General features: G+C 42.7%; 7 protein-coding genes across 15 annotated transcripts in view; 3 read left to right on the top strand and 4 right to left on the bottom strand.

Annotated features, from left to right (window-relative positions):
- LOC139635948 (serine/threonine-protein kinase BRSK2) overlaps positions 1-37,896 on the bottom strand; it is a 155,471-nt gene extending 117,575 nt beyond the window's left edge. For all 4 annotated transcript variants that reach the window (XM_071503554.1, XM_071503568.1, XM_071503563.1 and 1 more), the window contains exon 1: positions 37,502-37,896. In XM_071503554.1, coding sequence (XP_071359655.1) covers positions 37,502-37,595 — 94 coding nt within the window. In that variant the 5' untranslated portion in view covers positions 37,596-37,896. The remainder of the gene's footprint in view (positions 1-37,501) is intronic.
- Positions 37,897-51,927: 14,031 nt separating this feature from the next.
- Positions 51,928-59,182, top strand: ldha (lactate dehydrogenase A4). Its single transcript, XM_071503489.1, has 8 exons — positions 51,928-52,085; positions 54,503-54,628; positions 55,244-55,361; positions 55,488-55,661; positions 55,823-55,996; positions 56,186-56,303; positions 57,605-57,728; positions 57,870-59,182. Exons 2-8 carry the CDS (start codon positions 54,503-54,505, stop codon positions 58,032-58,034), a joined length of 999 nt encoding a protein of 332 aa, XP_071359590.1. The 5' UTR covers positions 51,928-52,085; the 3' UTR covers positions 58,035-59,182.
- Positions 59,183-59,521: 339 nt separating this feature from the next.
- Positions 59,522-66,884, bottom strand: tsg101a (tumor susceptibility 101a). Its single transcript, XM_071503477.1, has 10 exons — positions 66,486-66,884; positions 65,633-65,720; positions 65,459-65,524; positions 64,627-64,790; positions 64,104-64,230; positions 63,643-63,700; positions 63,378-63,472; positions 61,495-61,697; positions 61,137-61,376; positions 59,522-61,037 (listed from the first exon to the last, which is right to left on the bottom strand). Exons 1-10 carry the CDS (start codon positions 66,525-66,527, stop codon positions 60,948-60,950), a joined length of 1,173 nt encoding a protein of 390 aa, XP_071359578.1. The 5' UTR covers positions 66,528-66,884; the 3' UTR covers positions 59,522-60,947.
- A 5,118-nt stretch (positions 66,885-72,002) lies between these two features.
- Positions 72,003-74,277, bottom strand: LOC139635924 (tumor susceptibility gene 101 protein). The gene is made up of 6 exons (XM_071503500.1): positions 74,125-74,277; positions 73,937-74,021; positions 73,764-73,829; positions 73,442-73,605; positions 73,182-73,284; positions 72,003-72,941 (listed from the first exon to the last, which is right to left on the bottom strand). Exons 1-6 carry the CDS (start codon positions 74,164-74,166, stop codon positions 72,823-72,825), a joined length of 579 nt encoding a protein of 192 aa, XP_071359601.1. The 5' UTR covers positions 74,167-74,277; the 3' UTR covers positions 72,003-72,822.
- Positions 74,278-75,070: 793 nt separating this feature from the next.
- Positions 75,071-87,434, bottom strand: hrasa (HRas proto-oncogene, GTPase a). The gene is made up of 5 exons (XM_071503515.1): positions 81,871-87,434; positions 80,795-80,973; positions 79,181-79,340; positions 78,344-78,468; positions 75,071-78,147 (listed from the first exon to the last, which is right to left on the bottom strand). The coding sequence occupies exons 1-4, from the start codon at positions 81,979-81,981 to the stop codon at positions 78,349-78,351; spliced, it is 570 nt and encodes a 189-aa protein (XP_071359616.1). The 5' UTR covers positions 81,982-87,434; the 3' UTR covers positions 75,071-78,147; positions 78,344-78,348.
- Positions 87,435-90,155: 2,721 nt separating this feature from the next.
- lrrc56 (leucine rich repeat containing 56) lies at positions 90,156-101,751 on the top strand. 4 transcript variants are annotated; one of them, XM_071503447.1, is made up of 13 exons: positions 90,156-90,367; positions 91,923-92,101; positions 92,536-92,623; positions 93,230-93,290; positions 94,475-94,571; positions 95,087-95,284; positions 98,103-98,280; positions 98,376-98,606; positions 98,728-98,795; positions 99,373-99,515; positions 99,654-99,859; positions 100,528-100,879; positions 101,132-101,751. In XM_071503447.1, exons 2-13 carry the CDS (start codon positions 91,937-91,939, stop codon positions 101,307-101,309), a joined length of 1,965 nt encoding a protein of 654 aa, XP_071359548.1. In that variant the 5' UTR covers positions 90,156-90,367; positions 91,923-91,936; the 3' UTR covers positions 101,310-101,751. The 4 variants fall into 4 exon arrangements, with proteins under 4 accessions (XP_071359548.1, XP_071359565.1, XP_071359557.1 ...); XM_071503464.1 differs by lacking the exon at positions 90,156-90,367 and adding an exon at positions 91,321-91,653 and having other exon boundaries at positions 100,585-100,879; XM_071503456.1 differs by lacking the exon at positions 90,156-90,367 and adding an exon at positions 91,326-91,669.
- A 3,926-nt stretch (positions 101,752-105,677) lies between these two features.
- rassf7a (Ras association domain family member 7a) lies at positions 105,678-138,560 on the top strand. 3 transcript variants are annotated; one of them, XM_071503417.1, is made up of 6 exons: positions 105,678-105,776; positions 132,318-132,518; positions 133,287-134,206; positions 136,244-136,418; positions 136,525-136,632; positions 138,255-138,431. In XM_071503417.1, the coding sequence occupies exons 2-6, from the start codon at positions 132,416-132,418 to the stop codon at positions 138,284-138,286; spliced, it is 1,338 nt and encodes a 445-aa protein (XP_071359518.1). In that variant the 5' UTR covers positions 105,678-105,776; positions 132,318-132,415; the 3' UTR covers positions 138,287-138,431. The 3 variants fall into 3 exon arrangements, with proteins under 3 accessions (XP_071359518.1, XP_071359528.1, XP_071359509.1); XM_071503427.1 differs by lacking the exon at positions 105,678-105,776 and adding an exon at positions 110,670-110,808 and having other exon boundaries at positions 138,255-138,560; XM_071503408.1 differs by lacking the exon at positions 105,678-105,776 and adding an exon at positions 118,034-118,437 and having other exon boundaries at positions 138,255-138,560.
- The last annotated feature ends 5,619 nt before the right edge of the window (positions 138,561-144,179 follow it).

Below are 144,179 nucleotides of genomic sequence, written 5' to 3'. Positions count from 1 at the left end.
CACAGCACCCGGCAGCCACACACAGAAACACACACCCACGTGTAGAAACTCTCACATGCAAAGATACACAGTCATGCAAGAACATAATACATGCAGAGATACAGTGTTCGCTCTCCATCTGACAAAATACATGTACTCGGATGGATGTGCATACCAGCAAAAAACTACACAGACACACATGATCATGCCATCTTTACTAGATACACAGACGAACAAACAAACGGAGACAAACAAATAAACAAACAGCAGATTCACGTAATGGCTGCCACAGAGACAGCAGTCTCTCTCTCTCTCTCTCTCTCTCTCTCTCTCTCTCTCTCTCTCTCTCTCTCTCTCTGGACAGTAGAAATAGACAGAGTGAGGGATTTAGAGACAGGGAGCGAAAGAGAGTGTGTGGGTGAGTGCCAACACTCAACAGAAAGCAAAAAACATCAGAACATGTCTGAGTGGATTATAACTATACCACGTCACAGGGGAATGAAGCGGGAGGAAGGAGGGGAGGAAAGGTGGGAAGAAACAGGGGGGGGATGGATAAGAGCGGCTGAGACTGCTCTGTCATACCTTTCAAACCTTTATCACTTTGAATAAATACCTGCACATGGGAACATACAGTACACAAACATACACTGATAAAGCACAGGACTATTCATTCTCTCTCTCGCTCTCTCTCTCTCTGGCCCGCGCACACACACCGCAGCAATACTAATCTCCCTCTCTGAGTAATATCCTATCCTCTCTCTACCCCGACACCCCCCCCCCATCCCCTCTCAATCCCATCCAATGGCCCTCATTTTAAAAATCTGCCTCTGCAGAGGGTGCCTTCAAAGCCCAGTAATCTGTCTGGGGAAGCAGCAATGAGTGAGAAGAGGGAGAATAGCTCTGGATTAGATCCCCTCTCTTTTTTTTCTTTTTTTTTTTCCTAAAATAAAAGCCCCCTTTCTCATTTTCTCCCTTTGCCTCAGTTCTGGCCCCACATCTACTTTCATATGCAATGTGACTCATTTTGCAGCAAGCTAACCTCTCATCCCTGCTGAACGCAGTGCATTTCAACATTCCCCCGATGATCATGTCAGAGTAATATCTTCACATTTACAGTCACGACCAGTAAATACCACAATTACCAAGGAACATATGAAACGTCTGCATGATAAGATTTTTTTTTTTTTTTTTTTTTTTTTGCCTCATTAGAAAGAAACTTGAAGGGATAGTTTGTGATTTTGAGAAGAACCCTCATTGGCTTTCTTGCTGAATGTTGGAGATACGGCTACAGCCTACAGCTTCGCATTCCAGTTGGAAATGAGGGGAACAGCTAACCTGGCTCTGTCTAAAGATAACAAAATCCATTCACCAGCACCTCTAAACATTGATAATTAATATGTAGCCTAGTATCTTGTTTGTTTTGACTATCTTCTTTCCTGACCATTTATTTCTGTTTCTTGTATTTCTTGGCTGTAGCCTTATGTACATATTTGTGAGTGGTATCCATCAGCAAGAAAAGCAAATAAGGATATTTTCCCAAAATGTTGATATATTGCTTAGACTAACCAGAATGACATGCTTCTGTGACCCAGACAGCACATCAAACTAAAATAATGGCAACTACTGTAGCTCTGGGAAATAAGTCAGCTCCAATATTGATGCAATCATATCTTGAAAATATGATCACACCATGTTGTCCAGACCAAATTTTAGATTCTAAGTAAACTGACAGTTATATATGTGCACTTTGTCTGATTTAATACATAACAATATAACATAGGTCATTGATTTAATTATTACTTTTAATGGTAATTTTGCAAAGTTTTTTAAATTTATTTATTATTTATATTTTTTATGTCTTAAATATTTGTATTAATATACTCATTTCAGCCATATTGCCCAGCACTACATGCAGTGGTATCATTCTAAAATTAATCAATTTGGAATATTTTCATTCCAGTATATTTAAGACCGTTCTTGTTTTTCATGCTAAACATGAATATGAAACTCACTGTTCCTCCCTGTCCAAGCCTCACTGAATGACCGAAGCCTAAGCCTATGAAATGAGATCATAGAGTGATTATGAAAGTCCCAGAAACAAGCATCTTAAATAGCCCCTCACAGGCAACCACAGGAGAGGTATTATTAAGTAGAGGTGTAGCTTAAAAGATTACACTTGGAAGCCCTTTAAATTGGTTTCCCTTATTGTGAACATGGGACTGAAGGTGGTGCACAAACACAGAATTAGAGCTCAAAAAAAAAAAAAAAAAAAAAAAAAAAAAGTTCAAGCCCTGGGGGAATTGTAAAAGTACAGCAAATGGTGCAGACTGCAGTGACAGCCCACTCAGAAGCTGCTATGAAAAAAAAGGGAGCATGAATGAGATTAAAGCACGATGTGTGGTCAGGAGAGATATCTTTCTCCAGAACTCAACAGGCAGAAAAGAGGATAGGATGAAGAGGGGAGAGGGTTGGGGGACGAGGCGGCAGGGTTGAGGAGGAATACCGGCCTCATTCTCCCAAGGAATTACATTCATATTTTTGACAATTTTGCAGCACATATTCGGAGCCATGCATGAATATACAGGAATAATTGTTTTGATTTAAAAAAAATATTGGTATTGAATATTATCAGCAGTTGTGCAGAATCAACATTCTGCAGAGTGTGTGGACTAATACAGGACTAAATGCAGGACTGAGAGCAAAGACAGAATGGGATCAGGCCTGAGGGTTGGCGAGAGGGCGGACAGAGCCTCTCCTCATCACTACCTATGAACCTGGCCTGACCTCTCCTCTAAATACTCTCTTTCCCTATAAATATTCTCTTTTTGCTTCTCATTCTCCATTTTGCTAGGATCCTCTCACAGAGCATGCACTTCTCTATTTGTTTCCACATCTAAATTCTTAAAATCTTTATCCAAAACAAATGTAGTGTAATGTTTTAGGAGAGAGATGCAGTCGGAGGTCGAACAAAAAGCCCCCCCGATTAGATTTACCACAGAGACCGTGCAACATCAGCACTTACACCCAACATTCCCTGTTTTGGAGAACACCTAATAAGCTCCTCTACTACTCATCCACAACATTATCTGCCACTTTTGTTTTGTGAGTCAAGGTAAGAGAATTAATTCTAGCACAGAGATGCAATGCGACGTCATTTGGTTTGTCTACATTAATGACTACAACAGGTGTTAACAGTCCACAGCAGGTCGAAATGAACAAACAAACAAAAAAAAAAAACATACGCAGATGCACATGCATGTACAGAGCCTAGAACGCTGCTGGGAAATGGGTGAGATGAGAGAGCCTTTACCTGCTTCTTAAACTTGGACTGAAAATGACATATGCTTATAAAATGCAGTGGATTATTGGAGGCACCGGAGGCAAATGTTTATGTACCTGCTAAGCGGCACGTTTTTTTTTCTGCCAAACACCATCAGTCTAAATCAAAAATGTGACGTTCTGCAACTGCACTACATTAAGCCCTGCACATTTTACAGACATGTCAGCAGTAATGCTACCAGCACCCATTACTGGGTCTCTGATGACAACATCTCTGCACAACCTGTAATCCAGTTTTAACTTCTGCAGTCATTCTCTCTGATTCGGTCCTAATCGCCAGCCTTCTATGCTATTCCTCCTTCTTTTCCTCTTCCTCCTGCTTCTTGCCTTTGTTCCTGCACCTTTATTCTTGTCCTCTCTGTCCTCAATCTATCTCTTCTTCCTCTCCTCCTCTGTATAACCCACAGTGGATTAAGGTGTTGTAATATGCTGTGCTGGAGGCGTCGTTTTGAACACATACTTGAATAAATCCCACCTCAGTGCTGAAACCATGACGGGAGCTGAGTAGCTTAAATCTCCGGGGACATAAATGCAATACAATAAACATGTTGGGGTGTACACCTACCCATACACACACACACACACGCGCGCACATACACACAGAACTGTGCCACAGAAACGGACAGTGCATGCAAGGAAGTGGGAGAAAAAACAAATGGCCTGGGGAGAGATAAGTGGAGACGTTGTTAAAGAAATGTCTGTGATCATTAGCAAAGGCATGGCAACAAAACTCTTCCACACCTTTGAGTCTCATCACTTTACGTCTGTAACAATTGCTACTATTATGAAAGCCTGGGTTGGTCTTACAAGAACCTGAGATAAATGCATACATACAAAAAAGCACAAAAAAAACTGTAAAACGGCACAATGAATAAATGAAATTAACAGTAGACACAGAGAGCGGGAGAAATGGGGGATGTGAACAGTACGTAACTACGGCAACACTACAGTGTGTATTCACACCAGACATGATTCAATTAATCAGTGAAGCCTGGGTGTTGATGTAGAGGAGAGGAGAGGAGAGGAGAGGAGAGGAGAGGAGAGGAGAGGAGAGGAGAGGAGAGGAGAAGAGAAGAGAGGAGAGAAGAGGAGAGAAGAGTCCGTTTGGTGGAAAATAATGTCTATCCCCTCACAATATGTGCTGATCTTAGGAGAGGGGTGCATCTGGGTGTAGCTGTCAAGCGAAGCCCCTTGCTGTGTGCTTTGCATACGCAAGCAGGTGGTCGTCTGCACATGTCAATATATCCTGTTTAATTGAATTGAATGGGATAAGAAATGCTGCCACTCTCCATCCATCTCCTACCTCCCCCAGCCCCCCAAATAACCTGCAAACACACATACACACACACACACACACACACACACACACAGAATGCATAGACATGTCTTCATATAATCTTCATACTCTCTTACAACCACAAACCTGCAAGCATATACTTATCCGTGCACACACTTACTATACACTCAAGCAAATCCACTTCACACTCATACGCACATACAGACATATACAGACAGACACACACACACACACACACACACTCACACACTGCCCTCCAGACCTGTCATTCTAAGGTAATTACCTGGCCTCACTAACTGACAGGGTTATGGCAGCTACAGACCCCGGGTATTGGAAGTTGTTAACCCTATATTTGCCCATCAGGCACACACAAACACACAAACATATACACACACACACAGTTTCAGCCCAAGAAGGAACAATAAATATGAACGTGTCAGTCAGGCTTTGCCCCCACACATTTTTTAATTTATTTCTGTCTTTTGAACAATGTGTGGGGTTGAGATACTGAATTTATTTGTACAATTACTGTACTTTATGTAGAATAGCACAGAATATAGCTGCACAATGGTTAACACATACATATGAACCGTAAAGCACAAAAGCGTGCGTTTAGCCATGTGGGTTCCATGTGGGTTTTACATGTTTACAAAAGCCTGCATGAGCCGGGGGGGGGTAATGTAGGTCCTAAACCAGTCAGCATTTCCCATTATACATGGGATAAATGGGGACAAACAGAGAGGAGGATGGGATGACCATGACCTTGAGAATGACTGGGACAGCAGTGTGTGTGTGTGTGTGTGTGTGTGTGTGTGTGTGTGTGTGTGAGAGTGTAGTGCAATGTGACAACTACAGTTACCATATAGGATCACAATGGCCTACTTTCTGTGATTCAATAAGGGCACAAATGATTTAGACGCTGTTAATGTCCAACCAAAATATCATCATATTGTTATCAATATTGTGTTTAAAAATGTAGGAAAAAATTCCTGTGAAGCATGCACACACTCTTAACAGAACGAATAACTGACAGCAAACAGCCATATGAAATAATTAGGATGGGAATGAACTCTGATTAGACGCACTTGCAACAAGCAATTGTCAGCCTATTTGAATAAGTCCCAATCAGTGCACACCTGGGCTGTTTAACTTCGACAAATTTTGACAGCAGATGTGGCGGCAGGCTCCCGAAAACCCTCATGATCCATCATTTAAAGTTCTATTATTTTACTCAGGAAGGGAGATTAAGCATACTTAATTTGCTATATTTCATCCGAAAACCTCTTTGTCAACGAGAGCTTCCCAAGCTGGCGTTACATGAACAAGCCGCAGAAAACATTTAGCTATTAGGAAGAACAGACAGGCTCCGTGTTCTCCTCCTCCACTCCCTCCGCTCACTTCTTCCTCTCCCCATTGCAGCGTAAATTAGCGGGATAATGGCTAATACATGTATGAGCTGAGAGAGAGAGAGGGAGAGAGAGAGAGAGAGAGAGAGAGAGACAGAGAGGCAGGGAGAGGGAGAGAGATGGGGGGGAGGGGGGGTTTGGGAGGGGGCTTGTAATGAGTGAACGTCGATCAAGGTTTGTGAACAGGGAACATTCAACTGTGGATGAAATGGGAAACACATCAGGACTAATTAACGTTTCACAGCAATACTGTTTTCATATGTACACACACACACACACACACACACACAGACACACACAAACAAACACACACGCAATCACAGATGCCCTGTGCGACATATTAACCATGTAAATAGCACGTGAACTCTTTGCTGTACCCCCAGGTTCTGCAAGTCTAAGCCCAGAATATTTTGCTGACGCCCCCCATATTAAAGCCGTGTGATGTGATGTGTACCTGTCAGCGCAGCTTAGAATCAAACAGCAAAGTTTTTTAAAAAATGTTTTACCATTTCATTATTCTGGCCAGAGCCAATATTTATGGTAGATTTGCTCAATTATGATAAATTGCCAGAAAGCTGCATGCATCAAAGCAGCTATTCTGCTTTATAATTATTATTAAAATCACTCTGTGCATGGGATGTTTATATCATTTGTAAACACACACATCCATGCGTGAGTCCAATTCCTAATAGGCCACTATAATACACTCTCTCTCTCTCACACACACACACACACACAATGCACAAGTACAAACACAAAGAAAATACTAAGCAGGGAGTAGAGTAATGGGAGGACACTTCTCAGATCTAGTGCTCACATTAAGCTGCAAAGCGATCTGGGACAGGTGGAAAACATCCACACTCTAATTTATTGGGAATTAGCAAGTCAAGTCTTCTAGCATGTGCTAAGTACTGTGTTTGTGTGAAAACTGCTGAACTTGAGTAAACAAATTCTTTTTGTCCCTGTAGGCTGCCAAAAAGACGGATTGTATTTTTTTTTTCCCCCATTTCTGTTACATACATAAAGAAATCACATCTTTTATTCAATTTGAAGTTTTGAATACATCTGGTCCACTTTGCTTTCGTTCCTGGTGAAAGTAAGGGAGTAAGCAATGCTCACAAAAAAAAAAAAAAAATCAACTCCTTCGGAATGATAAGTTGCCATTTCCTGTATTAAGGTGGGAAATGGGTTTTGGCTTGCACCCTGGGACATGGTAATTGTATCATTCATGTCCCCTGCTCAAAATTGCATGAGGTCCATCTGCACACAAAAGAATAAGACACCTCTCTCTGTGCCACCTGTGCACTGCGCCCACATCCTCGCCTGCCACAATATTAGATCATCTTAAGTCCAATCTATATTCACCACAGAAATGCCACCGACAGAATGAACAAATGAAGTAACAGTGTTACTTTGACTATAAAGAATATTCCGCTCTGTTGGACAGATGGAGGTCAGTGGTGATCTTGTCTTCTCCATGTCTCTGTCCTCTCGTGCTCCGTAGCTATGACTAAAACTGACCCCAGATCGTCTTCACACAAAGAAGCTCCCCTTCTCTTTCCTTTGGGGATGCAGCTCCAGAGGCGTTCACGCTCTGCCACAGCCTGACAGACTCAACGTCATCAACGCCCATGGCTCCATTCAGAGACTGTCTCTCATTACTGGTGTCAGGTCCTCACTGCTTGCAGATGACAACAGTCTGACCCTGTCAGCAGCAGCCATTCTCTAAAGGGTTAAGCGCTGTACGATGCGCCTTCCAGGGTGATGGCCGCTGCGGGATTTCTCATCCAAGGAATCAATGGATTTTGACAGCTTCTCACTTCACTGTTACCATACCATACCATATTGAGTTAGCAAACAGGTTAACACAAGCAGACATGTCTCATTAGAGCCAAAGTATGGCCACTGCAGAAGTGCTGCTGTGACACCGGGGGCAACTGTTGGTTTTTCCTCTGCACAGGCATGCGACTGACACGTGGTGGAAAAAAAATGCACGATATGTTTACTAAGAGACACAAAGCTAACATCCCTCAAATATTCTCACTTTCAAATCCAAAAAGAAAAAAACACTTCAGAGACTTAGAGCTGATGCTGACAGTTTGGGAGAACCTCTCCAGCAGCTCAACAAGTTCTTTACTTAGCTCTCCCTGGTATTTTCCGCCTGTTCCTCCCCTCATTTCAATAACTTCAAAGTGTACAGCCTTTTCTTCTGTTGCCTCCCTGGCTGCGCTTTAGCCTCCGGTCGCAGGTAAGACGGGCAGAAATTAAAATGGAGAGAAGGCCTTTTTGCCTCTTAAGTAATGATCAAAGAAGTGCTTCATCCTCGTAAGGATTGGCTGTGCTGTTTCTGGACCCTCTGTTGAAACCAGAGTCATTTCCCACTTGAAGGCCTGTTTAGCCAAACGCTGAGCAGAACTTCTGCTCTTTTTTTTACATAATTGTGCCTGTAATGTATATGCCGCCAGGGGTTTAACACGTCCCAGTGGATTTTTTTCTATTTCTGTCAATTCTCTTTGAGAGCCATTTGAAACGCACTTTGCAGGCAACAACATAAAAAGACAGAAACAAAGCTTTTCATTTGGGCGGCAGCAAAAAAGAAAGGTTAGAGAGAGAATGGCAGCCTCTCTTAAGTAAGCCTCTGGAGTACAGCTCCAACTCAACATCCACTATATGTCTGTGACAAATTGTCTTTCTCCATCCCTTCATTCTGAACTGTCTCTGACAGCAGTGGCAGCAGCAGCAGCAGCTGGAGTAGATCATCACACCTTCAAATTCTGAGTGCCGCTGACATGTTTATGACCACACATATACGGTAAACACACACACAGACATACTACACATATAAAAACACATATGCTGCATCAAAACACCTGTGCACCCGCTCACTCACTCACACATGCATACACATAGAAAATGCACACAGAATCTAAAGCTTTTTTTTTTTTTTCATCCAAGCTTTATTCCACTGCACACTTCTGATGCTCATAGGCCCAGCTGGGAGAGGCTGATAAGACTGGTTTTGGGTACAGAGGGTTAAGGAGCTACTCAGGGACTCAGGAATATTCTTATTTATTTTAAGGCCCAGCCAAGGCAGAAATAGCTATGTCTTACTCCAAAAATCTTCCACTCGCTACTTTGACTTGCAACAGTCCCTGCACAGAGTTAGAGAATAAAAGATTGGAAAAAGAGACTGAAAAATCCATCAAGCTAAGAGACTCCAAGTAAAGCTACCCTCGTCTCAAAGCCAAAGTTCAACCCGAGCTCTAAGAGGGCTTTCCCCTTTCCTGCTCATGCTTTTACTCATGCCTGCCTAACCCAGCCACAGCCAGCCCATACCAAGAACAGACATACAGTTATTAGGCTTCAAGTTTCCTTTACCGGAGGATGCACAGGCCATGAACCCTCTTCCTTTCCTTTTATCACTTTGGTTTATCCCTCCAGTGAGGCGTGAATAAAAAGGGATGTTCTCCCCCATGCGAACAGCTAATGAAGTGAGGGAGTTGTTAAGGTATGCAGGGCTGAGATAATAACACCCAAAAGTAAAGAGGGGGTGTCATGAGCGGGAGCGAGAACGAGAGCAAGACAGGAAGGAGAGGCGCTTGAGAGAATCTGGAATGGAGACTGACATCAAACAGATTGGACAATAATCCACAAATGGGTGTAGTGGAAGATTTTTCAATATCTTCGCTCAAGCAGAAAACACAACTTGTAGTGACACCCATGAAATGATTCGCTTGCAAAATGGAATCATAGGAATATCTTGCGCCTGCAAGACAGAGAAGAGATGAGGTATTCACTCCGGCAAGCACTAAATGTTGGAACACAGTGAAATCACGCCGTTAGACATGCACACTGGAGGTACGATGACTGTTCTGCAATGTCAGGTGCCGTGTGTAACGGCTCGTGTTGAAAATGTGTTTTAAGGCCCAGTCATTTCATAATAACCGTCATAACAGCAAGAAATAAAAAAAGGTGGTGGAGAGAAAGAGGGAGGCAACCTGAGCTGACTATGGAAGTGAAGGATAAAAAGTTACTCAATTGACTGAGACTTGCTTAAGTTCTCAGGTTGGACTCGACTGCTTTATAAATATATGCCATGATCGTAAAAGGGGAGGAAGTTGAGAAATTATTTCACAGCGTTTCATAAGGATTGACCTGCGGCTAGAATGCAAAGCGGCCTGGAGGAAGTGTGTGCGTATTCGCGTCCTTGGCTGTACATATCAATGTGTGAGCATGTGATCGAGAGAGCAACAGAGAGAGAGAGTTAATGAGAGAGAGAATGAGAATAGTGTGCTTGCAGCCTCAGGCTTCTTCTGTACCTCTCCCAGGCATGGAAAGTCTTGGGAAAAAATAGGAAGAAAATAGAGGGAAAGAGCAAGTAAACCCAAATGTAATGATGAAACAAGACCATGAAAGAACAAATCTGTTCATTCTATTTTGTGCATACTCCCAGAGACTGTCGGAAGGCATACAGTATAAAATGTGTGACGAGAGCTGCGGGAAAGCCGGACCTCATGGTGTGGCAGCAATAGTGGCAACTGTCATTATGGAAAGTAGCTAAGGATTTTCAAGAAAGTTGCTACATTTGTAATTTCGTGCTTCTTTGTAAAAAAAAAAAAAAAAAAAAAAGGTAACTGAAAACCCAATCATTTTGAAAGAGAAGTGGCCAATGGTGTAACTTCATCAGTCAGTCGGTCAGTCAGCGACATTTGAGTGGTATAAAAACTGTCAAAAATATTTGTCTTTCCCGAGATGAAACAAGCACAGTCACTGCAACTCGATCTCTTGCCCCTGTCTCCCTGCACTTCTGCTCCACATGTAAGAAAGAGAAGTGATGAGGATAAACTTCTGGTATGTGTGCTACTCTTATTTACGTCTTCCTATAAAAGTGCCAGCCGCTTTAGTGGCCCTCTTTCACCGCCGCTCTACGTCCCACGCCCTCCACATCTTCTGCTAAGCCGGGGAAAATAGGGGAGAAAAGAGGGAGAATGGGTTGGAAAGGCTGAGGCCAGTATTGGAAGAGGTGGGGGGGTGGGGGGGGGGGGGGGGGGGGGGGGGGGGGTGTTGGTGTGTATGTGTGTGTGTATGTGTGTGTGTGTGTGTGTGTGTGTGTGTGTGTGTGTGTAGCAGTGAGAGTGAACTGTTGGAGAGGGGAGAGCGTATGATGTTCCAGCTGCGGCAATAAGCCTGTTCAAGGACACCGTGTCTTTTACACACACACACACACACACACACACACACACACACACACACACACACACACACACACACACACACACACACACACACACACACACACACACACACACACACACACACACACACTTTAACATCCACAATCTCAGATCTACCTCCCAGGGAAATTAATCACTGTAGCAAATAATATAAGTTAAATACATTTCTAAATACCCCAAGGACTAAATGAGAATATTAGAGAAGCTGGAATTTATGACTGATCAAAGAACAGAGCCCTGTGTCTCTGATCTACATGACCTTCATCAAGGTTTATCACACCAGACATTTATAATCCAAATCAAGACGACTCGGAGAATTGCAAAAAGATTTCTTTGGAAGCTGATCACAGGATGCGGACAAACAGAATCAAAGCAGCTTCCAGAGAATGAGTATTTCAGTGTGATAACAGCCAGATATATGCATTGAGCAGCACACAGGTCTCAGGTCACTGAGACACACGTCCAGAGTAATAAATCATATAAAAACTGTCTATGAATTCACCACAGTGGTTCCAACTGGCTGTGGACTGAAATGATGGATTCATTTATTGTCAGTGACGGCTTGTGTTTAAGGATCCTGAATTACATTCAATAATGTCAGGAGCACCATTGGGCTATTGTTTGTCTGTCATGTGTTGAGCCTGCATGATGTGACAACACAAGGGGAGCCTTTGTGGGCATGTGCATATGTGCATGGGTGTGTGTGTGTGTGTGTGTGTGTGTGTGTCTGTGTGTGTGTCTGTGTGTGTGTGTGCATTGCGTGGGGTGTACAGCATCAACAATGGGTTGGGGTAACCTGGATTAATGCATCATTTGGACACGAGGGCACAGCCGGAGAGCAGGCCAGATTAACCAGGACAATAGAGGGGGGTGACAGAAAAAAAAAGAGAGAAAGAAAGGGAGAGAGACAAAGAGGAGAGGGAGCGAGAGGGATGGAAAGAACAAGAGTAAAAGACGGGGACCATCCAAAGAGAGGTGGCTCTCCTGTAGGCAGAAGCATACGGAAGATCATGCTGAGAGAAACAGATGGATGAAAAAGGAGATAAAGAGACAAGAGGAAAAGAAATGGGGAGAGAGCAAAGGGCCAAATGAGGGAACGGGATGAGAAGGAGAGGCTACATGTAACAGAGAAATTGGCAGATTGACAGAAAGAGTGTGAGTGAAGATGGTTCAGAGGAGGAAAAAACACTTTGACCTTGGACTGTAGGACTGTGTGACTCCACACACACTGACACACACGCAGCAACAGACAAATACATACACACCAACAGCAGCAGCAGAAACACATACAAGGACACAGTCAACCACAGTATTTCTAAATGCCTGCTAATATGTTTGGATGGATAAGTGTTTCATTAATGTTATTGTGGCTGTCGTGAAGCCAGCAGAGTGTGAGCTTTGTCCGCTTCAATAAAGGCCAAGTGAGTGTGATTGAGTTTGTGTGTGTGTGTGTGTGTGTGTGTGTGTGTGTGTGTGTGTGAGTGAGAAAGAGAGAGAGAGAGTCTTTTGAGGTTCTTTCTTAAGTCTGCACACAAACAGGAACACACATTTCACCAAAGTAAACACAAAGTAAACACCCACACCACACAAAAAAGTTAAACTCCCATCTCCTCATTCAGTCCAGTTCAACTGGGAGAGAGGACAAAGCAGAACAGAACAGAAGAAAAGCCCACATACACAAGCGCACACACACACACACACACACACACACAAAACAGTGAATTCTCTCGCTGCCCCCCACCCCACAAACACGGTCACAAAACTGCACACTCGCAAATCCTCACACTGCTGCATTTCTCAGGGTCAATGGATCCATTATCATTTAAATCTTGCGGTGGCAGCCTAATTTAAAAAGTCACATTAACACACACGCACGCACACACACAAAACAAATAAATATTTGCACGCTTGGACTCTAATCAAAATTGTCTCAACACACACAAACACACCAAACTGTTCTTTTGTCACGCTATACGACTGATGTTCCCAAGGCTTCAGCTCCCTCAAGGCCAACTCACACAGTCAACCCCGCCCCCCCGTCCCACATCACAGCCACCCTTCTGAAGTGACAAGTCCACCTACCCCACCCCCCACCCCCAACACTCTCCTGCTTTAATGGGACTTCAAGAGCAGAGAGGCACATAAGACTCACACATATACAACACATTTCCTTGGAATCTCAAAGCCCCACACCAGCAGATTGTCCAGCCACAGAGATCAGGCTGACCCCCCCATCACATACACACACACACACACACACACACAGACACACACACAGACACAGACACACAGCACCACCACCCACCACCCTGGTCATGTTGCCAGTCACTAACCACCTGCCCTGCCCATCACCCACAGCAACACCACATCCCCCCGTCCAATCACTCTCACCTCCTCAGTGTCCTTTCATCCCATCATCCCTCTGTCTCTCCTGTCAGCTCTCTGGCATCATCTCCTGAGACTTTCAATACCACTCTCTCAGGTCTGTTGCTCAGCAGTGGACAGCATCGCCTGATTCAGCATGCATATAAGTATGTGTGCTTGTATGTGTGTGTGTGTGTCTGTCTGTCTGTATGTACTGTATGTGGTAGCACATTTCAAGCAGCACTTTATGGTAAAATGGGGCCAAAGACTCCCAGGGGCCATATAGTGGGTTCCGGGACTTTCCTAGCAAAATGAGGAATTTAATGTACTAGAAATAATGTCAATCTATGTAATCACACAAATTGGAGTTAAATCAGTTTTGCCAGCCAACAGATGTTTCATAAAAACAACCCTTTGGTGAAATATTAACTTGAATCCTGCCTGCACCTGAAGCTGAACTGTCCCTGGAGCTCGCTTCAGGTTTTCAAACTAAAAGAAGATAATGTCTCTTTCTCTCTTTACACAGGTAAATTCCGCCTAAACATTTGATAAAAGCAGTTACTCTTGAGTTAGTTACTCTTGAGGTATAGAGGCTGAAAGAAAGGAAGTCCTTGCTCAATTCAAATAGAAAATAGCCTGCTGCTCATTGTTATGATCATCTATACCTCTGTTTGGTTTGTTGTCTCTCATGTAGGCTCACAGATGCTCAGTGGTAGTAGAAATTGGGCTTGTGAAAGTTGTTTTGCCTTTGACAGATGACCAAGAATGAAGAACACGTCTGAGGCCTTAACGAACAAGAACCTGTAGTTCTAATATATATCTGCCTGTGGGGTTTTTGACATGGAAGCTTTGCAAAGTCCTAATGTTTAATACATCAGTGTTTCTGCGCTTTGAGGGGATATGAGAGTACATGAGTGTGTATAACTTGTTTAGTACTCCCCCTCCAGAATGTGCCGATATTGTTTCCTGACCTTCAGCCCCCCTCTCTCTCTCTCTCATAGACGGACTCTCACTCATTCACGCTCCACCCTGCTACAACAGACCTCTGTATTTCAATCAAACCCAGCTTTTCTCTTTGCCCCTGGTCTCTGATGCCAACAGCTCACCTTCCAGCCTTTTTGGCCTTTCTGAACTGCCAACACCCTTCCAACTCTTCCAATTCTATACACACGCACGCACGCGCACACACACACACACCTGACTGACTGACTGACTGACTGACTGACTGACTGACACTTCCACTCAGCCCATACTAGCGGGAAATCCTAAAGCAGCATTTAAACGCTTGGTCAAGCCCTGTCTGAGTGTGGTGCTACAGGCTTGACAGGAATCAACTTCACTGGGACTCTGCACTATGGCAGCACACACATACACACACACCCACCAGCCCCCAACCGCCGGCACCAACTCTCCAACCCCCTTACCGACAAAACCGCTGCCAGCCCTGATCTAGGCCAAGAAAACACATCTGCAACCGGAGGATTCGCCTCCATCAAAACTCTAAGTCTAATGATGGAAATACATCATCGGTTCTAGTTCATTAAAAGGATGATGAGCCAATCAGTGTCCATGAGTCCCAGTTAAAAAGAAAGTCACCAGTCTTGAAAGAAATCTGTGTATTTGATATGTTAGATAACTATCAGGAAAATTTTAGACTATGCTAAATTTAGGAAACCTTTTAAGCCTAAATGACACTGTGCACACAAGTGTAGATCCACTGTGGTGAGTTTACAGCGTTTGGATCCGTGACCTGAAATGACACTCTGCAGTGCTGAGTTGTATTCACCCTGTCTTCACCCTAACCTCAGCCTTCCAAAGCATCTCACTTATCCCTCCTGCCTGGGGCCATACTGTGCCTGCCTGCCTGTCTGTCTGTCTGTTTATGTGCGTGTGTGTGTGTGTGTATGCACGTGTGTGTGAGTATATATGCATGTTTGTCTCTGCATTACCAATGCATGCGAATATACGTGTAGTCCATGTGAATGCATATGTAAATCCCCAGGTGTGCTCGTTCCACTACTTGTGTGTGTGTGTGTGCGTGTGTGTATGAGTGTTATGTCAGTTTGAGGAGCACCCAGGGACCACTCAGGAAGGAGCGCCTGGGGCACAAACAGTAAAGACCCAGCCTAAAGCAGAGCAGAGCTTGGTTTGCACGAATGCAGAGTCCCCGCGCTGAGCAGCATCCATCCTTAAGAAGCCCCACATAACGCACTCATAGGTCAGACGGACGCCACAAAGAGCAAGTTGATCAAAGCATTTAACTCTCGCTGAACCTGGCTCAGTCAGAGTGATGTTTTAAACATAAATCTGTCTTCCCCAGGGAGGGGGCAGGTGTGCTGGAGGAGCATCTCGATGTTTCTCTCCCTTTGTGGGTTCTAACCTTTATTTCTCTAGCTTGTCTTCCCTCTTTCATTCTGCCAATATCTAAATTACACTTTGAAAAAATGCATATAATTTATATATAGGCATGACTGACAGCACCAAATTTTAGGAAGATGTTCTTGCATTTGCTGGAATGAACAATTATTTGGGAGTAAAGTAGAAAATCTTATATTTTTACATAAGCAAAACAAAGAATGAAACAGGCTCTAGTTGTTTATTTTAAAGGTCGTATAGTAAAGGAATAGTCTAACGTGTGGGAAATCAGCTTACTTTTTTTTTTTTGCAGAGAGCTAGAGAACATCAATCACTGAAGGATAATTTTAAAGGTACAGCCAGCAGCCTGTTAGCTTAACTTTTGCTTAACACAGAGATCAGAAGCAGGTGGGAACAGCTAGCCTGGCTGCTAGCAGTAGCTGCATATTTAGCACACAGACTTATGCATTCTTGGTCATACAGCAAATAAGCACATTTCCCAAAATGTTGAGCTAGCTGGTAGCTACCAGTCTGACCTTTATCTTTGCTATCTGGCATGTACACAGCGATGAGTTTGGTCACATGAGAGAGCATGGTTGGCCTTTACCTCACTTAAGTCTGTGCGTTTAACCCAATCACAAAGCTCACTGGTTCTCTTACACTGATAGGCCTCCTGTAACGCACCCTGGAAGACACACACAGGTCTGTGACATATTAATGAGTTATCATAGTTGACAGAAAGGATGGAGGCAAGAGGAAGACGAGGGAGGAAGGGTGAAGCCGCAGTGCCTCTTTAGAAAGGCAAATGTGCGCCAGTCCCTATTGTCTCCTGGCTGACAGGCAGCCATGGGGGGCCAAACGAGAGGGGGGGGGGGGGGCTTCTGTCATGTCAGGGATTCACCAGTAGCAGGGGAGCTGGGAGAAAAATATAAATACAGAAGCTGGGGTTGAAAGAGTAGGTAACATCCAAAGTGAATGAGTGTGTGTGGCTTTGTGTGTGTGTGTGTATGTGCTCTGACAGTAAGTGATTCAGAGAGGAACGGTGATGATGGTAATGACTGTTCTCACAAAAAATGAACGGATGCAAGGCTATCATTATCACCGTCTGCGAGGGAGTTTTAATGTGTGTGTGTGTGTGTGTGTGTGTGTGCGCACATACGTGTGTATATGCGCAATGCATGTGTCCACGTCAGTGTGTTGCCCATATTTCAGGCCGGCCTCACTCACCTCACTGCCCAAGGTTGTGCACCACCCCCACCCTTTCTTCCTCCACACTACGTAATGGGAGCCCTGATCATCCCAGCACCAGTCATTGCTTGAATATGTATGCATGCGCAAATATGTACATATAAATAAGAGATGAACTAAAACCAGAAACTAATAAAGTCAAGAGTCAGAGGGAGTGAGAGATACAGTGGTTGATGAACACTTGTTTCCCTGGAGAATCCTCGCACTGAGATAAGCCAGAGATTGTGAGCTAACCTTTTGCTGCATTAATGGCCAAACAGCGCTCCATCAGTCAGCCTTTTGTTCTAAAAACACTAGAGATGAGAGATGACCACTCTCTTCATGTGGGCTCTTTGACTCATCGTTTCACAGCATTTTTAATCACCCAAACCGTTTATAGTCCATGTTTTTAAACACCACGATTGCTAAAATAAAAAAAATGTTTTGCAAAAACAAATAACATGATATGTAAAACTTGCACTCACAGCATGTTCATATAAACACTCCACATAAACACTACATTCCCCAATAAGCTTTTAAAGGCCCTCCGGTAGCGAGTTAAAAATCAATAGAAAGCTTCTAACTTCTGGGTCAGATTCAAACACTACTTCCTGGTTTCTTCTGACAGTAATTCTGTCTAAGCCTTCTTTATCCCCCCATATCTTGTTTTTTTTTCCTAGGGATCCTTCACTGTGCCACAGCATGGTTGAATTTCCACTCACACCTGGCACTACACTACAGATTAAAATGCTGCACTTACAAAAATGCCTGCCAATGTGAAAGCCAAGCTGAAGTGCAACAAATATAATTCATGTTATGATTTCTTATTATCCCTCAAATATAGCTCAAAGATGGTCTATATCTCTGTGACAGGCTCAGAGGACTGACAAGCAAGTGACTACTTTGTGTGGAAAGATTTAAGCAATGACAGTAAATATGACGGTTCAGTCGCAGGGGCTCCTTTGTGTTATGTGTGTTTGCGTGAATATATAAATGAGGGTGGTGTCCCAGAGGGGTTGGTGAGATCACCCCTATCTGTTGGTCTCTTTAATGTGAAATGGAAACCAGTGAATCATTGTGGGTAATTAGTTTCCTGATTTGTCTGCAGTCTCATCCATGAGGGAGCAGGGACAAGGGACTGAGGCGAGGAGGAGTTCATGAGTCCCTTGCCATGAAGCTAGCTGCAAGACAGACGTGGGATAGCAGGGTGACGGCAAGATAAAAGAATCTCACCAAGACTTCTGAATGAATCACTGTCGCAAATATGTTCATATTGACAGGCTAAAGCGGGAAGAGAAAAGATATAGATGATTCATGGCAAATGACCATGGAGGCCGAGGTTGACAAATCATTTCCTCTCAAGAGAGGAGTCTCCCGCAGCAGCCAACTACAATGACAAGTCAGCTCACAGCTCCGAGTCATTAGTGCGTTATCAAAGAATGAAAATGTGATTTCAAAACTGTCACATTGTCACATTCTCCAATGGCTTACATATTTCCAAATTTCAGGCATGGAAAAGAATGGATTTTCTAACTGACTCCAATTTTCTGTGTACCAATTTCTAATAAAGCACCATTTATCATCATTTATGATGACCAGTTATTGCTTTAATGAGAAAAATTTTCAGGTTGACAGGTTGTAAAATATCCTCCTCCTCCAACATGAAGTTTATCTGTCTTTTTAGTTTGCTCTGTATTTCATCAGGACGTCGCTGCAAACTGACAGTCAAGTTAATGTTGTTCGAAGATGGATTGTGGTCCAGATGTCGAAATGACATTTGAGGAGACCCCCCTGATAAATTAAAGAGCTTGCTAAAAATATGAGGCAAGTGTCATGCTGGAGGTTAATTTTCTTTACCCTGCCAATAAAAACATGGTGTTATTAATAGCTGATGATGGATCTATATATCATTAGTAAATGATTTATTAAGGCATCAGTTACAGCTTTTAAGGCCTTTATAAATGGCACATATATTGGAAGGCAGTGCCCATATTTGTACATACAGTACATTTTACACGCATTATGCATCTGTACAGTTAATAATCTTTTCTTCAATTATTTTGATGATATGTAAATGATGGCTAAACCTGGCAACATATTATCTAGAATTCAGGGTAGCATATATGGTACTAAATATCTAAGGTGCAGACCGTTTCCTGATATTCAACTTAACACACTACTGAAGTGGATCATTGTAAATATGTACTCTTCATTTAACAGCTAATTTGAGCAATAGGCCAACCTCCCTAAACCTGGTGTATTCCTTTAAAATGAAAAATATAGCGTATCCATGTATGTCTGTCTCAGAGCAGCACACCGACCAACCACAGTTAATGGGTTTCTTGCCCTACAACCGCCCCATATTGTACCATACAGACTCTCTCAATGTCAGCTTGTCAGTGAGTACTCTGAGGGCCTGACTCCATCTGACTCCCCAGCACACACACACAGGCCCTGCCACCCTCCCACCACATGACACATGCTCACACACATACACACACATACACAAACCCCTGGACCATCACCCTCTTCCCTTTCAGCGGCCTCTGACATAGATTGCCATGGTGACAATAGTCAGCCCCGTTGGCATGGTGACCCTCCCATCACCTAGTCAGGTCACCTTGGCTCGCCCCAGCACCCCTACTGGTTGTTTTTTTTTTTTTTTTTGTGAGTGTGTGTGTGTGTGTGTGTGTGTGTGTTTGTGCTTATCTGGCACTTCTCCAAACCTCGTGGCACTGTGCCACTGTCCTCCCACTACCTGACAGTCCACCCGTCTTCTCTCTCTCCACTTCCCCTCTGTTACACCAGTCATCCCTTGCACTTCTTTTCAAACTCTCAATAAGTGACTCAAAACTCCTACACTGGAGAAATACATACTATAATTAATAATATGATTGATAATATAATGTGTGAGTTTGTGTGTGTTGAAACCGTGCTGTGTTTCTGTGTGGATTGCTTCTCAGTAAAGTTGCATAACAATACAAAGGGCAGCCATCTGCTTCACCCTGGCCCTTGGGTTAGCAGTGAGGCCTAATCCACTACATTGTTTGTGTGTTTATGTGCATGCGGATGGGTGCATGTGTGGGTGTGCGACACGTGTGTGTGTGTGTGTGTGTGTGTGTGTGTGTGTGTGTGTGTGTGTGTATAATCTGCCTGTGTTTTCATAGGACTCCAGTGGGCAAGTTGGTAATCTCACAGGGCCAGGCCACAGTGAGATTTAATCCTTGCAGCTTGCCTCCATCTCTCTCTCTCACTCTCATGGGTTATCCATCCATCTATTCTGGATTTTCTTGCTTTCTTTTTTGACATCTTTCCTTTTAATTTCCCCCTAAATAAAATCCATAATAATAGATCCCTCTCACACTGCATACACCTCCACCCCCATGGTTTGACAGAGTGGTCTATACTCTCCTTTCATTAGACTCGACCTCTCTGAGGTCACTGTGGATTCTGATGGTGTGAGATGCTGAGACAATTAGTCCATCAACAGGAAATTAATTGCCATCAATTTAGATGATTGATTAAATCTTCAACTCTTTTACCAAGAAAAGGTTTTGCCATTTCCAGCCTTTCAAGAACCCCACTTTGGACTCTGGTAAATAGTGACAGCCATTTTTCATTATTTTCTGACATTAGACCAAACAATGTGTCACTAAATCAATTAAAACAAATAAACAATTGACAAATTAACTGATGATGAAAATAATCATTAATTGCAGCCATAGACTCAGACCTTCTCTACATTTCTGTGAAATCCCTCAAGGGTCTTTGATGACATAATATTCCCTTCAATTAGACACAGTCCCCTAAGAGTAATGGGGCCTGGAGTTACAAAGGCCCAAGGAAATTTACAGTGGATGAGTGACCGAGGTGCGTCATCAGAGGCAGGAGCAATAGCCTCACCTATCTCTCTTGTGGAGCTCCCTCTCTCTTTCTGTCTGATCACAGCTGTAGGGGAACACAATGAAGCCTGTTGCTATTACTGGAGTGAAATGAAATGAGAAGTGCATGATGGGAAAATCAATGAAAATTAAAAAGAGACCAAAGAAGGGCAATGAGTCAGTTTTAAATAGTAAAATTGTTAGCAAGCTTCTATGCAATCAGCAGCGGAGTCTTCTGCCCATACAGAGAGATAGTATGCTGGTTACCATGGTGACCATATATGACTATAATGGTGTCCACCAACGAGGGCAACCAGGTATTGAAGCAAACAGGTGCAGAAATACAAACACAAAGGGTACTGTATATAAATAACTGGCCCTCCCACTCTCCCTCAGCAACATGTGCTCCTGCAGAAAGCAACAGCCTCTCCCTGCACTCAAGTATGGTGTGAACATATATTAATGTTCATGTGTGTTTGAGTGTGTGTTTGTGTGGAGTTATAGGAGGGTGACTGAATACATGCACAGAGGGGGCCCTGACTACAGCATCATTGTCTTGATTGGAACGACTCGCTGTGAGATACTGACTTGCTGTCTGAACTCACCGGGTGTGCGAGGCCAGCACATGCGGTGCACTCGCATGTGCTGGCCTGTGTGTGTGTGTGTGTGTATGAGAGAGAGAGATAGATAGAGAGATAGAGAGATAGAGAGATAGAGAGAGAGAGAGAGAGAGCAACTATATTTAGCATCAGGAAAGTGGCTTTGTGACAGATAATTTCTCCAGAGCACAAATTTATTTTCCTTATGAGCCAAGCCACAGGCAGCTTTTTTGAATTATAACTGACAGGCCACCCATATAGTGCAAACAAACACACACACACACACACACACACACACTGACAGCAGTATGCACAGCTCACCAACAAAGCCACCTGCGTGGGCAACACCATGTGTGACATTTCTGACAGGTAGAGAGGTTTGAGATAAGAGCGCTGACATATACACAACACATACACACCAATAAACACACGCACATACAGACACTGTACATTACAACCTATACAAAAACATACTCTGAGTCATTCTGGGTCACTGATAAAAGTCTAAAATTGCCTGTGAGAGAAAAGAAAGCATTAAAGAAGGTCGGGGGAGTAGGCAGGCAGGTGGTGTTTGTGCTTACTGAGCACACAACATTATATGCGTCCCAGCCTTTTCATTCCAATGTTAGGCAAGGCTGCAGAATACAGAAATTTAAAAAGGATTGTGGGAGATAACAATACTGATGAAAGGGAAGAAATGCATTTACAGCCTTATTGATTGCATGCGAAGAATAGGATTAAGAGTCAAAGACTGGAGAGAGGGAAGTACAATAATCTTTCAAGCAGTCTTTTGAGGCATGAACCACGAGAAATAAAGATTCAAAGTCAGCGTGAAGGAACAACAAAGACACGAGAATAAAGATGTTTAGGAAGAGAGGGGGTTGGAACAGGGGGTGGGTAAAAAGGCGGGGAGGGAGCGATGGAAGGAAGGGGTCATTCTAGACCTCCATTTCATTAACTTCACAGCGATAAGTGACGATACAGTAGAGAGCAAAGCTAGAGAGGGAGACATGCTCACCGGTGATCCCATTAGACTGAAAAGGGGTAATACAGAGAGATGCAGGATGAGCGAAATAGCAGGGTGACGCTGAAAGCCACAGGGAAAGCGGCGAGGGAGGCTGAGGACAGGAAAGAAGAGTTGGACAGGCAGAAGAAAGGGAGAGGGGGTGAGGTGGTGAGGGGGGAGAGAGGGGGGAAGAAGCTGATGGAAAAAAGGAGAGCGAGCAGAGCAGGAAAGAGAACCTTTGAAAAAGAATGAGGTTGGTAAAACCCATTAAAAAGCCCTCAGCTCTCAGGCCTGCTCTGTGGATTTAACTCATATATCACTGCAGGACTGGGGAATTTGGGGAACCCCTATTAAAGCAAGACAGCCAGTGATTTTAATATGTTGGGGATCATTTGCCATTTTTGATTGGAAATATGTGACAATTTAAAAGCTATTACATGTCCAAATAAATTAATATCTCATAGGCAAATGTGGCTTGTCTTAATTACCTTGTTTTTACTAACTGGCTGCACTAAGATAAACGCAGACCATTATTTGTGTTATTATAATTGGACTAATCACTCATCCACATGATTAACATTGGAATTTAAATATTGCTTTTGTCAAATAATGCAAACACAAGATCCTTTCCTATCAGAGACAAGTTGGGTATTATCATGTACCACTAGAGACTATTTTTGAGGTTTGAGGTTAGAAAATGTAACAAAAGCCTTAAAATGTGACAAAGGCTTATATACTATGAGAGAAATATATAAAAGCATAATATGGTTAATATCCAATAGAGGCTTCAAGGCACATTTAAACTTGCCCTGCAATACACTGCTAAGCTAAATTAGCCAGTCCATCACTTAATGCTTGTTCTAATGACCACATATTCGACTGTTAAATATCTAGCAGTGCATGTTTAAAATGAATAAGAGCTAGCCTTTGGGAGAGGGCTACTGTATTATAAAATACACTCTGTTTCAAAAAACCCATTGAAAACCTGCAAAGGAACTCTATTCTCTGAAGACAAGCACACGTGAAAGGCTACAATATAATACCGTGTGAAAGAAATTCATGCAATCACAATGTTCCTCAGACCAAGCCATTAACCTGGAGACAGATTGCAGGACAGAGGAAAGACAAAGAAAGTTGGGTCGCTGATGCAGTCTTTATGCCATCCATGTCAGATGGAAGAGTCTTCTGGTTTCTTCTCAGCATTGTTGTGCTCATCTCCTCATCACTGATAAGGTTACTGGTGTCCTGGTGGGGACAGCATGTTGGGGAGGAGAACCCTGATGAAGGTTAAGCCCCACCAACCCCACTGTCTCTGTCATTAGCTCCACAGGCACCTCCACTCTGACCTCCTCACCACTGGTCCTCAGAGATTAACCACACACACACACACACACACACAACCTAACACAGATCCACGCGTGCACGTATGCCCTCATGGAGGTGTGAAAAACATGTTGTACGTGCATATTCTTGTGTCGGATACTCTTTCTGCACCACCAAAGTCATAATGGAGCAGTCTGCATGTGTGCTTGGCTCATCTGTGGGTGATTATTAAACACCATCAGAGCCAAAGAAGCTTCATCCAGTTTATCAGATCCCTAGCAAAGAATAATCTGCCCCTAATGAACACTCACAGGAAGCATCCACATCCATGTACACATGTGCGCACGAGTGGGTATGTAAGTGCATGTATGTGGATAAGGTGCTGTGGGTGCAAAGCAACATCTGTGTTCGAAGTTAGAATGAGTGGCCACTGTACTGCACCGGTGGCCGTTTCGCTGTGCACACACACTGGCATCCAAGCTTATAGCAATCTCTCCTTTTCAATTGGTGAAGTACATTTAAAATACATTTAACAATATTAAAAACACAAGCTGCCTACAAGCTGTTTTTGAAATGAGTACCATTCGTTTGCTTTAGCCATCACACTGGGGAAGTGCCCAAAGGGGGACCAGTAATCACTTTATTCAGGACTGCTTATGTACGGCCAGATAGACCGAGAACCCTTCTCACCCTCTCCACCAATCAGTCCCAGCCTCTCAGTAAGACATCAGAGACCGCCATGTGTGTGTGAAGCACATGTAAAGGCAAGGGCCACGTCAGGCAGAGAGCCTCTGTGTGAACCAGAATAGGCCTGATGTGAGTCCTGGGACTGGCTTAATGAATCACTCCGTAGTCTGGACACACATCCCAGGCCCCAGGAGGGGGCCTCTGTGAGCTCTCGGTACTCATCTCTCACCTCTATGCCCTCATACATGGGACTTCTCATACGTGACATAGAAACTGCTACAGTATAATTCACAGGGAACAAGAGCACTTCATTAAAGAGATCTTCAAAGGGGACCGGGGCAGGATCTTTTCGCTAAAGTCAAACAAGATATGGGGGGTATATTAAATACCTCCTCTAAACAAGCGTGAGAATTGAGGACATGAGGAATCAGGTGGTGTTTTCAAAGTTCAACCCTCCTTTTATTGGATTGGTTTGATTTACAGTTCACTGTATATGTTTCCAAGAAGGAGCAGAGAGGTACTGTGTGTTTTGTGTGTGCATTTGTGTTCCTGTGCAGCTCTGCCTGTTTATAGTGTGTTTAGAGCAGAGAAAATGTGTCTTTTAATTAAAAGGTCTGCTTGATTTAGTGTTGTGCTCAGGGAGAGACAGACAGAGAAAGGAAGAGGGAGAGCAGGAATGAAATAAGAAGAGAGTGAGGCTAACACACACAGGCAACAAGCACATCTCTCCAAGGCTTAATGAGCCTGAACTAGCCTGGACTCCTCATCAGCTGGGATGGTAAATTCTGGAATAACAAATCATTACGCCGACTCAAATTATGTCTGTCTGCAGGTGCACATAAATGTATTCCTGTGTCTGTCTGTCTCATGTCTCGCTGTATCTGTCAGCGTTAAGAGAGAGATCAAAAGTACTGATACACACCCAGGGATATGCAAGAAAATAGAGCTGGGAAGACACACAGGAAGACAAACACACACACACACTGAGCTCCTCCAGGTAAAGGTTTGAATATTTAATAAAGTCTCATTATGGAATGAATATAAGAGGTGGAAGTATAATGACACTGGGGAAGACGGAGTAATAAATTCAGGTCCCATGCAAGCCTAATCAGCCCAAGTTGTTCAGACACAATCACAAGCTTAAGGGCATTAGAAACATGAGAGAACAACACCAAATGTTCCCCATTTCCAGCATCTCCTTGTTCTAACTAAACTTACACAGAGGGTCTTCATTTGTCCTGATACAAGCAACCATCTAAAATTTCCCTTGTCTATTCAAATGATTTGAAAAATGACACATTGTACATGCAAATATATAAAACTCAAAATCTCCATCTGTACCAGAGGCGCTATCATGCATAGGTTTTGGTACCATAACATTTCTCATTATGGAATTCCTCACCAAATGCCTAGCACTATAACATCTCAGCATACACGATGTTGTGAGACTTCAAAAAACTGATAAAAATTAGAGAAGCAGATGAAAATTACACACACGCTCGCCTTATTTCGATGTCCAATTACTTTTGCCATCTTCTCCTGCGGTTTGGAACACGAAGTACGATGATATATTCTGCTCAGATCAGACAAGCAATTACCAGCTCTGGTCCATAAAGCCAACACAGGATATGCTTCTTCCATTAGACTTCCAATGATAGGCTCCTTTCACAATAAATTATCCCATTTACATAAATACTAGCAAATTATTATTATGTGTGTGATGTGCTATTTTTAATGCCAAAAATATTTAGCTTTTTTCCATCGCAGTCGGAAAGAAATATAAGATAGAAGAATAGAAGAAGGGGGGAAGGGGGGAATCTCATAACAAATAATTATCAAAACAAGAATCACTGCATTTAAAGCCATAGCCACTATATCTGCTGTATTGTGTGTGAATGTGTGTGTGTGTGTGTGTGTGTGTGTGTGTGTGTGTGTGTGTGTGTGTGTAACTAAATGAGTGTGGGTGCATGCCGTATGTGGCGTGCCCTCGTGCACCTGTATAATGCAAGGGGAGTATATGTATGTAAAGATTTAATTGAATTCCTTCTGCTATTGTGCAGGCAGGCTCACAACACCCTCACTTATCCAACCCTGAGTTCCTGCCAGTGAGATCTAATCATCCTGCATGAAATGAGCCCTACCTGAGCAGAATGGCAGTACGAGGTCTGGAGGCTGCAGGGGAATACCTCCATTAGGCAGGAAGCGAGGAAACAAGGGAGCAGGAGGAGGAAGGGAGGGAAGGAGGGAGGGAGGGAGGGAGGGTCAAGAAGGAAGGTGGTGGCAAGAGATGTAGGAAAAGAGGGATTAGGGATACAGAAATAGAAAAGAGGGAGTAGGTTGTGGTGCGTCAAATAAGGAACCATAATAATACATTTCTGAGAATAGATAGGAAAGGACAGGAATGTAGCCCAGTTGCTATATGAGGTTATTTTGTTCCACGAGGGATAACAATATGGTGTAGACTCATCTCACTTTTCTGCGATTTTCTATTCTCAGAGGTTAGTTAATAAATTCTCCAAGGTTAGTTTCATCAGCCAGTGAATAAGGGGGGTGGGGTGCCCTCCTCAACTCATAAGCCTAAAACTATGATTTTCCTGTTTGCTCAGCTGATGTGGTTAGAAGTAGTTAGCTGAAATAAAGCAAAAAACAGTTTAAAAAATGCAGTAGGCAGCTGTAGCTCAACAATCTGTGATTACAGTCCTAAACTTTACATAAGTCCAGAGGAAGCTGCTGCTGTGGGTCCACCTGTGTGCTGCCCTCTGCACAATAAGGTGCAGAGGGAATTACACAAAGAGCAAAGCAACTGCTATAATGACCATAATAAGAATACACTCACATGAGTCATGTGGTGCCATACGCAGACCTGCATATGTCGTCAGTTTTTCTGAAAGCCACAGAGGTGCATGTAAGCAGAGACACTGACACAGATAAATGGACACCGTTGGCTCAAATTCATGCTATCATTATACTAACCATAATAAATCACAACAGCAATGAGGACAGCAAACACAGCTGATCATCCAAAATAACAATTTACTCCAGCACAGCCACACTCATAGCCTCAGCATGTGAAATAGCACATAAAAATGTGTCCCTGTGTTGCTATAGCTACCGACTCTTCACATCAAAGCAATGAGCCGGCTGTAAGTCACCACATCAACTGCAACAATGCAGTTTTCTATATACACTGAGTGTGTGAAATACTTTGCAAAGTGCCTGTACACACAGGTAAACTCCAGTGAGGTTAAACAGGGGACAGGATTGAAGAGCAGAGGAACAAGCTTCCGAAACGTCCTAAAGGCACGGGGAGGTGTGTGCGTTTCTGTGTTTGTGTGTGTGTGTGTGTCCTTAGGCTTCGTACTGAGAGCAGTCCCTCCTGCTGTGGCTGCATCTCCTCCAGTGATGACGTCAGAGTTCTGCTGCAGTCAGAGGGAGAGCTGGGATTCCTGTAGGAACTAAAAAACATCCACTCTACTGCTGCACACCACATTCTCGCCTCCGCGTGTGTGGTTGTGCGTGCTGCATTTGAATGATAATAGAGGCGCTGACCCTGAGAGATGCTTTACTGCTGTGGCTCTTTTTCTCACTCAGAAACTGTCTCCTTTTGTGAGCCTGGCCCCCCTCCTCTCTGTCTCTCATGTTCATCCGTGTCCCATGAGTTACAGCTCTCAGACGCTGCTATGTATCAGCACAGAGCCCATGAAACAGGAGCATGGAGCGCACACTAAAACACTTGCGCTCAGACAAGTACACACACGCACACAAACACGCACACACAAAACTGCAGCACGGAACACAACAGCAACATCAGGAATAAGCAGCTTTTAGCGATGAATTAAAAAAAAAAAAAGTCAACCATCTGGGATAAAGAGATGAAACCGTTCCCTTCTTCATCGCTCTTTCCTCTAATCACTCCATCAACTGTTCCATTAGTCAGGAGAGAGTGCAAAAAAAGACCTAAGGAAAGACATTAAGATACAAAAAACTGACAGAAAAAAAGCAAGAAAGTAAGAGAGCAAGAATGCAAGGCAGAAAAAAGGAAGAAAGAAAATGGTCAAATATGATGAATATGAATATGTTTAAATCATTCAGTGCCAGAACCGTGCACTCACTAGATTGTAAAAAGCCAAAAGGTCATTTGACTGATTATTCCCTCTGTACTCAGGCCTTCATTACACCTTCTGACATTAGAGCAGTATGGAATTGAATTTTTAGCCTGTTGAAGGGGGACAAAATAGGCTTGGGCTTCATTTTTATGAACCTTATAATGATAGGAGAAATCATTTTCTGGTTAGGTCACATGAGGGCACGTGGAAAGGAAGTAGGAGAGGTGGTAACAGTTTGGTGACGTATGATGCATTAGGGCTAAAGCAACTGATCTTTAGACGTTTAGAGAGATATTCTGCGTATATTGCTGCCCCCATCCCTCAGTAGAGCTTATATCACATTACAGAGGGAAAGCTGAATCCTGGTTGGTGGACCATCAGCCAATAAAAATAGGGCAAAATCCAAATGGGAGAGCGTGCTGGCTGTATTAAAAGATTTATGCCGAAATACTTTCACAAACCATTACAGCAATGCACGGCTGGAGATTTGGAGGAAAGTAGCACAGGCTGAACCTACAATTCAGGCCAGAGGGAAAAACACTAAGACAAGGATACAGGACTCACGTACGCCTCAAGTATGACATCTTCCTGTGATCTGATTTCATCCTAATATATAGTCATGACAGAGGGTTTGACTTGGCAGCAGACTCAAAGCACTGACCCATTCTCTGATGAAGTGGCGACACAGGAAAAACAAACAGAAGAAACAGTTTGTCTTGGCCAGACCACTGATGCAGTAACACCTGTGATCCAGGTGGTTTTTCCCATAAACTGGCAGCAGCACTCCCCAACGTTATCAGAATAGCAAACGGAAGCCGCCCTCCTTCCCCTCTCCATGAATAACGGACTCCTTGATGTTCCCAAGCTGAGATAAAATAAGTCGAGCTAGCTAACATAGTGCTAATGCTCTTTAGTCCTGCCAAGTGTCAGAAGTTGGTGCCACGGAGACAAGCAGCCAGCGCGCAGGTTGTTGATTTGTGACCAGTCATGCTCATCTAACCTAATCTCACTGAGGCCTGTCTGCTTCACTTCACATGCCAAGTCACATCTCAGGTGTTTCAAGCATGGGCGACATTGTGCTTCATAGCCTAAAGAGCTGACAACAGAGCGAGTGGCAGTGAAAACTCTGAATGCATCACAATTACCCTGCCCCCTGTCACCCGGGACGGGCTGCACACAGTAAATGAGCGCACGTTTTCATTCATGTACTTTTTTCTCAGAAAACAGTCCCGCTGGCCCGCTGAAGCAAAGGCACTGTTTCGTGTATGAAATGAATGTAAGTCATAAACAGCATTCACTCTGGAAACACAAGTATACTTCAGTCAGTCAAATATTGCAAGCAAACATATTTTCTTAACGGCAAAGACATCACAAGGGAAATGGCCACTTTGGCTGAATATGTAAAGAACTACTATACTTATATTTACACCTGATTTACATTCTATTTATTTAGCACAAAAACTGCTTTACTTTGCTTTTTCTCAACACATTTTGTCCCTCCCACGTATGAAGAGTCAATTTTAAGAAATTTAAAGGTTCACAAATCAACTAATACATCTGTTAAATGCCTGAAACAGAAACACTCTTCAAATGCAAAAACAGAAATATTCTACAGGAAATATTAGCCAATGTGACAGGGTAAGTACAAAAATTAATAAGACGTACTTCTTCTTTGGAATCTGTAGAATTATGGAAATATGTAATAACAGAATGAAAAAGAGAAAAGTATCCGCTTTCACTATCTTGTAAACTGTATTGTTGTATATTCTGTAAAGCAGGGCTATGAAAAACCTCACCGTGTGAATTGTATAAGTGTGTTGCAGCAGTTTGAAAACTCTACCAAAGTCAAGGTCACTGGCCCACCCATCTATTTGTTAATGGATAAGGTACAGCAGGACAGACAGCAATGGGGGGATGAGCGCAGAGCTTCCCCCCTGATCTGAGGACAGCCTGCCAAGACTAGCTGAGCTGACAGCCACTAAAGCCGAGGCTCCCCACATGTGCTAATCTCCCAGATTTAAATGGGAACACAGCACACAGCGCAGAGCACAGAGCAGGGCAAGCCTGTCTGATCCATGACCGTATGTCTGAGCACACAGGCTGCACAAGCATGCACACACACACACACACACACATGCAGCTTACATGTGAAAACACGCAGTCATACATTCATTCACATACTCATTTCCAGAGTCTCATCTAGAGGCATCGCAGATGAAGAGGAAGAAGTCAGATAAAGACAAACTTGAACACATGGAATAGCAACAGAGGATTTTGCAGCCTGACTCTTACGATGCTAACTTCAGATTGCAGCCACGTAAAGAGCCAGAGAGCGAGGTGGGGACAGAAACGAGAGAGAAAAACAGAGAGCAAAACAGAGAGCGAGCAAGCAAGAGAGTAAGAAGAGAGAGAGAGTATTCCCTGCCTTTCTTCATGAGGGCAGACTGGGAACCAGCAAGAAGCAGGGAAACCATGACAACCAGACAACCAACCTTGGCAACCAACCCAGCGTTCTCACAGTCAGAGCCAGACAGGCGGCTCAGCAAGGGTTAATCTGAGCTGAGTGAGAGAGAGAGAGAGCGAGAGAGAGAAACAGGCTCTCTCTCACGCAGACGTTTAATATACTGTATATCTTAAATGTCCCATGTTGACATAGACCATAAGACACAACAGAGGGCTTTTGTGAGCGGCTAAATGACTGAGTGGCAGCGCAAAGACTCGGGCTGGTACAGAGACGTCTGGAGGTAAAACACCCCACGTTTTTTAGAGAAGAAACAGTGTGAAGTCATATATAAATGTAACAATTTGATGCACCGGTGAAAAGAGAAATGGTGTGTTTCTGCTTGCATTCCCTCTGCTGCACTGGAAAACTAGCACCATGAAATTCTAAAGAGCATGAGACGATAACACATTACACGAAACACAGCAGCCGAGGTAGGGCTGGGGACCTCAGCGATAGAGAGAGGAAGAGATAGGCAGGGTGAGAGAGTAAGTGAGTGTGTGTGTGTGTGTGTGTGTGTGTGTGTGTGTGTGGAGTATGTCTTGGTATAACTGAGGGAAAATGGACCATAGCACCATGTCGCCCTAACCTGATTCTCCACGCTATATAACATGGCAGAGAAACAGTGACAGTGGATGCGCCGAGTTAGGATGAAACCCAAATAGGATGTGATGGGGCCTGTCCAAAACAACACACACATAAACAGACGCACTCATTCATGATTGCCCACAGAGACTATTCCAGCAATCCTTCACTTACTCACTGCCTTTCCACCTAAAGATTGAGCCCTTTTCTCCTCTGGAGGTCAGCAATAGAGAGATGAAAATCCGGGAGGAGGAGGGGAGAATAATGAAGAGAATGATCAATACTTTGCCTTAATTAATAACCTCCACGGCAGTCAGAACATTCAAGACCACTTCATGCTGTCTCAGTTCAAGTTTTTTTCTTTTCCTTTCCTCCTTCTGCTCCTCCTCCTTCTCCTTGACTTCATTCTTCTCTCTCCTCCCCCTCCAGTTCCCCACCTCTTTCCTCATCATTAATCTCTGAAAATCGTTGGCTACATACATTCCTCCCAATCGATGCAATTCCACCGAGGTCTTGTCTGATTTACCACATGGCTGAATCCCTGTATGAATCTTGACTGGCCAGGGGAAGAGGGACAGAGAGAGGGAGATAGATGGAGCGAGGCAGATGAGAGGAGAAGCGCACTAAATGACAGAGGCCATCACCATTATATAACCTCAGCCAAAGTCACAGACAGTGAAAAGACTATAGGCTAAGTCCTGGTTCGATTTACTCAAGGCATAGTTTCTGCGTGTGTGTGTGTGTGTGTGCTGGTCACTGATGCAACACCGCCTATATACACACATGCATACACACATGAAGACATACACATTCACACAAGCTTACAACATACTAATCAGCTGACACACAGACACACTTGCACACCACTCTCCCACCATTTAGGATACATTTCTGGGCTGAGGGAGCAGGGCTTTGGCTTTAGCCAGACAGTCAAACAGCTGAGACCATGCAGGCCTTGGCTTCCTGCTCCACAGCTCTGATCCAGCTTGCTAACACAGGGTGCTACACAGCTTGGGGGGTGGGGGTGGGGGGGGTCGGGGGCTCCTCTGACCTGAATCTCTGAACAGCCCCATTTAAACACGGGTCTATCGTCGCAGCCTTTCATTTACTTCTCTCACTCGCCAATTTTAGGTCAAGGCTGACAACATGGGAGATGGACGCCTGTGTTTGAGCTCAACACTTGTTTCAAGATTATTTTAATGGTACACAGGCTACAGGTCACCCACAGTTTGAGCACCTGCTCCGTTCACAAGCTACACACACACACACACAAACACACACACACGCATTTAGTTTCTGTGGATTTGCCAAGTGGTTTTTCATTGACAGCATCGACTGAGCATTCCCTCCTCACTTGTCATCATCAGGAATATCATGTGCTGTGAAACAGTATGGATCTCTTCCACCAGACAGGAAATCTTTGGGAGTGCCCATTGATCTGAATCAACCATCCCTGGCTCACCAGCTATCAATCTACATCGAATTAACGGTTTTACGTTACCGTGCAATGAACCAGAGTCCTAGAACGATCTGGTTAATGTGTGCATGTGGGTGCATGTGTAAATAAATGAAAAGAAAAGACAAATGAGAGTTTTTCTTTCACCCTCTAATACACAAAGACAAACAAACATCAGCTCACGCACCAACAGAGAAACCCACACTGAGAGTTACAAACTGGCCAGCCCATTGCTGACATGGAAACACAAAGAACAGCTGGATTCTGGCTTACGTGCCTTGTAAACCTGGGGAACCCAGAACAAGAACTCTCCAGCAGTCAGACAGAAACAGAAAGAGCTAAATAGAGACAGAGCGAGCAAGACACAACATCACAGGCAGCTTTTTGTCAGATGAACAGTCAATATAAAAGCCCCTGAAGCACAGCTGATTTCACTCTCTAAACGTCAATCAAAGAATCAAGGAGCCTACACATCAACCTCAAACTCTTAGCCTGTCAATATCCAAGTCTCGCAAAAAACAGGGACTTACACTGGATTAACAGGCAATGTTTTTCCAGACAATAGGCCTCTATTCCACTGATCAACAGCCTTCAGGAACAAAGTAAAGGCAAAGCATGGCAGTGTTTTCCAACGCATTAGTGGAACAGAGCGGTGATTCAGTCTGTCTTAAGTCAGTGCACTGGCAAAAACACAAATCCACAATCTTCAGCTTTGTCAAACAAAGCTTCAAGATTCTGAAATACAAGAAGGCTCTTAGTCCAAACCCTGCTGTGATGGTGGCATTCAAAGGGAGTTCTACATGTTTCTAAATGTTACCTCAGTTATAGTTGCATCGTGACATGGATTAGGGGCCTGTGAGACTAATATGGAACATCATACAACCTAACAGGCAGCGCATGGTGCTACTTCACTGTTTGATAATAAATGGGGCAGATTTTGCAGTGTGGCAGTGCAAGAGGTATGAGAAAAATGCTCAGGCTCAGGTGTTTGACACATCCACACACGTACACCATATACAGGACCTACATCGAACATCTCATACACACAATACCCTGGCCAGGTTCTGCCAATCAAGCACAATAACTCTGTCTTTGGCTTGGAAAATGACCTCCATGCTTCTGTGGTTTCATCCACAATCAGTGGCCAGCCATGCTGACACTCCACATCTATAGACTCCATCAGGTCCCAATGCACACCTGACAAAGACAGGACTGCACACATGGTCTACAGAAATCAGAGAGAAAGCAATCAAAGGTGAAGGACAATTATGGAGAGAGATGTGTGGTATATCACTGACTGACCAACAAGTCCAGTGTACACTGTGCAAATACTTGATCAATCTTTATCAAGGTCCAACATACAATTGTTTAAACTGTGCATGTATCTTTGCTGTAGGAAAACTGTAGCCTGTTCCAGGTGGTCTATCCTGTGCGACTGAATTTGAACAGTAACATGGAGGTGCTAAGTTGCCAAGCTGGAGTGGGCCAGCCCATTCTACCTTTGGGCCACGTGAGTGCATGAGTGAGAGCCGAGGGGACTTTGGCTGTGTAGGGGATTAGATCAGGAAGCCAAACCAGAACCACTGTAGTGGCCATGTGTGTGTGTGTGTGTGTGTGTGTGTGTGTCAGGACAAGGCCTAATCACTTAATGAACACGGAACAGCACCACTCCTCTGAGCAGGACAGCCAGATCAACCAGAGGCCTTCCGCTTTCTCCCCTCTAATAATACCAGCCAACCACAGCCTGGGAAAGTTCACGGGGGGATTTACCCCACTGGATGGTCCCAGCTGCCACTCATGATCCATCCCGGGCCATTGGTTGATTACAGTTGCCAGGCCAACCCCTTCCGTGGGGCCTGGGAAAGAGATCTGACAGATTAACGAATGGTTAATGGGCGAACGGGATCTTATGCACTGTCATTAATCTGAATAGGTTTGGCATGGGTCAGCTACACAGGCGCCAGTAACCAAATGATTTTTCTAACACACAACACACACGCACTCATAATGCTGGGCCCTGTTATTGCTGCACATTTGAAACATGAAAACGTAATTGAAAAGCCAGACCAAAAGCATTCAAAATGAGTATGTGTTATACGCATAGAATTTAATGTTAGTTAAAATTCTCCCATTAAAAGTTAAAATAACCAGACATGAGCACCAAGGATACAAGTTATGACCTGTGGCTCACGTACCTACACTTCCACTTCCGAGGACCTGACATCTCAGGCTTGCAAGACAAATGCATCCGAATGCGTGGATGATCTCAGCAACACCGTGTCATTAAACGTCTGTGCCCAACAGGCCATACTACTGCCAGCTCTATACCACCATAAACAGCCATTAGACACTCCTGAGGATCTGCTATCCGAAAGCAAGCTCAGTCTGTCTGTGAGTGAGAGGTCCTCCTGTAAACACAAGTGATGAAACATGAGTCGCTGGAGAAAGGGAGTCTAGCTAAGGTGTTTTTAATAGTGCTTTTGTTGTCAATCTGTTAGGAAAACCCAACTGGAACAACGCCTCCAACGCTGAATTCCCTTGTTAAATTATACTACAGTCATCACACTGCAGGCATGGGAGACTGAACTAAACTGCCCATGGATGCGGCATGCTTTGGAATTTAACTCTGAATAGGGATTTCTGCTGGGAGACACACTGAGTGTAATTAAAATGTCCCGTGCTCTCCTACAGTCAAAGAGGGGCATCAGGTATGAACATGCACATACACTGACATCATGGGAGGGCAAACAGAAAATCTCTGTTAATGATCGCTGGGGACTGGCCAGGTGAGTGAAGTGACCAGGAGAATATTTCAAGAAAGCATACTGTCTGAGAGAACGCACAGACATTTACACGCACACACGGCTGCTCAGCATGACCAGCTGGACCGGGTAGGGGAAGTAACGCCTATTGTAGCCGTTTTAGACAACAGATGGGAGGAAAATCTCTCGGCAGAGAGCAGAGGAGAAGGAGAGGGAAAAGTCTCTCTCTCTCTCTCTCTCTTTAAGGGTGGTGAGCTTGCAAAACATGCTGCATCTCTCCTGCCATGTCTGCCTACACAGGGCTGTGCCTGCCTCTGTCTCACACGGCTCCACTGGCTGCATGTACTTGACCGCAGAGGATTCTCACCGTACAGTCACCAGCGCTGCCAGCAGCACTGAACTACACTGTAGCACTCATACACAAACACGCCTATCCAACATGCATGCATCACCGAAAACAGCATTAAATATTATCGAATGAAGAACCTTCTTTCTGATGAATTGTACATGTGCTATGCAACTTTGACAAACTGCAGTGTCACTGCTGTCTACGCTGAGATAAAGCATGTGCTCCTTATTCAGGAAGCCCAGTTACATCCCCTGGGCTGTGTGAATATAGATCAGTGTTGCTCTTATTTCCCAGCTCCGTGAGCAGCTCGTGGCGTGATCTGTCAAGGTGGGACCTTCCACAATCTGAGGAAACCCACGTATTGCAGTCAGAGCCTATAGGAGAAACGCCTGCCTGCCTGCCTGCCTGCGGACTAAGAATAGATCAATGTATCAGGCAAATCGGGATTAACGACGTTGTGCTCCAATCACAGGACATACACACGCACACGCACACGGACACGGACGGACACCCACCCACTCTCTCTCTCTCTCACACACACACACACACACACACACACACAAACAGGAGAGTCAGGACACAAAAAGTTGATTTTCATAACCCGTCGCGCTGTCATCATTGTTGGCGTTGAATGGTTTCCACGCTGCTTTGCTTCTGGACACACACACACACACACACACACACACACACACACACACACACACACACACACACACACACACACACCCAGTCCAACGCCAACGCACAGCCAACAAACCAATGTAAAGCAACAACACCTAAATCCCCCCCTCCCATCCACTTCTCGTCCCACTGTGTGGACATAGATGGACAGTTCACCGGCGAAAAAAGAAACAAACCCCCCCCCAAAAAAAAAAAAAAAAAAAAAAAAAAATCCCCCTGAAGGCTGGGCAGGTGTTTGAGACTGAGCGGTTAGTTATCTATCACCTGCAGACACCCAGTCGGCCGGATTTCAACTCGCTGCGGAGCGCTCCGGAAATAAATTGTGCGATTACAGGGGGTGCAGTGAGCAAGCTGTCCCAACTAACCTGTCTGTCCTTTCCCGAGCGTCTTCTCCAAGCGGTAAGGTCCCACGTAATTGGCATGTTGGGCACCGCTGTTGTCTTTACCGGACGATGACATGTCGAATCTGTGTTCAGATGAAACACTTTGAAATAAAGCGCAGACAATTAAACAGTCCTCGCTGGAGGTCCAAGCCGCTGCTGTCTCTCTTTTTTTTTTTTTTTTTGATTTTGATTTTTGATTTTTTTTTTTTTTAACTCCACAGCCTCTTCTCTTCTTCCTCTGGCTCTTCTCTCTGTCGCTTCCTCTCTCTTTTCCTCTCCCTCGCTCGCTGCTTGAGGAGGTGAGGTTCTCTCTTTCTCTCCTCTTTTCTCCTACCGTTGCAGACGAGCCGCAAGTGCCTTGAATATCACTGTCGGTGGAAGCTGTGCTGCCGCTGTGCGTCTGTGGGAGGTGCTGCCGAGCCGTCAGCCATGATTGACAGCGGATACAGCCAATCGGAGAGCCGAATATCTTCTTACGGTGCCGCCCTATTTCTTGTTGCTGGACCGTCTTTGCGTTTTTTTGTTTTTTTTTTTCTAGAAAAAGAGTTGAAGGTTGTGACCAAAAAGTCTTGGACCATATAAACTAGAAGTACTGGGTTTATGTGAGAATAATGGAGTTCACAGTGACACATTCACAGTTTTTTTAACAGTTCAAGTTTAGTCAGTGTTAAGATGTGGACACCTGTCCGCCAAACTCCATCTCCATCTTTAGAAAATCCAGAATCTATAGATATCCAAACATTGTTTGTTTAAAAAGTTTAACAAATAGACAAATGGATGTGCCTTCTTCTGAAAAGTCCATTGTCCAATGCACTGGATGTTTTGGGTTTCCACATCACACTTGTGGAAGCTGTATAATGGACCTCGATAGACCCCCCCCCCCCCCAAACTAGAACTTGTGATATCAGAAAATCATTTGGTAGGTCCACGTGTTTCCCTGAGAGATGAAGTGAGCACAGAGAACCTTCCCCCTTCAACAGATGAATATGAAAACTGCCTTCTAGTGCCAAACTCTGCACATACACCATTCTGCACGGCCAAACATCCAGGTGAAAAAACAATAAGTACACCTCTTTTTTTAGTGGATCAGAACCTGTTTTAATGTTGGACAAGTCTATTGTGATGTGTCCGGCTTCGCTATGTACTCTGTGTATGTAGTGTACTTGTCTATGTACATGTCTATGTACTCTGTCACCTCCCAATTCCCATAAAGTCCAGAAAAAACAGTACTATTATGGAATAATGCTTTACTCTCGTAGTATTGCACACGGAACAACGGCTACACACACAAACACATGTGAACTCACAGCCCTTCAGGGTTGTAGGCTACAAACTGGTAACTGCCAGCTAGCTGCGAACTGGAAGCTGTTGGCCGTTATTGGTTTGGCCAGCATGGTGTGCTAAACCACCATTATGCCAAACACCATCCCTCACTAGAAACTGTTACAGCGTTCATAAATATTTATACTGACTTTATTTACTAAGGTGCTGTCGCAGTCAAGAACCACAGTGTAGGAGTTTCTTGTCTCTGCCCCGTGTTCTTTCTTTCTCTCTTTGTCCTTTCTCTGTGCTCGCTTTTCTTTCCCCCTCTCTGGCACACACATCACACAGTGATTGTGTGTGTGTGTTCAGCAGGGGGAGAGTGTGTTGGCCCTCCGATTCATTTCACACCCCACTGGTCTGAGACCTGTGACTGTGGCTCTGGCCTCTGTCTGTTCCTCACACCCTGGGAGAGTACAGGTGTCAGGGGACACATGCAGGAGAAACACACACAGATATTCATGCACACTTACAAACACACTTTGTGACCTCTAAATATTCTTTAACAGAAGGTTGATGGGGCGGCTGCTGAAATATTAAGCAGTAAGAATTGCATCATTCTGAAGGCTACTCCAAAGGTGAATACATTCCTGAAAGATTCCTAAGCTTTTATCTCGATATTCCTAATAATACGGACTCCACTGATTATCCTTATTGCATTTCAATGATTTATTTGCTAAGAAAATAAATTGTTGTAGTGCATCTTCTAATTTCCATTTATCTTCCCTCAGCACATAAGAAAACACACAATATTGCTTAAACATTACACAACTGGGCTGTGTTGTAAATTTAAACAGGCATTTACAAGCCAAGGAAGGAGGTAAAATTGTATTTAAGGCATAAATCCTGTAGGTAGAAGAGAAAGCAACTCTTACTCAAAACACAAGCAAAGTAAAAGAGGAAATGCATCGCAATCCTTCACAGGAACATTTCCTGCCTCCTCGCTTTTCATGCATGAAGCCGAAGTTTACAAACTGCACATGCCCCAGTTTTAGTGCCTTTGAGATCTGTGTTGAGCATGTGTGCCATTTCCCCTGATGCCCTTCATCACACCGGGAGCTGGGTTCGTGCAGGGAGGTGTGACCCAAAGTGTCACCCACGTGACTGCATGGTGCCAGGTGGACCGGGCATGTGATGTCAGCAGCAGGTGCCAGGTGGGCACCATCTCAATAATGCATCATGCCCAGCTCCGGCACTGGCAGGCGCGCCACTTTGAAGTGTTCCAGAAACATCTGTAGCTGGAGTTTTTAATCACCTTACCTGTACCTCCCTGCTTCCCATCAAGCCTTCTCTTCTTCTTCACAGCCTACATCCCTCTCTCCCGCTTTCCTGCAAAGAAATTAATGAGAAGTCTTCCTAGTTTGTGTTTGAGCTTGTGTGTCACCGCGCGCATGTGTTTATGTGCATGTGCGCGTGTTAACACACAGAGCCACCAAGCTGCAGAATTCAATCAAGAGGATGAACAAAACTCAAAACAGCTCCTTGTCTTCTGGATGTTTGCGGGGTAGCAAGGCAAGAATTATCAAAGTGTTGTGTTAGATAACACAAATTTACCATTGGCCAAATAGCAATCAGCTGCAACTGCAGACTCTAACACTCCACAGGATTTGCATACTAATTGTCTCTTTCCAAACAACCGATCAAACTAAACAATGCTGTAATGACTAAAAATCAATCATGTCATGGTAGAGTCTACAGTGCCCCGACTTTTTTAAATAGAAATTATTGTTAAGTTTATTTTTGATCAGATCTGTGTGCAAGAGAGAGAGAGAGAGACAAGAGAGAGAGAGAGATGAAAGATGAGGTGTGCCAGAGAGAAAACAAAAACAGAGGGAGGGAGAGATAGAGGGAGAGGTTTACCAAAAAGTGGAACATATTTAATGTGTGGCAGGAGTCCAATAACCTCTGGACATGAGCCCAGACTGCATAATATCTCCACCATACAACCATATAATGAATAGCTTCGTATCGGAGTCTGACCAATTCGACAGGGGGCTGTAAACACACTACTTTACACTCAATGTGTGCACGTACACAACCCCACACTGACACGCATACACATGCACAAATTGTAGTGTTACAGTGTTTCCACCCAGGAAAAAACTGCTACACACACAAACACATACATGTGAACTCACAGCCCTTCAGGGTTGTACAAACTGGTTATTGCCAGCTAGCTGCGTACTGGAAGCTGTTGGCTGTTACTGGTTTGGCCAGCATGGTGTGCTTGATTAATTAGCGTGTCATCCACAAACAGAGGAGACTATTAGTGTTCATCTGCAAACATTTAGAAAACTGGAGAGGAGAGGAATGAATGAAAGGGCAATGAAGGTGGATTTTGGCAGGACCGGACCTCTGCCTGACAAATGTGAGCGTCATGTTGACTTCTTGGCTTGAGTGCAGCATACAAACTAATGATAGAAAAGGGGCAGTCACAATTAAAAGAACAGAGAAAGGCATCAATGGACAAGAGAGAGAAAGTGAAAGACTGCTCATACTCTGCTCAGGTGATGCTGTTCCTCACGATATAGGTATATAGATTACACAGTGGATACAAAAGACAGAGGGAGAGTCAAGAGGGGCGCACCCAAGGGAAACAATAGGACAGGTTGCTCTCACATGCCTCTCATTTCCATCCCTCACATGCAGGTTTGTGTGCGTGCAAGTGTGAGTGAATGCGAGTATTTGTCAGCTGAGATATTCTCAGAGGAATAAAAGGTGCATCATAAACTGAGAAGGTAATCAGATCCACATTCTTAACAAAGATGTAGCTTTGACGGTAACGCAGGCAGGTTTGTTAAAAGCACAGTGCAGCAACGTGTCTTGTGTTCACATGTACGTGGAGATAAAGTCTCATAATTATCCAGACACTGGAGGACACTTGTGCATGTCTCCGAGTCTGCACGAGGACTTTGGAGTGTGGAACACTTATGCTCCTGCCACTTCTGTATGCAAATTAGTGGGGTCACACACACACACACACACACACACACATGTGCGCAGACACACTCTCACACACATCCAGTATGATCATGTACCATCATCAGTGGTCGACTGGTGTTCATTTCAAATGTCACTACAGCGTGCTGGTTGTACACTGACATGCCCCTGAGTGAGGCTGTGAAGGGAATTCTCACCAGGGGGAACAAGCCCCTCTCCACAGACACACACACGCCCTCTCACACACACACACTGATACACAGCTGCAGCTCCACTGCCCCCTGCTGGTTGGAAAAACCCACATTCTTTCACTCCTGAAACCCCCCAACCACCTCCTACAGGGACCTTCATAATGCTCCAATAATAGGATATGGAAACACTGATTGTTCCACTGCAGTTGCGTCAACACGCACCTTTATCCAAATTTCATCCGACAAGATCTCGGCAGAGCAACAGAGACGCTGTCTTTTTCTGAATTTTCTCACACTGTTCCACACATCTCACCTCTCTCTACTGCTCCTGACATCATGAAATCACAACCACCGTCATCTGACCCAGTTTTCTTCTGTTTCTTCTCTGTGGCACTGCAGCCTTCAAGCCCTTAACAGCTCTGTAACAGCGAAACACGCTCTGGAATGAGGGTGGATTTCTCAGTCCTGTTGCGAGTCTTAACACGGAAAATTGGATCCCAGTACCTACACAGCAAAGAACCACGTCAACCAGCCCTGAGCAAGACTTCTAATTTGTACATTTAAGCACTTATGACAGAAAGAGGTGGACAGTGGATCTGCAACTAATGTGGTTGGTTTTACAAGAATACAGCAAAAGCATTTTTGTTGTTGTGAACATACACACACACAGATATCTAAAACATCTATTCAATAATAGCTTTTTGCCATTGCAAAGAACATAATTGCAGTATAAGAAGCAAACTGTGAGTAATCATGTAGAGGGTTTGGCTACAGCATTGGATAATTAGGTAGGCTGTGTGTGCCTCACTAATCATAGGGACATTTAATGGCAGCGTGGGGTGAAGGACTAAAACAGCTACATTTAGCTTCAATAAATGCACTGATCGTTCATTCAGCATGCACAGGCCCTGTTGTCCCTCTTGTTAACTATCAGTTGGAGTTTAGAGAAACACAGAGTACAAGAATATAACAGGAGCCTCCTCCTCCATGGTGTAAGCTCCATTCAAATATATCAGCAGCATCCTTTGCTGTGCATCCAAGCTGTGTATTTTAAACACTAAACAAGCATTAGTCACCAGGTGTTCATTGCTGGTCTTTTTTCCAGGCTTAGTGTCCTGCATATTTTTTTTTTGAAGTTGTTACCCTACCCATATGGACTGCAGGCACTATTTGACCCTCAGCCCCATTCCCACTTTAGACCCTATATATATTCTGTAGATTCCTGGCCAGACAAGAAAACAGTCATTTTAAAAGCACTGACTATTTGCCAATACCCATTTACTCACTATTAAGAGCAGTTGCTTGTGGGTCTGACTACACAGGTGACCTTTCCCTGTCGCACACTGTCTGAGTACCCTTGAAAATGACTCATACATATACTAAAGCAAGCTTTCCTCTCTAGACAATTTGAAATCTGCCTCTGGCAATGTCATTCACTCTTGCCTTCAGAAACTCACGGTGTGTGCTATAGCTACATGATCTAACAGACTTAGTTGTAAGAAAAACATATGGCACACGGTGTTATCATGCATGATTTTTTCCCCACCCTCCAAACCAGGCCACTAACCTTTTACCATCACTTTCATTATCTTCCTAATATTCATTATGTTTAAATCTTTGTCCATTTTATGAGGAATATTTGGCAGTTCACACATGGTGAAGATACAGAGTAGCGTAGAGAACAATGTCATGAAATGTTTTTCTATTTTTGCGCTCAAAAAATAAATCCTTTCACATCTAATTGGTGTAGGAGTTACGTCACAAGATATGAAAAGCCTCATTTGCAGATATCCAAAAAAATGTTCCTTGGGGACATTAAAACTGTCTTGTAATTGCTGAAAGGCAAAATGTTCTCTAAAGAGAGAAAGGAGATGAAAGCTGATTGTGTATCCTATGTTCCAGTGCTGTTCAGGGCTCATTCACATGAGCCGAATCAGCCCATCAAGGAAATTTACTTTAAGGATGCTGTGTGTGAAAGCTGTTTCCTTCAAAAACAAGTAAACAAGTCACCGTGGTGCTCCAGTTTGACCCCCACGAGATGTTCATTTAAGTCTAGAAAGGCACATTGTATCAGACAGCCTACATGTTAATATTAGTGTGTTCTTCTGCAGGATTAAGTAAGCCTATTGTGTCTGTTTGAGGGTGAGGCAAGTGGGAACTAAAACCAGAGGCACCAACCTTAACCTCATTACCAGAGCTGTAAATCTCTCATCTGTTGTTGGAACAAGTCACAAATGCTGTATGTTTAATCAGCTTATACCAAAGTAGACCCCAAAATATTTCTGACATAAAAAAGTGGGTGAAAATTATTCAGGTATGTATTATTCAGGTATGTCCCAGCCACTGGCTGATGTTGACAGGCAAGGACAGCCTTCACTGTGTACCACTGAGCCTTTCAACCCACATCCACTGAACCTCATGGCAATCGTGCAGGAAAAATACAACAACCCAGGCAATATTTAAAAAGGAGAAAATGTGAATGATATGAGCACACAGCACAAAACATACAGTACATGCAATTTATTACACACGTAGTAGGCTCTCATATACTTTTAAGGGGTGCATGCTGTCCTTTGAGCTTTTTGATGCATTTGCTATTCATTATTATTAGATATGGTATAATTGTTGGTTTTGCCGTCAGTTCCAGTTTTCCAGACAGATATACTGTCAGAACAATCAATACTGATGGGTTTATTGTGAAGTATACAAGGCCAATAAGCATGTAATAATATAATGACAACAATTATTGCAATAACCACTTCCAATCATTTATCATCTTAATGACTGAAATGTCCTAAGATTTCTAAGAAGAGTAGCTGAGGAGTGCCTGAAGAGTTTTCACTGGCTTTAATAGCCTGCAGGTCAGGTTGTAGGGTCCACACTGGGTCCACAGCTCTGCAGAGAGCACTAAAAACCCTGTTAATCATCAAATAAATAGAGGTTCCCTTTTATCAAATGACTAATGGACTCTGGATGTCTGCTTTTGTGCTGTTGAGTTGAACAAAATGAGGATTTGTAGACGTGCTGACAGACACAGTTTATGTATCAGAGAATGAAGTAGAAACTGGACATTTTTTATTCTAATTAATTCTTCATAAATGATGAGGTATCCCTTTTACAGTCCACAAAGGACTGGGTTAAATTGAATCCAACCACAAATCACAACTAAATCACTGAGCTTAAATTGGCTCTCCCTATACCTTTGCCATTGCCATTCAGTTACAATAACTGCATTATATGTGTCACAGGAGTAGTGTGATAATAGCATAGAACTGCCTGCATAAAGTTGAGGAAACAAGATTAATCTTTTTCTTATAAGATCCTCAAGTACCTAACAATTCAATAAACATGTTGCTGCTACTTCAGGTAATGTGCTAAAGATGCAAGGTTTTTGATAATAACTATTTGTACAGTGACATTTAGGGAGACTCCAGAGGTTCAACAGTTTAGAGTGGAGACTGCTCAGATGACAGACAGCAATGTAGCATCATCTTGTTTGAACAACAGCTTCAAAGTCATACTGTGGGAATGTGCAGTGGCTTTTGTCTTTGTCTCAGAGGGAGGGAGGATGAGGATGGAGAATGGAGGTGGGGTGCAGAGAGAGAGAGAGAGAGAGAGAGATGGATGGAGAATAGGAAGGAGGCGACAGACGTGGGCGATGCAGGAGTGGCTCAGCTTGTCGGGAGCAAGCGACAGTGGCAGATGCATTACCAGCGACATCTCCATCCCCGCTGACGCCGGACCCTCTCTCTCTGTCACGCGCTCACACATACACACGCACACACATGCACAAACACATGCGTCGAAGTTGATTGAAGCCAGTGGTTCGGCCCCACACCAGGCACAGGAGGTAACGACTGTCACCCTTTTTCCCCATCAGCCCCCTGCCTTAATCAGCACACACACACATGCAGTCACACATGTACACACAGATGCATATACACATATATATCTCCTATTCTCACGCCCACTCTCTCCTCCACTCTCTGAAATGTCAGGCTGGCAGGGGGTTGTGTGGAGTTCCTCCGGAGAGCAATAAAAGCTGATTGGAGTTAAAACAGTTGGTCAGGCCTCCCCGCCCCAGCATCTGTTGGATTACAGTCAGCCAACCTGTCATCTGTGAAATGAAGGCCAGTATGGGAGGAGAGGCGAAAGGCCAGAGGAGGGGACAGACAGACAGAGCGAGAGATAGAGAGGGATGTGTGAGACAGGGACAAGAGAGGAAGGGCGCACAGATTGGTTTGGTAAAGATTATTCTGTAAATTAATAGGACATACAGTGAAAAAAAGAGTCAATTTGTCCACATTTAGCTGAAGAAAAATAATGCGGAGAAGGACAAGAGGATCATAGAAAAAACCAGGACACACCTGACCTTTAGATGAATCATTTCATTTCTCTGTCCTCATGTATCACTGCCTCTGAGTGTTGGGGGTGAGGAGCAATCCCTTTGACCCCCACTCCTCCTCCTTTTACCCCTCCATCTCATCCCGCTTTCCTGGTCTCTCTCTCTCTCTCTGTCACCCACTGCTGAACCCACCCATCGCCTCCACCTGCTTTGTCCCCCTGAGGGAATCATTTTCACTCTAACAACTTCAATTAACCTTACCCCTTCATGCACGCAAATACACACACATGTGGCCATGCGCACAGACATATACACACACACCCCAGGTAGACCATCCCTGCACACACACATCTCCCCTCCTCTATCAGTCACAGGTGTTAAGGTCACTGGACTGGGAGACAGAAGCTTCGTAGAGCTTCTCCCTTGACATGTAAAAGAATGCGAGGCTACCTACTGCAGTCCACAATGGATGTGTATACTTTGTCCATAAACAAATAACAGTGACGCTGTCATAAATCCTCAGAGATAATTAGAGCTGGGATAGCCAAAGGAAATGTACTTAATTTCATGCTTCAAGAAATGGTAAATGTCTGTTTCATTTTGTGCTCTAGGATTACCTTATGGAGGTCACTGGCTGAGATACCACGAGGTTGGAGGATATGTACATGTTCAGTGAAACTAAGGTGAAAGGAGGATACACACAGACTAGACATACACACACATACACACACACACACACACACACACACACACACACACACACACAATTGCACCACAGCCTTTTGATGCTGAAATTGCAAGAATTAATTCGAATCTGCTGCGCTGTGCTTGAAACTTGAGACAGCCAAAAGAAATATGCAAAGCATAATCATTGGTCCAATTTGATTTGATAGGATAGGATCATTGTTTCTACAACCAGTTGGGGGGGGGGGGGACTAATCTGATGCATCCACAAACACACAGTTTGGCAAGTTTGCCGGTATAAAGCAAATCTGGACCTGAAAGATTGGTGGGCTTCCCAGTTGCTCAGCAGTAAACAGCTTCCAGGGTCTTTGGTCTGCCATTAAAAAGATGCTCCTGCCTGTGCGTGTTTCTTTGTGCATGCAAGCAGGTACGCGTGTGCACATGTGGGTGTGTACTTGCATGCACGTGAAATGCGTGTTTGTGTGTGCAAAAAGCAGAGGGAGGGAGGATGGGGGGGGGGGGTTAAATCCACACAGCTGTTCTTGAAATCAGACTTGGCTGGTGTATTAATGCCTGCAGGCAGGAAACTCTACCCTTCTACTCGTTTTCATCATCATTTAGCTGCTCGATAACAATGCCAGGCTGCTGTTTAGGCAGTGAGGTCCAAAAACTAACAAGTGCCAACATTGTTACTGAAGTGTTTTAATATGCTGTAATGATGGGATAATAATCTTCAACCATAATAGTACACTCAGAGAGAAATGATGCACCATATGGATTCAAAGCCTCTATTTATTTAGCTGGTTTGCTGCGCTCATGCTGGAGGATACAACCTGCCTGATGATAGCTTCAGTTAGCACCTGATAAGAACCAGGGGACTGGGACTGATTTCACATCTGATTACAATAATATAACCTATGAAGGGATTAAGACCGCAGGCAAAAAACAAAGCATACTCAATTTAATATACTTGTATAACACACATAAATGTATGCACAGACACACAACCTTTAATCCTGCATTAAAATACGTCCAATCACTCTACAACTGCCATATCCTTTCCCACATCCAGCAGAGCTCTCCCTGGGCTTATCAGTGCATAATTGCTGTTGATTGGTGTATTATTGCTCTGGTTAATCTGCCTGTGGGTGGCTAATAAAGGAGCTCCATCAGGGATGTTATCAATTGTAGGCAGAAGGTGTGCATAGAGCGAAACTGGAAGCAAAGAAAAGGAAGGAGAAGGAGGGCTTGGAGCAGGGACGGAAGGGGGAAAAGATATGAAGGAAAGCAAGGTGAGAGGGGGAGGTGACTGAAGGATGAAAGGGAAAGAGGAGTAGAGATTTTTTGATTCATGTTGAAAGACAGGGAAGGACAAATTAGCACAAGATTCTGGGTTTAAATGTTTGTGGTTCAGGATGTGTCGGTCTGAGGTAAAGTAAGGTAACATCAGTGAGCGGGATGTTGTTCTGACAGAGTTGTGAGAGTGATCTTGCTCCCCGGAGAATCCCTTTATGATTGATGTGGCCTTGTTCCTCAGCCTCAGTTCTATTTCTAAACAGAAGCTGGAGGAGGAGGAGGCTGTGGCGAGGTGATTAGATTCCTCTCCATTACAAGACAGGTAGGATATCGCCCACAGCAGACGCACCTCGGTCCCAAAGCCCTGTGCAATAACAGCGTGTTGGCAACTGACCCTGTGGTGTGAGAGGGGAAGCTAACATGACAAACTAGTGTTTCTTGATTCCACTGGGGGGGGGGGGGGGGGGGGGGGGGGGGGGGGGGCGCGAGCAGTGATTGAATTGGCACACACTCCAGAGACAATTGAAAGTGGTGGTAGGAGATGGAGACAAAGACGAGTAATTCTGCAGCAAGGACAAGTAGAAGTTGCTTAGAGTCTGGGAAAAAGTTTAGAGTACATCGCTGTAGGCAAACTGAGGACATTAAACAACGGGAGATGATTTAATTTCACACACATCTAATGGAACTTCATCTGTCTCCAGCAGTGTCTCGTACTGTCATAGTCAAACACACAGAGCACTGAAGTTTTCATTACTTTTCCGGTCACAGCCCATGTGATAGACTGCCATTTGAGGAGGATTGGCCTTGGGCTCTGAGCGGATCATTTTGCTACCTTTGGTTCAGCACAGTATTGTATATTGTTCAGAAAGAATAGATTTTGCACCGCTCTGTCAACCTTAAAACTGCGAAACATGCTTAAGCAGACCATTTTTCATCAAGATAACCTGAAGTACTCCTGGGTATACACAACAGCAAAAACTACTGTGAACCAAGGTTCAGTAGGTGAAGGCCTGGTTTTTACATTGTAGTACATCTCGCTGATTAATAACTGAATCAAATTATTTCAGGCCAACTGTGATTTTAGCTAAATTGAAAGCTTTTGTAAGACAGATTCATCTAGTATGAATTGTAGGGTGAGTGATCCACGCTACAGAATGCTGACAGCCATCACTACCAGGTCATACTTAATGTTACTCAGGTAGAAACTAATCTTCAGATTAGGATTCAAGTCCATGTAGCAATGTTATCAGTGAAGAAAAGGTTACGGTTGTTTTACTGGCTTTATGATAGCACCCCCTGCTGGTGAGCTGTATGTATTCAACCACTGGTTTATAATAACTGGTCATATAGACAGGAACAAGCCATACAATAAACATTTGTGGAATGAAAAGCCAGGGATGGGGTAACATTTTGGGGACTTCTATTTCTTTGTCTGTTTTCATATCAGATGAGATCATATGATCAGACTGATATCCATTTTACAAAACAAAGAGAGAGAGAGAGAGAGAGAGAGAGAGCTAAAAGATTATTTTGTGAATTGCTGACATTTGGCATCTATGCTTTGTCCTCGTCAAACCTAATAGGGGAGAGTGACAATATTAACTTTCTGACCACATGAGTGTCCCCCCTATGAACCATAGACTCACAGCACCCACAGGGAGATGCTGTGGTACTGAGCTTGTAAAATGACATGAACAGCAGCAGTTAGAACAAAACTTTTTGGCAGCCGACATGGATTAAAAGACTTAGCAGAGCACGGATTCATTAAACACGCCACCAAGCTGCAAATGGTGCATTGGTTACATGCTGTGAATGAGTGCTGTGAAATGTGAGGAGTAGCTGCGGACACATCTGCCTGAATCATGTTGAAAAGTGCTTAGCTCTCAAACTGCAACTGCATTCTTAAAATTAACCATCTAAACCCTTTGAAAGTAATACAGTCGTGGCGGAGCTGTCATCCCACCCAGCCCTGCAGTATGCTCTGACAGAAATCCTGCAGATTTACATAACTTTGGGAGGAGACTTTGTTGGAAGCGAGCTTAGTTAGTTAGTTGAGGATTTTATTGCTCATGTTATGGAATAACATCAGTCACAGTATCTGGACTCCATCAAAGGAACTATAATGTTGCCATTATGGGGCATTAAGGCCTACCAGTGATTTGTATAAATCAATCACAATAAAAAAAAGTCTTTTAGCTTCCCATGACTCAATAATGGTGCAGGAGGGAGGCTTATTGAAATACTGTACATCAACCGGACGACCTGGATTCAAACCTCTGTGTCAGTAAATATCTGGCCTGCTGAAGGCTGCTTGAGCAGGGTGCTGAAAACAGGACAACACAAGTGATGGTTTTCTGTGGCTGTAATCTGACCTGCCTGCGAAAATAGACAAAACAAACGAACGTGTATCAGTAGTGTGCGCATCTTTTTCAAAACAGAGGAGGGAACACTGATGTGTCTTCAGTTAAGTGTGAAAACATTGTACCCATTTTTTTAAGAGCAATTGAAACTGGAGGTTGTTTTCTACTCCACATCTGAGCTTCATTCTAAAACTGATCATATATGATGGAGGAGCTAACCTAAGTGGATTTGCTTCTCAAGGGATTTACATTCAGAAATATTATGAAATACGAAGCCGGTATTTTGCTTCAACATTTGATTATTAAAACAGAATAGAAAGTAAAGAAATTTTACATTTCTCACCTGTTTTATCAATTGTCACTGACAAAGGTTTACTATATAATACATCTTAAAGTGATCAGTGTGGATTTGCCTTCTTGTCCATTTCTTGTTGAATCTTGTTGATCTTGTCGGATTTTGTGAATCATGACCTAACGTGACACTGCTGCTCAAATACAAAGAATCCAGCCTGAAAAGGGTTTTTTTTACTTTCCCCCAAATGGTGGATCACGCAACAGGAAAACATTATAAATCACGTAATCTTAAAAGAGAACATCACAGACCATCCACGTGTGTGAAGAAGCCTACAGTGTATCTGGAACTGGATAGAGCACGGAGGTCCCAGGGAAGAACAAAGAACAATGGAAAAAAATGTGTGTTGTAACTCTCATGCAACTTCTGTCTTTTGTCAAGTGAATCAGCTCTATCACACTGGGAAAATTCCCCAGATAGGAAACACAAATGACTTGTTACACTGCAGAGGGTTGACTCACAACTTAACTGTGTTGTAATAACTGAAATCAGACAGCAGGTGGCGCGAAAACTGCCGCTTATCCAAACATATCCTTCTCTGGAGAGTCAACATCTCCCTTCCTTAAACAACATATATTGGTGTTTTGGTCTTGCATCAACAGCCAAATGAAACAGGGCAGATAATAGCCTATCTAGCACTGTGTCACTACGCCAAATTACAGGAACATTTGACACAAACTAGGCTGCTAGAACCATCTCTTAATAAAACTCTGGCAATTCAGTTATGCTTTTTTTTTTTTTTTTTTTTTTTTTTTTAGTATGTTATGAGTGACGGTGTCCACTTCTTTTTTTTTTTTTTTTTTTTAAATTGCAAAATAGGATCAGCTCTGAATATTAAAAAAGAAGTGGCTGTGCATCGGCTCGCTGCAGCATCCGGCCTGGGACGTGACATGAGACACGCGTTTCATCCAAAGACCCACCCTGTCTCATCAGCGCGTCGCACGTAACGACCGCGGAGGAGGCTGGCTTTAAATACCGGGGGGGCGCCGCCTCCACGCCACCACTTCTGCGGAAGAGCTGCGCTCGGGAGGTGACACATTCCAGCTCGGGTTTTCGCCCTTTCAACTAAAACCTAAAGGTAAGAAAAGACGTCTGACCAAAAAAAACAAAACAAAACAAAACAAAAAAAAAAACATTAGATATTATGCTGGCGTTCGTGTCAATTCAGGCTTCTCCGAAAATGATTGGTTTCCGCCATCCGCCTCTTCCTTGGTTGAGGCAGATGCGCATTTGAAGCCGGGGCACCTGGGGAGCGCCGCCTCGGTGCGCGTCGCTGGCATCAGCGTCGTTTTATTTTGAAGAGGGCACGATTTTAGCTTCGTAAAAACATGTGGCGCACATGTGTGTGAGAGAAAGTTTTGAAGTGAAACAGAAGGTAGCAGACGCAACAGGATGAACGCTTCCCACTTGTTGCGGTCGAGTCCGTATCACGGAAATAATTGTTGAGTTTAACTGGGGGCCGTAGGAAAATGATATCAGGGAATCGATGGGATCCACGCGTGCAAAATGCACAGTAGAAAGGAAATATTCCGGCAGGAATGGGCTGATTATTACGACTCTACAGTGGTGGTGGTGGTGACTTGAATGAGTTTTTTTTTTTTTCATTGCATCGGACGGTTTTGTTGGTGTAATATACGCAGTGTTACACAAGGGCGACCATCTTCCAGACCGCAGTCTTCTTGGCCGTGAATGAACCTGGCACAGGAAACGCACTGCATTCACACCGCTGCCAGCGGGAGAGCAGGCCTTCGTGACGGTGGTGTTGATGCTGCAGATGTATTACCACCGGTCTTTTAGCGCCCTGCCTGATGGTAAATGTCACTTTTGGGACCATAATATCCACGTACCGTAACACTTGGTGTAGGTTTTCTGATTAATCAAAGTAACGCAGTTCTTGGCACAGAGTTGTGATGAAATGTTTGTCAGTTGCAGCCTGTTTGCAGCCGCGGGTTGATTGTGGCTGCAAACACTGTGTGAAAGCGCTGTGCAGAGAGAGTCTGGTTTTTCCTGCTTGTAAAATTTCGCACGCATATTCAATTCTGCGGGAAAAATTGAAAAAGTGGCCGGGGGCCTTTCTGTGTGGAGTTTGCATGTTCTCCCCATATCTGCGTGGGTTCCCTCCTGTGATAGACCGGCGACCTGTCCAGGGTGGACCCCGCCCTCGCCCAGTGTCAGCTGGGATTGGCCCCAGCCCCTGCACCTGCAGAATAAGTACTGTGAAAGACCAGATACTGAACCTCAGCCATGATACCTGACACCCAGTCAGAGCCCAGTAAACCTTTACTGACCTGCTGGTGATCAAATTAAGTAAATGTCATAAAGTAGTTGAAAATATGATAATACAAGCATGCATAAAGCTGTTTTAGTTGTCCAATTGTGTGTAACAGCTACTTATTTTAAGTCCCAGGAATTCATATAATCCAAAGCTTGACATAAAACATCCATCTCCCTCACTCTCTCTCTTTCCAACCACATCGCATTAAGTTCTCTTAGCTACCAATAATCCGTCTTGTAATCCTCATTCAGTCAAGCTACTCAGGAAGTCATTTTTGCTGGTTTTGTACAGCATATTGCAACAGTAAAGGAAGGAACGCTGGCCAGTAATCTTTTACTGTGAGCCGACAAAGGATCCTCTTGCAGAGAGCAAACCCAGCTAACCTCGGGGTCAGGTGCCGCTATGCAGTAAGCTTTCAGCTCATGTCTGAGTGACACATAATTGGATAAAGGGAAGTTAGGTATGACTGTCCCACTTACATTATCTTACTATTGTGTGCAAACTCACCGTGGAGAGGTTTTTAAATATCCTCTCAAAGAAGGTTCTAATCCTGTCAGATACTCCACTACGTGCCACACTACGCTACACAGTCATGCTGCTGATGTAAACGCCTGCAGACGAGAGCACCCAGCCTGGTTTCCTGGTTTCCTAACCAGGAAACAGAAATAGTAGCGCGTGACGTCATTCAGGGATGGTCTGTGCTGCACGAAGACAGGCTTGCAGTACTTTCTCAGGCTGTTGTTGCCATGGAGACCTAGAGAGGCGCTCTATGGTTAAGAGTGTTAGACGTTTAAGTAGGAAAGTAGAACTTGTGCTTGATAGAAATAGTGTTTTTTTTTGAGGTGTGGAAAGGGCACACTTTCACTTCTGTAATGCTGGTTTTAAAAAAAAAAAAAAAAAAAAAAAAAAAAAAAAAAGGGAAAACCAAAGTCTGACTCACTCATTGTGGGATGAGAAAGCAGTCACGTACACCCTTTTGAAGGCAGGCTAGTAACTGCCACATAAATTATGCAGGTCTACTTTACTGCCTCTCTCTTTTCAACCCCCCCTTTACACCCTCTGTGCCCGCTTACCTACTTTTTCCTACCACCTCTTTCTTATCTTGTCCGCCCGCCTATCTCCTCTTCTTCCCACATTCTTTTCTCTGTTTGTCCTTTGTGTCACTTCTGGTACTTTGTCTGTCCCTCACCTTCTTCTCATGCCTCTCGTGCTTTCCTCAGATGTCCACCAAGGAGAAGCTGATTGGCCATGTGATGAAGGAGGAGCCTGTTGGCAGCAGGAACAAGGTGACGGTGGTTGGTGTCGGCATGGTGGGCATGGCCTCCGCCGTCAGCATCCTGCTCAAGGTGAGACAGAAAGAAAGAGAGGAGGTGTGAAGAGAAAGAGTTGGGTGATGTGTGGTATGACTTAATGGTGTTGAAATGAGCAAAGAGAACGTTGGGGAAATTAGATGGCATGATAGCTTAAAGGGTAAATTAGTGAAGTACCGAGTTATTACAGTACTAACTACAGGAACAAAAGTGAACCTCTGGGGGGTTGTAAGGGGCTATAGCCACAGCAAGGCTACGAGCATTATGAATAGAATAATATGGTTATGCAAAACAGTTTCTGACCTAGGAAAGGGCTGCAGTCAAACAGACTTTGAAGGTGTGCTGATGGTGAAAAAAAAAAAAAGCCTGCATGCTACCTTTTTTGTACAAAAGGGGACAGGAAACAGGAATTTCCCTTATATTGTCCTGTTACATTCACAACAATTTACCTTGATCTGTGTCAGCTGAGGGAACAACACAGGCTAAGAGAAACCAGGTTATAGATCTGAAAACTAATAATACTGCTAAGTAGTATATGCAGTTTGAGTTGGCCTCACTGTAGCTTTGTCCACAGAATAGATTTACTGTAAGATACTTTGTATGAAGTGTGTGGTGAGCTGTCAGACGGACTTACTGTATGTATACAATCAGGACTTGTGCGATGAGCTGGCCCTGGTTGATGTGATGGAGGACAAGTTGAAGGGTGAGGCCATGGACCTGCAGCATGGATCCCTCTTCCTGAAGACACACAAGATTGTGGCCGACAAAGGTGAAAATACAAAAAAACAAAAAAACTACCTTTTGACTGCTCATAAATTAGATGGATACTAAATGACCAGTGCTGAAACTATTATTCTGTGGCTGCATTAGAACACTCTTTTTGTCACTTTGCCAGACTACAGTGTGACAGCCAATTCCAGGGTGGTGGTCGTGACTGCCGGTGCCCGCCAGCAGGAGGGCGAGAGCCGTCTTAACCTGGTGCAGCGCAACGTCAACATCTTCAAGTTCATCATCCCCAACATCGTCAAGTACAGCCCCAACTGCATCTTGATGGTGGTCTCTAACCCAGGTGAGACAGAAGGGAGTGTGTGTGAGGGAGGGTGGCAGGATGGAAATGTGAGAAGGCGTGGGGCATATAGATATCTCGTAGTTTATTATTATGTTAACACCTGTAGCTGCAGGTAAAGATTAATGGCTGATCATTCCTCCTGTTATTCCTCATACTCCCAGTGGACATCCTGACCTATGTGGCCTGGAAGCTGAGCGGTTTCCCCCGTCACCGTGTCATTGGCTCCGGCACCAACCTGGATTCTGCCCGTTTCCGCCACATCATGGGAGAGAAGCTCCACCTCCACCCTTCAAGCTGCCACGGCTGGATCATTGGAGAGCACGGAGACTCCAGTGGTATGCAGCTTCAGCTAAAAATAACGTCTCTGCTAGTCTTCCACTGTACCCTTAAGTTGGTCTGTGGAAAAATCTTTTAATATAGCTACATTACTTGCATGTTTTATGTTGGCACAATCAGTCAGTTTTTATACAATTATTTGTATTCAACAGGAACTAATTGATCACTATTATGTCTGTTTCTCATAGTGCCAGTGTGGAGTGGTGTGAATGTTGCTGGAGTTTCTCTGCAGAGCCTCAACCCAAAGATGGGAGCTGACGATGACAGTGAGCACTGGAAGGAGGTCCATAAGATGGTGGTTGCTGGGTAAGAACAGCTCATTTTTCAGTAAACCACCAATAAGCTGAAAGAACTCCCCTGAAGTCCCCTGCAAGCCACATTTTCATTCTCACACTTCGCCATGTGCATAGAGGCCATCTGCCCAGCACTGGAGTCATAAACTGAACGAAGCAGGTCCTTAGGGTTTAATGCCCCACAGTCACGGCTGCTTATTAAGACTAAAAGTCCCAACAGGCACTATTGAATCCAATGGAGCTGACCATCCCCAGTGAGGAATTTGACCAGAGAAATAAGCCAAAAGGCAAGCAGAGGAAGGTACACGATGCACTACAGTGTAACGGCTTCACTAGAGCCTGGCAGCCAGTAACATAATACATATGCCTACTCCCTGTTACTTAATACTGTACAGTAGTGCTCATGGCCTCGCTTATACTCCCAGGTCTGCCTTGGTGAAATAAATGACAGTATTAAATCCTGACCAAAGAAAAGCTTTCCTCTTAAATTAACAATGTGAGCATGATCTATCCATGGGTCCTGCTCAATATTGCAACATTGGTTACCCATGTCCATTTTGTATTATAAAGTTGTGCCTTCTTTTTGAAAATGAAATAATGCAACGCTTGGCCTGTGAACTTTGATAGTGTACCTTTATTTCATTGTCAGCCAGTCAGCTTGACTTATCTTTAGGTCTTCAGGGAGGACGGTCATGCAAAACACAATAGGTGACTTATCATAGATGTTTGTAAAGGTTTCAGGTATGAAAGAAAGTATGTCTCAACAGTAGAAGCAAGAACAAGGTGCACCTTTCTCCATGTGCATGGCCAGGAGAGGAAAGGCCTCATTTTAAATAGACATTGTTGACACTTTTGTAAATGTATGAAAGAGAGTTAGTTTGAAGGCTTACGAAACTGTCATTTTAATCTTGGATTTGAGTTTGCAGTGTGCTGCCTTCATTGCTGGTTCATTCCAATAACTCACATGGCCCAGATTTATTTATGTGCCACTCTCTGCAGCATACATCAAGCTCAGCAGAGGTTCGGGAGTGACGATTATAAACGTCCCCTACCAATCAACATTAGCTACTGAACTAACATGCTGGCTTCACTTACTTTTTTGTTGCCCTCATGGTGACAAACAGCTGCATTCTCAGCATGAAAACATCTGGAAAGAAAGTGGATGAGGGATATTGGAGGAAAATGACAAAATAGGAGGAAACACAGTCCCAAATACCAAAGCAGACTGACAGCTTGATTTTGCAGTCAAGGAGACATGCAGTTCTCACTTTTTATTTTTTTTTTAATCATTCTTATTATTTGTGTGCACTGCAGAGCCTATGATGTTATCAAGCTGAAGGGCTACACTTCCTGGGCCATCGGCATGTCCGTGGCTGATCTGGTGGAGAGCATCACAAAGAACCTGCACAAAGTTCACCCTGTGTCCACACTGGTCCAGGTGAGGAAACTGGGAGCATGCCATACATTCCACTGTTGGGCAAATCCTAGAGACGATGTTCATACTGTGCATGCTGCCAATGAGCTATGGGTTGCCAGCTCACTCTGTCCTGTCTGTCTTTGTCTTCCCTTCATCTGTTAGGGTATGCATGGCGTGAAGGATGAGGTCTTCCTGAGCGTCCCTTGTGTGCTGGGCAACAGTGGTCTGACAGATGTCATTCACGTGACACTGAAGCCCGATGAGGAGAAGCAGCTGGTGAAGAGCGCCGAGACCCTGTGGGGCGTACAGAAGGAGCTCACCCTGTGAAGTGCTCTCCTCTGAATTCTTCAGTCCACACCAAACACCATGTGGTCAACCCCTACCTATTGTACCTCCTGTGTCCCTCATGGCAATGGGTGAATGAGACCTTTGAGTATCTAATAAGGCCAAGTGTTTGTAGCTAAACCAGCGGAAGCTAGATTTTACCTTCAGATATTCATACACGGGTGTCATTGTCCTTTGCCGCCTCTTACCTGCCTTCCTCCCTCCTTTCATGACTGAATTTTCAGAAAAACAACTCATACCTTTAGCCTTTAATATTAGCCTGTGTTGGAGAGAGAGAGGGTATCCATCTGTTGTCAGTCGTTAAAGCCTATGCATATTGAGCGTATATACTCCATGTACTGTATGTTGTGTACTGTTGCTGTTTCTTCTGTACACCTGTACACTCCGTGTTTGTAGTTGGTATGTATTCTGTGATTGTTACCAGTTGGTTTTTCCCACTTGGTAATCTCTGTTTATTTTGTTTTATCATTTGGAGTATAATGGAGACATTCCATTCTCTACGAGGAGGGCTTCCTATCCACCTAGAGTCATAACAACACTGCTATACACATATATATAGATATATATATCACTGGGCCAAAATCCTGTGATACCAAAGTACCTTATCACTTGAGAAAAGCAATGCTAAGTCTACTGGTTGGCATTGAAGCCTTTTTACACAAATTTAACCACAAGTGCACTGACAGTAAAAGAGGCAGGCTGCTGACACGAAAGATTACATCTGGGAGAAATAAAGGTGTTGCTAACAAATTGACTTGCCATAATTTAACTCAGCAAAGAGATAACAGAGAGCCAATGGGAAATAGTCAGCTAGGATCATGACCTAGAGTCAGGTTACAAATTATAACAGAAGGTAACAATCCTGAAGGTGTTTGTTTGCGCACCCTAACTCAACTCAAAGGGTTTTGTATTTATTTTACTCCACCTGACTTTGGAACATAGGACAAAAAGAGGAATTTATGATATTATTTATAACTATTAATACTGTTAAGATCTATTTATGTATTAATGTTGCAACATTAGATATGGTCAATCACTCACTGACTCACTGAGGAACTCTGCCTGTCCTGGCAGTTGGATATTGATCTTTATTTGCTGTAACATCAAATAAAGCTGCCAGGATAATGATACACATCTGTCCTTTGTCCTTTCCTGTGTTTGTCATCCACCCCAGCAAAAGGTAGTTTGTATGTTTACAGGGCAGCTCACTCAGCGCATATCTATGGGTCAACATCTGAGGCAGGGTAGAGGTTTTTATGCACGAGACCTAAATGGGGTCACTAGCTCCTATGTACATACTGCTGCACCTGCTGAAAAACAGCCCTATTTAAAAAAGGATTACTAACCACTAAATTCTAAAATAGTGCCTTACAGAGGTACTTTGTGGTTTGAGCTTGTCCAAAAATAACCCATCAAATGAATTTGAAAAACATATACTGAAATAATGATTAATAAAATGATCTCAGACATGAACCATTAAATCAGATTTATTTTATTTGTACTGATTTACATAAATCTACAGATATAAAAGAACAGGTGTTTGAATTGGAAACAAGAAAAAAATAACAGCAGATATTCTATCATACAATTCAAAGTGCATTTAGTAAAAGGCTAATTTAAATGAGACCTGTTTTGCAAACTTTACATAAGTTAATTTTTTGATTAGTACAATACTTTTTTATTTTTTGTACCCTCCAACACTGGCTTTATTCACAACTTTTTACTGAAAACCTAAACTTCTCAGCAGGACTGAGAATGAGTGGACAGCACAAGGAAAACAGAAACATAAACAGAGATAGAGATTTTCTTTTGTAATGCATTATAGAATTATGCATGTCAAGAATGCCACCCACCTTAATTTGAGACAGTGTACAGAGTAAAACAACCACTGTACATGATTGACTGGTTAGTGCAGTCAGACTGGAGGGTAGTCCTGAGCAGCTGACACACAATCACATAAAGTCACTCACACCATTGTGAGAAAACACAGATCAGGGAAGAACATACAATAGTGTGGACAAGTGGATGGGAACTCAAAATTCTGCTCATGAACAGACCCAAACAAGACAGTGAAGATACACAGTTCAGGTCCATGGTGATCATCACTTCTACTGTATGAAAAGCGATCCCACTGACTCCATGGCGACTGAACATGACCCAGACCTCATACAGCATTAAATCCTGAGGCTGAACCCCTGTCTTTCCTGAAAGGTTGCCCTGGGTATTCATATCAGAGCCTAACCTTTTCATTACGAGAGCCGTGGACATATGGGGCTCTCTAAAAAGCCCCTCTTTACTAGCCCCTAACAATTTGTGCTTACTAGACAAATGACTTTGTCTGGCAAAGGTATTGTTAACAGAACCTGTGGGCCACTCTGCAGTGCAGCATACACAGATCGATACACTAACTTACTGCACGCCAACCCAGTTTCACCACTTACACTCAAGGCAAATGTAACATATACTATACACAGAATAGGCTCGCACCTCACTTTTACCAATATGGTATGTGTCTTAAGCAGGTTTTTCATGTCAACCACAGTACCTGGTCCACAGCATAGTGACTGTTTTTTTTTAATATTGGGGCACAAAAGTAAGGGTGTTACATCTGAGTCATGACAGTTGATGCATAATGAACTCAAAAAGTATTTGGTCAGATCAAAATACAAATGGTGCCACACTACAACTGTGAAATTTCACTGAACTAAATGAGACTGTCCAATTTTTCATAAGTGTTGCTGTTCAGATTTCTGTCAAAGATTTTATAGACAATCTATACAAGGAGCAGCAGTTTGCAATACAAGAAGACATTAAAAAGGGAATAAAACAAAAAGGAGGAAAAAGGGAGATGAAGAGAGAAAGGAGATATATATGCTTCCAGGTAGTCAGTGGGGCTCAGTATAGGTCACTAAGGCCGGCGGTCTTGCGGGCTTTCTGCATGAGGGCACGAAGCTGGAACTGCTTCCTGGACAGAAGGCGTACATGCTGTAACAAAAGAGAATAAGAGTCAATTTAAAAACACAGAGGGCTAAAGGGTTTTTACACTTGTTTCTCTTATACATTTTCTTGTGCTATAGTGGTCACCTTGAGGAAAACTTCCAGGTCTATGACGCCCCTACGCAGGGCCTCTCCTAGGTAGAAGATAGTGTCCTCAATTGCATTCTCCTCAGCATACAGGTTCAGGATCTGTTTGTACAGCGGAGCGGTGGGCACAATGACGTCATCAATGTCATTGTTTTCTGACTGGTTCTCCATCTTTTCCAAGGCCTCACTCAGCTCCTCGTCCTTTCTCTTCAGCAGCTCAATGTTCCTGTCAACCTCAGTCTAGTGGAAACAATTACAGCCATATAATCATTTGTTAATTTTATTATAATGGAAAAGATGACAATCAAGGACACAAAAAAATACAGATATAACATTGAAAAAGAAGACGATCTCTTACCACTTCCTGGTCCAGTCTTGAGACCATCTCCTCCAGTTTTTGATGTCCTTTCTTCAGATCTTCCTCTGTTCGCTTCAGGGCATCCAGCTCAGCCTGAGCTCTGTCCATCTCCTCCTTCATCCTCCAGCGAAGTTTGTCACTAACTGCTGAAATCAGAGATGCACGGATGGTGTCCTCGCCAATGGTGCCATCTCGGCTCTGACCTTTAGACAAAGAGATAAAGAGATAGTTGTTAAATAGGGAATTGTTTGCTAGTCATATACGGCCTCTTTTCAAGCCACTGAATATATGAAGTATTAGGCAATACTGAATAAGACACCAATTTCACACCATTGTCACAGGTCTAGATCTAATTCAAAGCAGTACTGTAGACACACCAGGCCAAATGAACAAAATATGTAAAGATGTGTAAAAGATTAAAGGAAAACCAATACATGTCTTTGTAAAAAAACACTACAGGGGTAACCATCATTCTTCCAAATTATAATCTCACATTTGATGTTTTAAAGATGGTGGTGGAGTGAGTTTACTTAAAATGTGCTTGGAAATTTGTACGGATTCATCAGCCTTTGTTACGTTTCTCCGGCCATTTATTTAGATTTATCTTTAATTCATCACCCATCTGTAATTAGCTGACATTAGATGCTAATTCATTTAGGTTACAGCTTGAGTGGTATCCAAGATGACAAATGTCATCAGAATCCCTCTATAAAGTAAGTGGCTGTGAAAACAGATGTAGGATGCTTATGACACATCTTAATAATTTTAAACGCACTAACTGGAAAAATGGAAAGCCCTGGAAATGAATGGAATCCAGTAGAAAATGCAGTAAATGCTACTTTTCTCAACTTTAAGGCTGTAGTCTACATTAGTGTTTTATCTGATTGTGTAACATTGAAAGGTTTTTATATATAAAATGTTTTCATATGTATTTCATTGAGGCTCAATTGGTATTCACAATACCAGTACAATTATATGCTTAAATGTTTTTCTAAAATTTTGTTCCCACACACATGTACATGGGAGTAACCAAAATTATACAATATCAGACATGAGAAACAGTCAATGAAACACCAAAAAGCTTGAAATGCTGACAAGTACCAGGTTATGTAATTGAAAATACACTGATAGATGTCTTGGGAGTCAAGACCACCTCATGTGCAGTCTTGAGTCAGCACTACAAATGTCAGAGTTGATCAGCCTTGAGACCTGAGTAGTCTACAGGCAAGCCCATTTCTTCTGCTTCACTAAATATAGGAGATGGCTTAAACTCCTACTGCATGCTGGTCCTTGACCAGACTTTCACTGGTGCTAACTGATGTTGGGACAGCAAATGGGTCCCCTGATCATAGGTCTGTCTTTGTGTAGAGTTTCTGTTCCTATCCTAAACATAGCGCTGTGTGCTTCTGAGGTATAGGGTGTAGGGGCTGGAAGGGAGACTGTTCTTTTCCTTTTGGGTCCATTCTACCCCTTGGCCTTTAAAACTTCCAACTCTAGTTACAGAGACGACCTTTCGGTGGTGGCTCAGCGCGCCACTGAAGTCACACAGAGGGTGAGAGAGTTTGAGTCAGAAGGTCAAGTGTCTTCACTGAGGGTTAACTAAAGACCATGGAAAGGAAGAAAGGTATTGTTTTGTCTGAGGTAAATTAACCTTTGCCTTAATATTGAATCACTGTATTACAATATCTTGATTACACCAGAAACTATTGTATGATTATAAATAACTTTTTTCAGAACTTATAAATGTGGGATTTACATGTGGATCTAGACATACATGGAAAAATGCAGACAAAAACAGTTTTTGTAAATCCAGTGTAACTTTCAAATGCATCCTTGAGGTAAAACACAAATAAAACACCCCAGATACTAAATGTAATACCTACCAACTGTAGAGACTGGAGTCTGGGTTGGGTAGTGTGCAGGGCCTGCAGTGGTCGGATAAGAGTTGCCTCCTGGGTACTGGTATCCTGGATAACCTCTGCAAATAGTTATATGATCAACAAACAGCTAATGCTTTATTTTTTCTACTTTCAGGAATCTGAAACACCTACCACTGGTTTTACAGTGTCAAGACAGGTTTGTTGGAAAATACAGTACATGTGTTAGCTGAGGGAAAAAGGTTTGAGAACTGCTTGGCAAACATCTTACCCCGGGTTAGGATTTGGGCCGTAGGGTGACACCGCAGGCATGCCAGGCATGTAAGAAGCTGACACAGGGAGAGATATTGAAACAATAAGGTCTGAGGAAATACAGGTCAAAATATTCTTCATCTCTTGCACTATCACACAGGTGTATTTCCTGTCAGTTTCAGTAATGTGCTGTGAGCTCCATCTGGTGCCGAAGAAAATAAATGCATTATTTAAAACATGATGTATTGGTTTTTACTGAGAATTGTTTCTAACATAAACTATCACAGATTTAAATGGGATGTACAAATTAGATACACCTTACAATATACTGAGTGGTGTTCAGTATGTAAATACCTCTATAAACCCCAATATGAATTTGTATGAATGTGGTCTGTGGATCATTCTGTTTTTCGGACACTTTCATGCAACACCTTGGACACTTAGACTACCTGGTTTACAACAAAAATTTATGTCACTCACGGTTTGGGGGGCCAGCTGCTTGGAAGGCTTGGTAGGGAGCTTGTGTAGTGGGACGAGAAAACACAGGAGGCTCTTCTCCAAACACCACAATCATCACCTGAATCAGACCATACAGGTCTGACTGAGGCTGTAAGACATACAGTGAAAGTTAAATTTTTATTAACCAACAAATAAAATATACTATGTAAAATGATCAAAAGGGAAGTCACAGTAAAAATATTACTTAGAGCTTCAGGTACATTTATGGCCCTCGTAATTGCCCCACTTTGTGGTGGTAACTAATAGTCCAAAACATATCAAAAATATTTCAGAGAGCTATAAATTACTCTTATACTGTAGTTATGTATGCTACATCTGTAGATTTAAAAAACCCTAAACCCTCAAACCCTAAAACTTCTGTAACAGTATTTTACTTTTTTTTTTCATTATTCATCCTGAACTATGTACATTTTACACATTCAACATATTGTCATTCCATAAATTAATTGTAATTTAAAATATGAATCGAAGACCTCCCACTTACATGCTTCCACTCATGTAAATAAGGCAGGTAGATCTTGCCATTGGCATCAATATGCTTCCCAGTTTTGATCATCATGGCACTGGTTGGTTTGACAAAACATATGGGAGGGTTGTAGGGATATGTGTCAAGCAGCCACAGACACACTGGGATGTTGTAGACATTTCCTAATGAAAATAAACAAACAAAGTTCAAATGTGACTGTTTCAACATTCTCATATCTCCATCCTTACTGCTTAATAAATTGGTTCCTATTTTGAGGCATCCTTTGGTGTTCTGTTTAAGAGCACAGGGGACCTTTACATGAAGTTAATGGCAATTATGATATACTTGTTGTGAAACAAATACATTTCAGTTAAAGAAAACTTTTTCATGATCAAGCAAGAGAGCAATGTATATAATCCCAACCCAGTAGCTGACAACCTCTGGTTAGGCTTGAAGCTCTCTTCTTTTGGAAAACATGTTACCTTTCCTAATCCTGATGCAAAACAGTAGAAAACTGACAGATTAGGCACACAGAGTAGCACAATACAAGATTCTTTTTGTTTGCAGGTACACATGCTTGTTCTAAAACTGTGTGTTTTGGTTCAGCCTACTTCCCTCTACAGTTCCCTTGAATTGACACAAATAGGTATTTGCCCATTTGCTACAGTACTTGGGCCAACAGATGAGAAGTTTGTTGAACTGCAAGATAAATAGACTGAGGAAGAGCAAGCGCACAAGAGGGAATGAGTAAATGAGGGAAAAAGGAGATTTTCTGACTCTATGAAGGAACATAGCGCTATATGGTTTTATAGAGAAACAGTTTTTAGAAGGCAAGAGAAACATTCTTTACCTCTGTAGCTGACTGGGACTGTTCCTGTCAAACTCATCAGGTCTCTTGTGGAGCCATCATTAAACACTGAAACACCGAAATATCCCATATCAACATGCAAAACGTCATATAAACATACAGGACATAATTTAGACCACACAGTTAAATGCAGGAAATCAGTATAATTTAATTTACCATAAGCATCCATAACGGGCTTCAAGTCCTTGTACTGGGAGATGACATTGGTTATCTCACGAACAGTCAGATCTCTGTATTTGTATTGCTAGACAATGACAATAAAAGTAAAGAAAAAGGAGAAAACAATCATGCATGTTGAACATTTTGACACATTTGCTGAGACTCAAGTTTTGCAAGCATTGAAACATTAGCTGACACAACTAACGAACTCAGTTGTTTCCTTGGGTAATAATTTTGCAAAGCCCATAGTTCATCTCTGCTTAAATACAGTGCTGCTTTATACCTGCTCCCTAAACGCACAACTTGGTATCTGAATAAGTGTAGCAAAGTATCTTTCAGACATTTGATAGGGCTACATATTATATTGCGATCAATTGTGAAATAAACATTATGTCGACATTTCATTTGTAAACTGAACTCTAACAAACCAACCTAACAGTTTGTACAAATACTCTATAAATTGGCATACTTTTAAATAAGAGAGCAACGTTCAAAATTAGTAATATAAACTGTACAACAGCGCATTAACATGTGAATTCAATTGAGATAGTGGTTTTAAAACATGTTTACTATCAATATCAGTGACGACGTGGTGGCTATGCTGGAGAGCCGGAAAATGTCACAAGTAAATCTATATAAAGGATATTTGTAAAATCCGTCCATTATTGAGCCCTTATAACAAACCCAAATGCATAATGTAGAAAATATTCCAGGAAAACGGGCCGATTATTAAGTGTAACCCATTCGAAAAACAGTTCAACAGCTAAATAGCTAATAGCGCCATGTTTGCTGTCGGTGACATAACTAACTTGCTACTGTTGGCCACCGACTATCGCTACAGTAAGCTTACCTTCAGCATTTTCTTCAGGGCACCTTCGTTGACAACTGCCATGGTTTCTGTCTTTTTGTTTTAACAGTTATTATCAACGAGATAAATGACTGGACAGCAGTCCTTTAGGCAAGCTGGGGTGACAGCTAACACAAGCTAACGCTAGCTAGCAGGGCTTTACTGAATGCTAGGCTAACGTTAGCCCAGCCTCGGGCCTGACTACAGTTAAGACAGTGATTGGGTTTCCTTATGAAACCTTTCTGTCGAACACGAGTAATGTCTTTGTTGTTAACGCACCGAAATTCAATAAATACCGAAAACAGACGCTAATAGTTAATTAATAGTTCTAAAAAGAAGCCGGAAAACAAACATCCAATGATCAACAAAAGGAATTTCCGGCAGACACCTGACTGGTTCCGGTCTGCGTGTGACGTGGGTTGCATAGGGTACAACCAGTGCAACCAGTGCAACCAGTCCACAGATGAGCAATACAATACTTACATTTTATTGGTTCAAAGGCCTGTGTATGAGGATGACAACAAGGGATTTTTCAAGGTAATTCATACTTTAGGTGTGACTTCCTATGTCCCCGGCATGACAGTTATTTAATTGGTTGGGATTGCTGTGAAAGCAATCCCACTATGTTCAACAACTCTTTATTACTCCACCGTTTCATCATGGAAACCTGTATTTTTTTTTTTTTTTAAACTCCATGCAATCTATTTTCTGAAGGTGGAGCAAACCAAATATTTCAAGGTGTCCTAAATTTAAAAAAATGTTTGCTTTATTGGCTCTAATCAGTTTAATCTTAAATTTTCAACTGCATGCAAAATATCTTCTAAGGTTATAGCAGACTAATTATTTTAAATTGTCACAAATTGAAAAGTAGCAAATCAAATTGCCTTAAGTACATTTTGATCAATTACTACTCAAAACATTACTAAATAATAAGTCATATTCATTAACCCATAAATTGATACAGACATTGCACAGCTGTTGTACATTTGTTTATAAAGATGAATGGTCTCCTTCAGCTTAACACCAGAGAGACAAAACATATAATCAAGAATCATCAAGTGTAATATCCAAACAACAACCTCCTGTAAAAAAGGTCCATAATCTTGGTTGCAGAATCAGTAAAATTTAATCATCAATGGGAAGATACAATCAAGTATCGAGTCAGTGCAATTCAAATTTGCCTGCTCTGGGCTGGGTGCTCAGTCCATTAACTTCAAGGCTCATCTTCTTTCCATCAAGCTCCATCAGGACCTCATGCACAAATTCAAAGATGAAGTGCCTTTTTTCTGTCAGTTTAGGTTGAAGCTGCTACAGCTGAGGGCAACTTGTTCAGGACCTCTGTTCCCTCTATGACTACCTTAATGTCTTTGGGTGGATAGAGAGGATCCTCTTTCCGTATGATAACAATTGCTATAGTTGCCTGCTCCAGTTCTTCAGCCTCATTGTCCTGCATATTCTATAAAAAAAACAAAACAATACATGAGGACAACTCAAAGAATACACAGTAGAAAGCAGGCCCCTGCCATGGCCTGAAGGTCTCCACACTTTGCTGTTAATTGCACATTCAATCTTTTACTGGATAGATGATAGAAACAAGAGTTCTCAGTTTAGCCTGATGGTGGTGCTACAAGAAAGGTCAAGGGGTCATCAAAAATTACTAAATAATCTCCTTTCCTAACCACTTTTCCTAGAATGTCACAGGGTCAAGGAAAGATGAAGGGGAGTTCATAAGGACTTAGGAAAAGACAACTAAGAGAATCCGACTAAACTTTCACTAGACTTTTTTTTAAACTAACTTTATTTATAACACATGGACAATATACTGTATACTCTTTTTCTAGCCACAAAGATAAAATGAAAGGAATACACAAGCAGAGCCATTAAAATAATAATTAAAACAAAATAAGGGATTGAGCAAGGGGCCAGAATAAATTATATACTTTTTATATACTTTTATATATATATTTTATATATATATATATATATATAAAAGCAAAGAAAATTATTTTTTTGTGCTTTACACAATGGGTGGGTATTTAGTGAAACATTTATGTATATAGTATTTTGTTATGATTATATTATTAACTTGAAATTCAATATGCTTGTTCTTCATGATGACTCCTAACTAGATTTGAAAGAGAAGAAAGAAGTGTTGGATTGTGTCACAAACATACAGATGCGCTGTTTTTTCTACATTTCAGTGGGTCTGTTGTGGTGAAACTGCAATGGTGCTGTGGAAAGGAATTGTGGGAACGCATTCTCTCCTTTCCTTTAATAAAGGAGGATCCAGTGTTTCCTATGCTAAAGGAAATAAGACAGGAGGCATTGAAGCTCCTTTCCTTATCACTTAGAGCAGAGGTTTTCAAAGCAGGAGGCGGCCCCACCAGGGGGGCTCCAAACAAACAATTTCAGGGGTCTGTCTCTTCACTTATTTTGATACTTCTTTAAAAATTACATCTGGTATGACATCTGGTGTCATGCACAGACTGATAAAACAAGCTGCTGCCACTGCCCCAGACAAAGTAACAAGTGATAAGGAAGTCACGTCCTCACTGATGACCTGCCATGATAAGAGGGCTGACAGACTGCATTTTTATTTTGACCCCTTAAGAGTGTAATGACCTGTAAATGTAAATGAATAGGTGCTGTTTGCTTATTGTATTTGAATATTGTCACTATAGAACAGGAGAAGTCTTTGAAAATGAAACGTCAAACAGCTTTTCATTTTAATATGGTCATAGCACGTCCACATGAGTAAATGTGAGAAAAGGAAAATGCAAATTGGATAACTGCATTTTCTTCTTAAGTTTCACCTAAACAATACATACCGTGGGGAGTGAGGTCACGTGACTGCTAGATCTAACAGCCACAGGAGCACAGGTGTGGGGACCGAGCAGCTTACACAGGTGCCTTGAGTGTTCTTTGCTCTGTGTCCCGTGCTCCTTCTGTGTTTGCCCTTCACCTTTGTTCCTGAGTGCATTAAGTGAGTAACTTATTTCATTATATTATATTGTAGTCATGTTTATCTTGTTGATAAGTTGTATATCTAATCTCCTCGGTTTGTTCTCACGTGATTATATATTTCAAGTGAGAATGTAGTTATGTACTGATTTTGAGTTGGAATTGTTCGTTGCTTTATTCAAGATAATGACAGAATTTTGACTTTCTTTCATTTGTAGAAATATAACCACTCACACCTAACTGACTGAAGAAGATGAAATACCTTCAAATAGAAGTATAAGTACTGCTGATTGCTTTTCCTGCTTTGCTCATATTCATTAAGTTAAGTCCAGTGTAATCCTAGAGCACATACATGTGTGGAAAAATTACATATTCATTTTCAAGTTTACATCATCATTTGAATAAAGTCCCCTCTAGGTTTCTATAATGACCTTAACATTTATCATTTTAATCTGTTATTTATCTGTGCCAGATGCTTTGATGGTGGAAATGCCATATTATAATCATGGATTGTGCATTTAAAGGAGAACCCAACTCTTTTTAAGAACTCACATTTTTTATTCCTGTGCCTCAGAACAATCAATATTTGGTCAGAGGGAGAACCTTAAAATGTGTGATGTTCTATAACAATGAATGGGGCTGTGATGTTGTGAGGCTATAAAATATTTGTGTAATTTTTTCTTCTAAAATGAATGTTCTAAATCCTAAACTTACAATTGAAAATCTGGATGAAACCTGTTAAAGTGTATATGACACAGCTGCTGTAGATTATGGGGTTAGTGAGGTTATTCATTTCCCCCAGTGGCTAAAAGTAATTTTGGCTATATAACTTAAACACCCTGACTGATGAGAGCAAGCCTTTTTGTTTTAATATGACATTTGCAAGCAGCTCTATATTTGCAGAGTATGTTTTTATTCTGTATTAGTTCATTTATACTCAATAGCCCTTAATGTAGAGGGTTCAATTAAAAACAGTAATGCTATTCCTACATTCCCACATTTTATTTGTCCCTTAGGACTTTTATTTTTATGGAATAAAAATCCATGATAAAATGAATCAATGCCCCTTAAGTTGTCTATGGAGTACCCTGATTTAAGGATTCTCTAAATTTCTAGTTTTAGGACAGAGCTTTGCATGTTTCTAACTGTTCTGGGTACAGGAAAAATTGTGACATTTAAGCTTTTTGACTAAATAAGTCAAAATTGCTTTCAATTGCACAAACTGTATATTTATGATTATTTATAACTAACTTGAACTAGATGCTCAAGTGCTGTTGGTCTTTTACCTTTACTTTGTGCAGTTTGTTTTTTAACTTTCCTTCACTTGCAGCTGATGTTTTTCTGCTTCATCTTTACTGTGTCCACTGTGAGAGTATGAGTACTCATGTTGTGTAAATGTGTCATTTAATAAAAATAAAAAGTCATTATATGTAGCCTGATTCTATTCTGAAGCTAAGGGAAGGGTTTGCAAATTGGAAATTAACAAAAGCCATTCTGGACCCCCGCCAGATCTGGTAACAGGCCTACTTCATGCTTGGTTGTGGGTTGTTGGACTCGGGACATGAGTCAGAACACACTTGAGCCGAAGCTCTCGGCCAAATTTTTGACAGAGTAAAATGAAGAACAACATATGTCCATTAATGTGCATTTTGCACAAAGAACATGACAAATTTGGTTTGAACTGCTGCTATAAGCAGAAGCCTTAAAAAACTCAAACTGTTGTTCTGTACTATTAAATGTTACCTTTGGTTGTTGCGCTCCAACAAATTTCAAGTAAAGATAAATGTTTCTCAATATTGTATTGTGAAGGCCTGCTTCAAATGTTCTTGTCCTACAGTGGAAAGTCATTTTATTTAGTGTAAAGCTACCACACCTTATGGTTCCCCACAACCAGCAAGAAATGGTAAGCCATGGGCATAACTACGCCCCAGTAAATCTGCATGAGAAATTCAAGTTTGTGCATGTCAAAAAGTCACGGATGTGTTGAAGAGATTTGCATTGATTAAGGTCTGTGAACAAATGATATCAGTGGTGAGGTTACATAAAGACACTGTGAAAGAAGTCCTTTTTTTAATGTCTGTGTACAGATACAGATCAGAAAACTGTGTGTAAAGCTTGACACTCAAACTTCCTACACAGTGTGTGACACTGAAGTTACAAATACAAATTTTTATTTTGTTTTTACATTTTAATCTGATTCGAGGATGACAGTCCACTCACAAAGCGGTCCAATCAGAGGGCAGGTGGTTCTGTTGCCTTCATCTCCACAGCAAAATACTGCAAGGCATAGTGGATTATTAACTCATCTTGAAAATCTACCACACCTTTTAGGATGTATGGGGGAGATGAAGGCATTAGAACCACCTGCCTTCTGATTGAACTCTTCTCTGTGATTGTCTAGTCATATTCAGGTGTAAAAATGGGGTCACAATTGTACTTGGAACTTCAGTGTCCCACACTCTGTGGGAACTTTAAAGGCTGAGTTTTACAGTTTCTGTGGTATCTGTACACAGATACAAAACTCTTTGCCACAAGCAAAATAATTTTCACATGAGAAGCTGAATTTCTTAAGCAAATTTATTTTACAGGTTTACAAAGGTTGATTTACAACTAAAAACTTTGGAATTATTTGTAAACATTACTTTACAAGCTCAAAATATATTTAATCCTAATTGGAGCCTATATAGGGTCGGGGAAGTCGGTCGTTCGGGGTCCAGCAGGGCCCCCTGGGGTCGAGCTGGCTGTCTCCTCCCTATGCTAATCGTGCTAGTTTATCCCCCACGGCCCCTTTTTTTTCTGAAACCGAAAATTTGTACATGACTCTATGACTATGGATGAGTGTTGCATATTCAATTATTATGGTTGAGTGTGGGGACCACTACGGTCAAGCTAGCCACCTCCCACTCTGTTCTGGTTTCTGTCAAAATGAACTAAGTCACACACTATCATAAACCATGCTTTATTGGGCTGCACCTGTGTGTGTGTGTGTGTGTGTGTGTGTGTGTGTGTGTGTGTGTGTGTGTGTGTGTGTGTGTGTGTGTGTTCTCTAAATTGCAGTCTTTTTATTCTTGGTCAAAAGTCCAAAACATTTTTGGCCAAGGTCACAACAAAAGCAGTTAAAGTACAGCTGTATGAGCTGCTTATAAAGACACTGCCATTCAAATACAGTAGTTTAGTCGTACAAAAAAAATTGAAACACAGTAGATACATTTCACCAGATGCAGTTTGATCTGTACAGTCTTAATCATTCTGAATCTATGAATTCATAAACTATAACACAATCAATGGATACCATCTGACACTGCACACAGGATAAAACACTTCACAGGCAAAAACCAAAACAGTTAAAAGACAAATTATTGTCACATTCCACAAAAGACTAACAGCTGGTTTCGTTTTCCTGCTGGAAAGGTTGACCATCTTCTCTGGCTAAAGGGAGATAAAAATTCCCATCTGTCTTTGAAAGCACCTCTGCTTGCCTGTGGAACTGTAACCAACCTAAAGAAAAACAGAAGAGACCTTATCATTCACAACAAATTCATAAACATGTTGACAGGATAAAAGTATCATCAGCCTTAAATTTACGAGGGGTGAACCTAGATTCACACTTTATCAGGAGTGGCCTACATGTGAATGTTGGATCTGTCTTATCAACATCAGCTTCTATCTAGGGCATGGGTGTTATTGTTGTTAGTAAAGAACATGGAGGCTTGATCTCTGCCAGTATGAGTTACTCACATGAGGTTTGTTCGGGCTCTGAATGAGGCTGCATACATACAGGAGGAAAGTCTCCAAACATGACAGCCATCACTTGCAGCAGGCTCACTAGATCACACTCACCCTGATAGGGGGAAAGGAAAAGTCACACACACACACACACACCAATGTAGCATGGCTTTATGGCTTGTGCTGCACATGTCACTGCCAGCAAATATAATTTCTCAACCCTGTTTCATCAACCCTGTTAAAGAATAACAAGATAATATTTCCGTTCTTACCTTCTTCCACTCCTCCAGGTAAGGCAGCTCCACTTCACCATTGCTGGAGACAAACTTTCCTCTGAGGATCATCATCTCTTGTGTGGGTCTGACATAGCAGATAGGAGCGGTCTGAGGGTAGCTCTCCTCAATCCACAGGCATATGGGTATGTTGTAGGTCTTGTCTTGTATAAAAAACAAGAGAAAGGGGTATTTTATTTGGATATTTTGAGTGACTACATCGTTGTTTTTTGATATAAATTGGCCACAATTCATGTCAGAGTGCTCTCCTGATTATAATTCAACTGTTAAATAGAATCACAAAATGCAAAGTCATTGTTACCGGTGAATAAGACAGGAATGGTTCCGGTTACACTCATCAGGGCCTTTGCGGTTCCATCATTGTAAACTGTATGAAAATGCAACAACGGCTGTATCATTTAGAGTTCTTGTTGAAATTATCCACATGTTGAATAAATTGAAAAACGGATTGTGAGTTTTTATTTTGCGTCTCACCATATTTGTCCATCATGGGCACAAGATTTTTGAAGTGCGTCGTTGCAACGTATATTTCATGAGCCACGTGTTTGCGAAGATAACTCTTCAAAACAAAAGGATAAAAAAAAAAATACTGAAAAACATTGAACACACAGTTCCTTGTTTATGTTTGATTTCTTCTTTCAATTGCTGATGATTATTCTTACCTTAGGGAGCATTTTCTTAATCATATCCTCAGAGTATGACATGATTGCGGTGTATCCGAAAGGAAAATAGTATTATTTCTTCTGTGTATCTTTTCACCAACACTCACAAACCCTCGTCTTTATGTATGTCTGGGGTTTATGGATAACCGCCTATCTTTTATGACCTTTGGAAGCCAATAACAGAAGAGTTTCGTAATCATGCAAATCATCTCCACTAAAGAGTAATAACTAGGCTACATGGCTTGGACAAACAAGACAGGAATACAGTATTATTCTCCTATACAGTATTTCTTACATATTTCCTCCTCCCTTTTCCATCACTGGAAGTAACCAAAACACACACACACTTGACCTTTTATTTTCTTTCTGTGCAATACAGTTCTTTTAATAATGCATTCTCAGTTGTATGGTGAGATAAATATCTAGCAAATATCAATCAGAACTGATACCAAGACACCGATTAACCAGGACAAAACAAACTTATTAATCTTGGAAAGTTTAGCCAGGAAGACATCACTCTTGAGAATTTTTTGTCTTTGTACCCTGAAATGCTTCATTAAGTTTACCAGAATAACATAGGTGTGCCCTGTTCACTTGTACAACCTAAAACGTCTCATAAATGGTACTGCTGACGGTAAAACCTGTGTAAACACAAGATTTATGACCGTCCTTTGAACCTTCACTACAGCTGTGCTTGCCCGCATTGCGTAAACTACAGTTCACCTGTACATTGTAATCCTGCCAGGCAAACAGGGAAAATATCTGTCCAGACCAGTTATATATTTCAGCTGTTTATACTGGTTGAATAGCCAAGTTAAAATATGTCCTTGTCCATGCCTGTCAGTCTTGATGCACAGAGCAGCCTGTAGGTGGCAGCAAATCTCAAACCTGAGGAGAACACAACGTGAAATGTAGAAGTTTCGATAGTTGAAGAATCAAGACACAGTTTCATCTTGACATCTTTATTCCTGTCCTGCAATACATTTTGCCACATTTTCAAAGAGTAAATACATCTTAAATAGCTAAACAGTTGACATTTTCACAAATTCCTTCCACACCTCCATTCCACAGTTCGCAAGGGGAGAAACAAGCCCTTGAGCCCACTGTATCCTTGTGCAAAACTCCCAATGGTCCGTACAGTCTTTGTCATGCTTGCCAGGTTTTCTGACCTGTATACATGTTGTGGTTTGCTGGCTGGAGTATCCCTGCGGAAACATGACACTGATATTCTAATGCAATTGGAATTTGAATGCATAGATTTGTGGAATTCTATGGTATTATTATGAATGTACTGTTTAAAGATTGACAGGGAGAGGACAAGCATAGGCTACTATTGGGACTGTAGTTACATGTTACAAACTCCACACCGTTTTTCCATTAGAAGGTTTGAGTACAATGGGTGAAAAATAAAAGTTAGGAACAAGACAGCCCAAAGTTGGGACCAAGCCCTGCATTATTTCAGTATTGTAAATTTTAAACACAAGGCTTCGTTCAAACAATATCAAAAGACTCAAACACATTCACAGTTCATATCCGTCCTCTAAGCAGAGAAATGAACAGTTAATTAAAAACAACTTGACCACTTTCATCCATACAGTAACTAGACTGATCATATTTTTTAAGCCGTGTTATGAGTGACAGTCACTTTAACTGTACAAAATCAATAAAAACTTTGTTTCCGTTGAAAAGAGACCAGGGCAAAATAACATTTGACGTCTTTCATGTTAAGAGGTCTGAGATGTCTCTGAGGTTTGCATCTGAAGCTCGTTACCGAAACCTGCCTGTAGTGTCGAACTCCATAGATTATCATGCATGACCGATTCTCTAAACTGTTAAAGTATGATCTGGACTAAAAGTAACAAATTCTAGTAATTACCATCATGTCCTCCAATGTAATGGGAATGAATCGTCATATGAACATGGGAGCAAGACAAGTTGGCTTGCACTGGGTGTTTACTTTGTTTTGTTTTTCAGTCGTGTTGAACACAATCACATTCAGACTCACATGCCCTTACAGAGAACTCCCTTTAAAAAAAAAAAAAAAAAAAAAAATCAGTGTAGTGTTTTTAGGGGCTTGTCCTGTAATTCAAATTCTGTACAGCGCATGTCTAAACTCAACACACTTCTATATTTTTTAAGTTGCACACACAAACAAACAAACAAAACAACGCAGCAAACAAAACACACAATTGTCTCAGGTAGAGCTTGCTGCAAACATGAGGTACAAACTAGCTAACATAAGGCCAAGTAAACACAGAGCAGTCTTTTTCATTTAGGTAGCAAATTAATGCAGTTGTGGCGAGCACAAGCTAGTCAGTGTTAAGAAACAAAGCAATGCGCTCCGATAAAAACAATATCCATCACTTGTTACACACAACAGTCCCACACATAGAGTAAATATGCTTCTGACATAATTAGCACCTGACCTGTTATTGTTCATTTGAAGAGCTGAGGTGGCAGAGAGAGAGAGAGAGAGAGAGAGAGAGAGAGAGAGAGAGAGAGAGAGAGAGAGAGAGAGAGAGAGAGAGAGAGAGAGAGAGAGAGAGAGAGAGAGAGAGAGAGAGAGAGAGAGAGAGAGAGAGAGAGAGAGGAGCAGTTTGAGGGTAGCATGGTGTGTGGGAAAACTGAAGTTTGACTATGAGGCAGGACTTGTGCGTTACACTCTGCAAAGCTAACTGGTGACATCCTGGGTGAAACCCTGGTTTCCAGGAGACCTTCCTGGACCCTGTTTCCTGAGCCTTATTAACCACAAGGAGCGATTCTCACAATCTAAAAATAACTGTTATCACCATGTAGTAGATAAGAGTTACATTCTGTACAAAAATGAAACTGAAATGAAAGCAGGAAAATCTACTTGTTGTCATTTTATCTAAAATCATAATCTGCCACTGTGTAAGTGTACAAGTGTAGGCCGTTCCTCCTGCTTTAGCAACTGCAAAGATGACAACCACATTTGAATGTACTGTACCTCTTCCTTCCTAAACCAAAGTAAAACAGGAAAATAAGTAGTCATGAGAGGTGGTTTATTCCCAATACTTTGTGTAAATTGGACAGTAAAGAATCCTATTGCACCAGAACCTACGTACACTAGCCGTTACTATTATTATTCCACAAAGACAACTCTTAGCGAAGAAACATCAGTAAGGAGAGAAGGCAGCTGCATTCTGGAAAGTCATCTATCTTCATATTCTCCAATCAAGATATCTACCCTGAAAAGGAATTCCAACTACGTCAGGCAGGCCATGAAAAACGTCAAACCAGGTGCCATCGGAAATAAACGGCCTTGCTCACGTAGCGCCCAGTGACTTTCAAATCCTCCAATCGCAAAAAAGCTCCACATCAAAAACAAAATCAAAGACTTTTACAGCTAGGCTAAGTGTTAAACAACAACAACAAATTATAGTCATGCCCACGTCGGCCTCCACAACCCTGAATTCAGTATAATGAACTACACAGCCATTCGAGGGAAGCCAAAGGCAGGCAGAGTGGGATGGAGATGTACGTTTATGCAAGAGGTGTCGGGGTAACTAAATGTCCATTCCAGTCTTTTCCATTTAAGTCGGTCAGTCCTTCCAGTGGTCAGGCGAGGGGGGGTGGGGGGTGGGGGGGAGTGGAGTGAGACTTTCAAGGTGGGAGGGTGGTCGGTGACACCCCCTTTAAGACCAGTGTTGAGACTGAAAACAATAAGTTAGCAGAAAACTTATGGAGCTACCCAGCGAGACCACACTGGAGTTGACAGAGAGTCATTAGTGGTGTTGCTCACAGGTCGACATGTGGACCAAAAAAACGGGACCAAGACCAGGCTAGTTCAGCTAGCCACTTCAGCAACAATTCCAAAATCCTCCTTTCCATAAAGGTCTATGGTTCAGTCAGCTCTGGTGGTTTCCTTGAGAGCGTTTGCTTCAATCCTCCTCTTTTTGAAAAAGTTTATATTTCATCATTGAGTTGTTTTATCTTTCTATATTAAAGTCCATGCTGCCACTACGCGCTGTAGCGTTGTTTTCCTCAACGTGCAACAGTCAGCTGGGGGATGAAAAGATAGGACAGGGGGACAGATGTTAGCGCCATTTTGCTGTTTAACTGTGAAAGAAATGGTTCACATTTGTTTTTCCTTACAATGGGTAGTTACATACATAAAAACGCATACTATATGAATTCCAGCATAACAATGTTATTGTGTAGCTTTCAAAGAAAAAAACATTTTGCAGAAACGTCTCACCTGCATCACGATACCACACAGTGACAGCTCATACACTCCTGACCGCTCTCATCAGGTGGGTTCAGCTTCCTCAGTTTATGCTGTCTGATCTCCCGGACCAGTGTGTAGAAAGCGTCCTCTACTCCCTGTAAACACACACACACACAGACAGGTTACAGCAAGATCCAGACACTTGTAATGGTCAATTATAAGTGAAGTACACTGCATGCACCTCTTATAAGTGACATCAAAGCTCTCTGGGGTACTCGACGTTGCAAGGTTTTGCCACATTACCATGGCAACCCTGACCATTTCAGACACCCTTGATCAAGAAATCATAAGGACTAGAATGACATCATCGCTTCCTTCTTTGCATTCTCTGCCGCTTGAATGACGGACGTTCTGTGCGTTCAGTGATGCATGCGCGAGTCTGTATGCACAGTACCTACATAAAGTGCGACAGTGAGTCAGAGACAGTGGGAGCTGTGTGGTGACTTGTCCTTCTGAGGCCTTTCACATACTGTAGCTCTGTTCTCAGGCCAAGGTAACCTGGCTATGAGTCATCGCCTGCGGCATAATAAAATGTTCCCAGCAACACAAATCACACCATGCCGCAGGCCATTCACTTCGCTTCATGTGTGTGAATACACACCATTACAAATCTAACTACACAAACAAACATTACAGAGCCAACACTAGGACACGTTACTCATTACTTGAGCAGTGCTATGCAGCATGAATCAGTAAATATGTAAGTTTATAAAAAGTGACTTTAAATGCAAGAGAGAGGAAGAGTTGGGTACCTCCATGACAGTGCATGTACAGTATGAAGGTGTGTGCTTCTTGTTCGCTACCTACCTGTCGTGTCTTGGCAGAGGTCTCAATGTAAGGGATGCCGTAGGAGCGGGCGAGTTCCTGGGCTTGCCTTGTGTCCACCGTGCGTGCTGGGAGGTCACATTTGTTTCCCACAAGCACCATGGGGACATCGTCTGAGTCCTTTACACGTTTAATCTGTTCTCTGTGAATTGCAAAACAAGGAAATTGCAATAGCTGACATTTCATTTGCAAAACTTTGTCTGTTTCCTTAACCCGTTTAATCACAGGGACGTATCTCTTGCTTGAAATCCTCCCAGCTTCATAAACAACAGCAGCTTCACCACTGGAGAGCCAACCACCCAGGGAGCTCTAGGACCCTGAGGAAGAGCCAGGGCCTGCTGGTGCTGGGCTGTGCTGCACTGCTGAAGGAGGGAGGTGGAGGGGAGGGGAGAGGAGAGGAGGGAGGGGTGGGGATGGACAACAGGCGGGCAGCGAACAGCATTACCTCATCCCTACAGCAGCCAGCGCCAAACGCCAGGCAGCCAGGGGGAACTGAGTGAGAGGAGTGGGTCAGATCAATCAGCTCAGCCCTTCTTCTCCCTCAGCCACAGTGCAGCAGGATATATCCACTACAGTTAGCCCAGCCCCGTCTGCAGTCAACACTGCTAATGGGCTTCATGACCACACTTGCTCTGAGTCTCGATGCCACAGCAGACATATTTACATGTTTTGGGTGAAGCATGTATTTCAAGCCTAACAGGTACATTAAAAATGCCAAAAAAGCAAATAAACTTCTCAAACAGGTGCATTCTTCAGTACGGTATCATAATAAAAATCAAGATGCACTGCCAGTAAATGCCAACACTGGAGGAGAAGTTTTTCGAAAAATGCCTTACACTGTTTTTGCCTGTAAAATAGATGACAGATCTTTAAATAACTCAACAGCTCTAACTGGGCCACCACCTATTCTAGCATCCAGCCAAAGATCCATGCATGCTTTCACAAGCTGCACAGTGGTTTAACAGTGATACCAGGAGTTAAAACAAAGGCTGGGCCTGCAGCAAGTCAAACAAATGTGTGTGTGTGTAACAATCTCAAAAATCCAGCAAAACTGTAGAGGAAGTAGAAAAGTAAATATGCAGCCTCTTGCCACGTGCAAGACTGGCAGGTTGGTGTCTGAAGCGACGAGAAAGACAGAATGTGGCAAAGAGAGAGAGAACACAGTCATCTCCAGCTGAACAACCCCCACTGCCCCCACCACCACAGACACACACACTCTCTTTCCCCTTCCCTGTCCTTGGGAGTGCTACCTCTCCTCGCTGCTCTAATTGAGTCAGGATCGATTTCATTGGCATCGTGCTGTAATCCTCCAGTTGGGGGCTAAGCTTTCTTTAGCCGTGTTAAACGCTACAGCATGACATCACCCCACTACTGCAGAGAGCTGGCACAGACACGTATACACACCCCTCTCCCTCCACACCCCATGGGAGTCCCTGTAACACACACTGCATATGCAAATACACATACACAGAACCCTTACAGAACAGAAACGATTCTGTGTCCGAACCCCGCCCTGACTGGTCTGTGACCTGACCAGCAAACACACATCTGCAACAACAGATCACAACATGCTCAATATCACACATGCACACACACCTGTACTGGTGAATGTCCTCAAAAGACTTGGTGTTGTTGATGGCAAAGACGCACAGGAAGCCCTCCCCTGTCCTCATGTACTGGTCCCTCATGGCGCTGTACTCCTCCTGACCTGCAGTGTCCAGGATGTCCAGCAGGCAGGTCTCCCCGTCAATCACAACTTGTTTCCTGTACGAGTCCTGCAGAAAAAAGGGACAAACTCCAACATTAGGGGGGTGGTAAAGACATCGGTGAAATGTGTGAATGAGCAACCTATTAGAAAAAAAAAAAAAAAAAAATTCAGACACAGAACAGATCAGGTGGGATTTGAGGCAACTGTATGTCGATCGCTGAGGATGTCACATCCTTGGTCACTCAGCACTAAGCAGCATGTACATATACAAAGACGTAGAGTTGTGATGTCAATTGACTGTGTGTTAACTGATATCTGTTATTAATTCCCTGTCCACTTCCAGGTCAAATGAACAACAGGAGATCAGAGGAGCAGGGCATCACCAATGTTTAGCCTTCCAACACGCAGCCACAAAAACATGGAGTGCCGTCCCTTTGTTTGTTAGAGCATAGGGGCCAGGAATGCAAATACACAAAAAGGACATTGTCTGGCCAGAGGCAGGCGTGGTGAGAAAGAGAGGGAAAGAGTGGAGTCAGAGAGGGAGGAAAAAGAGAGAAAAGAGAGGAGAAAACAGTCTTACTGGCTTCCCTCTTCTCTTTGCAATGTCTTTCAGTGTCTTATTTTCATGAGAATATCAGAATTACAAAGAAGGGCGGAGTAAATGTTTCTTTCTCAGGCTGACCATTTGGAGAACTGCCACAGCATTCAATTAATTACATTATATTAACTTGGTTTTAGACTGAGCTGTCTTCTCAGGGTTTAGACAATATCCTTCAGCAGTGACATAGATCTAAAACATATAGAATCAATGCATGCACTTTAACCACACAGGTGCAAGGTGGTGTACAACCGCACAGGGGAGGAGGGAAGAATGTGTTTTTAAATTTTTTTTTTAACAATATGCTCAACCCTTCAGTGCCCTTCCACAAGAATGATATGTAGAATATGCAGAGCAGAGCCGTACCTCTATGGTGGGGTCATATTCATCCACAAAGTGGTTCTGGATGAGCTGAATGGTGAGTGCACTCTTGCCCACGCCTCCAGCTCCCACCACCACCAGCTTATACTCCGTCATCTTTGCCGCCGCTGCTCACCACACACACACACACACACGCACACACACACACACACACACAGACAGACGCCACTGCTGGAGAGAAGAAAGGGAACAGAGAAAGGTGCAGGTTAGCACAATGACAAAAAAAAAAACGCACACATTACCAGAACAACTGACACACACAGAGCTTTGACAGGACATTCTCTGCCACTGGACTGGTGTGATGCGCTCCACAGCCAGTGCTGCAGACAAAACATACAGATTGTCATTGCTGCCCAGGGGTGAGAAACATTAGTGGTTTGTGTGAATGTGTTGTGAGTGTGTGTGTGTATGTACGTGTGGAGTGGGGGCTGAGGTTGAGACCCTCAAAGGGGAATGTGAAAAATGTGCTGAAGGTACTCAATGTTCCAATCCTCTCCCGCTCAGTGTGAGCAGCACAGAGTGTGTATGAGAGGGAGAGCTAGGGAGGCAGCGAGGGAGAGAAAGGAGGGGCACGACACTGGCAGACTGATCCTCATCACTCAGGCTTCACATTACTCATGCCTCTTTTGAACCCAAGGTGACAGACACCAGAGCCGAAACTGTCCGGTTAAAAACATTATACAGAAGCTGAACAGAAAATCTTTAAAAGGACTACATAAAAAGTTAGGCTATATCCATACTGTGTTTTTTTGATGGTTTGCCTTGGTTATTCCATTGGGATCAATCCACAGCAACAGAATGAGAGGCCTAAAAGAGGATTTTATGACACCAGGTGTGCCTGCAGTTGCCCCCTATGGACCCACTGAGCTCACTTAATAGGTCTAGTCGATGCCTTGACTATAAATCACAGCATATTATTAAAGAAACATGTTGGTCTCTTGAGAAAACATAAGTGATGCCCATTTTCTGACGGCTAAAACTTACACGGGTTAACGCTGCCTTCACAATAATTCATGGACCTAGGGCATTTGAAAACAGAATGGGTTAAGTAAAGCAGCTCCTACATTGACAGGTAAACTCAGGAAGGGAATGAAAACTTCTGCTAAATTACTCTAAAAATAATGGGAAACAGCTAAGAGACCATTGATTGAAATCAGGTTTTGAAATCATTTAGAGTGTTTTTTTTTTGTTTTTTTTAAATCCCGGTGTAAATTGGTTCAGTTTGTTGGGTTGTCACACCTTAATCAACAACCTACTGACAGCAACAGAGAACAGAAAAGCAGAGAGAGACAGATGGAGGTTAGCTAACTAATCTGGATTGTACCACAAACACAAGGTGTGTTCAGTAAATGTGGGAATTAGGCCGAAAAACTTGGGTCAATTATGCCATCACAGCGTTAACTATTGAGTCAGCTGGAACCACACATGTATATACACGCATAGACACGAGCCAATACAAAGGCAGGCACATGGATCCTGACATCACCCCACCACTACCACCACAACACTGCTGGCCAGTGAAATTCCAGGCGCGTTGCATCAGCTGGTAAAGAGAGTAGTCATGTGGGCGCGATCACTACATACAGCGGCAAAGCGTGACTCAGCTTATTGCAAATTAACCAAAAAAGATACCAAATGTATGACCTAAAAATGACCTGGTACCAGCCCTGTAGAAGACATGATGAGTCAGTGTTGGAAAAAAACGTGAAGCTATAATGACGAACCACACAGGCCGGGGCTGGTGTGTCCAAACCTATAGCCAGCCACAAGTCAGCTGGAGGCCCATAGCAACCGCAGGAACCTGCCGTGGTTACAGCCTCGGTTTGACATCATGCGGGCAGCATCGATGAGCTGTCAGGTGATCGTCACATCACACTGACATCATCTTTAATGACAGACAGGAAAATCACTGGGGATTCCTGTACATCAGAGAGTGCAATAGCCTCGGGTGGCAGTTTAGTTCCACTTTCTGTTCAGCAGCAGCTTCAGCGCCATCAGAATCACGCTATGCCCTGTCTGGCACTGTTACTTACATCAGGTCCACCCTAGCACGCAGCGTAACCTAAAATTTCTCTTCCTCAAAAGCAGTCTCTTTCATGTCTTGTTGTTTACGCGGAGCAGTCAAGAATAAAGGAAGGTCATACGGGGTTAAACACCTCGGCCTGCTCATCGCTGGTCTTCTGAGTTTTCCTTACCTGAGCTAAGGAAACATAATCACTAAACCTGCACCACCTGCTCCAGTGTGTAATCAATCTGTCAGGATTTCATGAGCACTGCAGGTCACACATGCTGCTTTGCCCTCTTCAGGACACCAAATGCCATCCCTAGCACGAAATACACTCTGCGTTGCTCTGGTACACAAGCTCCACGTTGCTCACTCAAGAGCGGTGAACGTCAACGGTTGAGCCGACCTGATTAGAACATATACACACCCTCTCTCTTGTGCTTTACCTCCCCAGGGAGCACACGCGCAGCTGGAGTGAATTTTAAACTTGACTCGCAGAAAGAGAGGAGTAGTAACAGGTGCCATGAACACGCTTCTGGAAAGTTTCATGAAAGGAGAACACACAAACTGAACTCACAAATCGAATTCAGTCATGGGAGAAAAGTAGCAGACATGCTCTTAAATTTGTCTCTGGGTTTGGTGCAGGGTTAACAAGATCTTCATGCACCCCTGTAAAAACCTCCGTTTGTGTTATTTGTGTCTGAAAGTGTGTGTAACTGTGCTGACGTGGGGGCAGACTGCGATTAGCCAATAGTAAGACCGGCTCGCGGATGTTAATGATTGACAGGACAGCAGACTTGTTAACTGAAGACACAGCCATTTAGCTGCCCTCACTCAAATCACACAGACACACACGTGTTACAGCAACACATCCTCGATCCCATAAACCGTTGCTCACCTTAATGGAACAGGTAGCTCTGAACACCATCACCAGTATCAACAACGGCCTCCTTGTAAAAACACCCTCGCCGCTATAATTCTCAAGCACAACAGGAAGGGAATTACCCTGACCCCTCAATCTTGTGGCCAAACATTTAACTTCCTTTTCCCTCACTGTAAATAAATCAACCTGGTACACAGTGCAGTTCGCCCTGGCTGGAGTACAGAGACCGTGGCGGAGCCGCAGTGCCAGCCCCACTGCTTAGAGCCTTCTCTAACCAAATAAACAGCAGCTGTGCGAAGAGGGGAGAGTTGCACAGGGCAGGCAGACAGTGCAGCACCTTCGGTCGCTGAAGGCTTCAAGCTCAAGACAACTACTACAACTGCTTTAGTTTAATGTGTTGGAACGGATATCAGAAACAGCGGGGGAACAAACTAAAATACAAATTTATCAACTGACGATTCTTTTCATTATCAATTAATCTGCTGCTATTTCTTTTTCAACTAACTGATTAATTGTTTTGTCTATAAATTGTTAGGAAACTGTGGGAAAAGGCCTTTCATAATTTCCCAGCCAATATCAGCTTAACATGTGTATATGCCAGCCAATCGCAGAACAGAAATGCTAAAAATATGTTCTATAAATATGTTCTATATATTTTTTTTAAATATATTCTGATGTATCAGTATCAGCCTCAAAAACTGAATTTTGGTTGGTCTAGACAGATACAGCAAATTTCTACATCTGAGTGGGAAACACACAATCTTTGGGAATTTCCTTGATAAACAGCACGCTAACTGATTGCAAATAAATGTTGATGATTTATTGAGTTATTAATCAAGTGATGGTTTTAACATTGGCATGAATTACATGAAGATTTGTGAGATCAGGCAATGGCATTCCCAGTCCAGTCTGGTATAACCTGGGTAAAGCTGACAGGACAGCGTCAGCAAATCAGCGGTTTTGCCTGACGGATATTTGTGTTATTATATGTTCCTCTTCTTTAACCTGCCTTCACTACGCTATATGTGACCACATGGACAGATTCTTGACCTCATCCTTAGTCAGCTGACCTTGATTTCCCTCTGCATCGATCCTTGGTCTGTCAGTAACAGGTCTGTTAAATTAGTAATATTCACTGGCTTCATGCCAATAAAGCACACCGAATTGAACTTGTGTAGTAAAGATGGAAAATGTAGGACACAAATACACACAAGTAAAAAAAGATTGACACCCACACACTGCAGATTCTGACATGGTTGGTTACCGCGTTTCTTCTACATAACCACATCTCGAGTGTATACCTGCCAGACGAGTGGAAGTATGAGCCTAAAATGCAAATTCAACACACCCGTGCCCACTACCAGGAGACTAGAGGAAGGAAAACAGACAGCCGTGCCATCTCCTCTCAAACTAGGCCATGTCAGCCGCTGATTAATAATCCACACATACATATGGAGATGAATGAGAGAATTAATCATTGATAGAGATGCTGTCGCTTTTTCAGAGCCACTTGTTGTCAGGAGGGACTCTTACTGAACTGGTCTTTGTGCAGATAGAGACGATCCAGCCCGCCGCTAGAGATCACAATCATCAGTGAACATCAATCTTTTCACATATTTCATCCACATGGGGACCTAGCATAAGAACTTTTTGTCCAAGTTTTTCTGTTCTGTGCACGCAGATGGTTATCCTACCCCTACAACAGTGCCACACCCCTATATGCTCCTCTACACTCCTGATTTTCATATGGTACAGTAATGACTCAGTGCATGGTTAACCTGTGCAATCTGTAACTGCCCCAGATGTGCAACAGTTTGCCACATTTACACATGCGCGCACACACACATAAGTACTAATAACAAAAAAATCCTTAAAATCCATGACAGACATGCACAGAACCACGATGATTCCTGAAATTGGAAAAGATCAAATTGACCATCCTCAGCTGGCTCAGCTGAAAAATCTCATCTCTCACTTGGAATCAATGCAATCTGTTCCATTGGACCAGAGTGTGGGAAACATGACTGGATGTAGATGCAGCTGTGTGCACAGAGATACACTTAATGTTCGGTACATATGAGTGATTAATGTGTGCAGATGTAACGATGTGAAGGTATATACATCTGAGACCGTGAGCTTGTTGGGCGCAGTAAGTCCCTAACCTTAGGTTGATGTGTTGATTTTATGCGTGACTGGTTGTCTATTTTCCCCTTTTTCTTTTTTCCTTGCTTTTTGTAAGTTGTACAACTATTTTGTCTGTATTTATTTAATTTATTCAATTATTAATATTAGTTGTATTAATGTTATTAATTTATCATTACTTTGCGTGAGCAGGGAAGGGACTGCTGAGGAAACGGTGGATTTACAATTAGGGATATTTTGGTCTGAAAAGAAAAACTGTAATCTATAATACTTATGTGCAGAATGTTGAATAGAATTTGGTTAATCTAAAAAAAAAAAAAAAAACACAACCAATACTCCTATAGCAAAGTGCTAAAAGTAAAATAGTGAAACAGTGGTGACATGCATTACTCTGAGACAGGCTATAGCTGCAGACTTGTCTACAAGTTGGTGACCTATCCCTTCCTCAGTCCCCCAAATCTTTGCATGGCGGCTCCCTTTCCGATCATAGAGCACCACACAGTATGTCTGTGTTTAAGGTTATTTATAGCTCGCCACCTCCAGCCTGGGAAATTAACAGTTCGTTTTGAAACCCTAGAGCCCCGCCTGGACCAAGAGGATAATCTTACATGACAGCTTACGGAGGGTGCGAGCATAGAGCAGCAAGAGGGGTGATGGGAGGAGAGTGGCTGTGGGCAAGGGAGCGAGAGGGCTACTCTTACTATATGCCAAGGGCACAGCCAACCAGAGGAGGGGGGGTGGGGGGTGGGGATGGTGGGGTGGGGTTGGGAGGGGGGGGTTGACCTGGAAACTGAAAAATAAATCAAGAAATCAATAGTGAAAATGCTCATCATTCTCCAGTGTTTTCCAAGCTATTTCAGATACTAAGTCAATAAACATCTTACTTTTTCTATAATTCCTTGTAACCTGGAAAACAACTCCATCACCTCAACACATGTCGTAAGAAGGAGGGCACACGAGTGGCCATCTTCCTTGACATGCATGCTGCTCTCCATTAAAGAGCCTAATTGGTTAAAGAATCCATACTGGCAGAGCCACAAGCCCACTGCAGAGATAATAGATTTTTAATGGAGCGATGATGGTAAGGAGACCCTCTCTAGGGAGGTATCACGGTCGAACACTGAGACTCCAAGACCCATCCTAGAGCCTCGATAGCCCACCGCACCCTCCCACCGCTCACCAATGACATCATCCTCCTAAACAGCATCCAAGCATACGTGTTGACCAGCAGCTGAAGAATGTCTCTTCTGCTTTCTGAGGCCAAGGAAACACAAGGAAATGATGGCTTAAAGTGAGTCTTACTAATAAAGTCTATCTCATGAATCTTGTGGTTAGAATACGATCCATTTCAAACAGGACCAATCATCTAATAATTATCCAAGACAGTCCTCATGTGAATTTTCTCAAGGAGAATCTTTAGAGAAACAGTTCCTCCTCTCATCATTTTGTCCCATACAAACATTTAGATGTTTCTGAGCACATGTGTGAGAGTAAATGAGTGCACACTTAAACAGATTGCTCTTAAAGGCACTGGAGTCCAAGTGACCTTTTCCCTACTGGGTCATCCTTTTAGCTTGTCGGGTTGGGTAGACAGTGGAGGCAGCAGCAGAGATGAAAAGGCCAGCTGACCTCCACACAAAGGCCTGCCAGTTAGAGGAGCCATGAGGCTTATCATCAGACACCAAACACCCCCGAAACTCATCAGTGGTCTTTTTTTTTTTGCCAGTTGGAGGAATGAGTAATCTTGTCCAGTCTTTTTCAGTTTTGTTTGAGTGGCACGTGAAAACAGAGAAGTGAATTGTGAAAGCATATTGTGGGTCATGTAAACAAAACTGCCAGCTAACCTGCAGAAGATCCTGATCAGTTTTCCAAAGAAACCCAAACAATAACACCTATAAAAATCCTTTCACGTGCATGCACACGCCTGGCCTTGAGTCATTTCCAAGCCTCACACTGCACATTTAACAAAGTAAATAACTATACATGAAAGCAGCACAAAAAGTAGCCATTTGCAAAAAAAAAAATCTTTGTATCCGGAACGGCCACTCTTATTTTGGCTTGCAGCTAGGCAGCACCCAGGCTTCAGCTGCTCAGAGAAAGGGACAATGGATCACACCTCCATCACCAACTGAACTCTCTCCAGCTGTTTTCCAGCTGCCTCAATTTCTACCTTGACTCTGAATGCTACAGACGCTGATGTCAAATTCTATGCTAACACTGGCCCTCCCTAATGTCCTCCAGCCTACATGATCATGATAAATACTATGTGGATGTTGTTCACATATGATGCTTTGATCAGCCACAGTGATGTTGTCGTGGTGGATAAAGTGAGATATGAACAGCAGTCAGTGACAATTAAATGCCAAAACAGCAATAACCAAAAAAAAAAAAAAAAAAAAAAAAAAAACACCTTTTACTTTGGGCTCGTTATTCTGCTCTTTATGATGAATACAGTGAATTCTGACAAAGATTTGTGTCCGCCTGTTTAATTGTTTTTCCTCTAGTGTGGGAGCCCCTATGGGCATAATTTGAGTGATGGCCAGTCAGTGCTGTCTGTGCCTTCTTTTTTCCTTTTCAACTTACTAAACTGTTTTCACGGACAGATCCCAGAAAAAGAAATTATTCCATGTCAGCTTTAATAAATGCCTTGTAGTGGAATCTAACTTCCGCAGTGATACACTCGGTTTTTACTCAGACTGACGGGGCGTCACCCTCCTTGTCTGCGGCCACTATCGGCAGCAGCAACCTCATACTCAAGACTGTCTTTACCCTGGACAAAAACACAGGCCGCGGAAAGTCATTTCGCCACTACAGCTGTGTTCATTTGAGTGCCTTCGGTTTCTTTTTCAAAGTGAGAAGAGGGGGGGAAATCCACGGCGGTCAAATGAAATTCCTCCATAACCAAGTTGCACCCCCCCCCCCCCCCCCCAAACTCAAAGAGACTGTTTATCAAAATAGACAATTCTTTAAAAAAAAAAACAAAAAAAAAAAAAAAACGGAGGTCATTTCCATACCCTATGAAAAACCCCATACATGAAGGCTGGAAAATAAAAAAAAAAAAAAGCATGAGTTGTAGAGCTCGACATATAACGTTAAAGCTCGCCGGGCGTGAATTAAAATGTTATGATAGCGATCTGACATGTTTTAACAGCGGACCGCAATCTCCAGCGGCGTCCGAAAAACACCGAGAGCGTTTTCAGATCGGACACATCATTACACAAATACAGTCGCTGCCGACATATTTCGGACACAGGAATGTGCACTGCATACTTACAGCAAGCAGGCGTCTAATTAGCGACAAGAGCGACGTTTCTTATACCGGAGAAGAAGAAGAAGAAGAAGAAGAAGAAAATCTTTCAACTCTGTTGCCTCTCAGCTGAAATCAGAAGGAAACAAAATGTTCTTGGTCTGCTTCCCGCCGTCCTCGGGTATCTGCACCTAATTCTCTCCCAGTGAGTGTTTAATTTTCAATAGGTAAAATGCACCGAGGCATTCATTGGTTGTGGGTAAAATGAGCCCGCGTTGAACAATGTGCTTCCACAGAGAGCGGAGAGGGGATGAGTGGAGAGCCCACGCCCAGCTCTATCAAACATAGAACCGCCCCGGTTACCATGCATGTTACTGCTGCGTTCACTTCCTGTCGACAAAATGCCCACTCCGGCTGACACCAACCTGTGTTTACTACTTTACCAAAGTTTACAAAATATATCACTTAAATATGACGGACAAAAAAAAAAAAAAAAAAATCTCCCTGCAAACATATTTACTTGTTTTATTAGACTATAGAAAACTGCAGGATTTTAAAGTCCCCATCATTATGGCTTCAGTGTTTTTTTTTTTGTTTTTTTTTAAAATAAGCTCTCTCTTTATTGATGTACTTCTGGTAGAAAAATGTGAATCCTTTGTAATTTATTCACTCATATTTTACGACATGCTGTTGATAAAAGAAATCAGAATCAGCATTAAAAAAAAACCCCAGCATGTGCAGCATATATGAATAGTGGAATGTGAACCCCCCCTTATCAAAACCCCTGATTCCCTGAAATTACCAAGTACATAACCTCAGCGTCCTCCGTGAAAGCTAACTCTTGAAAAATTATAGTAATTCTGTCTATTATAGATTATTATGCTTCAATTCTCAGTCTTTGTCTCAACTTAAGTGTTTTCCACTTGAGCTCATTTCAGTAGGCCTATAGGTTTCATTAAAATAACACATTAGTAACGTCTCCCCTTCACTCTGACACTGCATCAGGAAAGCAGCTCTGGTGTGAAAATTAGATCAACAGACGACAAGAGAACGATTGTTGTGACACATACGTATTTTCATCCATTGAAATGATCATAATTGCGACCACGTGAGTTTGAAAGCACACATTTCCAAACACGGAGCCGGCAACGAGCATTTGAAGGCAACGCCAGACCACCGTGGGTGGGTTAAGACAGAGACAGTTCAGGGGGTTGTGGCAGGAGAAACAGAGCTTTACAAACCAATCGTTGATAACAGTCGCAATTTAGGATAACTAGTAGGTGTGTGCTATCCTCAAGTGTTGTACTGAAAGCGTTTTATTTTACGCCACCTGTTTCATGTGCACTACATTTCCCAGGGAACAACGGGTCTCTCAGTTCCGTATCCAGGAAGTCGTCTGCGGTTGTCAAGCAAACTTTTGCTTGTGAGCGAAGTGCTCTCATTCTGTAAAATGTGTAGACTGTTTCTCTAAACTACAGTTTCCTGCAACAGGTAAATTGTATATTAGGTAAATTGACTTTGTAATATTCCGTTGGAAGTACATTTAATTGAAATTAGCTCAGAGTGGAATATTAATTGCCTTTTTTTCCACATTATTATCAGCGTATGTCCAAAGCACATAACGCTCGTTTGTTAGCTAATTTAATGCTAGTTTAATAAAACCTATATAGAATACTACTTATAGTAGCAATCAGTATTTCGTCTTTGTCAGAAAGCCATTCGACCATGTTGTTGAGACATTTTTGTATTGTACATTTCAGGTGAGCTATAAGAGATGAGCTGCTGTCATGGATCTGTGCCCCAGGAGGTCCGGCCTGGTACAGCAAGAGTCTTGGTGACCGAGCTCAGTGGATCTGGCCTTGTCAACCCAACTCCTGCCACAAAAGCCTGTGAAGACTCAGAGACAGCAGTAGCGCTTTACCTCTCTCCGGAGAGGCTGGTAAGTTCTCAGAAGTGCCCAAGGATACAGTCAGTTTTCATCCCGCTGATACACCATGCTCTACCCTGTCTTTCTTTGATTCATTTGTTTAGTCTGTGTGCTAAACATAACTTATTCTGTCAAGACTTGGGTTAAGGTATAACAATGCACATGTCAGCCTGGACACAAGATATAACATCTGCTGCACGCTTCCCATCTACATTATTATGTGTGTATTGTGGCAGCACAGGCTGTGCAGATTGCTGTTTCAAGGTGAGGTAGGCAGACAGAATTATTTCATGTAAACAGGCTTCACATAATTTGTTACATCAAAGTCACAGGTATATGTCCAAGGTGAATGTTGAATAATGAAACTAAGTCAAGTAAAGACAAAATCCAGTTCAGTGTGCCAGTCAGAGGTCAGCTGTTGCACTGATAATTTACGTTCCTCACAGGAATCGCTCTGTGGAACTCGGGACCTCTCTCATGTGACCTCACTGGAGATCTGCATAGACACACAAGAAAACACACTGGGTAACTTTGGTAAGATATACAGTACAGCAAGGCATTCATAAAGGTTAATCATGGTTTACTATTTCAAACCTTATTGCACAGGTACAACGTTTTCATATGTACTTATTACAGCTCACTGTTTGTCATTGGCATTTGTTTTATTTCTTCATATCTAGTGTTCCTTATGCAAACATAACCACACATTCAGTGACTCTTATTATGTTAAGATGCAGTGTACAAAGATGATTCACAATAGATGTTGAAAAAGAAAACACAGAGACAATCACAAAGCAGAACTAGATAAATTGCTCCAATGCACACTATGTGTCCATACTAGATTTCCAGTCAGGTATGCTAACCTGGGGGCTAGAATGAACTGATAATGGTGGTGGAAATTTTTCATTAAGCTCACCTCTTACCTCAGAAAATCCTAGATTACACAACTAGTGTAGGCATGACACAGTGTTGTCTGTACATGTATGAGTCATGCCTAGACCATCGCTATAGGTGCTACTCCTTTTAGCTGATTTAGGTTGAACACATGATGTAGTGCCGTTGGAACTGAACCGGAAAATAATCATCCAACTATGACGTGAAACAGAAAGAGATGTTTTTGTTTATCTGATGATCTTCTAGGTGCCTTCTTGCCCAAACTGGTACAGCTGAAAATGAACAACAGCACAATCGTGTCAGTAAGGTAAGCTTTAAGTTGCATAACATCAATACTATTGTCTTGTTTTTTTCCAAGTCCTTGAAAAACAACTTGTTCTTAGCTCATGGAATTTTACAGATTCTCAAGAAGTTTCAAATCCTGAAACCAAAAGTGAAATGCAAAGTTGAACAAAACTGAATTTGTGCTATTGATGTGTGCTTCCTGTCACATTATGACCCATTGCATATTAAGCTTATGTTTAGAAAGAAAGCAAGCTTGTCCAGGTCTTTCTTCAAAGAGAACTGTAACTTGACCTTGAGCAGGGATGGACCCATGCGGATTACTGTCATGCTTTACATTGGTCACATGTGTGCTACAAGACACTCTTTAGTGAGGGGACTTGGAAGGCATAAAAAAAGACAGTGCTTTGAAGCAGAAAGGCAGGTCAGAAGTTCAGGTGTAGAGCACTGCTCTGCTTCAGCCAAGGTTTTCCAACAGGGACTTGTAATACGATGTTTCTGTCTGGGAGGTGCATGTTGAAGCTTGTAACCCAGAAGCCAACAGATGTTCTGTTTAGTACATTCTTAGAGATAGGTACACATGGAGAACAGGTTCACCCACCTGCCTCACAATAGGAGACAGAAGGGTTCGTGGCATATCAGCTTTCGGATTCATCCATGTGGACAGTCCCAGAAAAAAAGACAGGAAATATGCACAGTTTCCACTTTGATTGCAGCCACAGCAGTGTCATCAAACTCTGATAGAAGGAAGGCAATAAACCTACAGGACTGGGCACTCAAACACACAAATCGTACATTGTCCTTATAACAGGACAGGTGGAGAATTGTTACTCAAGAGACTGCTGAGGGATAAGAGAGCACAACAGAAGGATAGGGAGCTGTCTGCTCCACCCTGAGAGGAGCAGAGCAGAGCCAGCCGGACGTGCACTGCCTCTGATAGCATTTCCTGCTCTGGGCTGTGGGAGCTGTAGTGGAGAGGGTGTAACAGTGTTGTAGATATAGTGAATGAGCCTGTGCTGGAAGGGTCAGAGCAGGGCTGTGCTATAGAGACAAGTGGGAGGCAGAAGAGAGGCCTGCATGTTGGGGAAGAGGAAGGAGCTTCTAGCTGCAGTGGCCAAGGGACTGGATAGTCTTTGTCATGAATCATAGTGTTGTGTAACTCCCTTCCTTTGCCTCTTAAATCAAATATATTTTATTTTAACCCCTTAGAGATCTGGGAACCACCCTCTCCCACCTGCAGGTACTGTGGATGTCTCACTGCTGCCTTCAAGACCTAGATGGCATTTCTTCTTTTTCTTCTCTTAAGGTAGACTTTAAAGGTTACAGATGGCTCTGTAGAGAGACAATTCAACAACTCAGCAACTGTTGATGGGAAAAAAATCTTGATTTGACAAACTGTGTGTGTATTGATTAAAAGAAGAAAGATCAAGGCACTCTTGAACAAAGTTTTCATTTTTAGTTTTTACATTTGTTTCTTAGCTTTCACATCATTTCCATTTGTCATGTTGCACTGGTGATAAATTACAGTAAGAGTACCACATATCTGTACAGCAAGTACTGAAATTTTCTAAGTAATGTTAGAATAGATGTTGATTAGCTATTGGAGGTGTTGTGATCTTAAGGTCCCAATCTCTGTGAGATGGGAAGATTATAACTGTACAGATAAATGTATGCGTCTAACATATTCCCTTTCTTACTGACTCTGTCTCAGGACAACACATATTCTGTCTGTTGGTTTATCTATTTGTCTAATCACATTTTTTTTCCATCTCTTTTTTTCTGACAATCTACACTGTCTGTACTATATGTCCCTGTTCTCAGGAGTTGTATGTTGCCTATAACACTGTGTCAGACCTAAGTCAGGTTGGCATGCTGGAGAACCTGCAGCTGTTAGATCTGGAAGGGAATGATGTGGATGACTTAGTCCAGGTCCAGTATCTGGGGTTGTGTGGCAAACTCCAGACACTCACCCTGGAGGGAAATCCTGTGTGTGTGCGCCCAAACCCTACTGCCACTCAGGTAGGGTAATGTTCTGCTAATGTTGTACATAAAACTAAATAATACAAATTTGTCACCACCTGTGAAAAGAGGTTGTACTTGAATAAGGTTACACAGACATGGTTTAAGTCCTGTCTGTCTGCCCCAGTTAGGGTCCTTGTTTGTCCTTTATGATTCAGCACATATATTGAACAGATAAGCATTTTTCCAACAAGAGAGTAGTGAAATGAAAGAGATCGGGGTAAATCAAAATTAGGTACAAAAGTCATGTATCTTCACTGTACTTACCAACAGCTCTTTATGACTAACTAGTGTGTCATCATGCAAGCGTGATAATGAAAGAAAAATAACGCAAGAACAACATCTGACGGAGATTTGTGTTTCTATGTGTTCTTGTGTGTATCCAGATTATAATTAACATATTAAGAGAGTACATTTGAAACCATGGGATCAAACATCTTGAAGGAACCAATGTCAGATAGTGCAAGGGTTTGAGTCTCAGCAATTTGGCAAAATATAAAAAACAAAACACAGAACGGTTAGGAGGTGTATAAATGCTTGAGCAAGGAGCTGGGCAGAGTTCCTGAAAAGGAAGTGTTGTATTCAGTTGATGTTGTAAAAGCCAGCTTGCAAATGCAACTTGTGGGTCTGATCTAGGTATCATTCAGTTAGTTGTGTCTTCTGTGCTAGTGCGCCGTTAGCCCTTGTGGCTTTGTCAGATAATGGCCAAAATGTAATCAGAGGGAGCTGAGACATGAAAGTATCCATGTGATGTCACCGCTCTGTATCTGGGTCTTCAACACACCGGACAGGGCAGTGGGTTAGCAGGAGGCATCAAATTAAATCAAACGTAACAGCCACATAACTGACGCACTCTTCTGTGGAGACACCATGACATAGACATATTGTTTTATTTTTAAATTACAGTGCACATTGGATCTCTTAGAAGCTGAATTTGCACCTTCCATGGATTCGAGACACATTGTGCTTTTATTTTTTTGGGCCACTGTGAATGTGTTTATTTACACCCACCAGCCGAGCATTAATTAGGAAACTGGGGCAATGAGGGGAGATGCTGAGCTGAATATGCATTAGGCCTGTGCTTTGTAGTGACTGAGGGGGTCTTGGGTTTGCTCTCTTGCCAAACTATCACTCCTCTTGCTCCACCACACACACACACACACACACACACACACACACACACACACACACACACACACACACACACAAACACACACAAATATCTGCTTACTTCCTCTCACTCAGCCCTATTTCTCCTCCTCTTTTCTCTTTCGTTTCCTCCTTGCCAGCCTTTCTCTCCCTTTTACATTCACTGCATCTGTGTGGTTTGGTGAAGGACAAGAGTGCCATGCTCTAATTTGATCACTCAGTGGATCAGTGATTTACAGGACTCTCTCTGCTCTCTCTCTCTCTCTCTCCCCCTCCCTCCCTGCCTCTCTCTCTGTGGTGATAAAAGACCAGACCTCAAAGCTAAGTGCCCATTGTGGATTTCAGTAGCACTTGTTATTAACCTGCATAGCTCTATGTAGCTTCCCTCAATTTTAATAGGTTAGGTTTTATAGATTAATCAAATTCATAATGGTCAAAAACATGTCATGAAGGTTGGCTAATATGTGATACTAGTAACTATTGACACATTTAGCACTGTCCGACGTTTGGACTGCTAGCATACCACTGGTTTGGTTGACTTTATAAACCAATGCTTTCTTTTTTTTTTTTTTTTAATATGAGTCAAAATGATGATGCCAGAGTCACCTGACCAGAATCACCTTTACAACTTACTCTGGTTCTTTATCATGCGTGGGGAATCGTGTAGCCCATATTATGTAGGTATACATTATTTAGTATAGCTAAATTACAGAGCACTTACGGTGTAATGGAATCTTATTTAGATTAAAAGTCTAATGATTCCATTTTTCGGGGCAATATGGAGTACCAAGTACATCATTAAGTGGATCAGTTGATGTCAAGCACAGATCTGAGTAGTCTATTAATTAAATTAGTCGAAGATGAACTTAATACACATGCGGCATGTTGAGCAACAACAAATCTTTTATATCATTCTAACTAACACATCAACTGAAACCATTGCATGGACACAACAGGAATGTATGCATGTGTCACAATTTTTTATACACTAGGCAGTCTTAAATCACCCAGTTCCATAATGCACTCATGGCTTTATTGTACAAAAGGAAACATACTGTACATACCATTAATCTGAAATGATAAGATGCTTGAATAATAGATTTTTAAAGTTCACTTTATACACTCCCCATGAGATACCTGAGTCTGGCACAAGCTACATTCTGCATTGACTCCACATTACTGCAATTTCTACACTTTACACATAAATTTAATATAGGATGAGTGTGCAGGATGAAACTAAGAATCTTTGTTTTCATTAGCTTAGAATGAACCCTTCATATCTACATTAGGAGTGGGTCAAATTCAACAGAGTCCACAATGTTGCGTTGCTGTGTTTCTTCAGTAGACCAGCACAGACTGCACATTACTGCAATTTCTACACTTTACACATAAATTTAATATAGGAAGAGTGTGCAGGATGAAACTAAGAATCTTTGTTTTCATTAGCTTAGAATGAACCCTTCATATCTACATTGGGAGTGGGTCAAATTCAACAGAGTCCACAATGTTGCATTGCTGTGTTTCTTCAGTAGACCAGCACAGACCAGCACAGACAAACCAAACACTGGCTCTACAGAGGGCCTTTCACATTTTTACTCCACGTTGGTTCTTCCAATGCTACAGTTTTACTCTTTCTCTTTCTTCCCTGTGCTTCTTCCCTTCTACCCAGACTGCAGACTATAGATATCGGGCTGCAGTGAGGGAGTTGGTCCCTCAGTTATGTTACCTTGACGATGTAAGGGTGGAGGAGGATGGGCTGAGCTGCAGCAGCACCATGGGAGAAGACTGGGCCATTCTCCGAAACTCCATCAGAGACCGCAACCCCTCTCAGGGTGCTACTGAAGACGGTGTGTGTGTATGTACATGTTGTTTTGAGTCAGTCGTTGCAGACCAGTTAATTACACCCATGTATTTAATGGGTCACTCACTTTTGTTTTTGTAGAGGAGACAGCAGACAGTGTGTGTCCTTATAGCACACCCAGCTCTGCCAGGCGCCCTGGTTCCAGCCACTCCTGTGTCTGGCCACTCTCATCAGCAGGCTCCAGACCCCGCACTGGCTCCAGACCCATGTCAGCGACCAGGCCTGGAGTTCTGTCCCCTCCTGGATCCAGACCTGGTTCTGCAGACTCAGATCTAGCAGCAGTGGAAACAGAGACCAGCATCATGACACATGGTTTAAGAGCCTTTAAACAGTCTTTACTCAACAGTGCCACCAAGAGGACTTATTTGTTATAAAAGACTTTACTTTTTTTAGATTTACTAAAAATCCCTCTCTTTTCTGTTGATTTTTGAAGGAGCTGGTAAGATCCTGTTCTGTGGAAACCCAGTCCAGGCTATTCGAGCAAGGCGAGAGAAACTGAGGGTATGTGGTCTGTGTTGGAACAACGGAATTCCTTCAACTCAGTGAAAAAATATTTTGTTCTTGAAAAATAAGATCAGTTATCAAATTAATCTGCACCAATCCATAATTTCTCGCACAGTGTTTCCAACACAGCAGAGCATTTAGTGTCCACTGAAAAGAACAAGCTCTATGGGCAGGCCATTATGGCTGTCTGGCACCAGCAGCTCATCTCTTTAATATCTTGTCAGTATAAACAAAGGGAGCTAATTATTAGAAACCTGAGAGGTCTGGCACAGCGGTGGGAGGATGCAGGGGATGGAGATGTGTGAGGGGTGCAGCAGTGTCAGAGGGACTTGACAGATGGGGCTCTCGCTGCCGCCGCCATGTGATCTATCACACTGGCATAAACACACCGCTGCTGTCACTCTCTCTTTTCTTCTTACCTCCTGTCCAGCCTGCCCCTGTTGTGTTTGCTCTACCTTTCTGTATTACCCAGGTGTATATCCATAATTGATGTGCTTAACGCTTAGGCTTCTATTTTTTGGTTATTTTTCCCCTCAAACCTTCATGCTTATTCTCCCTCTCTTTTGGCTCACAGACAGCACCCACCAGGTCTATTTTCACCCCCTGTGACCTGCCCACCCATGTACCGGAACACACATACGACCTTGAAGAGCCTGATGCTAGAGAACGCAGTGATGTGTTTGCAGAGCTTAGAGCTTGGAGGGAACAGCACAGCAGGTACTATGTACTTACACAGCTCTCTCTCTCTCTCTTTCTCAAGCTGGAATCACGCTAAATTATATAAAAGCTGATTCTTAACCTCTTGCCATGACAGACCAACCAATACAACCAGTGTCCTTCTGCTTCATTTTACAGGCGACTCCAGGCCTTAGAAACAGAAAGATTACCACAGGTCCTGGTTATTCAGCACAATGATGAAGAAGAGGAGGAGGAGGATGATGAAGAGGAAGGCTTTGGTGGTATGAGGAATGACAGTAGTGATGAAGAACATGGAGAAGAGAAGCATGATGACAGCCTAGATACTGGCTCACCAGATTCCTCGTTCCAGTCTCTTTCCCCAGGTGAATACTCACTGAATGAATGAGCTTCCTGTTGCTTAGAAAAAGACTGGGATTATGAGAGAATATAAAAAAATGATGATAGTCCTTCCACAACAACATCTACTGTAAGGTTAATACATAGTATATGGCTGGATTGGGTTGTAGGCTAATTGCATTCCGCCTAGTGTCAGCTGGTTTGAAGTTGCTGTTTCATATGTTTGTTCCATATTTTGGGAAGCAAAGTTGCTATTTCCTCAGACCACACTACTCCTCGTCCAACAGTCTTACCAGCAGTCATGGTTACACCGGCAAAAGGCAAAGCAAACCTGAAGCACTTTGTGTTCACAATGCACAGGTTAAATGAACCGACACACGGATCTCGAGAGGTGGTCTCAACGAACCAAACTGAACCCAACTGAGACCACCTTGCAATAGTGAAGGTTATAAAGTATCCAAATACAAATGTTTTGTGTCAATTCATTTTGAAAGTGCAACGGCAAATAGGAAAAACTCCAGCTCAGTCACATGGCATTCGTCTCACCAATGGTGGAATTATGATCATTCACTCAGTCCCCGCTGGCCCCGCTGTTAAAGCCATAACAAACAAAGCCATAACAAATGATTATAAACCAGCAGATAACAGACATTAATGGCAGCTACTGAACCCTTTGTAATGACTTTGCTTTCAGACTTGTATCACAGAGAAGCCTTACTCCCTGACATGGCTCAACTGTCCCTGTCCTCAGACACCACGCTGTCCCCTTCTCCCCCTGTCAGTGCCACAGCAGCATCTGATAGACAGAATCTACAAGGGATTCGTACACGCAGGCTTCGACTTAGCCAGGCCAAATCAGAACATTTACCGTGTTCTAGCAAAGTAGGTTGCTCTCATGGGACAGGTACAACAGCAGGAGACATAGGCGGGACGCTCCAGAAGGTCCAGCATGTGACTGGGACCAATGTGCCTTTGTCACCCCAGGCTGAACACATACCTCCCCGGCCACCAACGAGTGCCCTAGGTGAAGGGCTTGTGGATTCATGGTATGACATTATTAGAGCTTACATTTGTATATCAGTGTATCATTGTATGTATACAGTATAAACATAATAATTTTATTCTCAGGTTATTTCTCCTTTGTAGCATATGTTATTAGAATTGTGGGTCTTAATTCTATTATATAATGCATTTTGGAAAATAACTGATTTGAAATATTGAATTCTTTGATTTGAATGTTGAATTGAACTGGAGGAATTAATACGGTTACTAAATCTGAAAGGTTCCCTGTCTTTCAGTATGGAGATGGACTTAATCAGTGTAAAGTCTGGCAACAAGCACCGTCACAGTCCTCAGATGTCCAAACTTCTGGACAGACCAGTGATTACTCGTCCACACACAGCCAGGGCAGCTCTACAGAAACATCACCAGCACCACATACTCCAGCCCTGCAGAGGGAGCTCACACCCAGACTGACACCAGAGTGGGCTGATGTTCTGCTGCCTTGTCAGTGATGAGTATGTTGTGTGACTGTTCAATAAAAAGAAGGGTAGCATGGAGGCCATTCTAGAGAAATTTGCTCTGAACCTCACTCCCACCATGCTTTGAGGTGTGTTGGGATTACCAGTATTTTGTCTTAGACTTCATAAAGTTACTGAAAGCAGTCCCACTGCTGTTGGAACCAACACACCAGCATCCTTTAGCAATTGTGTAAATAACATGAGTGACAGTGTAGTTGGAGGACTTGCTATAATGAGATAATCCCTTTAATGCTACTGAGTTTGTGTTTAGCTAGATGAAAATTAATGTGGGATGTAATTAATACCTCACATTTGCATTTCTCAGGTTTAAATGTTTCATTATTGTAACTCAAGCGCTACCTTGTACTTTACACAATAAAAAATGAAAAAAATCTTAATTTCAGATTGTCATGGTTCTCTTTCTTTAACTCTTAGCTGTGAGTTAAATAAAATGTAAAGGCTTAATTTAGCCAAGGTTTCCTGTAGTGATGGTGATGGTCCTGATATTTATGGTGTAATAGTGTCATTTTGCCACTTGATGGCACTATCTGTAAATGTTAAATCAAATACTATGACTCACATCAAGGAAACGGTCCCTCAAATCCTCCTCCTTGAAAGACAAGATTCATTCCTTTTTTTTCTCTACATGTCCACATATAAGGCATCTACTTCAGAAAGTGCGATCTACAATATACATATACAAGCATAAAGCATGCAAGCTTTATCTTTGCATGCTGTTAATACAGGAGAAATGTTTCATGATGTATTGGCAGATACACAATATGAGTAATGGACTGGAACAAATCAACTCCACAGAGTTTATATGTTCTAACTGTGACGTATCCTATTGTTTTCCAAGAGGCATGGTTTATTAACTGTCCATTGTATTGTGAAGGGCAATCTGAGACTGATTTTGTCCTGAGACACACCTATGACTAACAGAATTTGGGTGGATGAAGCACAGAGAGGCAGTCACATTTAACACCTTAGTAGTTCACCGTGGTATCTAATGTTGAGAGAAGTGGTCTGTGTTGAAGCTGTCACATCAATTCTTGCATGGAATTTCATTACCAGCACACTGACGTTTCCAAACTTGCCCGGTCTTATGTATGAATACCTGATGTGAGCACACACAAACACAAATTAGAAAGTACTTCCCATATTTCTGTCATCTAGCGTCGGTTCTGTACACAGAAACAGGATGTGAATAAATGAGTCAAAGTACCAAAACAACAGGCAGTCATTGAACCTTGACAGTGCTGGTAATATTCCCCACTACAATATTGGATTAAAAGGTGTGCACATGTCAGATGTAGGAATGTATGATGTGTGTATACATGTAAGCGTGCATTCCACTCAACCATTTGACAGCTCTTACATAATATGTATTTTTTATCTTCTGGTGATTCTTTCCAACTGCACCACCTTCGATCATCCTTCTCACATGGCCGCTTCATTTGTTCGATTGTTTCTGTCCCTTGCTCCCTGTCAGTTGTTTTCAGGCATACTCCCATCACACTGGTGCTATTACGTCTCAAGACACAAATGGAGGAGAATGGAATAAAATGTGAGGCCTTTTATGGTGGGAGAGTGGGATGGTGTCCATCTTCTCTCTCTGTAATTTCTCTGAAAGGGATCATTCTCACATCTGCTCAGGACCTAATCTGGCCTGTACTTCCACTCCCTAGTTATTACCAGATAATATGACAAACCAGGAAGGCCTGGGCTTTATCTACTGATTTGAGATAATAAATATTGTGAGAAAAGCTGAAAATTGGATTGCAAAGAAGAACAATTTTATCTAATATGTCTTATATATAGTGTAACAATATTTTGACAAGAAAGGCTTTCTTCTAAAAAGCATCCATCTATATTCTGATATTAAAAAACCCCACTGTGGATTAGAAAAATCTGGGTCCATGGAGATTGTCTTTTTAATCAAAATCAAATTTTAAAAAAACAAAACAAAACAAAACAATTATAGCACTTGCTTTGCAAGACCTTTTCCCTGAGGATGATTAAAAAACAAAACAAAACTGGCAGTTGATCATATTACTAAGGCAAATATAACAGATAATAGAGTGCATACAAACAAAATCATTCCCTGTCTTTCCCAAATACACACACACATACACATATACATATACACACATACACATACATGAAAGATAAACAAAGTTACATTTCTGACAAAGTAATCTGAAGTTGATAAAACTGTGTCAGCACATGCTGTGAGTACCAGTAAAACAAATACCAGATGTGGTTGGTATGATTTGATCATGTCAGGTACGGTCTAGTTAGATCACCCAATCAAAGATGCCTTCAAAGCCGTCAGAGACAGGAGGTTTGTAGAATAATCTTGTTCTACAATTGTCATGTTGTAACTGCAGCCAACAAGATGGGTGTGAATAAATTGCAGGGAAACACTTAGTGACAAACAACGCACCAACAGTGAACTTTACCAAGGAAGGAAATGCATTTTTTTTAATTCTATTATCAGATAATAATATTACTGACTTGAGGCAGGTCACACTGTAACTGAAAATACCAACAGTATTCGTTCAGACAGGCCCAGGAGAAGCTGTTTGTACAGTGCATGTAAGACCACAGGATCCTGCCGGAAGGAACATTCCATTCACTGCCAGATACGTGGGCTTCATAACTCATTTTCTGTTGACACCTTTACAACCAAAGAGAGACACACAGTCTATAATGGTATACAAAAGGTATAATATTATTCACAGTCACTCCTTTATATTTACAGCTTTGTGAACTAGGTTTAATCATCTGGTGAGTCAGACATGATAAATTTGCATGACAATGCCATATATCTAAATTATGCAGGCAAAGTAACTGTCTTTGTGTTAATATACATCTCCTATTACACATGAGTTCTTCTATCAATGTTTAACTAGGTTTTTGTGATTTTTTTTTTACACAGTATAAAATGATCAGAGATAACAAATATAGATTTAAAAAGCATTGTCACACTGTAAGGAAAGGTTATATCAGCAAAAAACACCTTGGGGCAGTCCTCTCATTCATTGTTTTGCAATGCTGAATTGATGTACTAGAGCTAATACTGCATTTTCCGTTCATTCTGTTTCAAGGTCATGTGTTCAGTAACTACGAGCAGTGAGAGACACTGGGGATTACCTGTTGTTCAAGAGGCAGAGAAGAAATGCAGCAGGACTGGGACAGAAGCCTGTTTTCTGGCCCACTAATACCGCATACATCAATTTTAAATCATAGTATCTTGGCATGCTTTTAAAGAAAGTTCAGGGCTTAATAATGTGTCTTTAATAATCTATTCCAACAGAAGAAAGCCACAAACAGCTGTTGTGTGTTTCCTGCTTTGTGATTCCTTTTCAGTTCCTTCCTCTTCAGAAGGTCTTGTTTTAGAGCAGTGATTGTAATTTGTGGGACGAATACAAAATTTATTTTAGTTTTGCATATGTTGGCAAAGCCGCATGGCTCTCAACAAATAAGATTTTGTAGTTTAAGGAATGTTTGGCCCAGATAGATGAAAGATGAAAGTGAAACATTTGCAGCAGCATTCACTGAGAATAGTGCATTGTATTCTTTAATTTATCTGGATAGGGAATTTGATAACACATGATGCATGTTTTTAAAGAAATTACAATATTTATTATTTTGATGCACTGAATTTTGTTTTAGTGATTTAGTACTTTGGGCATACACGTTCTTGATTCAGCATTAAAGGTTTTTATTAAGCCCATAGCAAATGTCTTGTCAGGATCAGTGATTGTTGCCACATGGATGATTTCCCTTCCTTTTGTTTAGGCAACAGCATAATCTTTTATTAAAGACTGTTTCAGGTAATAAAAACGTTATCACAGGAGCAATTATAACCTTTTGCTTCTAACATTTCCTCCTCATTGTAGTTCAAACACACGCTGTAACATGTTTTATATTTTGAAGATAGTATCCTTGGTTAACTGTAATATAAAAGATTACTGTTCTCACACTTTGGAATAACATTACATTTTGCTGCCAGTTCTGTGAGTCTGGGACTTTCTCAAGCCATGCGACACAGGTTGAAAAGTTTTTTTTATCAGAATAGAGAAGGGCCTAATTCTCAAGTCACCATCCCTGATAAATGGTAGTGTAGTCAGTCTTTTCTATGGCATTGCAAGACATGGCAAGTGCACAGTGGCACACATGAATTTCATGCTCTTGAAAAAAAAAATACTGAACATTTCTTCCTCGATATATTGTTTTTTATTTATTTACTGTTTATCCAGTTATTCTAACAATATTCTTAACTAATGCTTTTAATTTGAAACTCTTGACCGGACGCTGTGTCAGTTCTGTTTCCTTGACGGCTGGACACTAGCGGACTTTTGACGATGGGAAAAAGAGGATGAATCCCTCGGCACCAAGATCGACTGCCAAATAACTTGTAAGTTGTTTTCAGCTTGTGTTTTTATTTCTGCCAGAAAATGTGAAACTGAAGTGGTTTTTTTTTTTTTTTTTTTTTTTTTTTTTTTGGACAATGGCAAAGGATGCAACAAGTGCTGGAAAGTGCGGTCGCAGCGCTGCACCTGCAGGCTGATGTCAGGCTAACCATGAACTGGGACCAAAAAGTTTTCCCTCTGACTTTGTCCGTGTAACTCGCTGTCAGTGACTTTAACCGGCTTGTTTGCTACTGTGTAGTTATTTTACTGCCAATATGGTTTGTAGTTGTTAAATAATTTGGCTTTAACATCGGAGTCTGTTCAAAAGTCATGCTAACGTAAAACCAGCTCTGCTAATTTGCAGCTATTGACTGTAAATTTAATAGGTTAGGTTAAATTTTAAAGACACAAATATCAAAATGAAGTTAGGATAAATGAAACCCTAATCGCAGCATGATGTGGACAGACACTGCATCACAAATACTAGTTAAACTCTTCCTGATCGGCAATATTTCTCAGCATATTTGCGTTTTCAATTAAATCAGCTCACTGGCAGGCTGAGACAGAGAAAACCTCTCTTGTGTCAGGTGAATTGTTAGATCCACATGTTGAGGAAATTGTCACTTTACTAATTTGTCATGGCGTGGCAGTGTAATTCATTTTCGTCTCTCACTGTGCTGCAACGAACCATTATTTTCATTATTCATTAATCTGCCAATCGTTTTTTTTTTTTTTTTAATTAATTGATTAATTGATTCTCACAAATGAGAAGCCTGAGTCAGAGTGGCATGCTTGGTTGAAAAATGATTGAAATGACTGATACATAACTGCTCATTGTTTTTCTGTGGATGGATGAATAGACTGACTTGTCGTTTGAGCTCTACTTATTGCTCTACATTTCTCCCTAGATAGTGTTTTTATTTATTTAAAGTCTTATCTACTTATTCATTTCCCCCTTCTCCACATAAAACCTGACTAACCTGGAGATTTACTGCTTTACCTAAAAACAACCCAGACAGCTGTTCTGTTGTTCAGTTTTTGGCCTGACAGAAAATGTCATCACTTGTACTCTTGTCTGTTTTACTTCCTCCTCATCTCATCTTCTTGTTTGTACCTTTTCTCTCCTACTTCCCTGTATTTTAATACAAGCTTGTTTTCTTCCCTTTTCTTTATCTTTCCTACTTCACCAATTGACCAAAAGTGAACTGCTCAACCTTGTAAATGGTTGTCGTGGCCTCTTCATTTCTTTGCTACAACCGTTTCATGCATATTTTATGTATGTTTTGAAATATGGAAGCTGTAATTGTTCTGCAATTAGTGTGTGGTCTTCCTGTTCTCATTAGTGTGTAGAGTAATCCTTGATGGATTTTATCAGATAATATTTGCGGGATAACCTGTCTGAGAATGAAGCTGTTTTGTTCTATTTCGGTTTTGGTCATTTCCAACAAACTCTGTCTTTGTCCATTCAGATTGATCATTAATGCAGAGCTCTTTCAAGATGATCAATCAGGGCACATATTTCTGAGTGTGTGAATGGATTTATGCTTACTGCTGCAGTCGAAACTGATTTAGTATTTTCCTCCAGTGTTTCCCATAATAAATTTGCTGCTCACTATAATGCTGGAATAAAATGGAATGTGGGACAAAAAGTTGACAGTCAAGCGTTTAGTCGCTTGTCCTCTTTGTCCCCTACACACAATGAAATCCGTACACGGTGACTCATCTGTCCAGCTGCTGGACACCAGAAAGCAGAAAGGCTTGTCTGCCAGCTGAGAATCTCACACACCCCCATGCCCAATCTCATCTGGCAGACACTAAATCATTGCAGCACCTACCCCTCTCTCACCCCTTCTACTAAAGTGTCGACTTTCGGGAACTCTGGCATAGTTTATATTCAGTATAACTGAAACTTGCATGAGTAGGTTACTTAGATTGTGCCTTTATTATTGCTGTCAGATCTGCTTATTGAATTCATGATCCTAACATGCACATTTATTCACCGTAATCTGATGTGAACTACGGAAAAATAAACCTGTATCTATGTGTTCCAGTATGTACCAAGTATTGAATTTACAGATTGGTTTTTGAATCAAATAAAGCTATGCTTTCATTTTTTTCTTTATTTTTGATTAAACATAACAGATTGATGTAGAATGTATAGAAAAGTGAAACAATTTGGAAAAAAGTGTAAATTATTGTTATAAAAAACTACAAAGCTAAATGCTTTTGTGACATGGATTAGGTCTAATCTCCAGGTTGCATGGTCAGTCCACAAAAATATCGCTCGAATCTGCAGTAAGCCCGCAGCCAGAATGGGCCTATTATTTTTGACAAGCTGATACATGATTGTTAATCCTCAGGTAGTCCTCTGTTGCCTTTTTTTAAAAACAAAATCAATGGCAGAGTATTAGACTTGTCATTGCTGTCCATGCTGTGGATGCTGTCGGCATCGTCACCTTCCCTTGCTGTGGCTCATCAGTTATCCTGTCACATTCACACTGTAGAGAGGTAATTTAGCCCCCTTTTTACTTGGTAAATGCTTTCCTGAGAACGAGACCTGCCTGCCACCGCTGAAGTAGGGTAATTTTCTGGCGCTGAGGCGATGTATTACAAGGGAGATGATTGTGTTCAAGTGTACAGTACTTTGCTGAGAAAGTGATAGATTTCAGTCTGAGTAATAAACCTGCTGCCTAACATTCGTAGACTGCATTGTCTGTGTGTTCTGTTGGGAATTTACACCGGAGAGCCTCGCTGTAATTTAGTTTACCACCCTGGGAAGGTGTCAGCGAGCATAGTAAAAACATGATACACCTCAGACTTAGTAGGATTTTGATTTTAAAGTCTCTGTTTTATGCAGTAGACTAAAGCTAAAACATGTACAATTAGTTCAAATAAATGATTTTTGTCTTGTTCAGGTTGCAGAGTAGAACAATTACAGTTGAGTTGGCTACTGCTGTAGGATAACACTAACCTGCAGCCTGAGGGTCTGATGTGATTTTTAGGGTGGCAAGATTAATATGGGATGCACTCCTCTTTTCAGTGGTCTGCTGTTATTGAATCAACCCGAAAAGGGATTTATGCATCGCCGGTTTTTGCAGATGATGTCGCTCTGCTGGCTTCATTGGGCTCTGACTTCCACTGTGTATCAGGTGTTGTTTATAGGTGAGAATAAAGTGTTTGGTATGAGGATCAGTATCTCCAGGTCTAAAGCTGCAGTAGCCTTTTGCAAAACAATGGGTGGGCCCCTTTGGCATGGGACTTCTTCCTTAAATGAGGGAGTCTCTGGGTCCTGTCTTGAGAGATGGTAAAATGGAGCCTTTAATTAAAGAATGCGTTGCACCTCGCATCAGCCATTTACATCCGTTTGTTGAAAGATTTTTCTGTTCCGTTTGATTTCCGTTTCACTTCAACCATTTCTTCCTCACGTAGTATCTGAATAAGGAATAGAAAACCAAAAGAACAAATGGTCACGTTAGACAAAAGTAAGAGAGGCCTGCTTGGTCATTTCAGAAATAAATATCATGATTTATTGAGTCTTAATGCTGTCTCACTATGATTAGTTAGCTCCTAGCTCAATTAGCATAATGGATCAGACAATGTAAACACAGTTTGGATGTCATTCTTTTTGTAACTGTTGAATTTAAAGATTACTAATAATAGTAATGATAATGCTTATATAAATATATATATCCAGTAGGATCCCTATTTATATTACTCACAGGTTGACAGCTAACACTTGCATTGCCATTAAATGCAGATGATATGAATGCCAATGTCTGTTGTTTTTCCTGCTGAGTCTGTTAGTGCACTTCATTTGTGCAGCATTAAACCAAATGATCCCAAAATTAAACTAGTTTAGGATGCATTAGAAAGATAAAGATTTCACCTTTTCTGTATTTTTTTGTTACCAACTTATCTTTATATCTTGTCCCCACTATTAAAACACCATCTACACTAATAATTCCTAACCCCCACTTAAAATGAACTGAGATTAAACAAATTAAACAGCAGCCAACATACAAACAGACACAAATGAAACACTACATAATTTTATAATAATACAAACCCTAGCTTGTAACAGTATTAGTATCTGATAATTCATGTAAACAGACAACACTTTAGGTTGTACTGGTTTCACCTATTGGATCCACCTCAGTGATGATCTAGAAATTGCGACGAGTGAGGAGGCAACTTTGAAAAATGTTTTAGGTCATGCATTGATGGTCAACACTAAAGGGGTTGAACACGGTATAGGAAGGAACTCTTAATGTTTTGCACACTGACTGTATGACTGGCCTAATGTGGAAGTAGATGGGTGCTGGTTGAGTGTGCCAGCCAGAGATAGAGCTGTACCATTAGTGTCACACTGTGCTGCTCAGCGTTGCTCCTCTCAGCAATCACAAATGGGCTGCAACCAACCTGTTCGGTGGGAGACCGGTGTGGAGATGGGACTGAGGAGGAAAGATGAGGTGGAAATAGTTTGTGCACAGGATGGAGTGTAGCCTGGTGATGTGTTCCCTGCCTCTGTAACTCAACTCAAGTTCACCAACCACCATCTACTTTACTTCTCTTCTTTCTCCCTGTTTTTCTTTTTCTGACTGCGCTTGCTTCTTTATCTTCCCTTTCTTTATCACCCTCCACCCCCCAACACTATACTTTTTTTTTTTTTTCCCTCTTCCCTTCTCACTCTGTGCATAGGGAGTGGTGTGTGGGCAGTCATGTGACTTTTTGTCTGAACACAATTGCCGGTGTTTGCCATTGGCCGATTTCCTTTGAAAGAGCGTTGGTTTCCCGGGTGACGGGGAATGGCGGCACCACTTCACTTTTCTCTGCAGCTGCCCCCGCCCTCCCCTTCAGCAGTGCTCTGAGCCGGTCTCTCTCAGTCGCTCTGTCTCTCCCACAGGCTGTGGTGGATCAGGTGGCCCGTGAGCACGACACACAGTGACAGTGACAGGGCTGTCTCGCTCTTCCTCCTCTCCCTCTTCTCCTTTTTCATCAGGCAGGCAGGCAGTCACAGAGACCATTACACTGCAGGAGGTGAGTGAAACAAAGGCCTTTGCTTGTTGAGTTTGAAGTGTTTTTTTCACTGAGTTTACACTTTTTTTTTAAGTTTCTTTTTTAGTTGAACACATGGCTGAACTTATTTTCCAGCCAGCCAGTTTAGTCATTAGTTAAATATTGACCAATCGTTAGAAGTTGAATATAAGTATATCGTTGTTTATTTGACAGATGCTCTCATCAGTTATATTAGTCACCGTGATAACATTTCACACGTTAAGGAAAATGCTCAGCACTTTGGCAATGTGTGATAAGATCAGGTGATGTTAACTGAGGATGAATCATTCATCATTTTATTTTTTCAGCAGTGTGATCGTGTGCAGCGATGTCTGCTAACTTTTAAATGTCTGTGTCAGGGACATATTCTATAAATTTGTTATAATGCGCTACTGAGCTTACATAACCATGGTTGGCTGGGCATGACTTTTAAATGTCCAATAGGATAAATGATGACTAAAACCATGTGTGGATAACACAGTCAAGATGGGCCAAAGTTATTTCTCTGCTGTAATGAGAGCTGTACAGAAGGCTTAGTTCTTTTTTATGTTCCATGAAAGATTCAACAGCTGTGTGCGCTCTCTGCTCCGCTCGGCTCGTCACGGTACAAACACAATATGGGTTGTGTTCGGGAAGCAGGCCACTTTTTGTGATGATTTTCTGGCACGGTTACCGTCCTGAAGTGGCGCCCTCCGAGCTCCCCTTCTTGGGCTCCACCAACCAGGTGGTCGCTTCTGTGTTTGGTCACCGTGGCAACACTGAAAACTGGCCGCCGTGCCCCTCCCTCAGGTGCACTTTATCTGATGACCTGAAGGATCCTCTGTGCATACACACTCACGCTGCCACACACAAACACACACTAGCATCTGCTTGTTGACACTTGACCCCTCACATAAACAAGGGATAGATGAAAGGATAGTTTTCAAGAGGCAGAAGTAACTGATTTTTGTGGGAGTAGTGTTGTTATACATCTTAGGCTGGTGAGCTTCACTGCTATTTTTTGATTATATCAGAGCGTGTAAATATTGAGAAAAGCACTGGCTTAAGTTCTCCCTATACGTTTCTTCCTCACTCCTGTCTGTTTATAAACAGTCCAGCCATTTATGTCTGGCTGTTGACCTTAGACCACCTCAAGCAGGTGAAGCGTGTGGAGTCTCAGAGAAAGCCCACATGTTGTGTGAGATCAACCAACTTATATTTGATTTCAAATATAAAGCAGAAGCTGTCACTGATCTGCCGCCTGGTATCACGTAGCTGATGTATCCAGGAGGAAACTGGCGCTGAGGCCTTGTTGTTGTTTCTGACAGGCTGCCATGATGTCACCACTGCTGACCCGACAATCCTAACATTCCTGCTGATACGGTTTTATGCAGACGTGGAAGAGAATATGTGGGAGATATGCGGGAGAGATGCGCAGGCTTGCACACATATGGCCTTTGTCTAAGCGCTGATTAGCAATCTGGTATATCCACCCACACACACACACACACACATACACACACACACACACACACACACACGTAATATCATTAATTCAGTGTCACGTACATGCCCACTTGAGCACACGTTCAAACCCTCTACCACCCGGATAAAGATGGCGATGGCAGTCTCACCGGCCTCGTTAAAATTCAACAGGTCTTTAAGTGTCTGTACTTGAAGTTCTGGTGAATCAGTTTTGCATATGTCCTCTGCTTCAAACTAAAATGTCTGTTGTTAGAACGGTTTGATTAGAGAGACTCTATTATGCACTGGTGTCATCATGTTGGTGTGTGTACGCACATTAGTGCGTACATCTCTGTTTGTGTGTGTACTTTTAGAGCATGATTGTGGCTACAAAAGATTTTCTTACCGTAACACAGCTACAGCTTTGCTTTGATCCAGTAAAGCCACAGACGGGAAGAGATGACAGGCCTGGTGCAGTGAAAGCTTTTAAATGCTGTTGTTCCTGCAGGTGTTTGGATAGCCTCCCTCCCCCCCGTAGACACTCAGTGGAATAGACCAGCATCGTAAACAATGTTTTAGATAAATGGACGGAGACGTGAGGGTGACATCTCAGTCTATATGGAGGACAAATAAAAAAGCGTTTAGACTTGACAAACAGATGTGAGAAAACATTTTTGGACAAACAAATTGCAGCCTGAAGCGTGTAGAGAAAGGTGTAGACAGACAGACTGGGCGAGAGCGAGAGTGTCCGGGGGGCCTCTCTCTCTCTCTCTCTCTCTCTCTCTCGCTCAGTTGTGTGGGGGTTTACAAAGCCTTTGTTCACCTCCAACCCTTGACCTGCACCCACCTGAAAGCTCCCCTGTCACTAGCCCGCATTTCCTGTCCATCGAGTGGCACCCCCCACCCCCCAGCAGTTGTACCCCCCGCCCTCCATACAGGCCAGTGTTTTGCTCTTCCCCACTCTTGTCTTTGTCTTTGGGTCCTTGCTCTCTTAATGCACACGTTGTGCATTGACCAAGGTTGCAGTCTGTTGGTTGGGTCCTCACTCTGTCCTGAGAAAGCAGGCATATATGGGGGGTGGGGGCTGTTGTTGACTTAACTTTGACTTTCTTTTGTTCCCTGACCCACTGCATGGGAGAAAAACGGCGAGGTCAGGTGCACTGTCAACATCCCATACAACTCAGTGCATGAGGAAAAGTTGAGTCGAGTCACAGCTTTCTCCCTGTGCTAATCAGGCTGTCTGTAGCCTACTTCCATTTACTGATAGGAACAGTGCCGAGCCGCACAGTGTGATACTAATGGTACAGCTTTATCTCAAGAGACAGAGAGCGGCTATACATCTAGAGGCAGGATGGAAACAGACTAGCTTAGCTGGAGGGGATGAAGGAGACAGTTTGAGGCACTAGTTAGCTACTTCCAACAGGACCGCTTGAAAGCAATGATGGATAAGGCCGCAGCTTATGATCTAGGTCCAAATTTATTTCACCTCTAAAAATAACTGTTCATATAGCTCCTCCAAAATAAAATGCCAGGCCACGTTAGAGGTAGCAGTGTTTTTTTTTTGAATGATGGTAGCTTAGTCTTGAGCCAGTCTGGGCTGGTTCTGAATAGAGAGGGAGAAAAAGAGACGATGGAGAAAGGGTGCAGGAGTGCGGCCAAAGTCCTGACAACTTGGAAGCTGCTAAAAACCGACTGAGATTCTCTTATGTGCTTTGTTAGTCCGACCTGAAAGGAGTGTTCAGAAAGAAAAAATAAGTCTGTATGTTTTTTTTTTTTCTGGCTTCTCTTCAATCCCATGTTTGGGGGAATACAAAGTTTGTTTACCAGCAGTCTATATGTTGATCCATTTGAACCTCTCTTCCTGTCATTTTCACTTTGTACTCCCGTGTCATCTCTTTGTCCTCAGATTCACCTTGGCAATGCATTTTTAATACAGCTGTTGTTATTTGTAAAGAGATGATAAAGTGACATTCATTCGCTTCCAAAACATGAATCATCTTCTGAGACACGTTTCTGGGAAGAAAACAAAAGTCTTTGTCTGATCTTGGTGTGGGATGTGCTATATTTACGTCTCAGCAATGCAATTACCTTCGCTGGCGAAAGCCATCTCGCCTGTCATAATGATACACAAGGCATACTTACACTACTGGAGCAACAGCATTGGCCTGACCATAATGAGATAGCAATGCTATACTTAGGCGTGTTTGGCTCAAACAGAGCATTACTACCTTACGTTGCTTGCCATGAGTATGAAAACCGATGTCAACAAAAGTTCAGGATTTTGTAACTTGTTTTGGTTTCTGAAAATAGAGCTGTCGTAGTCTGCTCTCATCCCATTCACCGCCCGGGCTTTAATCTTGACCGACCTGTTCTCCACCTGTTGAAGGCTGTTTTTAGTGAAAGGCTGAATAAATAGGGAGAGAAGAAGGGGTGGGGGTTTCAACAGGGAAGATGTGAAGGGGTGAGCCGTAGCAGCAACTTAATGCTATTCATTCATGGTGAATAATGGTCAACAAAGACACTATCAGCATGTATTCCCCTCTCTCTGCTCCCCTCCACAGAACCTATTGAACTGCTGCCAGACTCAGCGAGTCTATTTCTCAGCCTGAGAGCCATCTTCTTGTCTCCTCTGAGCTGAGTTATGGCTGGCTAACCACTCTTTGGACAGATTTATACCTTCTATCACTTGTTGAGTATTAACTTAGTAGTAGGTGGTGATTGAAAGCACTCAAAATAGCTGTGTAGACCACGGAGCTGAGTGCATTTTCAGCTTCTGTGCAATGAGCAGTAAGTGGTAAAAAAAAAAGTACAAAATGGGGAAGGATTTCCACTGAAAGCGCAGGTTTTAAAGGTTTTAAGGCCTTGTCTTTGTTTTCTATAGCTTCTTTGCTGAATGCGGAGGGAGGGTTGGAGGAGGAGGGAAAGGGGGTTGCAAGAATGTTTGAGTCACGCAGAAAAAGAGGGATGATATGTGGGGTTTGACAGGGGAGGGTGGGATGAGGGAGGCACAGCAGTGGGAGGTGCCCTGAGGAATGCCTGGAAGGTGTCAGCGCGGCCTGGGAGGCTTTGGGCTGATAATCCTCCACATCACATTACAATACCCTCACCCACCACTCTGATTGTTGTCTTTCTGTCAGACCAATAAGGAGGACTCTTTGCCTGTTAACCTTTGCCAAGTCATATCTTAGGAAAAGCCCTTAAATGAACATGGTGTGGATCTGATGATGGACACACACATGATCCCACTGAAGGGTAATAGCCTGTCAGGATCCATAAAGTGTACTTACTTCTCTGCTGCTTTTAAAAAAATGTCACTCCTCCTTGCCATCTCAGCCTTTTCTCAGTGTGGCCTCTGGTACCTAAGCAATGCCTCAGGAGCCCCCCCCCCCCCCCCCCCCCCCCCCCCCCCTTATTCTAGAGTGTGGTTTAAGTGATTTGTCAGACAACACAGCTCTCAGATGTGCCAAAAGCTTTGCTTTATAGACAGAACAGTGTAACAGTTCACATAGATGTGAACTGACTCTCTGTGGGCCTCTGTGACTCAGCTGGCTAAAAGCTACAGCATTCTTCACTGTGGTCTTTTGTTTGCATGATTTAACTCATCAAATTAATGCAATTAATCCAAGACATCTATTTTTGGAAGATCTGCTTTATACAATGTGCTCTCTGGTTATTAGGCACTGTGACTGCATGTCCTCATTAGTCTAGTTCAGAATACAATCTGCTGTTGGATAAAGGCAAAGTAAACACATGGATAATGTAGGTATTGTCAGCGGCCTGCTGCTGTTGAATCACAGTATCTGAGTTCCATGATTACAATGGTTTTATGCAGTAAGGAGTAAAATTTTCTTTTTCTTATATTTTGTAAAGCTGAAATTGAAACCTTCTTTTCTTTTGACTGTGTTTTTAAACTTTTAAATTCCCATTCTGGATTTTACACAGTTTTAACACATTTTTGTTACAGCATTTATCTAATGTCCTTGGCTCACACAGGGAAAATGAGCAAAAAAATGAAAACAACAGTCAGATGTAGCTGTGTTTGCAGAACAAATCACAAATTGACCAGAGAGAGGTGCAAACTAATAATAATAAAAAAAAAAAAACAATAATTAAAACACTATTAGGAACAGTGCTTTAACAAAGTAGGGCATACTTATCAAAAACATGTCTTTAGTTAATGTGTTAATGTAAAAAATGACTACTGATATGCCATTAGATTTATACTGTAATGTATCTAGATCTACAGTGCAGTCTTCACACTCCCCCAATCTTTTCACATTTTGTTATGTTGCAGCCTTATGCTAAAATCAGAGAAGTTCATTTTTCCCTCATCAATCTATACTCACATCCCCCCTAATGATAAAGTGAAATCAACATTTTAGTATCTTGTTTCTCACAGTCTGAAGGTCCCTTAGCTTTCACTGAGGTGAGGCCTCTGTCTGATCGCTCTGACATGAAGCTCAGATTGAGTGCTGCAGTGATGGTTGTCCTTCTGGAGGTTTCTCCCGTCTCCACATAAGATCTCTGGAGCTCAGCCAGAGTGACCATCCAAGGCCCTTCTCCCCTGATTGATCAGTTCGGCCAGGCATCGAGCATGATTCCTGTTTGTTCCTCTCTTCTTCCATTTAAGAATTATGGAGGCCACTGTGCTGTTGGGAACCTTTACAGAGTTTTTCTGTAACCTTCCCCAGATCTGTGCCTCAACACAATCTTGTCTCGGCAGGCAGCTTCTTCCACCTCATGGCTTGGTTTGAGTGTAGATTAATGAGGGCAAAACATTAAAACATTTTTAAAAAATGATGGGGTCGGAAGATTTAATGATTGCAGTGTAAATTATTCTGTTTTTAGGATGCCATGAGGGACATTACAGCCTGACTCCCACTTTAATTTACATTTAGGACATCTGCCTAGTGTCATGTCTAGTCTTTAGTTTCAGGTTTGGGGGGGTTGGTGAAGGAGAAATGAAGAAGTGGCTGCTAATGGTTCAAGCTTTAGTTTGAGGGAGACATGAAGATAGAAAAATGAAGATAGAGAGTGGGGTCTGGCTTGTGCTGAGGGGCTCCTGCTTATTCTGCCTGACCCATTGGTCACACGTGTCTTGGCTCTGTTTGTGTGTGGGATGTGGCTGTGGAGATAGGAACACAATGCACTGTTTCATTAATGATTGTAGTAGTTTGTATAATTGATTAGGCTTTTGTTTTGTACATGTGTTGCTCTCTAGTCCAGAGTGGTTAGATTTAGGGTCCTCCGTTCTCTCATTTTCCCACAGGGCGTTGTCCAACTCAAACACAGAGATACACACACACACACACACAGAAACACACACTCTGCAGTTGTACCTGGCCTGCTGGACTATGACCTCATTCCAGGAAAAGGAAGAGAAAATCACCTGACAGCCTCATTTGTGTAATCAGCTGTTCATGTTACTGGAGGCCGGAGGGAAGATGTGTAATGCCTCAGGTTATAGCTTATAGAAAGACTAGAGACTCACATGTAAATACACATGCATTCAAAGTGAGTGAATTTTATTATATTCTTATCTCTGAGTTTTCTTACAAGCGGTCCTTTGTGTCATTGGAAAATGGAGAATACAAAGAGAATATGTGAGAAAATTGATACGGAGAGAGAATGACAAAGCCGAAAACACGCTTTCAACTACCTGAAAAGGGGGGAGGTACCAGATCTGTCAGCACAGCCAGAAAGGGCGGAGAGAGAGAGAGAGAGAAAGAGAGAGAGAGAGACTAGGAGGGTGTGTTTCTGTGTGGGTGCGAGGCACAGAGAGAGGGAGGAGGAGTGTAGACGGGGAGAGAGAGGGAGAGAGAGAGGGAGAGAACTCTAGCAGTCTCTCAGATCTTGGCTGTGGTGAGGACACCCAGGAGGAGTGCATTCCTGAGGCAGCCAGAAGAGGAGAAGGCAGCAAGATAGAGGAGAGGAGAAGTCGCAACATCCTTTAAATCTCCTCCCGTGACCACATCTGACTGCCTCTGACCTCCGCTGGACTCGGACTCACATACACCGTCACTCGCTGCCTCGCACACCAGCCGCACAACCGGCTCTGCTGCTCTGTCAGAATTAAGGATTTCCCTGAGTGAAGGAGAGAGACGGAAAGAAAACAACAGACAGAGGAAATTAAAGGCACAGAAGAGAGGGAAAAGATCCTGTCGCTCGGTGAGTGTGAGGGCTTCTTTCACGGGTTGTTTGAGTGTGTCCTTGCCTGTTTGGATATCAGTGTCGGGAAGTTTCTCTGAAGTCAGATGATCTGTCTGCTGTATGTTCCAGCATGCATGTGAAGAGAGCTATTATTATTAATAAGTAAGAGCTCCAGTTCGTATGTGTTTGTGAGAGCCAGAAAAACAAAGACGATCTTGTGTTACGTTTTTGAGGAGGTGAGCTGTGTCTTCACATGTACCTGTTGACACTAGACCCGCCACCCAAGTATTCCTGTATGAGCCATTTGGACTCAAACCTGTTTGGGTGAAACTTTACTCTTTCCTCGCTCTGGTGTTATTTTACCACTTTGTGTGTGGGTTTTTTTTTCTTTCTTTTTTTGTGTTTTGGAGTACTCCCTGTGTGACTCAGAGCCAACCTACATGTGCGTTTTTTGTGTGAAATCATTTACCGTGTTAGAGCTATGAGACGTGCAGGCTTTCTCTGACACAGGTCTCCTGTCACACCGGCTGCACCTTTTTACCACTGTAGGGTTAAAGATTAATTCATGGAGGGCACGGGCAGAGTTCAGCTCACTCGCTTCGTGTTCCAACTGCATTTAACTGTTGACGTGCTGCACATCTCGAATGCCAACACTCTGCAAGTCTAATGCACCAAACCGCTCTAAGCCTATTTAAACATTGACTCATCATTATGCATGGCTAGCGTCTTATTTAACATTTCCCAGCATGGTATGTGTCAGATAGTGGAACTCAGGGCTCATTAGCAGGCTGTATTTGTTATCCAATCAGGGCCATCGATTGGAATCCCCCCTCCTGACACACACGCACACACACACTACCCCCACGGGAGGTGATTATTTTTCTCCTGACCAACTGTGGGAGTTAAACAGCTATACTTCATGTGTTGTCTCTGTTTATGTGCTGCACACAGTTAACTTGGTTGCAGAGAGATAACGTCAGCATAATAGATGGTTGTAAAGGAAGGAGCCGAGCATATATTCATTCATTCATTCATTCATTCATATTTTCGTACCAACTTAATAATTTACCATTTTTTCAGTCTTATGTTCCTGATTTTGGCACCCTGGTTCAACTGTATTAGTCCTAGTTGACCTTTGCTCCTTTAACTGTATCATGGTGCTGATACTGACTCTGCATGCCACAAGCTCCTTGGGAAATCATCCTAAGTGCTGCATATTTATTACCTTCAACCAGTAAAATGTAGGAAGTCGACCATGTTTGCTTCAGTTCTTTGAGGGACAGAGCAGAGAAGTGATGATATAATGTACTGCCTTCTCTTTTTAAGTATTGAGGTTATTTTATCTGAAGCGAAAACCAGACAGCAGGATAATGATGTGGTTGCCAGTAGTCGGAACGCATTATCAAACTTTCAACTTTCTTCACAGCCTTGTTTAGTTCGCACTTATTTTCTCTCTCCTTCCCTTTCCCACTGCCTAGATATTTCTTATTTTCTATCACATGAACGAGCCTGTTTAGCATGGGGAGAGCAGAGTGTCCTCTGAGAGTCGTTGTGCCTTGTTCTCTGCAATGTTATTTTTACTGCTCTTTCACTGCTCGAATACACAGATGGACTCCCTTCCTCTTCTAGAGTCGTGTGTCTGTCCGTCTGTCTGTGACTCTGTCGGTGTGTCTGTCTGTCACTCAGCTCGCATGGCAAGGAAAGCAAGTCCACCCATGCACAGCGAGATATCTCTTGGGAATCTTGATGGGAATTTTCAAAGTCATTCTTCATGCTGTGATGACTTAATTCCTCGCAGTCCTTATCAGGAGTGTTTCCCAACTCCTGCAGATGCACTCAGAGCCAGAGGTAATTGGAAACGCCATAACAGCATGTCGGCAAAATAATATGTTTGCATGTTTGGGGTTGTGATTATTTTTGGGAAGGGTGGTTTCTCCCCTCTGTCTCTCTGTCTCTCTGTCTCTCTGTCTCTCTAGCTGTCTTGTTTCTCATGTGTTGCTCTGTCTACCTCTCCTGCTCCCTCTTGTTCTTTCCGTGCGTCCTTCCCCTGCCTTGTGCAATGTGACGGAAGGTAGTGCTGTGCTCTGCTCATGTCGGATCCATTAGGGATGAAAGCACACTGCAGTGATAAAAGATTGATCCAGTCTTCCTCGCATCACATTCACATCCCTCACACCCTGCTCCCTCATCTTGCCTCACACCCCTGTTTCCAAGTCAACCCATTTTTCAATTTATTAAATCATCTGTACTTCTCTAAATAAATCATCCTCACCAAGTTTACTATGGCAAACTTTTTCCTCACAGGATTTCATAAAGGGGGACATTCTGTTTTTCTTGTGTAGGATGTTGTACTCAGGTTCTCAGAGATGCAAAGAAAATATATTCCTGCCTATTACATTTTCGAGGCACTAAATTTTAAAATAAATAGGATTCTCACACTTTCATTCCCCAGGTGTTTTAGTTGTATCAGGAAGGGTAATATGTTCTTGGCTAGCAGCACCAGTAAGAGACTGGCAGCCAGCCCAGCATGCACAGCCTTTTTTCACCTGTTGTATCTGAGGAGGCGAAGACAAACACAGCAGACCTGTAGTTTGTCAGCTGGGAGGCTATAATTACTGAGAGGAAGCAGGCATTTGGAGAAGGAATTTCACTGCGCTTCCACTTTTAGATCTTAAGAGAAGTGGGCTTGAAGAGCACCTGAAAACAGTTTTTTGTCATAAAACTGTGCAGAAATTTCTGGACTGATCAGAAACAAGTGTACGTCTTTTGATCCCAGCTGGCAGTTTGAGCAACATCACCCTTTAGGCGATGGTTTTTGCCCGCTGCTACGCTTTGTACTTGTTTTTGCCTTCAGTCAGCCTTTTCAGGGGATGTTGGTGAAATAGTTGGAAAAGGCCACTGAGTGACATACAGGTCCTTAGCCCTGAATTGCTCTTTATTTATCCAACTCATGTGGGTCCGAGGTGCTGTCAAAATGTCCTCACAGAGCTTAATCCACCTAGGGACATGTTCCCAAGTGAGTCCAGCTGACCGTAAAGTTCACCTGAGCGAATGCTGTCACGTCATGTCAGGGCGAACTTCCTGTAGCCTTTGTGGGTGTTTGCTCTGACACCTCATCAAACCCATAGCTCCACATTTCCTGTTCTGTTGGAACTGCTTGGAACTACTGGCAGCTTACCTGCTGGGGTTATGGACGTCTGTGTCTGTTTGTCTCGTCATCCATGGCTCTCCGTTCTACCGTGTGTAGTGATTGTAGCGTGGTAAACATCTCTGTCACCCCCCTGGGACAGTCATGTGACAGTGCGTGTGTGTATGTGTTTGTCCGCACCCATAGATGTGTGTTTGTGTGCGAGTGAGCAGCAGGTTGCTCCCTTGTTCAACCAGCCATGCGGCGTTGACGCTGTGCTCACAGAGCTCTCTGGGCAGTAAATAACATGGTGCCTCTGCCAAGGGCCCCGGACGGGTCCAGGAGGGGGGTCAAGACGCCAGCAAGAAAAAGAAAATGTCTGCCTCAGGGCTTGGGACTACTAAATCAACAGACAGGGGAGGAGAGAGGCAGGTGGATTTGACAGGCTCATCCCTCACGCTGAGAGGGTTTGATGTTAGACCTGTCATTGAATGTAGATGTGTTTGATCAAGCACACCAAGAGCAAAACAAACACATGAAGATGGCAGCTACCAGTGAACAAATGCACTGATGAGCAGAAGGGAGCTGGGCTAAAATCAGATATTGGAAGAATAACTGGTAATCATGACTATTGTGTTAAATGCCTGAACTGTTTTGATTGAAGATAGAGATCAAATGTAGACAAGGTGGCAGCATGAACTTGACAGCATGAAAGTTGTTTATTGTTAGATGACAGGTTTCACAATCTTTCACAGCTGAGTTTTTGCCCCTTAATGTGCACTGGAGTATTTGAGTGTAGAGTCTAGACTACCGTGCTTCCCAGGAGACAAAGAGACCAAAGCAGATACTTTTGTCATCCACAGAGATGAACCGATAAGCCATATTCTCAGTGTCAGGTTACCCTCTTTTCTGTGGTTTAAGATGCAATGTTTGACTCAAACCTGGGCTCTGCTCCAAGAAGCAGATTTACTGAGTTGCCTGGAGTGAAACCTGGAACCCCCAGAAATGTGGAACATGGACTGCTCCAGGTTTCACATAGCACGGTTATCCAGACACTTTGATGAACCAGTTCCTGTATGAAAGGCCCCAGTTATCTTTTGTGCAACACTGACCATAGTAATTGTTTGGTCAGATTCATTTCAACATATCTTAGACTTGTTGTTTCTGTCGTCCCCCACCACCCCCACCACCACCACCACCACCACCACCACCACCATCACCATCACAACCATAACAAACACTTGTCTTTGTCCAGCCTCTCCTTCATCACTCCCTCCCCCTCCTCCCTTCTTTGCCGTTCCCAGGGGGTAACCGACTTGTCTCTCAAATGTAAACTCAGCAACAGCAGCCTTGTCAGTATTAAGCTGTCTGTATATGCATGTGTATCCATGCCAAAGATCACCCTGGTAATCTTGAGTCAGAGTGGTGAAAGGCAGCTTTCTGGAAGTGAAGGGGTGCCTCAGAGAGATATACTGTCTTAGTCCCAAAGGTGCTCCTAGGGTACTGGGAATCGGCTATAAATCTGCACCCTGCCCTCCTACCTTTTCCTTACTCATCCTGACTTACTCCTCCTCAGAGTAATGACAGAGAGAGAGAGTCGTGTGTCTGACACCTCACCATCAAGCCGTAAATCAGACCTATTGAGAGGCCCACCCTAAGCCTTGTGATCCACATGCAACACAAACAAATTCCACCCTTTACTGTTTGTGTATTTTACATGGGTGCATATAGGGCTGGGTATGAAAACTTAATACGTGAATTTGACCAGGATACCTGACTTACAGGCGAGCAGTGTAAGTTGAAGTGGCGGTAATTGCGTTCACAATGCAAAAGCTTTATAATTAACTAAAGCTCATACTTTTACGATGTGCTGTACATTCCTCAGTGCTTGTCTGTTCAAATATCTACCAGTACAGGATACACAGTGACATTTTTGTGGCATGAATCTCCTTTATGGTAATGAAAAGATAATATCTTATCTGCCTGTAGTGGGATTTTACATGGATGAACTGCAATATGTTACCTGAAAGGTTGACACGCACACACTCGCGTGCAGATTCACGTTCTCTCTCGGTCCATGGTTGTGTTTACCTGTATCCCTCTCTCTCTCCAAGGACCAGGTATGTTGGAACTCCCTAGGTAAATATTGGGAGGGTGTGAGAAGAGATGTTTTGCATAGCAGGCTGACCTTAGCGATGGAGTAACATGTTAACCTGGAGCGCCTGTGGTTTTCTCTCAAACTTCCTGGCATTTGTTCAAAGAATGTCACGGTCAGGAACTCCAGGTTTCAGTTTCAAAGTCGAATCTAATCAAATCCAGAGGTGAATGGACTTCATAGTAGTAGTTTGTGAACTGCCCGTGTAATCTTTGTGACCTCAGATTGATGTCTTGGGAGGAAACCAGGTGGAATTCCTCACTTTCATCTGTGAAAACATCAATTCAGCAGACGGGTCTGTGTTTTCTTTTTGTGTGAGTCTTATATTTTTGTTGTAATAATACCGTTACAACCCTGCAGAAGCATGTGCACCTGCTCTTTCCCGGATTGATAACTGCCATACCAAAGTCTGAACTTCTCCTGAACATCGCTGCAGTGCATGATGTGAAAGGCTGAGCTGTGTGCGGATGATGTAGGTGTTAGGCTTTGAACTCTCTTGTTTGCCATTTTTCTTTGCAGCAACACATTGATTTTTTTTTTCCTTGGGCATGCTAATGGCAATATTCCCTTCAGCTCAAATGAGGACTGGCAAGTGTATATTGCATCATGGATTGCATGAAATTAAAGTATGATGAAAGACTAGCACCAGTCTCAGTCACTGACAAAATAGCCCCCCTTCAATACCTCTACAGTCAAAAGAGTTGCAGCTGTGTGAATTAAATTATATTCAGTTGCTTAGATTGAATTATTGACTAGTGTTTTTAATGTGTCTTCCTTTCCATCTTTCTGGATATATGTTGAGTCTTTATTTTGGATTTTGCATCTAGAATGTAAGATTGCCGAAAAGGAAAACAAAAAAATAGCAGTGAATAATTGATATGAGCAGACATGGAAGCACCCTTTAAATTACTAATGAGTTTAGCTTCAAACCTGTGACACTGGAGGCCACAGCATTCCTGACTCCTCAATGACACATGCATGCATGCACGCAGGAAGTGAGAATGGGGCACACACACATACGCCTGCAAGACAATAAAACTACAAATAGCGTGTTTTGGTGAATTTAAAGTTACTATTTTCCACTCGTGCTGTGTAAATTGTGTCATTTTAAATTGGTGGGTTCACTTTTACAGTTACATGTTGCTGTAGACCAAAATTAAGCATCATCATTTAGTTTGAGTCAGCCTGTCTGCCGTCTGTGCTTCAGCCACGTAACATATTATTTTGGGTATGTGATAACTGAACATGTCTCTGTCTATATATAAAGTCACTGAGATCACGTTTTCCCCCATTCTGATGTTCAATGTGAACATTAACTGAATCTCCTGACCTGCATCTGCATGAGCTTATGCGTTGCATTGCTGCCACATGATTGGCTGATTGGAGCATGTTTACAGGTGTTCTTACTAAAGTGCACAAGTGCTCGCTGCACAACCTAGATGAATGCGTGTCTCATTTTGCATGTGTGCTGTGTATGAGTTTGGCTGGGAACCGAGCAGTGACCTCCTTCCCTGGCAGGCATTGCTGAGTCAGGTCGGGAGTATATGATTACACATGGGTGCCCATCAGCAGTCTGAGAGCCTTCTTCTCTGGCTCACCCAACAATACAAACTCCTGTGCTCGCAGGGCTCAGCCCGCAGGCAGCCAAACCACTCATGCTGAGCCGAGCTCTCGGTGGAGGCCAGCTTTGCCCGGCCTTCAACAGGCGATGCGCAATCCTGCATTATCATTCTCACCATTAGCTGCTGGCTCTGTGGGTGTATCCATGAGTCAGCGCAAACAAATTCCTCATCTCTAATGTGCTCGCCTCCACTCAGTTTCCGGGGTTGAAGCAAACAAGTGCCCTCGTGCCAAACCAGGTATGAGTAAGTCTCTTATGGTTAGATGAATAATGCAGTAGTGTTTGGGCTGTGTAAACTATGGTGGCCACCTTATTGCCTTTCACTGAAATTTAAAAGTGTGCCAGAGTTTCTTTGTATTTCCAAAGGAGAATAACTTTTACTTTCTAAGCATTTTAAAGAATTGAGGTTAGATAAAGACTCATTTTCTCATACCTTCCCTCTTTCATTCTCTCTTGTGGTTCAGGCCAGGTTACCATCTGTCCATATGAGGGCTGCTGGTGATTCATGATGACTGGGATTTCACACTAAGTGCTGCTTTACACAGTGTGTCTGTAGTGGGAGTGATAACCACAGGTGATGACCAGGTCGAGGCCTGCTTCAGATCAGCTGGAGTAATCGACTTTAACCTTTTTAAACCCTCATCAATCATCAATTACAAGCATAGGGATAACACGGCGTCTATGTTTGGTGACTGTGCCTGAGATCTAGCAGTAAATAGTAGAATAACCACATTTTGTCCAGGTGATCTGAGGTTTGAGCTTGAAACCTTGTCGGAAAGTATCCGCTTTTGGAAATACTATGCTGCCCATATTTGCCCTTGATTTGGAGGTAATGATGTCCCCCGTGTTAATGAACCACCGATCCACTCTCATTGAGATTTCACACTTGGACGAGTCAATCATTATAATGGAGAAAGCTGAAGGCTGCAGCGACAGATCCCTGTATGCAAGTATGGCAACAAAAGCTTATTAGTGCTGTTGCTGATTCCTTTGCACTGAGTCATTAGCATGTCAATAGAGTATAGACACATTTGGGTGGGGAGGGGTGGGGGTGGGGGGCATTTCCAAAGAGCTAGTCGGTCACAAGCATTCGGACTTTGTTCTGAGAAATATTTTCCAAATTAATGTGCTGTGAAAAAATGCATTATTCATCAGGTGTGTGGAAGCTTCAGTGAAGCTCCGTTAGCAGGAAACCAGGCAACCGTTCAGTCTAATTAACAGGCAGTGTGTCTGGAGAGCCTGCTGCTGCCTGGCCCTCCACTGTGAAGCAGATGATGCATCACAGTCACTGTCATAGTAAAATAGACACTTTTACACGTAAGAATGCACTAATGCCTACATGCAAATGAAATGTTGTTTTGCTTGCACAAACTAGAACACACATAGCCCAGCTCCCTTTCTGAAAAACAATCACAGAAGTTGAGCATGTACCACAAAGTGAACAGACCGCCGCCTGATGTTTTGTTAACACCTCCCAGACAAAGTAAACAATCCAGCTGTGACTTTTATTTTTACTGCATTTTACTGCCTTGTCAGATGCTATAAAGGCAAATTATCTTGTGAGAGATGTGTTTACATTTTACTATCACTAATAGACACCCTCAGATCTTAGATCTAGTTTCCTAACGCTCTCAGTGGAGCACTCCCTGCTCTCTGACCGCAGGCGCGGGGGCCCTGCTGGTAATGACCTCTGGATGGGGGTCTTGGTGTTTTTGTAGCTGCCGGAATTTCGAAAGCATCGCTGTCTTTGCCATGGATCTAATAGAGCTGTTTATCTGAGATATAATCATGAACAGATAAAAACATGAGGCTACTAGGCTAGGCCTGTCAGTGTTACAAACCGTCTCCCCAAATACCTTCTGAATGTGCTGTCTCTGTGACTGAGTTGGTCCAAGCCTCAGCAGATATTTGGTAAGTTTAACCCTTGAGGCAATGTTTACCTTTGGAATGAGATGTTACTTGTGAAAATACCAGGAAACTTAAGAAAAAATAGCCAAACAAACAATTGCATTGCAATCTGAAATGAAGACAAGTGCAGGTGCAAGAAAAGAGAAGCAACAAAGCGACAAATCTAAAAGCGCAGTTGGGAAGCTTTTCAAAGACTCTGGGCTGTAACTGCTTGCTGATTGTTAATATGGATGGTGATCACTTTTTGACCCACTCCTTTTCTTCCAGCGCCACCCGGATACTTGTGTCCAAATGTAAGGTATTGGTGTTTCGAAAGTTCAAAACAGTTCAATCCCTGAAAGAAGTACAGCGTATTTCCAGTTATAGTGTGAGTGTGTGTCTGTGTGTGTTACCACTCTTGTAGCTGGTGTGAAAGCTGGCATTAGAAAATAGAAATTTTCCTTGCAGTGTAATGAAGAAGTTACTTTAGAATACCCATGTGATTCATTCAAGATTTCCACAGAGAGCCAGTTTTAATTGCCAAAGCAAAATGATGATTTTCTACTATTATGAATAATTATTGTGCTGCTCTTAACTACAGGCACGCTGTGGACTTTTTCTGTGTGTTTTTAGTCTCATTGGTCTTTGAGCACATAAACTGCGCTCACTAGGTCGACTGAAACACTCGATGACGAAGAAGACGGAGGAGGAGGAATAAAGAATGCAAAGCAAGAGGCAAGAGAGGACAAAAAAAAAAAAAAAGTATCTGTTTTGCCTTTTATTAGTTTTATCAGTGGTAACATGTGGACACAGCGGAATGACAGTAAAAGCTGGCGTGGCAGACGAGCCAGCGATGCCAGAGGCCACAAAAGAGACAACACTGTCTGCTGAGTGTGGAACCAGGACAACAATAGTGTCTCTGCAGTACAGATGAGACCAGGCTGCTCGGTGCCAGCGTGTTACTGGCTCTTTGAGTGTCTGCGTGTCCCTGCCAACCTGGAGCAGAGTGGCACAGAGGACACAGCTTCTACCAGCACTGTTCATTGTCCTCTAACCACGATTTCTAACTTATTATGTGCTCTCTGACCGGCTTGAGCCAGGGGCTTCCTTCCTCTGCTGTTACTGATAGGGATTGCTTTTTCTTTACACTTTTTGTTTTTTGTGTGTGTGTTTGCGCATCCATCTGTGATTCAGATCTGAGGCAGTGTGTGATGTGTACACTCTGCCCCGTACTCCTGCCATTGTTCCTTAGACTTCTGCTGTGGCAGAGATAGCACAGTAATGGCTGTGGACTGGAGAAGCCTCTCATAAAGATAGGCCTAAATGGTATGCCTGCCTTCAAACACACTTACACATACAAGCTTGTACATGAACACATGCATACCCAACCTTTGACCATTGCACTAGCTTTACATAGGATTGTGTATTTTCCGTGCACACACACACACACACACATTCACACAATACACATCCAATAAGCATACTCTTCCTGTAGCCTCAGGGCTCAGGTGTTGAGAAGTTACAGTACGTTTGGAATTTTCCTGATAAGTTGGACTCTTTTCTGGATGTTGCCCAATGCTGCTCATGACTAACAGAAATTAATCGTTCAGACCTTTGCAAAGGAAGTTCTTGTATCAGGGTGTGTCTGTCCAGCTGCTTGTAAAATACTTGTGCATTTGTGCTTGTGTGTATGTGGGTTTTTTTGTTTTTTTTTTGTTTGGTTTTGTCTGTGCATGCTTTGCGTGCATTTTTGGATTCTCATGTGTAAGAAAAACAAAAATAAGAGAGTAGATGTTTCACACGTCTCCCACTAGATTCTCATCTGAACCAGATGTCATGCGCTTATTTTCAAAACTGTGACGAAATCAAGTCATATCAGAATGTCGACCTCCAATAGGAAAACTTGTTCAATCACAGATGTTTATTTTCTAGCCTTGTGCGTTGTCATTTATTTCAAGCAAACAGCAGTGGTTTTTTGGGACAAGCAAGCTTCTTTGTGCTCAGTTTGTCCATAAAGGTCCATCGATTCACAGCCCGGCACTGTTGCTCACACAGACGAGCTGAATCATGCCCCATGTGTCTGCAGGGCTGTGATGCTAACCACTTCTGCCTTGAGTCGAATTCACAGAGGAGCTTGGAGGCTGTTATTGAAGGGAGACAGACAGAGGGACAGACAGGGTGATGAAAGACGCAAAGCGGGTTAGCTGGATGGGTGAGTGATGATGAGAGGGGAGAGAGAGGGAATGGCACATGGCTCCAATCACTGTTCTTTTCTCCACCACGCTTCTCTCTCCCTCTTATCTGTCCATCTGCCAGTGTTTTTTTTTTCTCTCCCCCTTTCTCATTTGCTCTCTGTCTGTCGTCCTCACTGTCTCCCTCTCTCCCCCTTTCATCATACAGTATGACTAGTCTATCTAGTCTTTATTCAACGCAGCAGACAAGCCTCTGAAGTGTCTTTTTTTTTTTTTCATGTGCGGATATGGATTGTGTTGTAGCTTGGAGATTTTTGATTGCTTCAGTTTGTTGTGATTGTTTATTTTCTTGATTTCTTTTTTTTTTTTTTTTTGAGAAAACATGTGAGAAGCCAGAGCTCAGAGTTTCAACTGAAACTGTGGCCTGTGCTGTTTGGGTGGGTGGGGCATGGGTGAAAGAAGAGGTGGGATTTTGTATTTGTTTTTTTAAATTTTTATTTTATTTTGAGGGAGGGGGGCTGAGTTTAGAGGGGTGTGGTTCAGAGATGTGGAGTGTCGACATGTGGGCAAAATGAGTTTTGGTCAATCTTAGTGGTTTGGGTCAGAATGGGTGTGTATGCGGAGTGACTTTGAACATGTGCAAAGCAGTCTTGTTTGTCCACAGCATTTGCATGTTGACTCTGAAACCAAACATTCTGCAGTAGACTCATCCTCCTTTTCTGGATAGCAAATGTATTGATTGGCAGACTGTTCTGCAATATTTTGAAGATTATCTATTTCATTCCAGATGTTATCCTTCATGGTTTTGAGACTACCTTTTACAAACAATGTAAAGGTGGCTCTCTTGTGTGTCTGTGTATCAGTGAGAAGTGACGCAGAGCTCCCGGAACTGTACTGAGAAAAGGAGCTGGGTCAGGCGGATGTCTGGTTCTCAGTGCTGTTGCGCCTGCGACGGAGAGAATAGACAGCAACCTGAGACTCACAGGCCTGTTTGTTTCCTGTTGGTGCAGATTATCACATTTCATCAGCCAGGAGGGACAAGAATTAGCATCATGGGAGAGTGACATTCTTTGCTGGGAGATGTTTTTGTGTTTGTTCTCATTTAATGTGATTGTTATGGTACCTACAAAACTTGGACAGATATAAAAAAAATGAAATAAAAAACCTTCAGGTTAGGAACTGTCTGCAACTTAGTTTGCATGTACATTACATCAACTCCAGTTACATAGGACCTAATTTTACTATACATGTGGGCATGTGTTTGACACGTCATGTCAAGAGTTCACCTCTGTTTGAGCCCTATAAACAGTTATCTCACACATTACCATTTTTTAAGCATCACAGCAGAAGTAAATGATTCTTTACTTACTCTGTGACTCACCCAGTTAGGCTTAATTATGTACTGCGTCACAGAACACTTTGTGCCCTCTGAAGGCAAAATGTTGACATCTCTGCTGTGTTTAAATTTCTGGTGTTTGATTTTGATAAGCGCTCCCTTTTCACAGTTTCTCTCCAGATGAAATTGCCTCGCTCGGATCGCTCACGGGAATGTCTACCACATGTGATCACCTATCCCTATCTCCCGCTTGTTTCCTGTGATCTCGTTCTGCAGGTTCAAGCTCTGAACTGTGCCGTCATTCCCTCTGTACGTGGTGTCATGTTGATGCTGTTGCCACATCAGATAGGCTGTTGCTCCCCAGCAGAGTTTGTGTTTGGCGTCCAAACAGCAGTGAAGTAATGTTGGTGCGGGGCCGCCAGGTCAGCAGCAGGGGAGGGGCGGGGTGAGGGCTTTGTGAAGAAAAGCAGGAATTCTTCCGGCTGGCAGATGAAGTCAGTGCATTCCTCCAAAGCAGCTCCCTATAGGCAGCCAGTGGAGCAGAGCCAGGCAATGAATGAGGGGCAAGATAATGGTGGAGCTCAGTATTAAACACCTCCCATTGAGAACTGGAGAGACAGACAGACAGAAAGAGAACACCATCTGTCTGACTGTGGGTGAAGAGTTGTCTTGTACCCACCTAGGCTACAAAGTTTCATTTGCTGTGCCAAGTTCTACAGATAATCCTACCACTGCCTGAGGCTTTTCACTTTTTATGAGCACTGCGGTATTTTATTACCTTGTTTTGAAGCTTAGCTATAAAAGTACAGACAGGCGGAGTGAAGAGTGAACATAATGATATTCATTTAGGTTAAGCCTGCTGCCCAGACGTGTCTTAGGCTACCTGCTGATCTGCCCTCTAAAGGTGTTTAAGACCCAGTTCTGGTCCTGCTGAGGCGGATCAGGCTGAGGGACACAAACACACACACATACACACACTTGTTCTATCTCCCGCTGTGTTTCTATGTATTTCTCCCCGCACAAACACACTCTCCCAAACATAGACACACTTGAGTTGCTCCACTTTCCCTGTCCATTCCCCTCGGCAGTAAGCTATCATAACGGCTTTGAAGGAGGGCAGCAGAGCGTTTAATTGGGTTACAGATTGGCGTTTATGCTCCCAGGTCCACAAGATACTGCCGCTGCTCCTAACTAACCACTAGGAACTTTACAAAATGCTACACTGCTCTACCCGTCGGCTGCTAGTGTTGAAATTTACAATTCAACGATGCTCTCAGTCAGCACAGCACATTTTTGACATCACAAGAGACTGGTATTTGAACAAAATGAGGGTGCCATGCACCTGTATAGGACAGCTTGCGGTGTGTTGTGTTTGGGTTAATAATAAGTTGTGTCATATGCTGGGGTAAGATTACATTATGATCTACAACTCAGCGAGGTCACAAGCAGACCAAGGAACTTTCCTTTGTTTCTTTATCCATAAAAGTCCTTTCTTCCAACCAGGAAGTGAAATTTCTGGATTAATCACACATCACACCAACACATCTGAGCTCTCTGTCTCTGATGTTCATCTCTTACAGAGCCAGTGCCATGCAGTGTTGACCTAAGTCAAGCCAAAAGCTGAAGTGATCTGTTTTGAAGACCATCTAACCCTACTCCGTGTCTTGCCCAGTCCCTGATGGAGCTCAAAGTGTGGGTGGACGGGGTGGTGCGGGTGGTATGCGGCTTATCTGAGGAGACGTCCTGCCAGGATGTGGTCATTGCTCTGGCACAGGCCATTGGTGAGTATTTCACGCTCTGAAATCATTGTGTCATCATTTTGTGATACCAGCGTCCGAGCTGTTGTTACTTGGCTCCTCACTTGTCTGCTTGACAGTTTATCTAAAGACCGTAAGTGATTAGGTAACAGCCCTGCAATGAGAAATTGATGCAGCCAAAACAAGAGTACTTGCACATGCCAAGGTTGCAGCAATCCTGATCTGCACACACCTTTTCATTTTCCGCTGACCCACATCTAGAACTCTTCTTGCCAAGGGGTCAGTTTGGATTTGAGGGGGCTCTCTGCCCCTGTATCCACCAGCTTTATTGAAGCCATATGATGCAGCAGCATTGAACAACATAACTCCAGATTTAGCGCTCTCCTCCTTTTATGAGTGAGCTGCCTGCCAAGTCATTAGGGAGGGTTTGTCCTAATTTCAAGGTCCTTGTGGAAACTTCAATTTATTTGAACATTTTTTACATGTTGTGCAAGTCCTACGCTGCAGCCTTTTATTCCAGTCCTCAAAGGTAGAGACCTAGAGGTATCAGCATCATCATAATGTGTCTGATGTGGTTTGTTCACATGGCATTACTTGTGTAGATCCAGTGGGAGGGGTCAAACTCTCTGCTCTAATTACAAAGTCTTTCACAAGAAGCTCATCAATAGATTTGACTAATGTGTGAAACAGTCTGTCAGAAAAAGAAGGGGTGTAGTGCAGCTTTTACAACATCATAATTTGTGTTGTTTTGCGGTGCATATGTTCACTCTCTGTTTGTTTCTCCATCCCCAGGTCAGACAGGCCGTTACGTTCTGATCCAGCGTCTTAGGGATACCGAGAGGCAGCTGTTGGCTACAGAGAGGCCTCTGGAGTCTCTGGCTAAGTTAGGCCAGCATGGCAGCGAGGTTCAGTTCTTTCTCCGCCGCACTGGCCCTAGCAGTAGTGATGGACCTAGTTCAAAACAAGACAGGCCAACTCCCCCTCCACTGCCCAAGCATCCTGAGCCAGAACCGTCGAAACGCAGCCAACCTAAAAAAGCACTCACCTTTAACCTGGGACCATCCACTTCTCCTAAAACCAAAGCCAAACAGTTTAAGAGGTCTCCTCGGGACTCTCCAGAACAGAGAGCCTCTCCCTCCCCTCCTGTATCCCCTCATGTGCCATCTCCCTCTCCTTCACCACCTATAGGCCCATCCAAAGATGAGGTTTTTAGGAAAGTTCTTCAGCAACAGGAGAGACTAAGGGCCATCGAGGCCCAGCTAGAAGCCCTAGAGAGGGACTCGCATAACTGGGATCGTCCCTATCCATCTCCCTGCCCCTCACCAGTCTCTGACACCCGTTTGCAGGAAGAGGTGGACACTCTGGAGCAAGTGATGCGGAGGAACCAGGCCGAGCTTGCCCATGAGCAGTACTGGGAGGAGGAGCTTCAAGCAGAGGTGGAGAAAGAGCGAGGAATGAGGAGGAAACTGGGGGAGCTTCATGCCACGCTAGACGACTGTGGGCGGAGGCTCCACGAGTTCTCGGTCCGCTCTGCTCAGCTGGAGCAAGAGATCCAGCGGGAAAGCCAGGCGGAAGGGAGAGCCAACGGGCCTGAGGAGTCCCTCGATGTTGTGAAGGCAGAGCTCCAGAGCCAGGAGAGGCAGGGGACCGAGCTGGAGGAGCAGCTATCTGAGACTGACAAGGCTCTGGGAAAGGCAGAGTCTCTGCTGCAGGTAAGGAGAGAGGTCACGGTTCTGGAGAGAGGGCTGTAAATCTACTTCATCCCATGTGTTGCCATTTGAGGGGTGTAGCACAGACCCTCTTGTAGCCATACTGTAAACCTGTATCCCTCTCCTACCTCCACACGGCAGCAGACACACAACAGTGCAGAGACACTCACAAAAAGGAAAAAGAACACTGAATAAAAGGCACCAGTTTTATTGTGTCATTTTGATATAAAAATAATTCTAATGAAACTATGATGACATGAATGCTGTATGCTCATATCCTGCTTTGTATGAAAATCTTTTATTGTCTGATGAACTATTTAAAGTCTAGCTGAACTGGTTTGGCAGGTGTCATTTTGCATGCATGCTCTGAACATGTGGTCTCTAATGGTGTTTATATTACATTGACATCTTCTTATTTTGTACCCTGTGTATGGAAACAAAGATTAAAGAGGATTGATCGGTAGAACAAAAGCCCCTTTTATTGGATCCACTCAGCCTCAACTTATCACAGTTTGCATTGTGGTTGTTTGTTTACTTCTGGTGTTGTCATTAGATGTAGCTGTATCAATAAAAGCCTGACCCAGTTAAAAGTGAAACTTATTCCAAATGAAACCTGGGACTTGTGTATTCACTTCATGGAGCTGGCGCAGACTAGTTCCAGCCAGGAGACAGGAGGAAATTCAATGCCTCTTTAAGTTTGGTATGGTAGATGGTGTTTTGAATGTTTTGTAATAGAGCACAAAGTGAATATCCTTGCAGTCTAGTGTGTCATTGTAAGCGCAGGCCTGTCTGGAATGAAAAACTAAATGTGTCCCACTCTCAGTCCACTGGACGCCAGGTAATAGCAAAATATATCAAAACATAATGATAAGCTCATTTGCTTTTTACCCAATCATCCTCATGGGGATGTGACCCAGATTTAGTGCTTGGTTGATGGGACAGAGATACTATGTGCCATGATAAATTTGGCAGATATATAGAAAGCCATCTTTTACAGAACAGAGGTATTCGGCTCTTGTTTATTTTTTATTTTTTGTTTTTTACACATAGCAGTATATAACATACAACCAACATGTGCAAGTGTTTATCATCTGAAAGGAATCAAGATGTCTTTATTTCCTGTAAATAACATGTTAACACTTGTGAAATGAAACAGTATAATAAATCTCAATGCATAGCACTGGAGAGGGGTTGATGTTTTGCAGTGTCAGTCATCAGTGAGCTGATCGGTCAAGGCTGCCAGCTGAGTGTTTAAGTGTTGGTGGTGATGAGCACAGCATTCCTGTCATTAGGCTAATGGAGGCAGACCTGCAGGTGTGAACTGCCTCAGCAGTCTGCCTCAGTCCACCATCAGTTACACGTACACACACACACACACACAGAATCTGGGGATGGGGAGCCATAGCATGTTGCTGCCGCTTCCCGAGACACATTGATTTAAACTCAAATGGATAGTTGATTAAGACAGATTGACTGGTCTGTTTGTGTACATCAGTTTAATCTGTGGGTGCAAAGGTGATGCCGCTGTCTCGATGGAGGATCTCTGAACTCCTCCTTTTTTCAGTAATTGGAGCTGATGAATATCTTTCCCCACGGCATGTGGTCAGTTAAGAAATGAGCATTGTTGTGTATCCGTCTGTGTGTATGCCTCAGGCTGCTGGAATCCGATGGAATCAGAAAACTGCTGGTGGTAGCTGTGAAACTTCGATGATTCATTGTAGCTTAATGGTGTGATGGTGACCTGAAATACTTTGAGACTAGACTTGTAGACTCTGCTGCCCCCCTGTGGTGAAAGGACACTTGGCAATTGCATGAATAGTAATTCTACCTAAAGGCAAGTTAAAGTGGCCCAGCTTTATAAATATATGAAAAAATATATTCCAGTCTTGCAGAGTAGACTTCTGTCCCATCGTCGTATGCTGTGCCCACTTCTGTTTATAGGCGAAAAAGGTGTTAGCGTTCAGTGAGTCAGCAGTGACTGATCTGAGCTCTCAGTTGTCCTTTGTTGTCCTCACTCACCCGTGTTCTTTTCCATCTCAGGCCAAACAGGAGGAGCTGGAGGAGCTGAATAAGGAGCTGAGGCAGTGTAACCTGCAGCAGTTCATTCAACAGACAGGTGTCCTGCCAGCGCACACCCACTCACGCACAGAGCTTCAGGAGCAGCTAGAGCAGTTAGAACTTGCACATCTTCTGCAAGATGGATACAGGAATGGAAGTACGGAAATGAACAAAAACATGTTAAGTCTTTTACCCAGCAGTGCATGCTAGGCTCTTCAAGAGTGATACCTTTCCCTCTAAACACATTTCTGTCTCTTTCTCAGGCCACAGTGTAACTGTAGTGGAATCCCCGCCTCGCCCCACCGCCAAACAGTTCCTGGGACATCCACGCAACCTGCAAAACCCTCTAGTGTCCAGTCTCAACCCTGAGGGTGTGTATGTGTGAGACCCTGCTGCTCCCCAAGTCCATCCTGCTCTGCTCCTCTCCTGCCCCGCCCGTCCCCTGGTCCCTATGCTCTCTATCCCAGCTTGATTGGGTTTAAAGCTAAAGCTGCAGTTTTTGATGTCGGGTAGTGGAAGCGTCTGTATGGTGGAGGTCCCTGCTACTTCCCAGCTGCTTCCCTGTGCTCTACTTTTAAAGGCTGAAAGACTTCTCTTCTGCGCCTAACTCTCAGTCTTCTGCTGATTCGTGTCCCCAACTTTTTACAGTTCATTTAATCTCCCACATTCCTCTTTCCTCATATATTCCTGCATTCTTTAATGCTCTGGGTCTAACTGTTGCCTCTACTCCCCGCCCTCCTCCTCTCTCACTGTTTGCTTCTGGACTAACAGTAATTTCTTTTGTGATACTTTCATGCATCTGGGAACTTGCTCCTAATCCCCCCACCCTCTGTAACACAGAGTGGTCTTCCCACCCTCAAGTCAACAATTGTCTGCCGACAGCTGCTTTTCACTGTATCTCCACGTAACACATCGATCGCCCCGGGAATGACTGTAGCAGACATTCTGATTGTAGCACTGTTTTTATAACGTGACATGGAAAGATATGAGACCAGTGTCATTTCAGTTTGCCTTTTATGTATGGATACGGTTTATATGTGAGGGGGTTGTATCTATACAATGCCTTGTACTTTGGTGATGCTTGACTTCCAAAGAGCAAGAGCCTTTCACAGAGGGCTCTGCAAAAATGTATTGCACTGTCCCATTCTCTTCCTGTGTGAAGCCTTGGCCCTTGTTTGCCTACAGAGAAATGTATCTTACTGTTCCCTTTCTGCTCTGCTCTGAGGACAGTGCAACTTATTTTAGGAGCTTACAGGTTTTGCCAGTCTATTTTTGTCAAGCTCCGTGCTAAAAGAAGAGATACATTTCTAAAGCAGTGCCACAGGGGCCATGGATTGTTACAGTATTTTTCTTTTCTTCCATTGGGATGGTTCTTTTGCTGTCATCACACCTAACATTTGACCTGTCATAACTTGCATTGTACCTCAGTGTATTGTAGATTTAGGATGAGCTTACTTAACCTAAGTCCTAATAACAATCACCAATTAAATAAGAGATGCTGTTGTTCTCTGTGCTTTGACCGTCTTCTACACTGTTATCCAGCAATTGGCCATCCAAACCACCTAAACCGATATTTACTGTATCATAGCACTTAGCATGTCATTATATGTCTTCTGTATTATGCTGACAGGTCAAAGTGACGTGTGTCTGCGTGTGCACTTTCTCCTTACTGTCTGCAGTGTGGTGTTTTCTTTGTGGGATTATACAACCTCACCTTGCTTTAGCAATGACAGACATCTCAGTGCTTGTTATAGAAACATGCTTGAAACCAGTTCTGTCCCAAAATGCCACACTCGGCTACAAGACTTTAGTCATGGTCCTCAGCCTCTATGGGTAAAGGACCCCATAAGTGGTCTTGCGTCACCTTGTGTTTCTCATAGGCTTGTGTGCATTTCTTAATTGAGCCAGGTCTCTCTCCTGCTGTGTCTTAGCAAGAAAAGTGTTTTCCAAACAAAGGGATCGTCATCCCCACTTATTTTTGTGTGTCTTGCAGTCCTGACATCCCGAGAGTCGTCATGGAGATAAAACATGGACCACATGGCCAAGGGAAACTTGTTCACTGTTGTGTCACAGTCACCTTCTATTTCACCCCTTTCTTTGTAACTCTTGTCATTATTCAGTCTACATGATAAAAATACTGTATATACATAAGACAAATATATTTACAGAGTTTTGCTACTCTAAACACTGCAATGTACCTGTATGAAATGTAAAATAATTTAGAAACCTTTTACCTAGAGAAATTATTACTATACTATGTATTTAAATATAATAAAAATGTGTATTGTGTTTTAGATAATCTTTTGTGGAGTGACTGTTTTTTTAATACCCTCTTCATGGAATCACATTTATCATAATCGTCCTTGTTTAAATGACACAGTAACTGGGAGTGGAGGTGCAGCACATCTGCAGTACCCTGCAGTAAATAATTTACACGTCAGTGTACACTTTCTAGAAATTACAGTGCTGTGAACGTCCTATGTGAAATGCATTATGAATATATTATAGATACTGGAATATGGATGATTTGGGCATTTTAAAGCTGATATTCACAGATGATGTCACGGATGAAATGTGGCAAACACCCTGGCATCACAGCTTCTGCGGTTATGGCTGATGTAACACAGTGAATACATAAGACATGACAATAGAGACACAAGGCCACAGCAGATTTGAGAGCATTTGGGAAGCCTGACTAGCAGCCTAGTTAATTGTAAATGTACCTTAGAGTTCCTCAAACAGTCAAGCTATCAATGTAATGAGTTTCCTCTTTTTTTTTTATTTTTTTTTTTTTATTATTACATTTACTCACTTGGCAGACGCTTTTATCCAAAGCTGCATGACAGGGGAGGGACAACACTAAATCTTCAGTGCAGTAGGAGACCTTGGTGTATGTTCTAAGTAATTCTAAGAAGTCAATATGTTCAATGAGATCTGGTTCCACCACCAGAGGACATTTCATTACAGAGAACTGTGGACTTTACCCCTCTGAGTTGAAATGCGATCTATCTCTCTTTAGGTTACTGAAAACAAAACAATTCATTTTTTGTTATATTTGGTCATTTGTGTTATAAAAAAATCTCCCTGGTGTAGGGTCACCACACAACTGCGCAACTACAGGCTTCTGCACAACACTTGAGTCCTCCACCCCTTTCCTGTTTGTTTGCCCTGGAGAGTAAATATGCTGGCTGTCACACACTGAGTGACGCGAGTTTCCCTAGCGCTCTGGCTAACCCCAGACTGGAACCCTGTGGATTCCTATAAATACCCTCATCTGTCGACACTTGCCAGGTAAAATCCCAAGCAAAGCACAAATTTTCTTTCCATTTCAGTGTACAGCATACATAAAGGAATATCAAAAACATTTCAAAGCATCAAAAATATAGATTTTTTTTTTCTTATCAACCATTTCCTCTCCGTGCCAATGCTGTTAACTTCTGACCATGTGTTTAGAATTAAGGAGAAGTACATGAGATGGCCAGTTTAGATATTATGATTAATTATGTAGAATTGGATTACACTGAGAAGCTTTAGAGCTGTCTGGCTTGGCAGGAATTAGATAAGCTTCAAATCCTTGTTTAGTTCACACTGTCTGGACAAGCCCAGGCCCTGGCGCAACACTGACGCCTGCCTGTAGACATGAAGAATACCACACACACTTAAAATAAAAAAGACAGTCTTTCTCTCTGCATGCCACATGAATTGCTGCATTCAAACTGTTGGGTAAGTGCAGGGTCAGAAACAAACAAAAAAAAAAATTCTGTAAATCACTGCGCAACCTGATGACCCTTCACATCAAATGTTTTATTTTCTGATGACCTCTGGCCAGTGTTGTACTTTTTTTTCCCAGTTATCCTTCATGCAAAGTGAAAGGTGTCCAACCACACCCAGTTCATATCTAAACCCAGAGAATTCCAATCTCATAAACGGGACATTAACAGATTACGATGATGTTTCAGGACACAGCGCTGAAGGAATTATTTTTGCTCATACAATGGTATTCTACACACGCCCCCTTCTGAGTCTAACTTCAGATGAATGTAGGAAGTTGGATCACTTTTAGAAGGAAGTTGATCAATATTTATAACAGGCAGTGGGTGTCTGGGAAAAACCCCCCCCCTCCTTGATGTGGACGTGAGTGAGCATCTGCACGTCCACATTACTGTATGATGATGAATGGGGCCACAAGTTAATGAGTCTGACATACTGCACTTATCTATTCCTCTGTGTCTCAATGACTCTGTGCACCGATGGGAATAGAACATCCTCGCTGATTCCAAGAAATGCATTACATGTTAAAACAAAGCAAGATACACGATGCCACAATTGATTTGAGTAGAAACTTTACTTCTCACTTTAAAGATACTTTTTACAAACATATACCATGGATACAACTCATTGTGATTTTCTTACTTAGAGCTCAGATTTGCCCTACTATACCACAAAGTAAATAACTAGAAAACTTTCTCTACTAAAGGGGTGGAAACATGAGTATATTTTGGTCTCTATCCATTTTGCTCTAAAACCAAGTTCAGTGACTTTATAGTAACACTTTTTTTTTTTTTTTTGCTGGAGAGCCTCCTGGAACCTCTTCAAAAACCCCTGGAGGGCCCCTGACCTCATATTGGAAACCAGTCATTATGAGAACGATTACCTTGACTAAACCACGTAGAAGAAACTGAAACTGAAACAAAACACTCACCAATAGTCTTGACAGTAGGTGGCATTAGAGAGGTCTTCTCCGTAGGAGACAATGCAAAAGCAACTGGCCCTAAATAAGGTACAGTATGTGCACACAGGAGGAAGTAAGCTACAGTACACATGGAGACCACTGGGAGGGCGGTCATGTTGAGCAGGCCTGTCCCAGCAATGTGCATGGGACAGGATCAAGGGGCTGCTTGTAGATGGGTGTCTGAGTTGGACGAATCGAAAAAGAAATGAGAGGTACTCCCAAAACCAGGTTAGCCGCTGTCACACGCACAGTGGAACTGTCAACTGGCACAATGTGCGTTAGTCAGTGGCTTACCTGCTCTTAGATCTTATATTCTGACAACCTGAGAGCGCACTCTATCTGTGGAGGAACACAGACAAAGGCCATGTAATGAAACAGTCACAAATCAGACAGAGTCAACAAGAAGAGTGGAGGTACAGCAGCACAGCTTCTATTCAGATCATTTGGAAAACAGCATTATCTAAAATCTAAAATCCACGCAACACAAAATCACATGGCAATTTTATTAAAATGGCAAAGGAACTGAATTTTCCAATCACTGTGACAAACTGTGCTATAGAAAGTACAGCTGCCTTTCAGTCTACGATTTGTGGATTCAGCTATCGAAATCCATCAAAAATGTTTTCCATTTTAATTGTCACGAAAAAAGTTAAAAAAAATAAAAATTAAAAAAAAAGACCAATCATCTGACAACCGTAAATACATCTATAGAAAAAATGACATATCATGACATATAGTGTGTGGCCTATTCATCCCCACCATATAGACAGAATAAAGAATAGTGGCGGATAAAGGGAGCTACTTACCAAGTTTTCTTTTGGAATAATTTTTAAAGAGAAAAACCTTTCATATCCGCTTACAACACCCTGTCTACCATCTACCCGAGCATCCACATTGTTTTTTCTCTAAAAGCAATCACACTGCATGATCAAAGTTAGGTGCATTTAGGAATATAGTATAGCCTACACCGACGCAGAAGTTCAGTTCACTTGCACTACCCCTTCCCTGCCCACTCCCCTGCATCTGCAACCCGACCTGGTTATGCAAATGATGAAGAAAGTGACATCTCGCACAGCCAATGAGCTGCTGTGTTGGAATGGAGCGACCCGCCTGCCGTGGACCACTGGCGAATGAAAACCTCAGGGAGGCGGGCTTTACAAGGCCAGCAGGTTGAGGTGGTTGTTAGAGTTATAGTTGGGGTGCGGCGCGTTCAGTTTTGCACGTCGTACATTAGGAAGAAACCATTCTGTTGTAAACTGTTTCCGGCCCTGAAGGGTTATTCACCGCAAATATCAATGCGACGCAGTTTTCTTTAGCCCCACATACACGCCATTTGATGTCACGGCTGCCATTGGGGGTGCGATAAATGCGCTAGAAGCCACTTTGACAAAGGACCCCCCCCCCCCCCACCCCTACAGTGTGAAGTGGTTGAACTCGGCTTACTTGTGTACAGTGTTGCCATGAGCGGAGTGTGGCTGTGCACGTACCAAGGATGCAGCATGACAGTCTGATCTGATGATGACGACCAGGAGGTGGAGGAGGAGGAGGAGGAGGAGGAGGATGATGAACTCTAAATTATTTACGGAGTGAGAGTTGAGGACTCCCTGACATCATTAACAAATTGTCTCACATCAATTTGGAGCTAATCTCTTCACCCTTTTGAATCTCCACAGCACATGAAAGAAAAAAGTTGGGTGCGTTTAGAACTTCAATGTGAAAAAAAAAAATAAAAATAATAATAATCCTACCACAGCAAATAGGTAGACATTACAATTTTATTAAAAACCTAATATATTCTCGTCTGTGTCGACTATAAGAAAACACATTTTTTTTATGATATACACAAAAAACACTACATTTAATTCACCCTATTTTGAACTTGTCATCTGGGACATGATGTTCTCTCTTTGTTTCCAGGATATTATCAAGCAACTTTTTTTTTTTTTTGTTCCTCCGATCAGTTTTTGACTGTCAAAGCACTATAGCTGCAGGATTATTCGCAGCCAGGATACACATAACCCCATGACATGTAAAGTAACAAATCAGGATTACACTGTATTATGTAACAGCAGATTTTGATACAGATCTTTGCTACAGTTGCCACTGGGGGGGGGACATTGCACTTAGTGTCTGTACAGACCGCTTGTGGCGTGTGACCCTTGTTACACCCAGGGAATAAGTGTTGTTCTGATAATAAAATGTTATAATATTGATAATAATGAGATTTATCAGACGTCTTAAAATGTTTGATTAGTGTAAAGTAAGGGTTAGGTACTGACTGTTTAACTACTGAATTTACCAGCATTACTAATTTATTATTGACACATGCATCTAAAATTTAAAAAAAAAAAGCTTTTTCCAAACAGCTTGCACCTGCACACCTGTTGATTTGTCAACCTATTGGTGTTAATTTGAACTAATAAAATGAATTCAGTTGTGTGAAGGTGTTCTATGGTGTGTGTGTGTGTGTTATCCTTTTATTGTGTTTGTGCCACATACCCAGCGTGTTAAAAGTATATGCTCACAATATAATTGAGGTGTGAGGTCAATATATGTTTATATACACTCTAAACACCTGCTTATTCGTGCAGTTATCTAATCAGCCAGTCATGTGGCAGCAGTATAAAATCAGGCAGGTACATGTCTGAAGCTTCAGTTAAGGTTCACATCGAACCTCAGAACGGGGAAAAATGTTATCCCGTCCCAGGCAGACTGGGTTGAGTATTTCTGAAATAGCTGATCTGAACAGCCTAGAGTTTAACACCTTGTTAATAAGAGAGGTCAGAGGAGAATGGCCCACTGGTTGGAGCTGACAGAAAGACTACGGTAACTCAGATAACTACTCTTTACAACTGTGGTGAGCAGAACATGTTGAACCTTTGAGAACTCTGGTGGATCAGGCCACATCAGCAGAAGACCATCTCAGGTTTCACTGCTGTCAGCCAAGAGCAGAAATCTGAAGCTGCAGTGGGCCCAGGCTCACCAATCCCGGACTGTTGGAGACTGGAACAACGTAGCTTAGTCTGATGAACCTGGTGGCAGCAGAATGTGGCCTCAGCAGTCACCAGATCTGAATCCAGTAGAACACCTTTGGGATGTGGTAGAACAGGAGAGACGACGTGAATGTGCAGCTGCAGAAATAATGTGATGCAATCATGTCAGCATGGACAAAAGGTCCAGAATCTC

This window comes from Trachinotus anak, unplaced genomic scaffold (genome assembly GCF_046630095.1).
Source record: "Trachinotus anak isolate AG129_WGS33_773 ecotype Australia unplaced genomic scaffold, CSIRO_AGI_Tana_v1 ptg000002l, whole genome shotgun sequence".
NCBI classification, from domain to species: Eukaryota; Metazoa; Chordata; class Actinopteri; order Carangiformes; family Carangidae; genus Trachinotus; species Trachinotus anak.
The sequence above is the reverse complement of the archived record's forward strand: the minus strand, read 5'-3'. Positions and strand labels throughout refer to the sequence as shown.

What these genes read in the sequence shown, in the direction of transcription:
- hrasa (XM_071503515.1), bottom strand. Translation starts at nt 81,981, where the DNA reads ATGACGGAGTATAAGCTGGTGGTGGTGGGAGCTGGAGGCGTGGGCAAG. An exon ending in AATATGACCCCACCATAGAG is followed by an intron (nt 80,974 to 81,870) that starts GTACGGCTCTGC and finishes TTTTTTCTGCAG; the next exon opens with GACTCGTACAGGAAACAAGT. An exon ending in GAGGACATTCACCAGTACAG is followed by an intron (nt 79,341 to 80,794) that starts GTGTGTGTGCAT and finishes TGCAATTCACAG; the next exon opens with AGAACAGATTAAACGTGTAA.
- ldha (XM_071503489.1), top strand. Translation starts at nt 54,503, where the DNA reads ATGTCCACCAAGGAGAAGCTGATTGGCCATGTGATGAAGGAGGAGCCT. An exon ending in CCGTCAGCATCCTGCTCAAG is followed by an intron (nt 54,629 to 55,243) that starts GTGAGACAGAAA and finishes GTATACAATCAG; the next exon opens with GACTTGTGCGATGAGCTGGC. An exon ending in AGAGCACGGAGACTCCAGTG is followed by an intron (nt 55,997 to 56,185) that starts GTATGCAGCTTC and finishes TGTTTCTCATAG; the next exon opens with TGCCAGTGTGGAGTGGTGTG.
- lrrc56 (XM_071503447.1), top strand. Translation starts at nt 91,937, where the DNA reads ATGAGCTGCTGTCATGGATCTGTGCCCCAGGAGGTCCGGCCTGGTACA. An exon ending in CAAGGCGAGAGAAACTGAGG is followed by an intron (nt 98,796 to 99,372) that starts GTATGTGGTCTG and finishes TTTGGCTCACAG; the next exon opens with ACAGCACCCACCAGGTCTAT. An exon ending in GTTCCAGTCTCTTTCCCCAG is followed by an intron (nt 99,860 to 100,527) that starts GTGAATACTCAC and finishes CTTTGCTTTCAG; the next exon opens with ACTTGTATCACAGAGAAGCC.
- tsg101a (XM_071503477.1), bottom strand. Translation starts at nt 66,527, where the DNA reads ATGGCAGTTGTCAACGAAGGTGCCCTGAAGAAAATGCTGAAG. An exon ending in ATTTACATGAGTGGAAGCAT is followed by an intron (nt 64,231 to 64,626) that starts GTAAGTGGGAGG and finishes TATGTCTTACAG; the next exon opens with CCTCAGTCAGACCTGTATGG. An exon ending in GGCCCAAATCCTAACCCGGG is followed by an intron (nt 63,473 to 63,642) that starts GTAAGATGTTTG and finishes AACTATTTGCAG; the next exon opens with AGGTTATCCAGGATACCAGT.
- LOC139635924 (XM_071503500.1), bottom strand. Translation starts at nt 74,166, where the DNA reads ATGTCATACTCTGAGGATATGATTAAGAAAATGCTCCCTAAG. An exon ending in ACCTGGAGGAGTGGAAGAAG is followed by an intron (nt 73,285 to 73,441) that starts GTAAGAACGGAA and finishes TCCCCCTATCAG; the next exon opens with GGTGAGTGTGATCTAGTGAG. An exon ending in AGAGCCCGAACAAACCTCAT is followed by an intron (nt 72,942 to 73,181) that starts GTGAGTAACTCA and finishes GTTTTTCTTTAG; the next exon opens with GTTGGTTACAGTTCCACAGG.
- rassf7a (XM_071503427.1), top strand. Translation starts at nt 132,416, where the DNA reads ATGGAGCTCAAAGTGTGGGTGGACGGGGTGGTGCGGGTGGTATGCGGC. An exon ending in AGGCAGAGTCTCTGCTGCAG is followed by an intron (nt 134,207 to 136,243) that starts GTAAGGAGAGAG and finishes TTTCCATCTCAG; the next exon opens with GCCAAACAGGAGGAGCTGGA. An exon ending in GTCCAGTCTCAACCCTGAGG is followed by an intron (nt 136,633 to 138,254) that starts GTGTGTATGTGT and finishes TGTGTCTTGCAG; the next exon opens with TCCTGACATCCCGAGAGTCG.